This window comes from Lonchura striata, chromosome 4 (genome assembly GCF_050655825.1).
Source record: "Lonchura striata isolate lonStrDom1 chromosome 4, ASM5065582v1, whole genome shotgun sequence".
NCBI classification, from domain to species: Eukaryota; Metazoa; Chordata; class Aves; order Passeriformes; family Estrildidae; genus Lonchura; species Lonchura striata.
This window is the reverse complement of record NC_140706.1, coordinates 23,245,704-23,384,126: the sequence shown is the minus strand read 5'-3', so window position 1 is coordinate 23,384,126 and position 138,423 is coordinate 23,245,704. Positions and strand designations below refer to the sequence as shown.

Genomic DNA, 138,423 nt, shown 5'->3' with positions numbered 1-138,423 from the left:
TGCAACTCCAGTGCAACAGAAATTTTGAATGGGACCTACTTTTAATTTCACCTCTTCTTTCTTCATAGGTATGCTTAGGTACTCATTCCCACAACCATACAGTCCCACCAGTTGTGCCTGCAAACCTGAAATTTTCCATGAGGGCTGGAAATGAGAACCAAAAATTTTAAAAAGTGGGATAAAATGCTTATATTTGCAATGCTACTGAAAAAAAAGACCTGTGGAACCACAGGTGTACAATGGTACCTGAGCAGCTGTGAGACCCTGGTGTGTTTTTTATTGCAAACTTCTTGCTCTGTGGAAGGTGGACAGATGGTGAGAGTTTATCTCTTAAAAGGAGAACATTTGACTACCTCTTGTCTAGGAGTTTTTGACTGTATCATCTCAGGAACACAAATACGGAAACTTGAAACCAAAACAAGTCTTTCGCACAACACCCAGAAATTACTCAACACCCAGAAATTGCTCAATTAGTTGGTACTTTACAGATCATTGAAATCTGGCCAATTCTTGAAAATAATTAAGCCAATCTAAGTGAAAATTCATATATATTCAGTTAGATTTACAGTATGACAAAATTTCACCAGACTGGATCACACATCAGCCCTGTAATCAAGGAAAGGCTGTTATGCTGCTATTTAATGTAATACTAGATGTGAAACCAGAAGTGCTTCCACACATCACTCATTTAGCAAAGCTCCCACTAACTGCTTGTGACCAGGAGAGATATCTTGAGGCAAGGAAGGATTCTCATGTTGTTATGTACACTCGATTCTCATCTCGCTATGTGCATTTGGTTTGTCTTCTATAAGTTCTCTTTTCTAAAATGGCCTCACCTTTATGTGGCCAGCTCATGTGGCTTAGCAGAAGATTCCATGCAGCCTTCGTGATGGGCTGTATTATACAATGCTGAAGTTCTGGGTTGTTCTGGAGGTTCCTCCTGAACAGCTTCATTTATCTTCCAGATGGTGTCCCCTTCTCTGCCAAGACATCTCCCCTGGTTGGCAGCAGTGGCTGAACTGACAAAGATGAATGACAGCTGCTACCTAAACTAGAATCAAACCAACAACTTGCAGGAAAAGTATCCTGTTCTGAGCAATCAGATTCCAAATTTCAGGAAGAATTATCTGTGACACCTTCACACTAAGGTATATGCCAATTTTTGGGTAATGAACATGGTTTTCTGCCATTCAAGACTTCCAAAGACTTCCATTTTATGGATAACCTAATTTGCTACATATAGGGAGGGAAGGCACAGAATTTCTGAACCTGTGTTTCCTGACAAGTGGTAGACTTGACATGTTCTTTTTCCATTAAATGATATTGTTAGCTTTATTTATCTTCTCAACTGTTGTAGAGGATGTTGCAGGATTTGTTAAAAGGCCTTTGCTACTTGGTTGTATGTGTGAATCCATACTACAGCTGACTTTGAATAGATTGCTTTTCTGCATTCACATTCTATCTTTCAACAAGCAGCACAAAAGAAAAAAATCCAAGTAACACTGATGGTTAGAAGTTTCCCCTGTTGTTCATCAAAAATAAGCACATTAAATCCAGCTGCAAGCTTTGGGGAGAGTGCCGAGAGGCTGCAAAACCCTGGTTACAAATAAAGAAGTTTTTAAAAAGGTTAAAAAAAGTGTAAATATAGTTTTTATAGATGTCAGAAGGAATTTAAGAAAGGTGCACTAGATCTTGCATACCTTGTGTATTTCTTTCACTGAAGTTTCCCCACATACTTTACAAATGCTTGCTTTAGCTGATGAATTTAAGACTATTATTCAGTACAATGTGTTTGCAAACACTGGAAGGGAATGTTTTTCTCCAATGAAAAGATTCTTTCACAGAGCTGCGTTTCCATTCTTTGATGTGGGTGAGGTAATCTGTAGCTAGTTAGCGCTTTGGAGTATTTAAAAAGTGTTTAAAAAAAAAAAAGGAAAATCTGTTATATTTTCTATATATTAGATCCCTTTTATCCCCTTGCAAGATGCCAAGAACCTAAACAAAAGCCTGACTATGAAGAGAGCCATCAGGCCAAAGAGGGTCTCACTGAGCTTTTGTTCACCTGTTTGGTTTGTCTAAAGCCTTTCATGCGAGTCACATTTCTGAATGCTGTTGTTCATGTTTTATGGGAATGGCTAGCTGGTTATACTGGGTTTGCGAAATGCCTGCAGATAAAAAAACAGGTGATCATTTTAAAGGCTTTTTGTAAAGGAGCTACCTTGAGATCTAGTCCAAGTTGACCACAATCCTTTGCATTTGGGGCTTGAGGCTCAGCATGTCCTGTGCTGTTCCTGTGGTGTTTGGGAAGGCACAAAGGCTGGAGATCCCTCTGTTCCACCCTTGCTCCAGGTATTAGCACTTAGCAGCAGTAACTAACTGCAGAGGTCTTGAGAGGAGCTAAACCCTATAAGCACAATTTGCATTTACATCACAACCCCAGTTATGGCAAAAGAGCTTAGCCCTCTTGGTTTCAAATGAGTTATGTCACCATTATATGATATAACTCATTATGAGGAAGATAAAGTTATTCCCCTGTAATCTGAAGTCTGTGAGTTATATTGTTTCTGCGCAGCACTATTAAGTCCAGCTTGATAGACTTGCCTTAAATAGCCATGCAGATAGGGATTTGGAACATTTTTCTGTTGAATAGAAAGGATTTAAATTTGAAGGGTGTTTTTGGGCCTCAGCAATGCATTGTCAGAATTCACATTCCTCTAAGGAGCTCATATTCAAAGGCAGCTGGTGCTTCTGAGCAGCTCTGCATTGCCATCGAGGTAATACACCAGTGCTAATACCCACTCTCAAGACCAGATAGGGTCATGGACAGGAAAAGAGAGCTTTTAGCTCTACATCTACCTCTTCCAGTTCTTCCCAGACAGCTTTGTTCAGCTCAGAGCAGGAAAAAGGGAGGTCTGTCCTATCATTTCATGCAGTCACATGATGGACTTCATGGGATGACACCAAGGGGACTCACCTGGAATAACCCTGGGGCTAAAATGCTGCTGTGCGGCTTGCCAGAGGGTTTGAAGGGATATTTATGTCCTTAATAAAAAAAGACCCTCATTGTCCTGGTGTAAAGGGACAGAGGAAGACAGCGTTATTGTCTCAGGAGCTCCTCATCAGCCTCCTCCTGGTCAGACTGATCTCACATACCAGCAGGACAAGAAAGCTGTGTAGGCACCTTGGTGGCCTGTGTCCACACCTAGTCCTCTTGAGTCCCTGTGCAGAGCAAGCTGGTGGTGTCCTGTCTGGACAGCCTCAGTGAATGGTGGGTGCTCTTGAGGATGCTCTGCTTGCTGTCTCCCTCCAGTCCTCTACAGACCAATTATTGACTTTGTAACCTTTACACCCTTTCCCTTTTTTCCCCATTTGTTGTCTCCTGGAAACAGTTTTGGTTGGGGGTTTTGTGGGTTTGGTTTTTTGTTTGGGATTTTTTGTATTGTTCTGAGGGGTTTTTTTTAAGGCCTTTCCCTTTTGGGAAGGGCTTGAAGATTTGGTTAGAGCCAGGAGCAGATGAAATGATATACTGTCCTGGGTGCAGCCAATGGTTACTTAGAGAACCTGGGAGCTTGGCTGTGACCCAAAAGGTCTAACCTGCCTGGAGATAAAGTGCTGGGCTCCTGGGGCTGGCAAGAGAACAGAGCATGGTAAAAGCTGAATTGCCCAATCAGGCTGAAGGGGTAGGAGCTCTGCTTGCTCTGGTAGAGATGGGAGGAACTGTATTGCTCTTTTGGAACTCACTAGTTCTGTCAGAAATTTTACATCCCAAAAGAAGTGTGATTTGTGTTTCCTAATAATTGTTTGGTGAGCAGTGTGGGAAAGAACATAGGAATTTTCACACAGTAGCTGTTTTATGGATTTTCTTGAGGTTAGTAATGGCTGGAATTTGGCCCATGGTTTTGAAACCCCAGGCCAGGACACAGAAAAGAAAATCTTAGCAGAAGTTTTTATCCAGAATTACTTTTTCTTTAGTTAACACTAGTGAGGTCAGCTCCCAAACATGTGATTTCCATAAGCAGAAGATAACCAACCCAGCTGAGAAGTTTGCACTGGAGATGTCAAGTTCAGCTGGAAGGAGTTTATATCTGGACTTTTTCAGTCTGCTCAAACTCAGGAAGACAATTTCTCATGCAAAGCATTTGAGACTCTTAGCCTCAGACTGGATCTTGATGTATTCTGGGACATTTGAAACTACTTGGAGTTGGAAAATATACCTGCAAATTGTAGGCAGTCATGTCTGACTGTGTTGGAATTTCAGTTCTTGTAACAGCTACATGCACAAGAGGAGTATAGCTTGTACCACTGCTGCCTGCTGGAGCTCAACTGGTGTATGTTTTCTGCCAGGCCCCATAGCTAAATGTATGCCTAAATATTTAAAACACTGTGACAGTGTTTTTAAATATAGGGTGGCATTACAACAACTTTACTCAGCAGTTTTCTGCAAATAATAGCTGCTTTATTAAAAAAATTCCAGATCAGCTTACAGCTTAACCCCAGTCATTGACAACCATTTATAATAACTACTTTTCAGGGAATGGGACTCATGCAAATTATTGAAAGATCAAACTTGTGGCTGACAGACTTTTTAAAGATCTTTAAATTTAGATACCTCAGATATCTTTGCAGAGTGAATTCAATTACACAAGATCTTTTAATCCTTCTGCAGGGGCTGCATTGACAGCATGACTGAGTCTTGGCCAGGCTTGGGAGACTTGTGTTCCCTCTATGTTTCTGAGCCCAGGGTGACTGCCCCTGTGCAGAGGGGTACAAAGAAAAAGTCCCACCTGGTGCAGGTGTTCATCTGCCTCTCAGCCACAATGATAGATGAAGAAAAGCCTGAAGATTGCTCTTCCTCTACCTCCCAAAGTAATTTTGTTCCAGGTCTGGTTATTTCATCCAGACATTAAATAGCTTTGTTTTATCTTCTTGCCATCACTGCCAAAAGCTCTGAATACTCTTGTGTGTCAAAAACCAGTTTTCCTTTAGACATCAGATAATTAAAATAAAATATAAATAATTAAAAATAATTTTTTTAAGCTTAAAACCTGTGAGCTGAAAAAAGCTGGATATTTATTCATTTTTAAGAAATGGCTTCTCGTTGACAGGAGTTTGAAAATCTTCTTCAGGTACCTATAATCTGTCCATCTCTGAATTTCTTAACCAAGAATTGATGTTAATAAATGGAGAAGACATTCATTTCTTTACACACAAAGACTCATGTTGCCACATGGTTGCAACATCAACAGGGGCAAATTTTTCTGGTTTCACAATACAAAGACATCCATCCACATTAGCTTAGCAACCTGGCTGCACTTAATGGTCTTTCTTTTTTCCAACAAAGGCTCATTCCTGAAAACATCCTGTTCTTTGAATAATGGCCATTTTTGGATGTTATTCTTTGATGGTCTTAGGCTTAGCAGGTTGCTAGTGCTACTGTGTACCAGGCCTTCCCCTGAGGGACTTTGCAGTGGGTGCATTGCTGGTACCTGCAGCAGTTTGAGTCCATCATTTTCCTCTGAAATTTTCAGAAGCAAAATGTATTGCTCTTGCCACAGTTTTTTCTATTGAAATCTATGGAAAATTAAAAGTAAATTCACAAATGTAGCTCTTCCACTGTAGACAACAAAAACCCCTTTTGAGGAGAACTTTAAACCACATTGATATTGCTGTATTTAATCCCTCAAATCACTTCCGTTAACTAATAAATAATTTAAAGAAAGTTTACATCAAAACTCAGGTACTAGGGTATTACTGTGCCTGCATATACTTTTCATCATACTCTCTAGCAAGTGTATCAAGCTGGTCATGTAGCGTTAGGTCTCATGTAATCTAAATCTCCTAAACCTTATGGACATAATCTTCCATTTTGTTTATAAATCAATAATAATGGCGCATTTGACTTTTAATTCTCTGTGTTCTTCTGTTTCAGAACTAGGACAGCAGATAAATGTATAAGTGCCTAAAGAAATCCCATTTTCATCTCCAACTGTCTCTTCATAAAAGATTGCATATGCTGACAAAATATGTGACCTTCCTTCTGCATTTCTTATTTATAAGGTTTCTGGAGATGCACTACCAAGATACATTTCTTATTTAGAAAGAACAATTTTATTGAAAGAGCAAATAATGACTCTGAACATTTGCTTATTCCAAAAAGGTGCTTTTTCACATGGGGTCACAGGACCAGTCTGCTCCTCTATAGCAGGAGCAAAGAAATCTTTCTTGCTGTTAGATTATTGCATCTTCTCTCTGCAAAGTTTGCCATCACAGAACTGCACAGGGAGTGATGGGACAGTGACAAAGATGGGGTATACCACAGTTAAAACACACTTCTTCCCATGTGAAAAATGCAAAGCAATACCCAGGAGTAATTCTGGTAGTCGGGGACTTCATGGTCCCCTCCACTCCCAGTGCACCCTCTAGATCCTGGCTCTCCAACTCATGCCCAGCAGTGGCTGCCCCTCTGGCCTGGGCAGCATGGTCTGACAGGAATTTCTAAGGAATCCTAAAGGATAAGGAATTAAGGCAGCTAAAACAGAAATAGCACAGTGGAATAATTCACTGATTCACCACTTCACTACATCATCAACTATCCCAAGTGATGCCCAAGATATCTCCTACATTTAATATGGAATTCTGTGCATTTTCTCCCCCTCCAAATAGAGGTTTAAAAAACGGCCAGTACAAGACAATGTAAATTATCTCTCTAATTACTTCCAGAAAGCCAAACTCCTCCTCTGACACTTTAAAGCTTTATGTCCAGCTGTGTCTTGGTGTACCTCCTCTGGCCTGGTTTACCTACGTCCTCCTTGGGTATATTCTCACCATTAACTAAAGATTGTCCCCCAAAACATGCTAGTGCAGCATCCCTGCAGCTCAAGAGCCTCCTGTCTCCCCTTCATTTGCCCTTCTGGTCTCTGCCAGGTTTCCTCCAGTTCTCCTTATTCTGGGGATTCAACACTGTCTGCCATCAAGTAGCTATGAGTTCCCCAAGACTACTCCCAACTGTGGGAATTGTCCCAAAACATCTCTGCTGTTGCGACTGCCTTAGCCAGTATCTCTTTAAAATGCAGGCTCCAGGTGATTGACTTCCAAGTAAGAGGAGCTGAATGGGTTTAGACAGATTAACATTCTAGCAGTAAGTGGCAGTCATTCCAAGGAGCTAAATCAAATTCTCAAGTGCTCATTAGCAACAGGGGAGAAAGAAAAAAGAAAAAGAAAAAAAAAAAAAGAAAAGAAAAAGTAAGGGGGAAACTAGTTTGAGAACATAAAAAGAATGAGCACATAATGAAGAGACTTGGTGGAAGCTTTTTTTGCATTAGACTTTTTCGCTGATGGCCATCTCCCCAAAACACCAGGTCATGGGGTGCTGCATGGCATTTCCCTGTAACACAAAGTACGAAGGTGCGGTTGACCCGGGGTCGCTCCAAGTTCACAATCAGCCCGGTCAGTTTGGCTGGCAGGATGTGTGTTAGCCATGCCGCGCTTCGGTGGCACGGGGGGAACTGCGCAGCTGCCATTTGCTGTCCAGCCTTGGAAGGACTGCTCTGCACCCTGAAAAACAAAATACAAGTCTGATGTGATGAGGTCACTCGGGTCATCCAGGGCACTTCGTGTGTTCGTAATAATTTGTCTGTTTGTAGTGTCCTACTAGGACAGAATTGCAGCAATCGTTGTGAGGGGGAGGTAAGAGGACGCTCACCACTTAGCAATCCGGGCAAGAAATGCGGCTCTGTCTCGGGGCTTCACCGCAGGTTCCGAAAGGTGCACTGACACTTTGTGGTTTGCCATCACCAAACCACACACTGGGGAGGAGGCACAAGCGGCCCTGCGGCAGCCGTCCCCGGCACGGCCATCCTGCGCTCCCCTCCCGTGGCAGCAGGGCTCCCACCCGGGCACCCAGCGCTCCTGCCCCTCCTGGTGCTGTCCTTAGGAGCAGGGTGAATCGTGGGTCCGAGTCCTACTGCTGAGTGGAGTAGTTTACATTTATACAAAATATTTACAGTTTTTTCTCAAGCTTGTTTTCCTAGAGTCCTGCAAATAATGCAAACAGATTTTTGCAGTTCAGGCAGTTGCACTGCTGAGCTTCACCTGTTCTCACTAAAAGCATATGAAAAAGATGTAAATAAGAAAGCTTTGGAATTATTAACAACTCGTCCCATAAAAGTAAAATCAGCTCTACCTGAGTGCAGAGGGAAGTTCCCATTTACCTTTTACATTTCAGAAAAAGCAGCGGCAAATCGTGCCTCAGGTTCCTTTTGCCGCTTGATTTACCCACAGAAATATTTTCGCTGCTGTTCCACACAGCACTAATGAGTTTAAAACTCAGTGGGTTCACAGCAGCTGAACAGCGATGAGAGCACAACCCTGAACTGTACCCAGCTACAGACTTGCCTGTAGGAAAGGAGGAAAACCCAAAAGCACTCTACAGGCTTGAATGCTTGAAAAGTTGTCTAAGGGTTTGGTGTAAATCAGTCACCCACACCTGGCTTCCTGATGTTCCTGATGCCAGCCCTCCCAGGTTCTGCTTGGCTACTGGCTCATGCTGCTTCATTCCCTACACTCTCCACCTGCTCTGCACAGTGTGCTTTGCCTAAGTGAAGCTCACCCTTGGCACAGGAGCATGATGGAAAGTGCCTGGGTGTTCTAGAAACAGAGTCAGCATTAAGCCTGGAGACAGTTGAATGCATTCCTTTGACGGGCACCCACATTTTTCAGTGCCTTTTAGAAAGCGGCTTTCCCTGAAAAAAGAAACAGCAGCAAAGAGATCAAGATGTCAGGAAATGCTTTTGCTGACTTGGTGTGAAGAAAATATTTTTCTTATCCGAAGCAGCAGAAGAAGCTGAATAAGTCACTTGACCTTCCTTCCTTTCCTCTCCTTACCCTCTAGGCCTTCTGCCTCTGCAAAGGACATTTCTTCAGCCATTTGCCATCCTGTCTAGCACATTTCTTCATTATTTTTTCCCTTACATAGTCAGCTCCTTGGACTATTCAAAACACCTCTTGATTTGCTCCAACCTTGCATTGATGGGCATGGCAAAGTCTTCTGCTTGGATCCATTGCACACACAGTGGTTATAGAAATTTGCTTAAACAGTAGTTGAAACTGTAGCAAGTGAGTTTTCTTTCTGGTATTCTCAACCTCTCTGCTATACCCTCAATAGTTTACAAGCTGCAAATTTGTGGATCTAAGCCCATTGTGCTTGAAAGCACTGCATACTGCAAAAATTCGTGCAGGAATTTGAGTCATTTTGCTAGGAAGTGTCATGCATAGCTCTCATGATCACTATTACAAAGTATGATCCTAATTAAAAGAAACCCAAACCACAAAAAGCACCTTTGTGTTCAGAATCCTGATCGTTTGCTAGTGTAAGTTATTGTTTTGTTCCCTTCTCCTCTGTATTTCTTTGATCCTCTAAGCCAGCACAGGTAAGGAGCAGAAAGCTGGATTTTTTTTTTAACTATATCATGCATCTTCACTGCAAGTACAGTCCTCACTGCAAGCACTGTGGGCACAACATAGTCTCCAGGCTCATAATTAACAGTGATGATTAATGTCAAAGTATGTCAGAAATTGTGGGAATAACTGTTCATCCCTTAAGGAAGGGGGATGCATAGGATGACCTCTCAAAGTCTCTTCCAGCACCGTGACTCTGTGACAACACAAAGCCAAAAGTCCCCCAGCTTGTTTTTCTAGTAGTCAGCTCTTTGCAGGGCTGCAGCTAACAGCTAGGGAAAAAACGTCCCTCCATCTGCAAACAGAGCTCATTGACAGGTATGCAAAACTCTCCTGCCTTGTAAAGTTTTTGTAAATATTTGTTTATTTTCTTCCAATTATTATCAAAAGTGTACTATGGTCCTAGCTGCTAATGGCAGGCTCTATGTTCAAAATTATGCTTTTTGTGACATCTGTAAGGTATGGACCTAGAAATGGAGCCCTGATTGTAGTAGATGTCTGGTGTCTTTAGGGACTTCAACCTAATGAACTTTTTTAGAATTCAGTCCAATGATATATAGTAAAATTACTATTTTCTTACCTGTTTCAATGGAAACAGGCTTATATTAGAGAAGAATGGAGAAACCATATCTCAGAGATTCAGATTTTTGTAAAGCTATTTCCATCATTGCTCTTCTACCTTCAACAAGAAAACTAGGAAAAACAGCATACAAGTCAATGAAAATTTCAATTTTTAGTATAAAGATCCTCCCCTTGAAAGGGGAAGATTACTTCACTAGGTGAAACTTTCATGATGCTGATGTAAATGGAAGTGTGATGGCATGAAACTGGTGCCACTGCAGTAGCTTGTGGGCATGAATAGGTTTGTTCCCAGGTGGCGACCACTCCTTGGTAACTGGGCATTTATTTCCTCCCCTGCTGCCATCAGTAGCACCTCCCTGATGGCTTAGGGGCTATTTATGCTGAGTAAGATGGCTCTGACCAGAACTACATTTTGGGAGTGCATACATGATTTCTGTGTCAGCTCAGTTTCAGCTTGTATTAACAAAGTGGTAGCAGATGGGAGAGAATAGGGTCAGAGCACTCTAGGGTTTTGCGTGGTTTCTGTCTGAAATGTTTCTCAGATGCTCAAAGCCTGCGTATAGATTTCTCCACTTGCTCCTGCACACTGAGTAGAATATTTTTTTTTTTTTTCTACCCGTAGTTTAAGGGATGGAGGGAGGGAGGGAGGGATGGATGGGTGGAGGGAGGGAGGAGGGAAGGAAGGGAAGGAAGGGAAGGGAGGCAGGAAGGAAGGGAGGCAGGAAGGAAGGAAGGAAGGAAGGAAGGAAGGAAGGAAGGAAGGAAGGAAGGAAGGAAGGCAGGCAGGAAGGAAGGCAGGAAGGCAGGAAGGAAGGCAGGAAGGAAGGCAGGAAGGAAGGAAGGAAGGCAGGAAGGAAGGCAGGAAGGCAGGAAGGCAGGAAAGAAGGCAGGAAGGCAGGAAGGAAGGCAGGAAGGCAGGAAGGAAGGCAGGAAGGAAGGAAGGAAGGCAGGAAGGAAGGCAGGAAGGAAGGCAGGAAGGAAGGAAGGAAGGCAGGAAGGAAGGCAGGAAGGCAGGAAGGCAGGAAAGAAGGCAGGAAGGCAGGAAGGAAGGCAGGAAGGCAGGAAGGAAGGCAGGAAGGAAGGAAGGAAGGCAGGAAGGAAGGAAGGCAGGAAAGAAGGAAGGCAGGAAGGAAGGCCGGAAGGAAGGCAGGAAGGAAGACAGGAAGGAAGGCAGGAAGGCAGGAAGGCAGGAAGGCAGGAAGGAAGGAAGGAAGGAAGGAAGGAAGGAAGGAAGGAAGGAAGGAAGGAAGGAAGGAAGGAAGGAGAAAAACATATGCCCATCTGTGCCTTGGCTATTGTAGTATAAAGTGCTGCTAAAAACCCAGTCGTATCAGCATTGGCTTGAGAGAAGTTGCTCTTGACTCTGCACCCCATTCTTTTCCATCACTCCTGCTTAAAACAATACCAGTAGATATTTTGGCTATGTCAAGGTTATTATTAACAAACCACTAATTACTAAGCTAATAGAATTAGAAGAAACACCCCACAATTAAGGCCTATAAAATTTATATAATCCCTTTACTTTTGTAGGAGCAGTCTGACAGGCATGGCAGAGCCCCATTACATGGCACAGAGGGTGGCTGGCTTCCAGCTCATCAGTGTAAGTCATCAGGTCTGTGGCAACTTCTACTTCTTACTGCTGTTAAGAGACTATTTTAAGGCACACAGATTTATATGACCTTCACTTACTAAGACCAGACTAAGCCATCCATTTTTCTTCTGGTGAATCCCATTAATTTACCTGCCAAATATTTCATCAGTATTCCTAATGGGAAAACCTACAGAAGAGCTAATGTTTATTATGGTCTCTAATGTAGTTTATCTTACTGTAGATCTGGAGGGACTTGGTCATGGATCAGGATCCTGTTATGCTAATTGCTGCCAAATGTGGACCACATCTCATGTTTTTCTCCACAGAACTTATCCTCCGAATAGACTTTGTCAACAGATCTTCCTTAGGGTAAAGTACACCTGAACTGGAAAGATGAAACAGCATGGATGGCCGTTTTTGTTTTGAGTTAAACAATATAAATATAATTTTAAAATATTCATACTTATTTAAAAGTCATACCAACTGTATCTGTGCCCCTCTTTGTGACTGTGTTCCAAATTCTTCCACTTGCATGTTATGTATAATCAGAACTCATCGTTTTATTTTGATCTTGTTCTTATTCATGCCTTGATTACTCATGGGTGTGTAGACTGGAGACAACTGAGGGCTCAGAACCTCCAAGCCAATGCACAGAAAAGAGAAGAAGAACAACAGGTTATAGCAGTGCAGGTGAACAGTCCTACTGAAAGCCTGCGGAGGAGCCTTCTGATTTAGCATCATCTGTTGCTGGAAGAAACTGTTTCATGATTATCTGATTTCTCCTGCATCCAGAAAATTCCTGGTTTTGTTGCAAATTGCTAATTAAAAAAAAAATAATTTTACCTGGATGTTTAATTCAAAAAGAAAATCAGTGTTTATTAACATAAGGCTTGTATGGTACAAGAGATCTTGTATATCTGGGTGACCTTCCTGTCTGATGGCTTCCTTTTCTGCACTATAGTCCCACAGCCTGTGTCTCTTGTCCTGCTGGAGTATTTCTGAGCATTGGAGCATGGAAGAGGTTCAGTTCTCACCATTATTTTCAAGTCCCTGAGTCATCTGGGTCCTTTTTTTCTGGTAACCACCCATGACTATTACTGGATGTGCATGAACACCCCCTCCCTCCCACAGTCACAAACCTTCCTGGTTGTTCCTCTGACCTCTACTAAGCTCACACCCAGCCGAGCACATAAATGTCTACATACACCACAGTGATATCTGATGGTGTCTTGGTGGCCTCTCAGACCTCGCTGCTTATGTGTGCTGAGAGACAGAAGTGAATTTAGGCCATGTCTTTCCTCTCCTCCCCCTTTTTACAAGGATTAATGAATAGCTGAATTCTACTTGGCTTGACTTTTGTTCTGTTCTTAGGTCTTGCTTCAGTACATAACGATAATTTCCTGCTGAACTGCTTCTGCTGCACTTTGCCTGTTTCACTTCCCTTCCAAAATAAGTGGCTCAGAGTAAATACAGGACCAGAACAGTGTGACTCCCAGCCAGGGTTAAATCTGACCACAGAGCCTTGTGATTTTACCCAGCTTCTGATTTCACCAGCAATGGCTTCCAGTTTTGAGCTAAACTATGTTTGCTATGAGGAGAGCGCCCAAGTTTTCAGCTGTGAATTCTCACCAATATGCAAAGAAGAATATAACCTGTGCAAGCTGTCTATTCTTCTGAGCTGCAGTACTGTGAGAGAAGGGTAATACTACATTCAGAGTGGTTTGCCCTTGCTTTTTCAAGTCTTCATTTTATTACGAGGTCTGGAAAACCACTTTGTATGTGTGAGAGAGCTCAGCACAATAACAATGGAAATGACATGACTATTATTATTTCTGTGCTGGAGGTGGTGCTGCCTGTGGCTCTGTGAAAGCATGGAACTCTCTTCCCTCCAAAGTTTTAATAAAATGAAGAGGGAAGAAGAGCAACAGCTTGTTGCGTGAGTTGTGGGTTTAGTTGGAGGGTTATGTAAGGGCATGTTTGCATACAGCCAAGATGCATCATGCAGACACCCCTGAATTAAAACACCCCAATATATGCCTCTGGCCAGAAACCCCCAAAGACTATTTGCTAGCAAACACAGCAGGAGCACATGGCATATATACCAACATGCCAGCTGCCCTGAGTGAAGGGCATCAAAGAGACACAGCTGTAGCTGTGACACCCCCAGCCCAGGCTGAGGGGCACAGAGCCCCTGGCAGCTCGCAGGCCCTGCGCCAAGGGGAGCAGCCGTGGAGCCACTGTGGCTGCACCTCTGCTGCTGGGGGCTCCTGCACACAGCAGATGCAGACCCACTGCTTTGTACCCAGCTCCCACAGGTGCACAGAGACCTGGAGCTGGGGCCTGGAGGTGGAGGAGAGTTATTGCAGTGAGATGAAGGGCAAAGAGAAGACAGCAGCTTCAGCACAGCCAGGCAGGCAACAGAGTTTCTGCCAGGGCCAGGTGAGGGCACACCTTCAGGCTTGTCATCTACATCTGAAAACACAACACTGGGAATCTCACTGCTGTCACAACAGATAGCCTTTAGGAGGGACTCAAGGAAAAGACACGAGTGGCTTTAGCTCATTCTTTTTTTGGGAGATTGTATTTAGTGCGAGGACAGCATGGAAGAACACATGACGTTACTTGCAGAAAAGCAAATATTACCATGACTGGGCTGGTTCCTGGAGCTATGGAAAGACAGAGGCAAAGTGCTGAGATGGAGACATGAATAAGAAGGGCTGAGAAATGAAGAGTTTAAATGAAAGCCTGAATATGAAATGTATGTAGAGGAAGCAGCTTTTGAGAGGGGTAGGATGGTCAAACCACCAAGTAGGAAAGCAAGAGGTACAGACTGGGAGGAGATGATGGGGGGGCCACAGTGACAGAGGCTGCAAACAGACTTCAAGGAAGTATCACAAAGAAAACAAGATCTTTCTGAAGAAGAAGGTGCTGCGTTACAGACTAAGCATGTTGAGATCTTTTACATAGGAAGGGACATGTTTTCACAGACCACTATCAGAAATGTTCACTCTCCAAACTTCAACTGGGAAAAAATCAAATGCTGTATGATTACAGACTTATTTATAAACTCTTTGTTTACTGAACTATATTCAAATGTTTAACCTGTAGTAGGAAACATTCTGTGTTAGAAAACTTAAACAAAATTTAGAGTTGAAGTAGAGGCTTTTCAATTTTTGACAAAAGTAGCGAGTGTTCTACTTCTCCAGTTACTTTTCTGATAATTAGAAATTCATTCTTAAGTAACATACTCTCACTTTTTCATAGTTTCCCAATTAGAGAGAGAGGGGAAAAAAAGTTTTGCCATAGTCTCCTCAATTAAATGCATTCACCAAATTTTCAACATGCAGTTTTCTTGCTGCAGTGAAGTCAGCCATTGGGCAGGAGTGACAAAGTCTACAATAGGTATTTCACATAACTGATAATACAGTAAGCCATATTCAGAAGGAAAAATTACAGTTCAGGGGACAAAGCCCTCCAAAAAACACCCCAAACAACCTGACATTTTTTATTGCAATTTTAAGATCAGTTTTGGAGGACATCTTTCTTCATCAAATACTATTGCCTTTAAAGATTAGTGCTCACAGCCTAATCATGCTGCACTTAGCTTAATTTGCTTTGCTATGGTCTCATTAAATTCTTTCCTTTGGTCAGAAACCCTGCCATGGCTTGGCAGAAAAACAGGAAATTTCTTCTCCATGTTGGAGGGTTGTGACTGCTCTTTCATTTTAACACACAGACTGGAGGGTGCTGCAGCAAATTACATGTGGGTCACTCATTCCTTCCTATGTAAGGAGCTCACAACCCCTTAAAACACTTTGTCAGCTGGACAACTGGGACAAGAGGGAGAAAAATAATCCTTGTGTCAAAAATGTCTCAGACTGCCTTTCTATCAGTTAGATCTAATGTTTAATTTTAGGTTACCTGAAACCTCAGTGGCAATAATTCCTACAACTGATTTTTGTGACTGCTTTTATCCCATCTCAGCTTGTGATAGATTCAGCATTTGGTGGTCAAGAAGAGACTTTTCTGAACTGCTACTCTCCTTTGTGCTGAGAAAGTGCACATAAGGGACAACCTGACAACATTACCTGTTATTTGATCTGGAATCTGTGAATCAGAGTAAAGCACAAGCAATAAGCAGTAGAGGTTTTGCACTATTGTTTTGCTGGCAGATGAGAAATGTAAAAATTGCTTTCCTCAGCAAAGTTTGGAAGTCCATTAAAAAGTTGCGAGCATATGTGTCATGATCATCCCTATGCCTGCAGGAGTATGCAGACAGATGTGGTACCTTACAGTCTCACCTGGGTCCATGAAACGTGTCTCCTCACACAGATGGTGAGCAATAATGAGTATTTTAATTGCTGTATGAGCTATTGTCAGGGATTAGATCTAACTAGACATCTCTAGTGCTGTCACGCACTTCCACCTGCAGGTGAACTGATCTAAGAAGAAAATCAAACTCTCTCATATCTTTGATATCTTCCAAGGAAATCTATTTGCATCCTGCACAAGAAAGGCATGAACTGGCTTTCAGAGGTAAGACCCACAAGCACATGTGCAAGGTCAGTAGAACAGGCAGAGCTACACTTTTAGCAGCATACCTTAAGATAGTTGACTTTATCACATTGGTGCAACCATAGCTTTTGGTAGTATACCTGTGTTCTGGACATGCAGGACAATGCACTCACATGTCTTTTCATTTTCTGTACTAGTCATTGTATTACAGAGACGCTCATTTAGAAGTAATTTGTACAAGGAAATACTTCTGCCAGTAAAGCCCATTGGCTCCTCTAAATGGAGCAAATGGAGCATAGGTTCTCTCTGCTTGAGATGGATTGCCTGAGAACTTTGTTGGCAAACTTACCAGATAAGGATTCTATGGGAAAACCTACCATTATTTTAAAGAAGAGTACTAAAGAATCCTTAAGAGGTTTTTGTATCAATAAACTGCTCATTATTTACTATTCTGGACTATTTTTTCTTGAAGAATTTAACTGCATATTTGCTGCTAAGGCTGAACTCCCAATTTAATTCAAGTATTTTATGAAAATTTTCCCCATGATTATTTGTTCATTAATGCAGGTAAGTTCTGAAAGATTTTCTTTTTTGTTCTTGATGCATTGCTAAAACTGGAATCACATACTTTTATCAACTTTTGAATTGCAACTGTTTAGAGAGAACACTGTTAACTTGAACTTCACAACATTTCACTGTGAGCTTTACATATTATACCAATAATGGTTTGATTCATTGGTTTCTGCCTGCAGCAAAGCTCTCTTAGAGAGTGAATGCGGATTTGCTTAGGTAAAACCTGTGAGTTTTTTCTACACTTGAAAAAGAATACAATTAGAAAGATTATTGTTTAGAAGGACAAACCTCTTTCAAAAAGCATAGGTAATATCACAGAAAAAAAAGACAGCATGGTGGGTACCCAGCTCTGAATAAAGCTTTTAAAATTTAGAAGGATAAAGAAGAATTCTTAATTATGAATTGCTAAGAATTAATTAAGAATAAAAATAATTAATTTTTATATTAGGAGGAATTAGGAAAATCAATTTCTTTCACTATCTTTGAGCTCCAATATTATTTATTCTTTAAAGATTTAGCTTTCAGGACTTCTATTCTGCTGTTGGGGACTTGAACTGTTCAGTTAGCCTAGATGAAGATACTCTGTCTACTCATCAGTTACAGATGTTAATTGGGGTGAGGGTCATGATACTAATCAGTTGCACGAATGACCTACATGGAGAAACAAATAGATGAATAATATCTCCAGGTCACCACTAGTGGTAAATATTGCTCTGTTAAATATTTGCATGTACATGATGGAATATTACTTGTTTGTTTTGGGATTTTGGTTGGTTGGTTGGGTTTTTGCTCTCCAGAAAAAAAAAAAATCAACAAAATGAAACAAACAAACAAACAAAACCCAACACCAAAAACTCCTGCATTTGAACAAAAATGATTGAAGAGAGAAGCAAAACTTTTTTTTTTTTTTCTGTTTCATGACAATGCTAGCAGGAATTACTACTTAAAAAAAAAAAAATCTGCTGGTGTGTGCTTCCTGTTCCAGTTTGTTTAGTCACAAGTCTGAATTAGATCTCTCTGTTGGTTGGTTTCATTTACTATAAACAGGTCTTGTGCTTTGTTTCAATACATCAAAGCCCATAGCCAGGCACAGACAGGTAACGTAAAAGGGGGGTAAGAAAGTTTAGTGTCTCGCTTCATTTTTCTTTAAGCATTCCAGACAACGGTCAGAGGGATCACACGGAGTTTGAAAGAAGGCTTGTTGGTTTTTTGTCTCTATAAACTGGGTTCTCTTTTGTTCCTTTTCTAGAAACCACATGTAACTTTAGGTCAGAAAAGTGTAAAATGTGGCACTTCTTAAACCAGCGTTACCGCTGCCTTGGGGTAACTCGATCAGGCAAAGGTGAAGGCGCCTCTCCCTGCTGTGCTGATGCCTGCTGCTGTCCTTCAGGTGAGTACCAGAGGTTTATTTTCTTTGCAAATATCCATCCACCTGAAGGAGGCAGATGGCTGAGAAGGGTATTTTCATTTTCTCATGATTGACACTGCCAAAAAACAAAAACAAATACAAAAACAAAAACAAAAACAAAAACAAAAAAACCCCACTGTTTTAGCCCTTTAGAGATAAATGTGAATCACTCCCTCCCACAGTATTTTTAGTAAAGCTGCTCTAAAAGTTTGCTTCCTTCCAGCCCTTGCATCTCTCCAGGTTTTCTTATCTTTTTTTTTTTTTTTTTAGGTTTGGGTTTTTGGGGTTTTTTTGTATGGTTGGTTTTCTGTTTGTTATTGTTGTTGTTTTGGTTTGGTTTGGTTTCTGGATTTGTTTTTGGAGTTTGGGTTAGGTTTTTTGTTTGTTTGTTGGAGGGGGTTGCTGTTGGTGTTTTTTGGGGTTTTTGTTTGTTTGGTTTGTTTTTTTTTTTAATCTGCCCGCTTAAAACAACAGGAATGCTGGCTGGCCCTCAGCCAGCCAGAACTCGGCAAGCAGGGTAAAATTTCAGTTCTGATTTACGGGAAGGTGTTGGGAGTAAAAATCTGGTTTGGTGAGTTTAAGGCAGGGAGTAGTCCGGAGACAACCTTGCTACTGTGAGTGTGGAGAGAAAGAAAGGAGGGGGGGGGAGGAGGATAATAAAAACCACCCAGGCTGGAGATTAGAGACCAATTTTTCCCCTGTCCGAGTTTCAGTGCGTGTTGCTGGGCTCCTGCAGCCTTATCGAGTTTGCAGGCAGAAAGCCGGGTCTGGGGGTGCAAGAGCGGCGCGGTGCCGGCAAAGAGCTCAGCGCCCTGCTCAGCGCCCTGGAATGTGCGGCTTAGGGCAGGGGCGAGAAGGGGCTTTGGCTTAGCTGGTACTAATTGCAAGTTTTAGCGCTCAAAAACTCTGAAAAAAAAAAAACAAAAACCGAGCAAAGAAGCGAAGAGCCAAGAGAGGGGGTTAAGATTGGGAGAGCTGTTGCTCCAAGCAGCAGTGCAAGGAGTTGCTCAACTCTCACTTAGCAGCGCGGTAGGAAGGACAATGCATTAAGGTCGCTACCCCAAAACGTTGCCGTTGCTGCGAATGGTGCTGGGCGCTGAGGTGGGCTCCAGGTAGGTACCTTCGCTTTTCGGTTTGCTCTGCACTTCCTCCATCCTTAGCTGTGGATTGGGTTGTACTTACTCTTCCGTGATTGGGTTGACAATGTAAGCGACCAGAAGTTCACTCAGAAAATACATTTTAAAGTATTTTTACCGGGGAAAAGCAAATTGAGAGAACTGCAAAAGGTTTTCGGTGGAGTTTTGGTGTCTCTTTCCAACTGACAGATTTCTGGTGATTCTGAAGAAAGATGAGGCAGAGGCAGGTACTAAAAAAGGACAGATTGAGAAGTGATTTGCAGATCTGAGAGTTTTAATTTAAAATATGCGTTTCTCCACGTCAAAGAAAAAGCACAGCGTAACTTGGCTAATGTCTTTGGAGTCAATTTCGGAAGTAGTATTTCATTTCATGGCTGTTTTTTCTTTTTGAACACTTAAAATGCTGTAGTTTGTACAGATCACAGAGCCGTGGCACAAGTGAAAGGGAAGTGACAAGGGGCTCTGAGTCTGCTGTCTGCCAACCTGTTATAAACATTAGCATAAGAATGGAATCTTATCCGTGAAGTTTCTGAAGACCATTTAGAATACATGTATCCATCGGGAGGTCAGGCATCATCTTCACGCTGAGATATGCGTGATTAGATGAGAAATACTAGGGTTCATGTTAAAAGAAGCAGCAGGTTTTAAAAAAAAAAATTAGAGGTAAGACTACACAGCTCATTTCTTCTCAGGAATTTAAAATAAAACTTTGAGTTAAAGCCAATCTATTATAATGGTTAAAGATGGGCTCGAACCTTACAGGTCGCAAAATGCCTACTAAATTTTATCGGCTCAACTGGGCTGACCTGGCAGAAGGCAGGAGCATCAGACGGGGCTGAAATGAACCGCCTGAGGCTAACGCAAGCTGAGTATCGGTGCCCCGATGTGTCTCTCAGACGGTGCAAATGATAATCTGGACAAGCCTGCAATTATTCTCCAGGAGTCCGGCCGAGCTCACGATGCGAGCGGGGAGCCGCGCGTTTCGCAAGGCGGCGGCCGGCCCAGGCGCGCTGCCAGCGCACGGGCGCGGGGAGCGCTGCGCGCCCGCGGCCGCCAGGCCCCGGGCCAGAGGTCGCCCGCCGTGCTAAGCGGAGCCTGGTATACCGCTGGAAAGCTGGAAGGCAGCGTGCACTCTCAGAGAGGAGCTGGAGATAACGCCAGGAACGGGCCGCTGCTCGGTGTCCGGCAGGCTCGAAGCTAAAGCTAACAGAGTGCTGTCTGTGAGATAAACCAAGAGACAAACACTCCTTTTGCACATTCGTTCTCTCTCCCGACACTCCCCTGCATATTCCCGTCCTGTGAGGGAGGTTGTTCCCCTGGCTTGTTTCAAATGCTGTGCATCCTGCCGAGAGCTGAGGGCAGCTGTTCCCACCTCACCTCGCAGTCCGGGGAGAGCCCAGCACCCTCTTCTGCTTTTGGCCCCCTCTGAGACACACACTCCGGGCCCTAAGTGTTGTTAGGGAAATATTTGGAGGTTTTGGTCTGGCATGTAAATAGGGTTGCTAATAATTTCCGAGTGTCCCTGCTGCAGCTGAGGATGCAAAATCTTTGAAGTTTTAGAAAATAAAATAATGTGCTGCTTTCAATGCAACAGATTTTTTAAAAGTTGACAATATTGTAATAAAAATATTTAATATAGGCAGTGGAGATGGCAAAGCCTTCAGGGAATACTGTTTCTGTGTCAGTTTGGTCTGAACCCTTGATCATGTGTGGCCCTCACCTGGTTGGCTTCAGCAAAGCTATTCCTGGCACTGGGGTCTGCTTTTGCAGCTTTCCACATTTTGGAGTCTTAGCCTCCTCCCCATGGCAGAGCCCCCTCACTTTGCTGCCACTCTGTGAGATGCTACACCCTCTTCTGTGAAAGCTGCGAGGGCATCTGAGCGCTAGAGAAGACCAGAGTTACCCTGCAATGGTGTGAGAGCACCTGTTGGGTTACCATAGGAGCTCACAGCACTGCTAGGGTGACAAACTTCAGCAGAGGTGACACCACATTTATGGGTGAAACAGAAAGGTAATCTTCGCTTTTTCATTCCTGAACCAATATTGCTGTGATTTACTAAGAAATTTAGTAGGGGCAAGTATGTGCTCTTTCTGAAGAAACATGGCCAGATCTTGTTCCTGTTAAAAAAAAATAAATCAATGATGAACATAAAGGTGAACATAAAGATCAGGTTTGTTTTGTAAAAAGGAACTAGATCTAACAGACTAAGAGACCACCTCCATGCCTGTATATGGCTGTATGTAGTTGCCTCTTTTGTCATGAAGCTGAAATCTCCAAATTACTGATGACTTAAACCAACAAATCCTTCCTTATATTGTAGTCATTTTAAAATTTGTTTCATAAGGGGATTTTTAGGTGCAATTTTCAAGTTTGTAAAAGGGATCCCATGAACAGGATATTTCTGTCTGCTCCCTTAGCAGAGGGAAGGACTCTGACCTTTATCTTTCCAGTATGAGGTCTAAAATAATATTTCTTTCTCCTCTAGTAATTTTTTTTTTTCAATAAAATGCTTCTGGGTACACCTAGCTTTTGCCAAGATCAGGAACATCTCAGTAGCCTTGCTGAGACAATACAAGCTTTGTATAGCTATGGCTGGTAGGGCTTTGGTGACACAGTAAACTCAACAGAGAAAAGCAACTTTTTAGTAACTGCAGAGCTGACTACCTGATACTTGAGGGCATTTTTGTCCTTTCCAGGCTTTCATTTGCCCTGATCCCAAATAAGATTTTACTTGAATAGAAGAAAGAGGTTTCTGATATTTTTAAATTGTGTTCTACTAAATATGCTTAGAGTCTGGATTTTATCTTTTGCTTAGGAAGGTCATAAAGCTGAGACTGAGTCAGCACAGATGGGCTTATATGCCATGAGATGGAAAGAAGCTACAAAGGCATGAGGATCCTCAACCAATAATAATGCAACAACAGTAACTTTCATGTATTTCCAAAGGGGGAACAGCTTAACCAGTCACTAACAACTGAGAGGCTTTCTATATGAGGATGAATATGTGAGAACCATTGGAAGGTTTACTCTGGAAAAGCAACACCCCAGGTGATGTAGCTCAGAGTTTGCATTCATGTTTTGGACTTTTGAGTACCCAATGGGTGGGCTGGAGCTGTGCCTTAGAAATAAACTGAGATACTGCTTCTGCCTTTTTGTCTTTTACCAGAGAAACTTAGCACCACCAGAAGTCAGGGTGTAGGCTGAGTTTCAGCAAGTTGAGTTCCCAGTAAGATTCAAGATGTCATTTATGATTGCTGTGTCACAGACCTGGGATTCCTGACCTGGGTGTTTCTGCTGTGTGGATCTGCTCATACAGGTGGAGCAGAAGGGCTGTCACTGCCATGTGGGGTTTAAGCATGAAATAGCTGGTGAGAGGCAAGAGATGGGATGGATGCAGGTAGAGCACAAGGAAATGCTGAGGGGTCAGCTGGCTACAAAGTGAGAATAGCATGCCAGCAGGCTGGCTGCTCTTGGACTATCTCAGCAGCAAGGGAGAGATTTTAGAAGGAACTTAGGAGAGGTGAGCAAAGTTCCTCTGCAACTGTGACCAGGGAGGCGGTCCCAGTGAGGAATTATGAAGCAAAACAGAAGGGCATCTGATGAGAAGCATAAAGTTAGTGTTCATAAGCTGCAAAAGACACCTGGTTGTGCTATTCAGCTCTGCCTGCCTAGGCAAGTATTGTGTGTAAGGATAACTTTTATTTTATTTGTTAGAAGATGGAAAGAGGATCAACAGGAGCACAGAAAATGAGTGGCACATTCAAAGTTATGAAAATGACTCTCAAAGTAATATTTGGAAGATAAAACAGTGGATCAAGATTGTAGATCAACCATGGATCAAATTATGAAAGAGCAAAAAGGAATGTTGCCATTAATGAGCTAATGTGAGGGTGAGACTCCAGGGAAGTATTTAAGTTTTGAGGGCAGATAGAATAGCCAATGTCTTTGACATGCATACAGAAAGCATCAACAGGTCTTAGCTGTACCTTGAAAGAAAGGCTGCCCAAATAAAAATTGTGCCCTGCCTGCAAACAGGGCAATAACGGTCACTGTGGAAAGGAGAGAAAAGAGACTTTGGGTATTGCTTGAGAGGCGGTGATATTAGAGGCTCTGCTTTATCCACATACAGCTGGAAGTGATGGCTGGGCTTTCGGAAGACAGTCTTTCAACCTTTCTAAAAGAAGAGAAAAATCTGAGGGCTGTTGGTTGGGCTAGATATTATGGGGAAGAAAATAAAAGAAAATTTAAATATAAGGAGAATTTTGCAATTTAACTTGGTATAGAGGTAAGGGCTAAAAGTAAAAGAGAAGTCACAAGGGTTGATGGAACAGAAATTGCAAAAAGGCTGAATGATGGACATAATGGACGAAGCTAATGGATGGTGTTGAATGGGATTACTTGTAGCTTAGTGCAGGAAAAACTCAGCAATAGATAGCCTCTGGATAGTGCATGATAAACAGTCTGTTTTAATGAGGAAAAGAAAAGGATTGGGCAGAAGAGGAACAGAATTGGTTAAATGGACATAGCATGCCAAAGAGAGTGATATGGGTGATCAGCATAAATCAACAACAATAAGACAGGAAAAATGGAGAATCAAAACCCAAGGAGGAAGGTGATGGACCTGGGTGAAGGGGAGGCATTTACATGACTGGGAAGAGAAGGGAAGGGAGAAAATGAGAAATGAGCAATCCTTGAAAAATGGAGGAGGAGTGGGAGGAGCAGGAAGGAGACAGGGGAGGAAAAGGTCAGCTCACTGAGTCTGATTCCTAATTGGGATCAGAAAAACTGAGGCAGAGGTGCTTCATTCGGGTTTGAAAGCTGTGCTCAAGATTTCAGGACCTGTAAGGGTGATTTTATGAAGAGACTGTGGCTAACAGGTCTTTAAAGCTGGAAGTTGTGCTGGGGGAACAAACAGAGGATATGAGTTGTGAGCAGCATGCAGGGTGCAAATGTGGGATCTTTTATGGCTGAGAAGGGAGGAAGAGCCAGAGCAGGGAAAAAAGCATGACAGGCAAGGAGGGAAGATAGAGTCAAACACGATCATGCACGCAGGGACATGTCCTCTAGATGTTTTTGCAACAAAAGAGCACGTTCAACTCACCTCAATTAAATATTAACATTATTACCATGACTTAAGGCCATGTTTCTGGTAGTAAAATTTCTGTTGACTGTATGCTGAAATTTCACCAGGGTTCATACACTACTATCCACATCCTAATGTGAATGTTAGTCCTCAAAGGAAGCATTTTGCTGTCATTAGCATTTTCATTAAAGGTAGCACTAATATGGTGGTACCTGAAGCTGATAGGAACATAGTCACAGGTAAGGCATACAAGCAGACCTAGACTTAGTTGGTGAGTGTATTCAAACTTTTGGGACTGCATTATAGTCTGGCTCTTGAAGATGGATTCTGCCTTTGGCTTCTTGGCCTCATGAAGGTGGCAAGAAAAGACACAACTTATCTGAATTACTGAGTAAACTTTCTATGAACGTGAAGGTGCCTCTGGCTGGGTCAAGGAGGTCTGAATGTGCTTGCTGTTGCTGCCATTTGTGGTGTCTTAGTCAGTGTTTACAAAGTAAATGGGATGAGTAGATGCTACTGACAAAGTTGTCTGCTCACCCTGAGCACCAGGCCAAGGGTGGCTGCAGATGTACCCAGAGGTGTTGCACAACTCCAGGGCTCAGAAGCAAGCTTCAATCTGGGCAGGGCTCAAACGGGCCACAGTTGTCCTGCACAGAAGGAAAAAAGTTATTTTCATAGAGGATAATTGTATTGAGCAACAATAAACCAAAAGGCTTTTACGTGCTTCTTCCACACACTGAAGTCCCAAGTCTCAGCTTACCAATATGAGTCACAGGTCAGACTGTATGTGTGCAGAATAAATCTTCCTAAGCACCAGAGGGGTGGCAAGAGGTATCTGGGATGTCAGCACAGTGCCCTGCCTCCCGTGGTGTGTTATCAGTGGGAACAGGGTCTGAGACAGGCAACAACTCCTGAACAGCTTTGTCTGTTCTCTGACCTGGTGTGCTTCACCACAGGTGTTTGTAGGTCCTTGCTGGAGCTGGTGAGAAGATGTCTTCCCATGGTCACTCTTTATTTCTCTTGGAAAGCTCGGGCTGTCTGCAAGCTTACAATTTTGGTAAGCAGCAAGACAGACTGGCAAACAATTTTAGTTTTTGTTGTTTGCTAACCTTATGAGTCTATGTAAGAAAATTCCTGTGCAAATTCCTGCACAAATTCCTGGCCATTCCCATGGCCACCTGCCTCAGGGAAAGTTTATCAGGTACACTGTCTGGTTGATATACAGGGCACTGTATAAAACCTACAGCTCTGAGGAATGTGGAATGAACTGCCAGAAGCCCTGAGTAAATACAGCAAGTATTGCTAAACCAAAGGCACTGGTGGTCTTGTCTGCTGGCTTTTCCATCAGAATGAGAAAAGCCCAGGGCGAGCATTTTGCTTACAGAAGAGTTTCAGGGCTTTCCCTCCCTCCTCTATCTGGAACATTATCTGGAGTTTCAACAGTGGCTTTTTGGTTCCTGTCATTTCCCAAATGAGATGTGGTGGTTTGCCATTGGGTAGAGAGGCACCTTTAAAAAACATCAGGGATTTGAGAGGTGTTACCAGTGAATCCTGCTGCTCCCTGGGCTGTGGGGTTGCTGACAGCAGGTTGTGGTGTCCATTCCATTGGCCTTTACCAAGAAGACTGAATCCTAGTCAAATCCTAGCATTTCCATCTGTAGATCACTGAGCTTTTGGGTTGTTGTTTGTTTGTTTTAAAGGAAAATATATTATTTGTATTTGTACATATGTATAAACAGCATGTGCACAAATCAGTCTCAGTGCTGGATTTTCAATTCTTAAAGCACTGTCAGTTACCATCTTTATCTCTGTTTCAGGGAGATGATCTTATGGGATCATTTTGCCCACTGTGTCATTTTTTTCCTCCTCCTGTATGCCAGAAATACCCTTGAGGAATGCCACAAAAGATGAGCTGTTAAAGAATATGCTACATATATAAAAAAGTTGAAGCATGAAGCATCTCTGCCTCTGTATTTTCCAACAGATACAGCAGAGTTTTGTTTGTTGTTTGGGGTTTTTTTTCCTAAATAAATAAGTTGTATAAAAAATGCAGGCTATCAAAAGAAAATTTAAGCAAAATAATGAGGTCTATTTACCCATGGGCAGCATAAGAAACTTAATTTTATGGAAAATGCCATGTATCTATAAGTCTAGAAGTTTAAGTTCTCAATAGCTATGTACTGGTAATAGTGAAAATCAGTTAAAGACCTCAATTTTCAGTATATGCTGCCAGTACACAAGACATGGACTGAACATGGGGTTTGTAAGCTGGGGTGTAAATTTATAGTATCTTTGGATACACCTTCATGTTTTTAATACATAGACAACTGTAAGATCCCTTTTTTGTTGTACTCCAAAGCAATAAAGGATCCTGCTGCAGTTTGGGAGCCATAACTGTGTTACCACAGGGTGGATACAAGGTTATCTGTACCCTAGGAATACCCACAAATGTGTTGAACACTTTGCAGAGATGAGGCTGGTGCAAAGAGGATTAGATAAGGTTGCTAGTTGTTGTTGCTACACAAGTTTCTTTTGGAGCTCTGTGTTTAAAACTGGCTCACTGCTTCCCCATCTTCAGAGGTTCACCTTTGCCTTCTGGCACTGGCGCCAGTTTCTGGGTCTCCATGCTCTCTGCATGCTCTGTCTGTGTCAGTCAGTGAGTCTGGCACTGTGGCCAGGGATCCTGGCACAGGATGTGTGCTCTGAACTGGTTCATGTGTGCCCTGGTGCTCCACAGACCACTGCTCTGCATCCTTGCAAACACCAGACAGCTGGATGAAGAGATGATGGAACCATGGAGAAGCAAAAGGGATGAACCCCCTTCTGGCCAACATCAGGAGCTTTGAATGACAGGCAAGGTGGATGAACCAGACTTTCATTTTCACTGCTTTTCTACATTGTTTGAATGTGGGTTTCAGACACAATACCAAGACACAGAAAGGGCTTAGCTTCTGCCTGAGTTCTGATGAGGGGACACTGCTTTTGTGTTTTCTAAATCAAGCACTGTAACATGAACAGTGTGAGATGAACATAATTTTGTTCATCCTTCTGTAGATTCAAACCACTTATATCACATTTCCTCTTCATCTAATCTTATCTGTTTTGTGTTGCAATCCTTGCTGTGCTTCCCTATTTCCAAACCAAAGCACAATCTTTCTGAAAAAAACTAAAAGCTGCTGCCATTTTGAAACGTGGCCTTTTTCAAACAAAGAACATCAGGTGGTAGTTGACACATTGGTTTGTTAATCCTTATCTGGAAAGTAACCGATGCCAAAATCATTGCATTCTTAAAGCTCCTGCAAATGTCAATCACTATTAAATAAATGTTTCTTTTGAGTTCACACGTACTATTGTATGCATATGTGCAATAGGGTGTAGAATAAGCTAGGCAAGAAGCAAAAAGTATACAAATGACTGGTTTTGCAGGAAAAGCACCAGTATAAAACTTAGGACAGTTAATGTCCCTGCCTTGCCATAGAAAATAACACACGAGTTAACAATGGTACAGTCCAGTGGTTTTTGTGGTTACTGGTCTCTTCTGGTATAGCTGAACATCCTATTGGGTGGTGAAGTCTGCAATGGCCAGTCTGTGGGGAACTTCAGCAAATCTCAGGAATTTTTCTGTGTTTGGTTTATGCCTCCATTTTGATAGGGTTGGGTTGTTGTGCTGTGCAAGTCCTGGGGAAGGATGAGGGAAGGTGCCAGTCACAGCTAGGCACCTAATCTGAACCTCTGGCATCCCCTGGGCTCCTTGCCTCAGCCCCTCTTCCTTCTGTCCCACAGCCCTGGGGTGAAGGGGACTCCATGAAGCACTGCAGTGGCACAGCCTGTCAAGGGATGGGAAGGGGACACCGCCAGCATTTCATGATCCAGCTGTGTCCCCATGAAGTGAAAGTAAGGTCTTGCTGACAGCAGTGAGCAGCACCTGCTGTGAAACTCTAGGGACAGGGGAGAGCTGGGAGTCCCCAGGATGCTGGTGGAACAAGTCCCAGGCTTCTGCTTCAGATCCCTGTTTTTAGAAAAGCTGTTTGGAATGGACTGATAAAGTGCCTGTAGCTTTAGTGTTGATAAATAGATATAACTGTTGTAGCCTACTCCAGAAAAAAGTGTCCACACAATATAACCTACAGAGACCTGGGACTTTAACTGCTCCAAGTACATGACATTTAGCATCCAAAAGTTTCCATTGTACAAGCAGATGTAAAAGAAAGAAACACAGCAACTCTGGTTAATAAGGATGTCCTGAATTTTCTATTGGGAGACCATTTTTGTTTACTCATAATTTTGCAAAGCTTTGCATTGCATGGCAAGATGCCTGAGGCCTGTGAGTTGTTCTGCATTTACCTGTATAGAGGCCCAAGAGTCACTTAGCCTAAAAGTATCTGGCAATTTCTGAAAATCAAAGCTAGAAAATTTGCTTTTTTTTTCAAACTTTTGCAACCTCTTCCTAAGGTTTCCTAAGTACTTGACCTCAAGCAGGGAAGTGATTCTTGTGGAGGGGTCAAAGTAGGATATGAACCCTTGAAAACTGAGTTTTCATGTGTTTTTCCATGGAAAATTCAACTTCTAATTTCCAAGTCCTCAAACCCACTGTTGACACTGCCTATGCTCTGAGAAAACTTGAGTCAAAGTTCTAGCATGAGCCTGCTGGGCTCTCTGCCCTGTGTTCAAGAGCAGTCTGTAGGGCATCTAAAGATAAAGAAAGCAAAGAAACAGGTACTGGGCCATGGGGCTCCTGAAGAACAGGTTGAACCTAGTGGGAAGGGAAGACAGAGAAGAAAGACAGGGAGGCAGGAGAGAGAAGATCAATGTCTGCCTTGAAATGCTGATGCAGAGTTAGAAGGCTGATGGAAAAGGGAATTTGATAACTCAGAAATGACTGAGACGAGGTAGCTGGGCAGGGAGACAGCACATTTAGGAACAAGGTCTGACATGGGGGGCTGCACTCAGAGCCAGCCAGGCAGGGGTTCTCAGGGCTAGAGACAATGACAGAAGGAAGGAAATGTGGGAGTTTGAGGCACTGCTATTGGACAAGGGCAGGAGCAGAAGAAACGGCAAGTCATCCAAGGAGACTGGATGCAGCCCAAGCCAGAACACTTTGGGATGTGAATTCTAGGGCATTCACCACTCCAACTTTCCCTCAAGGAGCAGTAAGGAGTCCCCCACTCATTCCTCTTCCCTCTTTCTCTGCTGCTGCCCTGCCTTTGTCACTTACTGTTCCTTTGTGAAACAGAAGTCCAAGCAGTAAATATCATGTGCTACCCCTCTGGTGACACACACATCAGTAGGATGCCTCATGATGGAATTTGGGGCTGGGTTTCAGTTTGCATTAAAAAAAATACAGGGAAGCTTAGAAAACCATGCACAGATATATCCTACTCTTAAAAATATGAAGTGCCAGATTTATAGTCTGAACAATCCTAGTTTGCCTTCTGTTATATATATTATTATAGTATGATTGTGGCTTTTTGACACGTTCACTGGTGATGAGGTTTTTTTGAAGGAGCCTTGCCATATGCCATGCATAGAAATAAGGGTGGACAATGAACTTTAAATATTTAATTTTTTTTTCTCCTGCCATTCAGGATGGTTCATGCTCTTGAATTCCTGTGCTCTGAAGAGAGATTTATTACTCTTTGGCTTTTTAGTAGTGTTCATTACTATAATATTTAAATACTTACAAACAGTAATGAGATAATCCACATAACAACTGTTTGATATTTATTTACTAAAAATAGGGACACAGGATATAAATGAAGAAGTTTGCCATAGTTTTGATTAAACAGTTTAGGATGCCAGGGCCAGGTACAGGTGAACTTGCTTAGATAAAGGTAATCTTCACTGAACAGTGTACTTAAGGGTAAACAAGCTTAGCTATAGGCTGCTATAGGCTTATGTCAAGCTAAGAGGTTGTTTTGGGTGATCACAAATACACGTGCAAATAAGTTGATATGTTATTTCCATGTTTTCAAAATTGTGCAATCGCTTTTTTTTTTTTTTTTTTACTTAGAGTGGAATTTCATTTAGAAACTATCACCAAATTTAACAATAGAAATGGGGTAAAGAATTCAAAAATTCAATGTTCACCTCGAGGCAAAAGAAATTGTCCTCTTTTCTAGTTTTAATTGCACCTTAGCTACTAGTATAAGTCAGTCACACTGCTCGCCTCACGACTCTACTTTCCAGAAAACTTAGTTTTTGCTTAAGATTCACATTTTCAAGATGCATTTCCCAAACAGTTCCCTTGCAGCTCTAAGTGCTCATTGCTCCAGCAAGCAAATTGCAAATTTCCCATCTAGAAACAAGGAACATGCCACTGGTCACCATCTGTACAAAGCTTGGTTTAAATTACTTGGCCATTATACACAAGATCCATGTGCAGACCAAGGGCAGAAAGCTGTAATCAAGAGTCTCTTTATTTGCCTTAGCTGTGGGGTCCCCTTTCCTGCAGTGCATCAGGTGCTGTCACCTCCGTTGTCTCTGGCAGAACGGTGGGGACAGCAGCCACTGTTGGTGTCTGAGCTCCTCTGCAGGAGCAAGGCCACCCTCCCTGCTGTGTGTCCTGCAAAGGAGGCACTGTCTGCCATGAGGGTCTGGAGCAGTGTGAGATCAAATTTGCAGCACCCACGTTCCAAATATGAGGTGCTCCAGGGGAGAAGCTCATTGCATCACTCACCCCCCATGCACACATCTGCAAGATCCACCCAGACCCAGGCTGGCCCCTTCACTTGGTGAAAAATGGGAGTGAGGGCAGTGGTACCTGGCACTTGTCAGGTTGGAGGGTACCCAAAGAAAGCTCTGCAATGCTTTTGTCCCTTCTGGGCTGTAGAGCTGTTTGGGGTACACCAGAAATAAGTGGCTGGCTGGGGTGGGGAGATGCCAGCCCCCTGCCACTGTATAGTCAGGGGTCTGTGGGGCCAGGAGGACTCACAAGCAGAGGCATCCCCATCACCAGTGGTCGATTAGGTATTGGGCTGGGAAGAGATCCTGAGTTGTCATTTCTGTGCCATGGCCCCTTTCTGTGCTTTATCCCCACCCTTGCACGTTCATGGGCTAAGAGAGGGAGGAGCAAACCCTGGCTTCTCATGGGTGGGAGTCACTCACAGTCTGAATTGTGCTGACTTAGGAGATGGTTTGAGGATGCAGTGGTCCCACATGCATCCCTACTGGTCAGCTGGAAATCTGATAAGCCTGGCCAAGCAGCACAGGTGACCAAAACCTTGCAGGGCAAGCCTCTTTCACTGACAGCATTACAACTTAAAAAACAGATGAAAACATAAATGAGCCTAGTGTCCTCTGCATGGTAAGAAAAGACAGGGGGGTAAAAGAAGGAAGACATATAGTGAGGATTGTGACTAGGAGATTACCTATGCTAAGTGTACTAGGGTTAGACATTTCCTTGCTTAGGGAATATGTTTAGCATGGCTCTGGCCACCACAGTGCACCTCTTCTAGAGATCTGTTTATTAAAGTGGCCTGTAAAGTGGCAGAAGTCAAATGTAGCAATTCACCCTGTGCTGTTGAGGTGTTTCACTCTCCTTTTCCTGGTGGATGACAGTTACAAGTGATAGCTGCCCAAAGTTGAACTGTTTTGGGGTGAGGAACAGGAGATTGGTCAGAGACTGAGATGATGGGACTGTGGACTCAGGGTTGCCCACCACACAAGGCTGTGTTTCTCCTTTGCACTTGGCCTTCAGGCAGCCTAGGGCTGAGGCACAGCTGTACAATGGGGCTGCTTTCCCTCCTGTCCCAAAAACAACTCTGATTCAAGAAAGGTGCAGGATCAAAGCCTGAATGCATTGCCTACTGGCAAAGATTTAGTTCTTTTTAAAGCAGAAATGGACAACTGAGAAACACTTGCACTGGACGCCACAGATAGCAGAGGGAAGGCATCCCCTGGTCAACCAGCTTGGAATCCAGGGTCAGAAAGGAAGCACACCGAGCAATCTCCTTCATTCATAGCAAATGGCTGAAGATAAGGATGAAAACTTCTGTCCTGGGTGGGCTGATTATACTACAGCCTTCATTGAGCAAACCTGAGGTGGAAACTAATGGGTGAATGATTGACCAAGAGAGAAAAGGGCCTCCCAAAAAAATAGAAGAGTATGCACCTCAAATAGGGGACAAAGCAATTATAGTCTTCTCTTAATCCCTGGTGGTAGCAGTACTTTCCCTTTCATGCTCCTGTGCTCATGCTCATCTGCACTTTCTCTGTTCTTCTGCAAAGCCACAGGCTCTGAGAAGGACCTGCAATACCTGATGGTTGCTTTATAACACAATAGTAACGTTTGAAAAGATGCAGGACTGACATTATCATTTAATGTCTGTCTACTCCTCTGTTCATTTAATAGAGCAATCATAGAGAATGCAAACCACCCTCTTTTCATCTTCAAAGCTTTTTTACCAGGTCTGTAGGCTGGCCCAGCTGTGTTGACCAGATCATATTTAGTTCCTTCTTCTCTGTGTGCTTCACCTCTGCTTTCTCACACTGGCAATACTAGGGGCTGTACCTGACCACCATACTAGGAAACATTCTTCATCTACTGTCCAGATTTCACCTGTTTAGGCAGCATGTGAAGTGTGATGATACAACAAACAGGGAAAACACAGTCTGAGTTTTGTGTGAGCCAAGGCAGCTTGTGATAGTGACCATCAAACAGGTCACAGCCACCTGGGCAGTCTAAGGCCAGTAAGGAGAGCCTGTATCTGCACAGGTTATGCCCACTTACTTGAAACTGGTGAAAAACAGCATGTGGCTTTCTGGCTTTAAAAGCTGAATTGATGTCAAACCCCCTGGAGATAACATGCATTATTACTGTAGTACTTGAGTGAGGCGAGTTTTTTTTTTTTTTTCCTTTATATTCCCTCTCTATTCAGACTTTGATTTAATATTCCTTCTCTCCCTCTGTTTTGGTTACTTTGTGTCTTAGAGCTTAGAGATTTCCTGCACATATATTGAAAGTTTTTAATGAAGAATTTCAGCAACACTCAGTGTTACCAGTAAAAGCCCTCTGCAGATTTTGACAGAAGGAGTTATATGAAATTACTTCTAATCTCTTTATCCTTGTCACACCACTCTGCTATGCAGTAATACACCAAAGAATTTCCAGAAAGCAAGGGTTGGCAACTTACAATACCTACTCACTTGGTTGAAAAAATAATTAATAAAGGAATTGGGATGTGAATTCAATCTGCTACTTTGTGAGCTGAAGGACAAAGGAGGGGAAAACTGGGGAAAGAAGACTGGAAAAAAGTAAATGTTTTCCCAGTTTAATTTTTAAATTTTTTTCTAGTAAAAACTTGAGGCCAAGCAAGCCACTTCCCTCAAAAGTTTAGATCATGTTGTGAAAGTTTAAGAAATGAAGTGTTTTGGTTGACTTTATCATGGTAGCTATCACTGGCACGTGGTTAATCCCTGTGGCAAAGCAGAGTGTAGAGTGGCAAAGCTGCAAAACAAGTAACAGTATGTCCTTGAGTGCACCAGTTCTGTGCCTGACAGGTTTTCATTTTTCACCCCGTTGCATAACACTGGCACGCACATCCGACACGCAGCGTATGAAACTGTCTGAGTAGGGCTTGGTCCTGCTTCCATTCAAGTCAAGGCCAGTACTCTTCCAGTTCCCAACACAGGCAAGGTCATGGCATGTGCTGGAACTGACAGTGGCCCATGGGGAAGCCAGGCAGCAATATTTGGGAATAAATCAGCTTTCTCCTACTCTAGTCCAATCTTACCTACACTTGTGTAAGGACTCAGCATTTGAAATCCCATGACAACTAATGACTTCCATCACTTGTTTTCTCAGATTAATCTCCTTGAAAATAAAAACAAGGAAAAGGGGGGAAAAACTCCCAGATATTATTTCCTCCTGAAATACACACGTACAGAAAACAACATATTGATTTTCTTGTAGTCTGTGTTTGTCAATCTTAGCCAAGCATTGTGTATAGGTGTAATGTGATTTAAAAAATAAGATGAAATGTGGGTGGGACTGAAAATGCAGTTGCTATTATTCATCTGTTTATGCCGTCATACACGTGTGATCAAGCTGTGATCTTCTGCAGCAGCCTAGGAACCTATGAACTGCTTGAATCCACTTCTGTAAAAGAGCCAGGAAATTTGTTATTTAGTACTTCAACTAGATCAGCAAGATCTGTATATACTACATTTGTACTTCATAGCTACAGCCAGCCTCAGCCCACACATGTGATGAAACATCAGCATAGAAATCCATACCCATACTTTTTCCTCTTACAATATGCAAGCTCATCAGAATTCCAGCTAGGACAAAAATATGTGTAAACAGCTTACATACTTACCAAAAGTGAAGATTTTTGTAAAAATAAAACTATTTGTAAGTTTGAGTCAAGTTTGCAAAACAGACTGATCTGTATAAGAATTAAAATTCCAAGGAAAATATTTCCAATTTTCAATTGTGAGCACTTTATGTGGAAATTGAAGGAACCTCTAAAGTGCTGGGGGAAAATATTAAACTGGAATTGATTTTTTATTTGGTTGAGAAAAGCAAGTAAAAATAATTTTTCTTATTGCTGTTTCTGGGGTCAACTTATGATATTAAAAAAAAAAAAGGTTGTTTCTACACCTTTGGTTTTGCTACACCTACTCAGAAGCTTGCCAAGTCATCCTCAGCTGGGTAGAGCTGGGAGATTTTCTGTGGGAGTCCAGTCCTGAGTGCTCCTTCAACTCTGTGGAAACTTACCTGTGACGTATGCAGACCATCCAAAACTCCTGGGTACAGATCCCTTATCACGTTTTTGCAGGCTCGACCACATTCCTGCTTACACAGAGAGCAGTTCTTCTAGCTGCAGGCAGTACAAACTTGCAGTGCTAATTATTTGATCATCTGCCTCAGTATTTCCAGATGTAAAAGATTTCATTATTTTACTTGTTAAATAAGGAGCTTGGTTTTCTATCTCTGTTCCCCATTAGCTACATCTCTGCTAGTAAATCAAAGGCACCCAGAACTGCTGTCTGGCACAGGGGCTGGCTGCCTCCAGAGGAGGATGCTGTGTCACCTGCCAAAACCAAATGACTGCACCCACGGTGTGTGTAAGATACGACCCAGAGCTCACCCTAGCCCTTGGTCTGTGCCTGTGAGAGTGATGATCTGCCCTCTGGTTTGGTATTTAAATGATATGGGTCCAAAGTGTGTCAGCTGTTCTGGAAGTTAAAAGGTGCAATTGGTTTCCATTCCAGCACCTAGTAATGCTCACTGACGTAGTTTGACTTTGCTTACTTCTGTAGAGGTAGTTCTTACATCTCTCCCTTCCTCATTGGCACTGATCAGCTCAACAGCCTTCTTCCAGAGGCTCCAAAATCAGATGTATACTTATTATGTCCCCAAGCAAAGTATTTGCATTCAAATAAAAGTATAATTAGTGCTAGCAGCTTTAGCAGGTGTTCTAGAATGAGGCTGGTAGGGGAGAATGAAGCCATCAAGATAAAAACCTGAGATCCATGGGATGTCTGCCCAGGAAGGAGTGAAACAAGGCAAAATGACAGGTAGCAGCAGATGCTGATGAAGAGGGCTGCTGGCTGCTGGCTGCTGCTGAACTGAACAGTTTCACTGGGAATAAAGTCAAGAATTTCTAAGCAAGCATAAGACATGAGTCTGTTTGCAGAGGGCGAGAAGGAGGAATCTAGAGGCTCTAATGGTCTGGGTTTTTTTTTTTTTTTTTTTTTTTTTGTAGGGAGGAAACATTTGTTCAGCACAAATATGCTGTGGATCCAAGTTCAATTTTCCCTAGCCTATTCTTACTGGGGATGCAATTGCTTGCAGTTCCCTACTGGAAAAAGAAAGGAGTTGACTTCTGATTCCTACATGAAAATGTAAAAGAAGCTGATTCTTTTTAACTGAGACCCCTCCTGGAAGAACAGGGTAGAAAGCCTTTGAGAGGCACTGACTTCCCAGCTGGACAGTACAACAGTGAGACCCATCCAGTTTCTCAGTGTAGTAGAAGAGAAGACAGTCTTTCTGATCAAAGTGTGGAGTTGTGTTGTGCTTAGTCAGCTTCTGAGGCTATTTGTATATGCCTGCTTAGTCTATGAGCTATAGTAGTAAACCTATAGAATAATAGAAAATACCTACATGTCCTTTGCAAGAAGTATACAGGAGATCAAGACCAATTTTTACTAAAGCTGGTTTTGCCATCTGTATGTAGAATAAATATATTCCCCTGTTACATCGCAATACTAAATTCAAGGAAGCACTTTTTCTGATGGGGTATACCTGTCATCTGAGACTTTTGTTTCACCTGTTAATTTTGTTATCCACTCTTTCACCCACACACAGTGGGGTAGCATTTTTAAGAATTAACAGCAGCAACTTTGTTTTCTCAGTTGTGTCTAGTTTAACTGACATATAATCTTCTTAACTCTTATACCCTCACAAAAAGGGGTTTGTTTGGCTAAAAACTTTTAATTAGCCAAATCACATGGAGCAGGTATTTAACAACCCGAAGGCAAACTAATTTCAGACATCAGAAGTGTCTCACCACCAGATTGGGAGAGCTAATTCTAGGAGCCTTTTGCTGCAGGCTGCAGAACTTGAATAACAGGGTTGGTGAGTGGCTGGCACCCAGTTTTTCTACATAAGTGGGCAGCATTCTTCAATTTGCTGGCTCCAAACAGCATTTCATGATCCTTCACTAACCCCTTGTCTCTGCTTTCCCTCCAAAGCAGCCCCTCAGTTTGTGCTTGCACAAGTCAAGCCAGCTCTGAAGAAAGGCAAGGATCTTCTCATGGGATCATTAAGACCTGTGAAGACCTGGCAGGTTACTGGAACAAATAAACAATTAAACAGACTGACTGAGCATAGAACCTGCTGAACTTTTGATCTTAGTAATTTGAATCCAGGAGAAACATGGCTTGAGCAGTGTACGGGTCCTAACCCAGGAAGCACAGGGTCACTGCTGCGGGGCAGTCAAGGCTGGCGGAATAATGCTGATGCCAATGGGACCTGTGCTCCTGTGGCGTGTGAAATCAGGGAGAAAAGTGGCTATCACAAAGCAGAAGAATTGATATTTGTGAAAAAGCAAGAATAAATGCTTGCATAATATGCTAAACATGCAATTACTAACTTGAGACTAGCTCTGCCACAGAACCAGGGCCCTGGCTTTGCAAAGCCACCCATGAGGTCATCCATAAGTGATTCTCGGGTCCAAGCTGTTTCTCCAGCAGTCTCTCTCAGAGGGATCCTGGGGGGGTAATGTGAGGTATTTAAGAGTGCTCCTCCAACAGCTGCCTGGGGAAAGAAGAGCAATATTGTGAACAGTTGAGAATGGAGGGAAAAACCATGAGTGGTGACTCACAGAGGTATCACTGCATTGCACTTTTACAGCAGTATTATCTTCCTCTGCTGTGTCTGCTGCCACTGTGGTGTTTTGGAAACACCTGTGTCAGTAGAAGTGATGCTGATCAAGTCACCCCCATTTAGTGTGCTGCCATGGAGTTATTTCTGGTTTATACTATCATCTTAAATTTGCTTTGGAAAATCACAAATCATAGTAAACATAAGTAAGTAAGTGAGAAAAAATATCAGCATCTTCTATTTAAAGTTGTAGAGCTATAAGCCTTCTATATCTACCACTTTCAGCCCTGTGTTTGCAATATCATGAGAGCTTTTCTAGGCATTAACTTTAATTGATTGTCAATTAACCTGAGGTATTTGATACATTTGTCCCATCATTCTGCACATATTCATTCCTGGCTCCAGCTGCTCTTCTTCAGGATGCCATTACTTACTCTCAGGGCTGGGTGGCCCTGCCTCAGCAGGGGAGAAGGTGCTTGGAAGGTCTGCATAGTGAGCAGGGCAGGTATGCTTTTGGGATGCTTCACAGACCTGTGAGGAATATGACTGGCCAAACTGATTTTTACAGATGTGGTTATGATGAGCTGCCCCTGCTGTAAATAATTAAAAATGCCCTCCTGCCCCAGTATGGGAGGTAAAACAGGGAGCCAACTGGTGCACATGTAAACACCAGGTACTCAGTTTAAACATATTTGGTTGTGTTTTAAATTTTAAAAGCAAATTATTCTGATGAATGGATGTAAAATCAATTGAAGGTATGTCGTCTGAACAAGATCTGCTTGATCATGCAGGATTTCTATTCCAGCCCACTTACTGAGAGAACTTAAAATAGAAAAAACATGGAGTATTAGAAATCGTTCCTTAGGAAGCCAGCTTTTAAAAAAGTCTGCTGACTGAGCTCATACTGAACTTTTTGCTTTCAGAGGGCAACTGAAAAACTTACTCAGTAGCATCACATGCAGGTATTTGCAGGAAGCAATAAATATGAGTGCTTGCAGTGCTGATGACCATTAAAAGTTCTGTTTTCTGGCTTACTTACAACTAACTGAAAGCAAGCAATAAGGAAAACTGAAATGTGGCAGGATGATGTGATGGAAGGGAAACATGATGTCAGGTAATACAATGAAAAGCTACTGAGTGCACTGAAGTAATGAGGGGATCTACCCTATAATATCCAAAACTTAATACACCAGGTAAAGCAAAATCTTTGTTATTTTGCAAAGTACCATGAAGAGAGTAATTCAGCACTCACACTCTGGCAATTAAATATTTGAGACCAGTGGCCCACACCAAGCTTTGCGTGGCTGCTGTGCTCAATGTCCAGCTAGTGGATGAGGGCTGAAGTTTTGCCACAAGGATGTGCTGAGGCCCTGGGCAACAAGATAATTTTAGTAAATTCCCTAATCTCTTGGAAAAAAAGCAGCCAAAACACATGTGATAGTCAGCCTCAGGCTGAGCAGGCTCAGGCTCAGGCAGAGACCACCACAGGGGTTTCTTTGATTCAGGTCTATAAACACCAAGGGTGGTGTGAAGTGGGTGGTTTGGGGTGAGCTGTTTGCAGTCTTTCCTAATGCAAGAGGTAGTGGCTGTTAGACAAAGATTTAGGAGCCATTTTCAGAATAAAAGGAGATATTTCTTCATGCAGCAAATACTGGATTTGTGAAACTCTTTACTGAAGGGTATGACAGTTGCAGCAATTTTTTTCAGACACTCAAGGGAAGACTGGGCAAGTACTTGGAAGAGAGGTCCACCACTGGGCAATCTAGATCAGTCTGGAGGAGACCCCTGATCTGAAAATGGTTGGAGGCTGGGAGATGACTTGCAGAAAAGATCAATTATGTTCATCTTATTGTTGCTATTTTTCAGGGGTCAGTTTTTCATCACTGCTGCAAACAGGTTACTGGGCTACAGGAGCCCCAAAAAATCTGAAATAATAACGCTGTTCTTATATTTTTATTTGAATTGTGAGCCAATTGTATATCAGTTTTTTGATGTGTAGATGAATTTAAGGTGCTCTGACTTCCCATCTATGCCTGAGCTGGAGGGGAGAGCACTGCAGGGAGCAGTGATGCCACAGTACCTCTGGGAAGCAGGTCATTCTGTCAGCTACACCATGGCTATAGGTACCAGATGCATGGGGAGGCATAGCGGTAGGGCTCAGTGGCAAGGGCAGCATTGCATGATAGTGTATTTTGTCTGGGATACAGTAAATTGCAGGCTATGCTTTGTGAAGCCACATGCTATAGTGCTCCCATTTATTTACACTAGGATGGTTTTTTAACCCTGTTAAACTAGCCTGACAAGACTGCCCTAGCCAAGGGGACCTTCTCTGTCTCTTCTGTCCCACATTTTACCTCTTTTTGTGCTTAGATCAGTACTTTCTTTTATGAAACTAAAATATTTTTTGAAAAGTTTGTGGATTAACAAATGACCCCAAGTTCTTCCTTTGTCCTCCAAATAAGTAAAACACATATCACAGCAATACAGGAAAACTTGGATTGCCCTTGTGCTTGAGAACATATAGCAAGAAACATTATACTTGGTAGTTTAAATTAACTTGCTTATCTTCAGACTTCCAGGAAAAAAGTATTATTTATCCCCCTCTCTTATAGTCTAGCAAAGATAAGCAATTTGTTAAAAACATCAGTGCAATTCCATTGCATTAAAATCTGAAGCTGTGAGGAGAAGCTCTGACAAGCTATTTCTGGCTCACTGTGTTTTGTGGGTTTATCATCTGAATGACAATGTGGCAAAGTACATGCAATATGTCTTTATGAAGAAAAAGTCCACTCTGATACTCCTATGGCTTAGTAATTGTAAAAATTATTTAAATAAACAGTCTAAATTTTTAAAAAAATATAATAATTTTTTTTTTACCTATAAATACTTTTTAAAAAGTGATACTACAGGTTTGGTGTACACATATATGCACAAAATAATGAGAATTGTGTCAAATGTGTGCAGAGATGCATGTAATAAGATGTGAGCTCTTCTGTGGCTGCAGGGAGCTAAGGTGTGTTTTCACATGGGCTTTTTGTTTTTGAGATATGTACATATCTGTACTGCCTGGAATACAGGCTTTAATAAAAGTTTTATAAATAGTATACACATTATTTAAGGTTTTATATAGGCATTAATTGCTATAGCACTTCTAGGTTCTGTTTCAAAGGGGACAAAGCAACTTACTCCTGATATTAGTCACAGTGCTTGAAGGTCTCCTGTGAAGCCCTCTGAAACAGTACCTCTGCCTTGACTCTAGTGGAACCAATTTGTTTTAATGAAGAATGCAGACTTGATAAGTTAAAAGAAGTTGTGTCAACCCATGGTCTGATATCCCAGGGATGTCAGTGAATTCTGACCAACACATGAATTTTCATGACTGAGCATGGTATTTTTCTTTAGGTTAGAAATGTAGATATTTATCATGGATATTCCTTCAGCATCTTATTCACAAGGCACAAAGGATCTTGGAGACACAGATTTCTGGAAGAATGTCATCAAAATATGATAGGGTTGAAACCTCTTTTTGAGTGACTGCCGTAGTCCCATCTATTCCATCTTCACTCAACCTGAATGAAATCAATAGAAAATTTGTTTTCTAGAAATTGGTTTCCCAGGAATGTATTTTTAGTGAGGCCATGAGAATTCCTTTCACCTTCTCTGGAACATAATTTATCTTCTTTCCTTCCTTGCATATACTACTTCACATAGGTGTACAGGTGGCAAGGGAGAAATTTTAGCCGAGCTAAGATAATACAACCCCTTGCCTCCATTTCCAATTATCATATAGAAGGAACAGGGATGGATAAAACTTTGTTTTATTGGTAGAAATTCCTTGGTACAACTCTGGGTTTATAAATCCATCTCTCCTTTGCTTCTCCTCTCAGAGATACAGCATCACAGGTGAGAGATCTGCACACCAAAGGAGCTACACATTACCATTTTATTTACTGTTCCTTAACAAATAAAGCAATCAGCAAGATGCTAACACCCAAAACATTGACTAACACACTGATGAGAATGAAGTTTCAACAAGGCTTATGCCATTTTTGTACAAAGGATCACTAAAAGCTCTGCCACACAGACTGATTCACAGTCTGGAATTTCAAGCTCATACACAGTGTGATCCCACAAGCTTATATTCATTGATGCTCTGCCTTGATCATGTTTTTAGTGGGTTTAGCACTGTAAAAAATAAAGAATTTCACTGATGATTTACTTAACCACAAGCAAATCAATCAAACCTATCAATAAGGTGACATCAGTGAAGAACAAGAAATGAGGTCAGCAACTTGGATTCAATCAATAACTGAACCATGGCATCCATTGTAATAACGTCTAAGTGTCAAATGTACACATGAAGAATAGCAGCAAATGCAAAAGGTGCATTTTTTCTTCCCTCTGTTATTCTATTTGTTTATTTAGATTGGCTGAGTTGGCCTCACTTGTTTGTGTCAAGGAGTGACAGTGTTCCAACATGCAGTTGCCTTCATTCCTGAGAGTGGCCTCTGGTGAAGAAACACCTTACCTTTCCCCTGGATGTGCTGGGGTTACAGCTCAGCTCAGGCGGGGTGGCAGGCTCTGGCAGCTCTCCCAGCATCCTTGTGTCCTTGCTGGGATGGAGGACATCTGCCTGGTGGCAGGCTCTCAGATCCAGCTCTTGAACCAGTGCCCCAGCCTGGAAGTGAGCTTGCAGAGAGGAGTGAGGCTGGCCAGAGCTGGTGCCAGCTGGGAGGGCAGGCTCACACCAGCTACGTGCTGTATCTCTGCAAAAGATGCTGCAATGGCAATTCTCACCTTGGCTCAAAGAGACCCAGTGTCTAGCAGGAGATAATCTATCTCTTCTAATGAAGCAATCATAAGTGGCAAATAGGAAATTTTTAGCAGCCTTGGCTGGCACCAGACAAAACACAGCAGAGCCATTGTTCCTTATTGTGTTGGACCTATTTTTGTTCTCTGCAGTTCTTTGCTTTTGAGCAGTCTGGTGTCCCCATTGCCAGCCCAAGCAATGGGTGAAGGTATGGAAACACTTTCCGTGACCTGGAGCCACTTTCAATTTTAATAATTGGCAATTTTAATATATGGCAGCATTCTGACTTTTCCTATGATGAATGGTGCTTGCTGCTGGTACATTTTGTCTAGAGATAGTATTGTCCTTTAGTAAGAAGAAAAATCTTTAGAAGTGGCCAAGACACTCAGTTTCCCATCACTACATTTTTAACCAGTATCTGACTAATGTGTTAGATTAGATAAATGGCTATTTTATCAGTCAAAATGGTCACAGTAAGCGTAGTGAAACCAAGTATTATTTTTTAATTTCTGACATTAATCATTCCAGTGTCCTCCTTCAGAGCTGACTGTATGCCAAAGGAGGCAAAAGCACCATGTGAAAAACAAGTGAGCTGGGACTCCTTCAAGGGAGAAGCTAAAGAAATGTACACCATTAAGAGGATTTGAAAACCCAAAAGTATGTAGCTGTAACATGAAATACCAACTATCACTGCAGAATACTAGAATACTTCAGGATTATTCCAAACTACCAATCAAGTTTCAATCTAGATTCAGGTGATAGATTGCAAAAAAAAAAAAAAAAAAAAAAAAAAAAAAAAAGAGAAAAAAAAAAGGAAAGTATGATCAATCATGAAAAAACCCTGCTAACAGGTTTGTAGCACTGTTCTCACACTCGGGGACAGGACACCAACAGTTTGGGGTCTGAATTTGATATTTTGATGGTGATAAATTGAGTGACTAAGACTCTGACAAACAATCTTTACTAAGGCCTCTTCTAAGACCTTTCTCATAATCTGGTGATGCTTGGAGTCTTGATAATCATTAAAATATGATTCATCATCTCCCTTCACAGTGGTCTGTGACATTCATTTGTATGGATGTCTCTTTGTATGTTATTTCTGAATGGCTGTTTTCATACATCTACTCTGTTGTTTAAAAAACAGGGAAAAAGTGTAACTTTCCATGACTGATGTGCAGTACCATAAAAATGACCCAGTTAGGAGTCCACAACACAGGCAAAATGTCAGTGTTCTTCAATATTCTCATCCTGGGGACCGAGAAGTGGGTCCATAGGAACCTCATGAGGCACAAGACTAAGTGCAAGTGCTGCACCTGGGTAAGGGAATCCCCTGGTATCAAGATGGGCTGGGGGATGAAGGAATTGAGAATGGCTCTCTGGAGAAGGACTTGGGTTTGCAGGTGGGTGAGAGACTGGACATGAGCTGGCAATGTCCTCTCAAAAACCAGAAAGCCACCCACAGGCTGGGCTGCATCAAGAGAAATGTGGCCAACAGGCCAAGGGAGGTGATTCTCCCTCTCCACTCCTCTGAAACCACACCTGGAGTGCTGCATTCACCTCTGGAGGTCTCAGCACAGGAAGGACATGGACCTGTTGGAGCAAGTCCAAGGGAAAGCCATGAAGATGATCAGAGGGTTGGATCACCTCTCCTATGAGGAAAATCTGAGAGTTCAAGTTGTTCAGACAGGAGAAGAAAAGGCTCTGGGGAGGTCTTATAGCATCTTCCAGTAGCTAAAGGGAGAAAGATGAGGACAGATTTTTAGCAGGACCTGTTGCAATAGGATATGGGTAATGGTTTTAAAGTAAAAGAGGGAAAATAGATGTATCTGTATCTATATAGCTATATATCTATATCTAATATATCTATTAATTTATCTATAGATATATCTATATCTATATCTATAGATAAAATATGCAGACTAGATATAAGGAAAATTTTTTTGTGATGATGGTGGTAAAATGCTGGAACATGTCACCCAGAGAGATGTTAGATGCTTCATCCCTGCAAGTGTTCAAGTTCAGGTTGGACAGGGATCTCATTAACCTGATCAAGTTGATATATCTATTTTATGAGGGGACTGGACTAGGTGTCCTTTAAAGGTCCCTTCCAACCCAAATTATTCTGTAATTCTATAATTCTAGTATTATAAACTCTTACTCCAGTTCAGATGAAACTAAACTCAAGTGCAAACTTTTCTTCTCTGAAAAGGTTTGTTCTAAGCAGAAGACTTGCAAGAACAAGTTGGTCCTGAGAGTCCTTCCATCTTGTGCAAAGATTAATGACAGCACAACATGTAACTACAGTTCTAACATAAATTAAATCCAAGCCTCAATTCTGGATTGTAGTCTGCAGCTAAACCAGACTGAGACCCAGCCAAACACAAATATCTGTGACTGTGCTTATAAGTAGATAGCACTTTTTTTTTTTTTTTTTCACTGAAATACATGTATAGAATAGCTTCTGCCTTCACAGTAGTAAGTAGAGCAGGGTTCTGTATATCAGCTCTCAAAATATGTTGTCTGCCTAAGATGAAATATTATAAAGTGAATTCTGCATAATCTGGTTTTTAAATTCTAAAGTCTTAAGCAGGAACAAGATGAATTTTGTAGCTTGGGAGTTTGAATCATGATTTTCTCACTAGCCATGCTGTTTGCCTCAGAACAGCCAGACTGATGATCAGTTTGCCACTGAGCTCAGAAAATGCATCAATGTGCTTGCCAGAGTAGGCATTAGAGATTTGATCTTAGATAATTTTTTTTGCATGGAAAAATAAATCTACTTTCACTGTTACTAGAAGGTTTAAGAAATAGAAGTACCATAAAATTACTCTGGGGAACTTATAGAATGGCTAAATGCTGCTGTTTTCTGGTACAGAACATTGTGTTACTCAGCTCTCCAGTTTTCATACAATAGATGGGAACTCTACAAGCAGAAACTATTACTGGTTGTATGTGCATATGAGTAAATGATATCTGGTTTTAGTCCTTACATAGAAAAAAACCAAGTTTAACAACATATTTTGTCTGCACATGTGATGTAGCTATTGTAGAGAGGGTATCACTGGTTCTCCTAGGAGCCTTTTATACAAACATTTGTAATCAGTATGAAAATCTGCTTGAGGGTATATTTTATCATAAATAGGAAAACTGTTCATTTTAGATTTTTCTTTCTCAACTGTTACCCCTGCAGTTCTCACTGTCCTTTCACCCTGGCAGCAGCCAGACCTGCCCTCCCCATCCCACCCTGCCGCCTTGGCAGGGGCCCATGCCCAGCCACTGCTGCAGCCATGGTGCCCACCCGTTTCTGATACTGCACCCCTGATTGTCAGTAAGGGTTAACAAGCTCAAGCTCATGCAGATTGCACCCAGCACTGCCTCTCTTCCCTGCCCCTGCTCAACCAACCACCTGCTGACACACTGCTCCCCATTGTTTTCCTCAAAAAATTTTGCACCTCAGGGCTCTCCTGCTGCCCTGAAGAGCTCTCATTTCTCAGCACAGTGACTGTCATTCAATGTCCCATGTCCCTGTTAGCTTTCTACCTTCTCAGCCTTACAGCTTTGCTTGACTTCTTGAAAGTGAAACAAGACTTCACCCTGGTAACAAAAATGCTCCCTAACCGATCAGATCCCCATAGGCAGTTTATTTTCTGATCTTTAAACCTCTGAGCTCTCATCACTTTGGTTTTCCCACCAGTCCCTCTTGAATAGATTGCATCCTTCCAGCTTCACCACACAACAAATTTTGTCCCTGTTTTAATGTGGTCAGGTTCCGTTGCACTGTCCTCTCCGACCCTTTTCCATTTCTTTCTCTAGATGGACTCCATTTCTTCAACTTTTGAGCAGTGTGGCTCCAGCACCCAGTGCAATGGTGCCAGATGCATGGCTTGGAAACATACTACACACCAATTCTTCCTTCACCCAGGGACTAGATGTCCTTTTGGTTATGTACTTCCAGTATGCTATTATTTTACCTGACTCACACGCACTCCTTCAGAGCCATCATCTGCACATCCTGTATTTGCTACTTCCTCTTTCCAATTTAACCCTCATTTTCTCCCTTCTCACAAGCATTGCTATGTCTTGTCAGCTGTCCCTCCAAAACAACTTGCTTCACTCCAGCAGCCCCATCCTATTTTTTTCCATTCAGAAACTGGATTTCCTCTTATCTCTACTACCCACTAAATAGAGCTATCTAGCTCTATCCCAGCTTCCTCTGCATCTATCACTCAACCTGTAAGCAGCTCCCAATATCCTGTTCCTCCTGAACCATATCTGTTAATCTCCATTATTTTCTCTTAACTTCCTTTCAGACAATTATCAAGTCACTCACTCTATCCTTGGCATTCTCAACTAACTCGTGTTTTTGTGGTAGCCCATCTACCTGCAGCTGTGTCTTAGCCATTCTGCTATTTCTAGGCAGGAACTCCTCATTGGGTTCCACCAAAAGAGAGGAGTGAGAGGCAGCCAGACACCTCTTACCAGCAGATGATAGGAAAGCCACAAAGCAAGAGGTCCACTGTGTGCGTCCAACCTTCAGATCTTCATCCCATTCCTCTACAAATGTTTTTTCTTGTGACTTGAATTTGGTGATGAGGTGGATGTGCTGTAAAAGGCATCTGTGCACCGAAGCTTTGGGATGTTTTGGTCTGCATGGAGATAATTAAGTAAATAATAGCTTCCAAATACCTGAGTTCAGCCCTCAGGAACTGGCCTCACAGAGATCTGTATCAATATCTCCTCTGAGATTTTGAGTAAAGCAAATAAGAATAAAAATATTTCATTCATCATCTTGGCAGTATGTTCTGGAAAGGCTGATTCAGATCCAGTCTTTTCCATTCAGCTATAAAATCTCTGTATGTACTATCTTCTTAAGTGTTATTTTAAATTAGAAACATTATTTGTCTCCTGGGATTCATTCAAAGCAACTAGCTGCACTTGTAGAGTCTAATGACAGTTCTTTATGTCATCAAATGTTAGGAACTGAATTTGAGAGCAAATATTTGCCCAAATTTAACAAGGTGCTAAGGACAGTGTAAGAACAATGCTCAATGCTAAAATGGCTATAAGCTAGTTTCAGTTCCAATGTTAATGGCCAAGAAAGTAGAATTATTGTTAACAACACATGTATTCTCTTTTATTAGAAAGTCTAATGTTTTAGAGTTCCACATGTCCAGTCAGCTCTTGTAAAGCATTTTAAAATCTAATTTATCTTGACATAAGGATGGATAATGGATAATAGATAATAAATAAATTAATATCATGGTCCCTACACACCAATGCCCATAGACACTGCTACCTCCAGCCAGTGCCATCCCAACAGCTGCCAGGGCGGGCGTGCCTGCCAGGCAGTTGTGGTGCCACGACTGAAGGCATCCTCCCAGACCAGTCCATTTGCCCCTCTCCACCTGGGCTCTACAACTGGATACAAGGGTCCAGGGATAAGAGGAAGACATTGTTAAAGCATTCAGACCACAAATACCCATCCCAGCTGTCCAGTGAGGATCCTGACTAAATCAGCACCACCAAAGCCTGAGCTTCCCCCTGTTTACATAAAATTGCCCCATCAGTGAATCCCAGAAGCAGCATAGCTAACTTTTAAATTAAAATCAAATCCATGGGGTATGTACGTCCCCGATTTTAAAACATCGAGTTTCCCAGGTCCTTTCCTAAGAGTGACTGTGGGTGGCATCACAAAATGCAGCAATACATGTAAAAGGGGTTTAACAGCTGTGTGTTCAGAAGAAGTGACTGTTTTGAAATACTTGTCCACAGTGCGAAGTTGCCAAATCACTAGTGTAGTGTGGTCTTACAAAACAAGATAGAGTAAAAATAGGCAATACTCCCTGAAAGCTTTGGATGATAATGTTTCATCATACTATGTTTGAAAAAAAAAAGCTACAAATAAGGGAGTGAACCAGAAAGGTGGGATATGTTGGTTTGTTTTTTGAAAAAAGACTTCTTTTTGTAGCCTGATATATGATTTTATATCAGTGTTGCCTATTCTTTGTTAGCAGCTCTACAGAAACTGCTTGCAAATGTTCTTTCCCATCAATATTTGGTTTCTCTGTGAATCATGAGCAACTTTTCTTACGTATCTTGTGTATTTTGCAAGGTCTGCTCCCTCTAAGGGAATAGTGATGACTGAAACTCCTATCCAGTGAAACCACAAGCCAAACAGCTCTGGGATCAGCTAGCAGCAATGTTTCAGTTCCCTTACCGTTTCTTTTATCATCCAGAGAAGTATTTTGTCAAGTGATGAGGACTCATTCTCTGATAGATTAATATCTACAGGGCATTTTGGTCTGAAAGCTCAGCACAAGGTACTAAATTATGGACCAAAAGGATGAGTAGATATGGCAGAGCAGTAGATCTTGCACTGCTGGCATGTCTAGGTAGGATTTTCAAGAGCCCAGACACACAATCAAATCCACAACTGGAGAGGTGTACCCACGTGTGCAGCATTCAGGCTGCTGTTGAAATAGCACTCTCAATTCATACTTCAGGTCTCTGCTGTTTTACTGTGATAAAGATCTTCCACAGCTCACAGCAATTATTTTCTCCCTCCCACCTTCTTTTTAGCAGCAGGTAGTTGCTAGTCCTTCTGCTCCAGAAAAGGGGATGTAGCTCCTGTCAGAGATCAGTGCTGTGACTATTTCCTGGGGAGGTAATTTCGACACGTTGCTTAGGGACGGGTCTAAACATATTCCTAATAGCCCCATGTGCTCAGATGCAGGTTCTTTACTGGGAATGGAAAATTTTCAAAGCCTCCACAGTAGCCCCTCTGGATCTGCCTGTACTCTTTTCCAAAGCAAGTGTGGCCCTGCAGGATGAAATACAAATGCATCTGTTGAAAGAGAACTGGAACAAAACTAAGCCCTATTTAAGGTTCACAAAATTTCCCCTCTGTTATCTGATCCCCATGTTTTAGTTTTGTTGTTTGGTCTCCGTGTTTTTAAGGTCCTTAACAATTTGTAAGTAAATTGGTGTTTCATTGAAAGAAGACCTTTATGTATTTTAGGTGCTTTCTCACTTTTAATATCCCTATGCATTACTTGCTCCCAAACCAGTATGAAGTTATATGATGTCTACATTAAATTAATGTTTGACTTTACAGTCTGTATGCTGTCCAACACGGCACCCCCTCCATTCCAGTAAGTAAATATGCAAGTGTTACATTGCCCTTGAAACCTGTGCTCTGTGACAAAGGTTGCACGCTGAAAAGAGACTGAAATGCCAAGTTTCCATGGGCCCCAGTCCCTTCTGTGAGCCGTGTGTTAATCAGAAGCCCACTCCCAGAGACCTGCAAAAGTCTGGTGCGGTGCACTTGGGACCAGGTGACACCAGGGCAGACTTGGCCTCCTCAGAAGCATCCACCTCTCTCTGAGCCCTGTGGAAAACTTATCTCTGAGAGGGGAAAATGTGTGAATAACACACTGAGTTTTCTCAAGGTGATGCCTATACAGAAAAGGCTTTTATTCTTATTTCTTGTGCAACAATGAAAAAAAGGTTTGGTTTCTGTTGCTTTATATCAGCCAATCTACAAGGGCAGATTCAGAGGGAGGACCATCAAATTTTCCACTGCTCTATTTGCCATGGGGGACATGTACAGAAAGTTAGGTGTGCTGTCATAGAGCCATCATTTTTCTGTGGTAGCTATATCTGGCAGCTACAACTGATAACTGAGTTTCTTCAAAGTCCTTAGGCTTGTACCAGGCTAACATGATTTTTAAAAATGTTGGAACTGTGGAAAATTGAGTATTTGTACAACCTTCCCATGACAGGCAGTAACCTTGTCTATGCTGCCAGGTAAACTAAATTTGAGCTGGTTCCATAACCCAAGTACCAATGTGTTGCTACTCTAGTTCCAAATCTCACCATTGCAACCTCAGTTTCCAACTTGCCAAAGACCAGACAATGACATGGAATACAGCAGTGACAAAAACTATATCTGATGAAGATGTGTAGCCAGGTCTCTCCAGAGTCTTCTGTGAAATGCTACTGCAACCAGGAAATGTTAAACTGGCAAAAGTAAATATTTTCACAGAAACATGGCCTTTTCCAACTAGGCTTTGTTGGGAAAATCTGAGAGATCTTGAATGGGCTCCTTATCCAAACTGAAGAGAGAAACAGCTTGGCTGGATCTTCTCCCTTGCCTATCTAGTGCACCTCTCTGAGAGCAGCATTCATTACCAGGTGGAGCAAGACTGCCATGAGATGTTCCTGCTCCCTAAATCTGGTTAGGCAGGGTCTTAAGCCTAAATAAGCTCTAAGATAAATCCCCTCCTTGATAGCCACAGCTGAGACTCCAAGGAGCTCTGTGAAATAGCAGGGTCTTCTTACATCTACTGTAGTATCAGCAAGGCACAAAGAGGCTATCATGATGTGGCTTACAAACCTGAGAAGCTGGCAGAAGAAGATGGGTCTCTCCCTCCCCTGCACACTTATTGCACTTTTCCTCACATTTTGGGAGCAGAAGCTGTAAAGCAGCTGTGAGGGATTTTCATCCAGAGGATTTTCATCCCAACAAATTGATGTTGGGAATTCATGAGGTTCATGCAGAAGATATTTGATAAGTCTTGAGGGTTGTCCTACAGCAGCAGGATTGTGTCTAACAGCTGTAGGGAAGTCCACATGGCTTTTCTAATCATGCCAGCATCCTGCCCATTCCCAGTAAAGACCCATCCTAGCAGGCAGCCACAGGCTGCTGCCATGCTGGCATAGTACAACATGAATGAGACATTTCCCTTCTGCCTCTCCTTTTCCAGGCAAAAGGGGAGGGGAGGCAAATGCAGATTGGCAGGAGGGAGAAACACACCTGAAAACACACAGAGCAAATGGACCTTGGAGAGCTGAGCAGGCTTTTATGTGCTGGGCACACTGGACATCTCGTATAGGCTGTAGCCACAGGGCTTTTGTTGCTGCAGCAAGTGGCCATGCAGCAGCCCCTGCAGGTTTGCCCTGGGCTCTGGGCAGCCCTGGTTCAGGGAAGGCACTCCTGATTCCAATGATACATCTGCTCGAGTTAAGCCACAACCCATTGCTGAAGCAACGGTGTCACATGTGTGTGCAAGCTGTTGAGCTGGATGGAGCTGTGCTGCTGACTACCTGTGAATACACACAAAGCAGTGTACCAGAAGGCAGAGAGTGCCTCTCCAACCTGACTGGACTCAGCTGGTGCCCCTCAGCCCAGCATCACTGGGCATGGACATCCCCAGCCCTTTGCAAGGTTGCACAAGACCCAGATCAAGAGCAACCCCATCATACGGACCCCATTACAGTGATCATAATTGCACCATGTGGCACATTTTAGCAGCTAATCTGACTAGCTGGAGCAGTTGTGGTGTAGCTTTTTTCCTTAAACATGTACATTAAAATACATACTGTTTAGGTTGGGGATCCAAATTAATTGCTCTTCCCCAAACCAGGATTGAAGACAAGGCAATATCACAAAATCAGAACACACCACATAGCCTAGATTTTCCCATTGTTCTTCCATGGGCAAACATCTGTGTGCCAGGTCCAGAAGATGTCTCCCATGTTGGGAGCAGCCGCTCCATGTTGAGTCAGCCTCTGGGTGCTTCCCAAGTTCAGCAGCTGCCCTTTTCTCCTCAGGGAGCAGCAGTGTGCTCAGTTGCTCACCTTATCAGCACTGTGCTCAGTTGCCAGCCCATTCCATCTGCCCTCTGCTTGTAATTGTTAACTTCCTGAGAACAGGAAACCTCTGTTTAGCACAGGTAGAGCTTTAACTCTGAGGCACTCCTGAAAAGGCGAGACACAGGAGTAGAGTGAGGCGTCGCAGATTGCTTTGGCCATTTCATTCCCCTGTCTTTGTGTTTAGGCTCCCTTTGCATTACTTCATCATGCAGTTCAGGTCTTTTTGTTATCATTTTGTAGTTTTGGCTCTCATTTGTCTGAGTGCTCTCTTATGCAAAAGATTTACTTGGAAATTTATGTACTCCCACAAATTAAGCATTCACTCAGCCCTCAGCAAGGCACGCCTAGGCTTGCCTGCAACCTTAGAACAATACAGGGAAAGGTTATCATGACTTACCTGCCACAAATTATCTATTAATAGCACCACTTATGTGCCTTTTTTTTTTTACCCTTCATGACATGCTTTCCCTAGATCTCCCTCTTAGCAAGTTTTCATTTTCTTGAGTGCCTTGTTTTCCCTGCGGAGAGCAGGGCAGGTAAAAGAGCACTGGCTCTGCCCCCGTGGCCCCGGCAGCGCCTTCGCCCACAGGTGTTTGCCAGGAGGGTGGGACAGGGGCTGTTCGCAGCCTGGTAAAACATTGACCAGCGCTGGAGGCACAGGGCTGCCAGGCAGGCAGCAGCAGAGCCCAGCCACAGCCAGTGCCCACGGGAGCTCGCCAGCTTCTCCCCAGGTACCGTTCTCCACTTTCATTTTCCCGGCCTTGAAAGGCAGAAGGGCAATGGTGCTGGGTTATGGGGTTTGCCAAAGCTTGTCTCCCTAGAAGTGGTAAGAGGAGTTCGTCTTGTTATTTTGCAGTTTGCTTTTATCAACTTTAGTTGGCTGAGCGATGTCATCTAGAGTATGGGTTGATTAACTCACGATTGATTAGCTAGTTGTTTGGATTTTGTTTTACCTTCACATAAACAAAATTAGTGCATAATTGCATTTGAAAATGTCATTGTCTTCTAATAAAACTCAAACCTGACTTCTGCTCATCTTCCAACTGAAGAGTAGGCATAATCGTCAGAGATTTTAATGAAAATGTGTAATCCAACAGGGATGTGGGTAGTGACTCATGATGAAAAATACTTGCTGATTTTTGACCGAGCTTTGCAAAAATAGGCAAAGTGACTAATTTTTTTCAAGATTATTTCCATGTTCCTTGGAACATGGAACATGGGCACTAGACACAGAAAAAATGCCAGGATTTAAGTTCCTAGTATGCACATGCCACTCAGAGGGGTTTAGATGAATAGTTTCAAATAATTGTTTAAAATTTGTTCAGTGACTGAAAGTTTCTGCCAGCCAACAGAAACTGACTCATTCATGCAGGAGCTATCCTTCATGTGTGCTTTGCTGATCTGCATGTGTCTTTATAAAAGTACGTATCGTGACTCCTCAGAAATTACTTTTTACACCCCAGGCAACTGTTGAATAATCCTGAAGAAGGCTCAGTGTGAAGTAAATGACATGTCTGTATTCATGATTTATCATCAGTATGTTTTGTGTGCTAAACAAAATGCAAGAGATTTTTAAAAAAAAATAACTTGCTGCTTCCAGTTAATCAGTGTCTTGCCCTAGCTGTGCTTGCTTCATGTTTAAATCCTTCCTGATGTGACAGAGATTTTCTTGATGTGTTTGCTAACTGTGCTTGCACATGACATGATATTTATGCTCAGTACATGCTCTGTGGTGTAAAGTTGTACTGGAGTGTGGTAACACATTTTCTTTATTAAAAGTAGTCTAAGTGTGGCTCCAACTCTTAGCAGTACTAAAACTTCTAGAGTAAAGTACAAGGAAAGATTGGTGGAGAGCAAAGCAACTGGATTCCCACAAAAGGCTGCTTTAAAGGATTGAAATATGATTCAATAAAAATTTTGGTAAAGGCTGCATCACAGTTTCAGTCTGTTGGTGAGTTTGTAGACATAAAACATGACTATGATTAAAACCTGTGATTTTCATCTGTGTCACCGTGTTGTGGAATTCTTGCCCTGTCCTCCCAGGAACAGTATTTGACAGTAAATCAGACTGATGTAAAAGTTTCTATTGCGGTAAAAAAAAAAGTGGCAAAATCTTATCTGACAGTCCCCAGACAATATCTGTTCAGTCTTTAAGTCCTGTTTGAGACAGCTTTCAGGATAAGGGAGCCATAACAATCTGTAAATTATGAACAATTTAAATTGTTTCAGTAAATAGTAACATATCATTGCATGCTAAAATGAAGCAAACTGGTTTCATCCCCCATGCTTGGTTTTCAGCACAGCTGTTTACCAAGTTTCAGTTGGTTAAACCTGTGTACATAGACTGAAAGGAGCAGGGCTGCACAGGGATCATGAGGATAATCTGGTCTGCAAAACCTTTTTCTGGATATAGAAGGCAAAAAAAACCTGAGACTATTGTTTAGACTGGACTAGTTATAGAGTTGCTAGTTAAAAACAAGTCTCTCTTCACCCTTGAAGGCAGTTCCTGTGACACAGGCTTTAATGCTAGACCTATATGAAATAAAATGTCCTGGATCCCACAAAGTTCACATGATGATGCTATTTTAAATTTCTAATTTATATTTGAACCAGAAATTACCATAATAAGGGAGTATATTAAGTGTGCATTATCTCTTCAGATACTTTGGGAGTGATGCTCCCAATATAAGGGCCAGATATTCGAATGGCAAAAAAAGAAGCCCTGCTTAACAAAAACCCTCATGCAACCAGGATTGCAGAATGGGCATTGCAAAACTCTGTTGTCTCCTCCCTGGAAGGTGTCAGGATTTCCCAGCTTGCCCATGCTTGCCAGGGCTCACAAGGCAAGCAGTGCCCCTTTGGATGCTGGAATAACCTCAGTCCCTGCTCCCTGTGGGTGAGTGACTGGGCTGCCATTGGGAGGGTGCCCAGAGGAGCATCCAGGCCCTGTTTTCAGTGACCTCCTGCACTTGAGCGCTCGTTCCGGTGGCTTACATTTGCTTACTGTTCTTGTTTGTGTAGCAGCTATGACACCACTACTGAGATTCCCCATTACAAAAATGTTGACAACAAATCACCTGGATGAGAAGGGTAATTTGTGTCTTGCTGTGCTGGACCTCTTCATTTAAGAGCCTACCCCAAATTAGAACTTTGTAGTTACTTTTTTCCCCCTGACAGCCACATGGCAGCTGATTATGGCTATTGCAGATGCTTTAGGCTTAAGGCAGAAGAGCAAGAGCTCTGCAGTCTCTGGCAGAAGATTTATTCCTTCTATGAAGAAAAGCTACTGGCTTTTCTTTCTAAATATTGGACTATCTTTTCTATAGATGTTTACTTGTATATGACCCACATGACCAGAAAAACCTCTTTGTGTCACTTTGGGAGTAATTTAAAACACTAGCATTTCAGTAGTTTTTTTTTTTTTTTCCTTAAGGCAGAAGTGTAAATCTTACTGGGGGACACTTTCTTTTATTAGAGTTTTCTGAGGGAAGTTATTTATATCTTCAGAGCCAATTGAAGAAGCATATTTTGAGACAATAAGATGACTTTCCTCTTTCTGTTGCAGTGAATGAAATTATCAGGTAAAATGCAAACATTAAAATACAGTGATTAGAGACAGGCAAACTTACCTTTGCACACTTCTAGCTGAGCAGAAGTACTAGTGATGAATTAAAACCCCAGCTTTTCAATTTCGCTAAAATACACAAAGTTAACCTATTAATTGCAGCTGAATATGAAATAAAATTTCCCTAAAATTAAGTAACTTAAATTATTTTAATTACAAAAATTATTTTGTGCTGCATGTGTGTATATGTGGTTCTCAATGGTGCCAAAGAGAAATGAGTGCTTAGATCCTGATTTAGTTTTTCCTTCTTTGCAATGAGTGCTTTCAGTGATATTTCTTTATGCAATTTTTGCTTCCTGTAATAACTTTGAGAACTTTTACTTCCTCAGAAGTCAGATGCTGCACAGATCAGAGTGCAGTATATAGTAGATGATTAAGCATATCTATCCAGATAAATGGCAGTTCTGCCTTCCCCTCCCTAGTGCTGGGCCACAATGCTTCCCTTTAATTCCAGCATTAAACAATTGTCAATATCAAACACCATTTGCTTGCACATTAGAAGGCAGAAGTAGAAGTAACAACAAATAATTGTGCATAGATGTTTTTAGTGGCTGAACTAAACAAAGGCTTTCGTCTCATACCGCAGTATTCCGATTCAGAGATTTACCACTCTTCTTCCCTGCAACTCCCAGGCTGTAAGGGTGAAAAGCAAAAAGACACTAAGCAAAAGTGCCATAGTGACATTGAACCTTTGTATTTTGAAAGAAACTACTTTGAGAGGTCATCAGATTGTATCTCTTGCATCTAATGAATATTTGGATTACAACTGAAAATGCATTGTTCAAACTAAATTTTTTGGTTTTTGAGTGAAGAGTCAGCCACTACCAGCTTCTCATCCCTTCTGAAGAACTGCAGAAAACAGTCATTATTCCAGTCTTTCCTACCTCCTGTGAAGATATTATCAGACAAAATGGTGTGGTACTATAGCAGCAATGTAGTTTTTAATGGTCTCCAGAAAAATTGCGCATCTTGCTCTTATCTTCTTTTCTCTGGGAAATCTATGTTACTGCAACTGGAAGCAGCCCCCACAGCAGCCCTTAAACAAACTGTTAGCTGGGATCATGCTAGGCTTTACTGAACAGAATACTTTCACCTGAGAAATTTGGGATGCTTTAAAAGGAGCATTGCTATGTAAACATTTTGTAATGCACGGAAACAGCTTTTGCCACCCTTGTTTATGGCACTTTTGTTAATGCTTCTCCAAGTCACAGCCACTCTGTCATGAAGCTCTTCCTTGAATGGTTCCCAGAAACTATCAAACCACACCTGTAGTTAGCTCTGTATGGGCAGACAACTTTATAAATCTGAAACTAAGGACCTGACAATAGACAATCTGTGGATAAGCATCTTCAGGATTAATTTAGCAGGATTACTTGGTCCATTATTGTTAATGGGAATAATTGATAAAATCTTGATTCTGCAACCCCCCCTCTATCTGGTAGCAGGTTTGTACCTGTTAACTTTATCCTGGGGACCTGCATTGCAATTACATCCTACATACTGAAAGGACTGTGCTCATGAGAAAATATGAAAAGGCAATGCATGTCTGGGTCACTGTATGGATGTAACATCAAGGGTAGTTCTGAATGGATTGCCAGGGGAAAACAGGCTGTAGTGCCAAAAAATTAGTAGGGTGTGCCTATGGACCCCATTCTCTATATTGCTATATTTTCATCTGCACAGCATTTTTATTACAACTTCTTGTCAATCAGTATAGAAGCACAAAGCTTAGCTCTGCATCAGCACTTAGGTGGGAATCTCTCAGCAGAGGGGACACTGTCTGAAATTGAGTAAAGCCATTATTACCATACCACAGTGCCTGCAAAACCAATATCATAGGGGAGAGTGGGAGATGATCAAATACATCTATCCAAATGGGCACCACTGATCTGGAGATCTCTGTGGAGAGAACTTGATATGGTGGTGGGCATGGGGGAACCCTGCTGCCCGTGGTTGAGAGAAGGCTGAAAGGCAGGAAGAGGCTCTGACACCTGGACAACATTGAGAAAAATTCCATGGAAGAGAGCAATGTCACAGAAACAAGCAGGGAGAATGGTGGGAGAAGGGAGTGGGGGAGCAGTAAAATGGGCTGATGAGCAGCTGCCTAGACATCAGAAGAGCTGCCTGTTTCAGGGGTGCATCACATTCTGTAGCGAAAGAGTGTCATTTGGCTGGAAATGCAGGAGTAGAGTGCTGAGGAGCAATATAAAGGGCCTAAAAAAGCCTCTCTTCTTGACAACAGGCAACAGGCTCTTCCTTTTCACAATCCAGACATAAGGAGAATGGACAGTACATCCAGTGGAAATCTATTTTGACAGGCTCAACAGGTTACAGTCCTCTTCCTCAAAGCCCTGATGGGGTATCATCCTGAACAAAAGTCAGCAAAGACCTCCTGATCCATTTTGTGTTGTGCAGTTGCTCCAATGAGGCTGAAGAAAATTTCTTTCTGATCAGCCAGAGTGAAAACCACCACTGTGATTCTGTACTACCACCCTTAGGACAGATAGCCCACATTAAAGCTAGAGTCATGCACAGCTGTTGAATATGGTACTGTTCTAGATGCCATTTTTCACTCTAGGAGTACTGCATTTTGTGGTGCAGAATATTTTGATGTAAATGGGAAGTTAGTGTTGATGTTGGATACAAATGCTGTGACTTTCACTAATTGGAATAATGTACATATCTGCAAGTGAGCATTTTTCAAAGTGACTGCTTTCTGCACAGGTGTAAAAGATATGTTTCAGTGAAAAATGTGTTTCTTTTTAGTTTGTCTTAAAAATGGTAAATGGAAAGGTGAGCAGCCCTCTGTAAATAGAAAAGGATACATACAGAGATTTCTTTTAAACTCCGTGATGACATATCTTCTCAACACAAGAAAATAGGGAAGGCATGGAAATTAAATCCAGTTAAGGCATTTCAGTTTATGTTCATTCAACAACATAGCCTCAGCTCAGGTCTTCATTTGCATTTCAACGAGGAAGTTTCAATAAAGGAATTGTTGAATTACTTGGGAGTGTCTTTAGGGCAGTGTGAAAAGACAGTGAAAACTCTTCTGTTCATTAACCACAGTGGCAGGAAGTTTACTGAGACTTCTGGGTACATTTTGGGGGATGCAGGGAGGATCCACCCCCAACAGCACATGTGTAGTTTTAGACACAGTGTCATTTTGTTAATGTGATGAAATTTAAACTGTTTTCACTTGCTTACATATTTTGCTTCATCAGGAGCCTAATTAAAGCTTTGTTTTGTGGAAAACTGAAGAAGTAGGTTAAAAACAGGTCAAGAGGAATAATTTCAAAAACATAGACAATAATCATTCTTAGTCAAATTTTAGAATTTCTGATGGACAATAGCAAAACTTGTATACTTGTGCTTTCATGAATTCTTCCCTTTCTTTCCTTATGGTGATGAGCAGCCTTCTTAAACTCCTACCTGATGAAGTGAAGGGACTCTGTGCTAGCACCACATAGCAGAACTTCATGGTGCAGATCTCCATTAGCCCTGGGTATGTAGGACACTGTTGTGACCTCACTGGACTTTGTGTCCAGAGTCCATGATTGCTGTCCTTGGCAAGTTATTAACTGGCACTTAATTTTATAATGGTGCTGCACTTTGGGGCCTGATTGCTTTGCTCTTGAATATGCCATAAAGGTACATTAAACAAAAAAGGAGGGGTAGGGGGGAAGGGGCCAGGAAGATTACTTTCAAGAGGTCAGATTTTTGCAGGTTTTTTAGGAAGTAAATTTTTTGGAATAGAGTTGTGTTAACATGCCAGGCTATGGGAGATAGGATCTGTGTTTTGGTGGTTTTTTTTTTTTGTTTGGTTGGGTTTTTTTCCTCATGCTTGTCCAATCCAGTTCCAAGGATTTTGCTGTTTTGTTTAAGCTCAGGTTTTCCAGAGTTGAAATTATGTAAATTATTTAATGTTATGTTTCTGTGAGTGAACTGCAAGCAATTAAAAAAAAAGTTATTCTGTCTTGTAGACAAGCAGGCACTGAAAACATCTCTGGTTTGTGTCCTTCAGGCTGTTAGCAAGTAAGATCTGCGAGTTTGTGTGAGGGGGGTGTACACAAGGACCTGACAAATAGATGTGAAAACAAGTCCCTCTGCTCCTCTTCTTTAATCCCTCTGATCACCTTAACTCTGGAAGGCAGTTAATATTCAATATTCCTATATCTGCAGGTGAAGTTTTGATATTAGAGATTATGGCAATTCTTGACAGAAAGGCGATTGCACATAGCTCAGCAAGTGGCATATGACCATTCCAGATCTGACTTTCACCTGATCAAAAAAGCAAAAAAACCTCTAATTTTTTTAAGTAAGCAACTTTACAGATGTTAAACATTTTTACCTGTGGAGGCAGCTTTTTGAGGCCTCAGATTAACACATTATATTAGTGGTTTTCTTACATGCAGTAGTCCTGTTTGCTTATAAAAATATCTGGGACTGGCAGTTTTTAGTCATATAGTTAATTTATAGTGTCTATAAGTCTCCTGTCAGGTCTATCAGTAACAGATCAAAAGGGTCAAATATTTGGGTTTTGCTGGGGTTTTTTGGAAAATAAATATGGGACTGACTAAAGAGGGTGGGAGGTTGGTTTTTATAAAAACCATCACCAGAACAAATGTACCCATCTGAATAATCTCTTCCGCTTTCAAATAGGATTTATTTCTGATTCTTAACACACTCTATTTCTCATTTATTCTTCTGACCGCTCATGTGAAAAAGAACAGACACAAATACCAGGAAGATGGGACCCCTTCCCCAGCCATAGAAGCAAGGGAAGTTCACAGGGAAGGACAGGAGAGTGGCAGCCCAGGCCACAGTCCCAGCTGTCCGGAGGGCCTGTGCATGGTGACTGCACACCCTGGCCCATAAGCAGACAGGTCCAGTGGAGAGAGAGCAGTGTGGCCTTGCTGAGGAGGACACAATGCACAGGCATGATGGACATTGACTGGGCAGCTACTGAAAGGGGAAGTGTTCAACCCTTTGCAGCTTCTCAGATTATTATACGGCAATTAAAATAGCCCCCCTCCATGTAAAAGCATGCCATCAGATAACAGGACACTCTGACTCATTAAATGGATCCTTGCCAAAATTGTTTCTGGAGTGTTCCAGTTTCTTGCTTGGGTCACGATGTTAAATCATTGCTTGTACTCAAGTTCTATGGGCCAACTCAATGGTTGAATAGACCTATAAACACAGCTGTGCTGGCAGCTACCTTTTAAAAGGTTTTATCCAAGCATTGGACTTAACTTTTAAAAATAGCCTGTTTCTTCTGCACAGCCTCTCATCTTCAAAGCATGACCTCCTTGCTGAAATCTGGGTGTGAAATATGACTTTCCTATTCACTTGCTAGCAGTTGGGATGCTTTCTGTGCAAGTTGGGTGTAATGGCACAGTATTTCATTCCTGTTTGGTGATCTAAGGCTCTCAGCAGCAGGCTGTGCCATGACGTGACTCTCTGTCCTCTGCTTGCCTGTCTCTTCCCAGGGGAAGATGCCATTTCCATTTGTGGGTTTTTTTTAACCACTTGCACTGCAAATGACTACAAGAGGGGAGCAGACATAGGGACGTTTGCAGCATCCTCTAATTGGTCCAATGCTAGATGTACATTTTTAATGAAATAACCTTTTAGTTTCTGCACATTTGTAAATGAAATAACCTTTTAGTTACAGGCCACATTTCATACAACTACTCCACTTCTGAGAAACCAGAAGGAAAATTAATTTTGCCTCACCTGACTCCAGGGTAGGTTTTTCCTGGCAGGTTTCAGTAGAATCACAGGAAGTCATTTGGAGGTATGCACCAAACATGTACAGCTTGCACTTCAGACTTCCAAATTTATTTTGCCTGCTAGATATTGGTTTTTGTAACCAGCAGTTTTCACATATATTTACTAAGTATGCTGTGTTGCTTAAGAAAAATAAAAGTAGGTAGCAGACAGTTTATTAATCTAAATTAATATCAATGTATTATTTGTGTCAGAAGCTGGAGGAGAGCTGCTAACCTCTCTGGAGCAGGCTGGCTCATTTCATATAACAGGTATCCCATGTCTTCTCTAGTACATGTGATGACCCCCCTAGTTCTAAGGCATAATTATAATTTCTAATATGCTTTGTGTTTGCTGTCAGCTCCTGAAGTATAGCAGAGGGGTGTCATGAAACTGTGCAGTTAACCAGAGCATAGGGCCACACAGGGTCACCTGGGAGTGCAAAAATCCTCTTAGAAGATTCTGCTACATCAGCCCAGGCAGCCAATCCTGGCACTAGCTGATCCATTTTGTCTGTCCCTGGACCCACATTTTGACTTTGGTCAGGAAGAATTGGCTGATTCTCTTTCTCAAAAAAAAAAAAAAAAAAAAAAAAAAAAAAAAAAAAAAAAAAAGACCCAAAATAGAGCAGAGGGGTTCATTGGCTGGGAATGGACAGGACACATGTACCATCCCCTGCTGTCTCACAGGTCCAATGGAATTGCAGCACAGGCAGTAGACAAGTCCTTCCTTCACCAGGAATCTCCTCCTAGGAGTAAAAGTGATCCTTGTTCAGAAGGTTTCTGCAGCTCCTCCTCAAGATATGAGAGCTAAAGTCCAGGCAATGTGCTTATATTATGGCCTGTTGAGAATTTTTTAAAGCAAAACAGTTTTGGTGCAGAGCATACATGATTAGAAAAAAAAATGTTATTTTAAAAACTCTGTTTTGATTGAAGTTTCATGTCCAGAATGCAATTTATGGCCAAACCAAGAGACAGAACTGCTGCAGAGCAGGGCAGAGAATCTGAGTTGTGAGACACCAGCAGTAACCTTTATCCCAGCTACAAAAGTTGGGGTTCTTGTGTGCCACTCTGCACAGAAATGCAACATATTCCTTTTCCCATGCCACATCTCCAGCTGTTGGCTCGTTTTTCTGAGCTAAGAACTGACACTGAGTTTTATAATACATTGTGCTTGTAGCTTAACAGGCACTTGAAGAAACCCCTAACAGGTTTTGCAGCTATTATAAATCTGCTCTGCTTTCACACTGTTCCTTATTTTCTTTTATAATCCCAGTCTAAACATATAATTATATTCATTCTGGCTGTGCAGCTGAGGAAGCAATGACTTCCCTGTTCTGATGAGAAACAAGAGTAGTGTTTGATATTAAACAGTATGTTGTTTTGGTGCTTTTGCCACTTTTGAGTGTAAGGACATCAGAAACAAAGCCCTATAATAGTATAATAAATAAACTGTGCTTTCCCTTTGCTGAAATAAAGGCACAGTAGCATGCAGTACATTAGCTGTTAGAGATTTCCAAACCAACAGGCAGACAAGCAATGGGATTGTTCCCTTTTACATCCTTATCAGAAGATATCCTCTACTCTTCAGATTTCTACCTGTCCTCAGTGTTTCTTCCTTGTTTCATTATAAGATCAGCTCTTCCAGAATATGTTTCTTTAAGTTTAGGTTAATTTAAAAATGATGCCTAATGAAATAAAGTACAGTATAGTCTCAGAAAATTGATTTTTACACAGGGTCAGAATGTACTGTGTACTTTTTTTGATAAAGCTTCTGTGACCTGGGCAATATGTGAGTGATTAAAGTTTGTGTTTAAAAGATAGAACTGGTATTTTATATGTTGCTGTTTTAAGACATGAGTAATTAAATCAGACCTCCCAAGTCCAGTATCTAGGCACCCATACAGTCTTCAAAGGCTCTTGAGCATGCTTAGTTCCTACTTATCTCAGTGTGTATTTGACAGACAAAGACTGGAGGATTTAAAATCATTATGGCAAGCTGCTCTATGACTAACACAACTTATTAAGTCTGCTTTTCTACAATACCACTGTAGGATAACAGAGCAATTCCAGCTTTAGTCCAGGTACCCAGCAATTCCCATCCTCCCAACCTCTCCCTTTTGCCCCTCTCTGCGCCCTGTCCTGCAGGCTGAGTGGCTGCTGAGGGCCATGGGTGCCATCACCTGCATGTTGTACAGCCCTGCTGGCCACTGCTTCCCCAAAGAGCATTGTGAAGAAGCTCAGCTCTGACTGCTTCTTCCTCAGTTTCATATAGATGTAATCTCAGAGTTAGTCCTGTCTTTCCCAAGGCTGCATGAACTCTGAGACCTCTCTCCACCCATGAGTGGCTTGACTGCACCTGGTGCAGAGATCCACAAGTGGGAATGTGGAGATGAAAGACTGGCAGACATGTCACTAGTTTGTAGGCCCTGCAGGGGCAGGGTGTGGGACCATTTTTAGGAAACCAGGATGCGAACATCACACATTCAGCAAAACCAGGAAGAGCATGCAAGTGTTAGGATGTGCAAACAGGGAAATTAACTCAGGCAAAGACAATGAGTCTATTATTGCCTGTTTGCACAGTTACAGCAGCAAATGTTGTTTGTCTTCTGTGCCGAAATGCACTCTCTCCTCTTCCAAATTTTACAGTAGTTTCTATATGTGTATGTTTTCAGTGTTGCAGCAGCTTTACTCCAAGAGCACCTGCCATAAGCCAGAGTGGCTTTAGCCTTTTAACCATGAACTACTGCTGGACTTTGTTCGCTCTGACGTGCTAACCTTTGGCCAACTGAAGTAGGAGAGAAGCTGGCTGCTCTTGGCAAAACACGATCACAGTGTACCCAGGGAGGAGCCTTTTGTAAAATGCCCTTTAATCAGTTCCAATCATTGTTAAGGGTTGTAATGATTTAGGTTTCGTTGATAGTTTCAGTAAAAGAGCATCTGAAAGCACAAGGTCTGTCCTGCTGCTCCTCTGTGACCTCCGAAGTCCCTGGCTGAGGTTTTGAAGCAGTGGATGGTCAGGTGCTGGGGACACCACATTGATGGAGGCACCAGACATGTGACAGCTTAGCAGGGCACAAACCTCCTTGTGGCAGCCAGCTGAGGAACAACCTGTAGGTTAGTCACCATAAACCATGGCAGTATTGTGGTTGCAGTTATATTTCCTATGGTATTTAGAAGGTGTTCAGGCTGTGTCAAAGGGAGCCTGGACAGTGAGACGCCTGTTTCAGTCTCTCAGGAAGCAGTAGATGCCCTAAAACACAATGTTCATTGAGGAGCTGGTTATGGAAAATCTTGTTTCAGAAATCTGTCTTCTTAGCTACTAAATACAAGAGACTGTCTTATGCTTTAGATAGGAAAGTTGATCCTTCTGTGAAGCTGACTATGCTCTGAGCATGACTGAGAATCCCTGTTAGAAACAGGCAGTCATTGTGGAGGCTTCTGTTCTCCAGGCCACCAGTGTCCTGTGCCACAGCATGTACAGCAACCCCCATGCTGTGCTCCCCAAGTGCTCTTTTAATGTTATGTTTCATCTTCTAAGGTGATGAATAACAATTTTTTTATACACTTTTCAAATGTATAAAATAGTATTTTCTGGAGTAAATACACAAAGACAAAATATTACATTTTTTTCCTCTCTGAAATGATAAAGCTCAGTAACTATATAAATAAATTACTTTTCTTACATCTTCAGAAAATAATTTTGCTTCACTTTTAAAGGCCAGGAATGAGAACAAGGCAAACCTCACAACCTGATCACTTTATTTGCTTTTTCTGGAATGTGCTCTCTTTTGCATACCACCAGTTTCATACCATGAAACATACGAAAAGTCAAATTCGTATGTCATGATATGACAGTTCATGTCAAGCGTGATGATGTGGCATCAAGAATGTATTGGTTTCCTTCAAATAAACTTAATACACCAACAAAATTTCAACCACTTCCTCATATACACTGCTAAATAAAAAACAGAACAAATACTTTTCCCTACAGATAGAAAATTCAGACCTCAGAGGTGATGTGCAAATCTAAGCATTTGGACAGATGACAACCTGGTGGTTGCCACATTAATCTATGCACTAGATAGCAATATATTACATATTGATATTCAGATATTCTGTGCTAATCTTACAGCATACCAACGAGGCAGCAGGAAGGACAATGTCCTCATGCATGAGTCTCTGCCTACCCCCTTTGGTTCTCTGAAGACAGCACAGAGTCCTACAAAGGTCACATTGGAACCATTTTAGCTTGCATAGAGACTGTTGCAGCTCTTTCTCTGGGTATTTGGTAAAACACTTACTTTGAAGATGTAACCTATACATACTCCCACCAATTAAATGTACTTCTTTTATGAATGAATTTACCTTGCTTATTTTTAGGAAGGGCAAAGTCACTGACCTTTTAAAGTTCCTGAGGAGATTTAATTTTTTTTCCAAAGAAAGTGAGTATCTCTGGATACTGACTGCCATTTGTCACTCATGCAATTTCCTGCTTAATTGCTGATTCATCTTGCAAACAGCTCATATCTCAGGTGCATGATGAGCATTATGTCTGCCCCACAGCAGAACAGTTGATCACATGGGTTATATCTCTGCTAACAAGTAAAACATGCTGGGGTGTCTTCACTGGACCCAAAGACAGCACAGCAGACAATCTTTTAGATGAAGCCTTCTCCTTCCCCTCCCAAAATAAGGTGGCCTCAACACATGGCCTAGCTTGGGTAGTCCAAGTGTCAGCATCCACCCTGCAGAAGAGAAGAAATCTGAGAGAGAAACACAGCAGAGCTGAGAGTGCAGATACTGCTCAGAACATCTCATTTTGTGGCTCCAGCCCCTCCTTTAACCAAAGTAAAAGTATCTCCCTGTTTCAGGACCATTTCATGTAGCTTCCAAGTCTGAACTTAAGGATTTCATTACTGCCAGTTTAGAAATGTCCTCTTGAAAATACAAACCTTCTCTTAGAGATAGGAACTGTGGGACTTATGCTCTTCCTGAATGAGATATATCTCCTGCTTAGGTGTTGTCAATGGCTCAAGAGTGGCAGTTCCTGGGTCATTGTAGAGATATTTTCTTTACCAAGAAAGGGAAAGAGCAAATTGGCTAGTGGATTTAATACTTACTGTTATTCAGAGCATTCTTTTCATTCCTAGATATTTCAGCTATTACGGTTCTTGAAATCACAGACACTTTGCCTGGTTTATCTTGTCAAATATCTGTTGAGATATGTCACCAGCACTCTGAGATTTTTTTTTTTTTTTTTTTTTTTGAGAAAGAAGCATTTTATAGCAGAAGTATAGCTCTGTAAAAAGAATCACCTCACTTTGGTTATTGAGAGCTACCCATTAACACAGCCTTTGAGCACTTTCAAGTTTAATTAGACTGGCTCTACCCCACAGGGTGACCTGAGCAGCTCTGGCAGTCAGGGGGATGATGCCTGAGAGTCCCACACCAGCAGTGGGCCCTGGCCCAAGTGCAGCTGCAGAGGTTAAAGTACCTTTTTACTATTTAAGCATGTTTCATTAAGGTGAGCATTTTTACTGCAAGGTTGCAAAGTTTCTATCAAGAGTCACTTAGGTTACACTTCTGTTTGTGTGCCATGCATGTGGCTGGGTATAGATGTAGCTCTAGGACTTGCCTGTGCTGTAGATAACGTTTGGTGCAATAACAGATAAATCCATCCTGTTTCCTACACTGCAGAAGCACACCTTAGACTGGCAACATAGCTCAAGTCGCCCCAAAAGAGCAGCTCAGGAACAGCTTGTTTCTGGTACAATGCTGGCTGCTGAGAAGAAAGTTCAGCTGGAAGCAAGTTTGCAGCCCCATTCCTGCCTGCCCATAGGGAAAGTCAGCAGTGGAGAGGAGCAGACAGGATACAGAGGCTGGCAGGGGAGCCAGAGTGCTGAGCTGAGGTTAGGTAAGGCAAGGGCACATGACAGCATGGGTAAATCTGTGCTGGACCACATGGACAAAATCTGCTGTGCTGTGGGCACAGAGATGTGACCCCACTCCTGCAGCACCCACCACTGATGGGAGACTGAGTCACAGCAAATTCCCTCCTTGTGAAGTCCCGTTACAGTCTGATTAACACAGACTTCTGTGGTAATGCTGCCTTTGCCGTGCATGCCAGTTCAGACTCTGCCGACATCATCAAAAGCTGCTTTTTCTAATCCTGAGAGTAAATCTGTTCTTTGAGAAATGGAAGCTGTGGAGATGTAGTAAAATATAATACAAGAGATGCTGGAATTAATGGATATTGTAAATTCCCCAGCAGATCATTCAGTCTCCTGTAGTGTAAAATTTTCCTTCATGTTACTGGGAGGCAGAAAAATAAATTTGCCTTCCTAAAGGAAACTCTGTCAGTTTCCTTATTGGATTACCTCTTTTTACACACAATTTCCATGTGATGCTTATTGTTTCATTTTCAATAAGACATTAAGAATGAAAATAGAAAAGCTTATGCCCTGACCAAAGATGATATCTGTTGGCTGGAGGAAGAGTTTTTCCCTTAATATACTTATACTCCACTGTGAGCTGTAAAAAAGCAGAGCAATTACTGGAAGAGACTGTGTGTGCTAACCACACTCATTTTCATACCCTGATTCTGAAAGCTCCTGTAAACAGACATTATTACATAATGTAAATATACATTACATCTTTACTCTCCTTCTTGTGAGCATGTATCACATAACCCTGTGCTTTTCTTTGCAAAAAGGCCCTGCAAGGAACCAGCAACCAATTTTGATTATTTGCCAGTAACCTTTTAATAATCAAAATTGGTTGGTACATGTTTGGCTTGTACTGGTTGCATATCCCTGCTAGCCACAGGAGGTGGCCACTGGATACCTTTTGGTGACCTATTGAGCTCACACTGCTGTGCTGCCCCTCCTTCCTTGATTCCTCCAGGACCTTCAGCCCCTCAATAGCAACAGTGCTAAAATTCACCAGCTGCATACAGACTTATGAAGAGTTGCAATTTGCTGTTCTACCCTCTGGTCTCCCTGGATGATTCAGTGAGCTCCGTGGTGTTACAGAAAGGCTGTCGTTTATCCCATTGTGGAGTCTCATTGGCCTCTGCAGAGGAGGAGCTGTGCTGTGAAACTTGATTCAGCAGGTTTTAAAAGAAACCCTTCCCCTGTTTTCCCATGAATTTGCTTAATGCTGGTGACTTGATAAATGCTTTAAGCCAGCAATGCTGGCAGAGGCACAGGTCCCACCCTCTTTTACCCCTCTGCCAGCACAGGTGCTCAGGTGGTGTGGGTGGGTGCATGGTGCAGCTGCACAAACGCTTGTGGCAGCAATGCAGAGGCTGCAGTAAGGATGGAGTGGGACCCTCTGTAGGGTGTAAACACCAGTTTACTGTGTTGGTGAAGCTGTGGTGTGAAAGAGTGGTCTGGAGCAGCCACATCAGGCTAGCAAGGGCAAAACCTTTTTCCTATGGAGTGTTTTGTTTACCCTAGGACTGAAAGGCAATTATTATATTAACCTCCCTTGTAGATATGTCTATCCAGAACCCACCCTGTATTTATTTTAATGGAAAGCAAACATGCCACAGAAATGTAATGGCTATGGCTATATAAAAACAAAAAAATCTACTTTGTGTTTTGCTGGTTTCTTTCTGTTTTGTGTGCTAATTAAAAAACTATTATACTCCATGGGTTTATTTAGTATCTATCTTCTTACATTTTGGAACCCAAAGCCTGCTTTCAAGTTAAATGGAAGCACAAAATTCTACATGGGGAAACTGAGCCTGACTGTTACAGTGATTCTCTGTGCTGATTTCCGTTGCAGAATGACAATAAAATTGATTTTTGCCAAGAATATAACAAAACCTTTTCCTTGTGACTGTAAAAGCTATCAGAGCAAATCCCACTGCCCATGAACTAGACAAGCCTAAGACTAAAAAAAAAATGGGAAAGCCCAAAGTGTGCTTGGCCAAATTTCTCCCTGTTGTTACTCCACCTTCAGGTCTGTGACTTTGTCATCTCCATGGTGGAATAAGGCATGTGGCTGGCGGCAGAGCAGATGGGGAGTCTATCTTTAAAAGAGCAATTCTCTGTGATGTAGCAAGGTAAAAACCTTGACATAGGTTATGTGTAGAAGAAGCTTGGACGTGGGAGAACTTGGAAAGCTTTACCTGTTACAGACTTTATGTTCTCTGAAGGATCTTCCCAGGTTTTGGCCTGCAATATCTTAGGGAAGTCAAGAAATGACAAAATCTGATGTATTAACTCACATTGTATATGAACATGTGTAAAATAACATGTTATTAATTTAAATAAAGTGGTGTTGTCCCTTTAAACATTCAAATAGGCAATAAAATTGTTCTGTAAACATGTGGGAACCTGTTCCACCAAATACAGAGTGCCTTTGTTAAATAGAGAAGGAAATTATAGAAAAGGGGAAAAAATGCTGTTTGTTACATTATGAGATCCCAGTTTTTGTGGCTGTATTGTGACCGATACTGGGTTTATGCGTGAATAGACTGATCAAGACTTTCTGAGATTGAGATTAAAGACCTTTCTAGTCACTCTTAGATTCATGTGTCCTTTCAGTGAAATATTTTACTTGGTACATTCCCTTCTCTTTTGACTGCAGTCTCTCAGTAGTTTTTGAAGACCAAATAAAACCATAAAGGCCAACCCATTTCTCACTTCTTACTCTCCCTTCTCATTTCACTTGCTCACATGTCTGCACTGTCACATAATACTAAGTTTCCATCATGTAATATCTCCTGAAAATCTATTTACTACCATAATCATCAAAAATACTCACTCTTATCTGGGCAATGACATCCTGCCAATAAAATGATGAGCCTGTGGTCAGCCTCTGGATCTCCCAAAGCATTTGGGTTTGATCTTTCTAAAAATCTCAGAAGCAGATCCAGTGCTTCATTAGAGCTTGTCATCACACTGAGGAGCCTGGTGCACTCCATCTGTAAAGGCCAGTTGATGTGTCTATTTGTAGAAGAGAGACAGCTGAGGGGAAACACACCAACCCGTTGGAAGTCTTTTCTACATCAGGGAGAAGGTCCCATTCCCCCCCCATTCCCCATATTCCAATGAATATCACTTTTTTCTTTACATTTCCAGCCTTTTCTATCACTGTGTTGAGGAGAATAATTATTTAGGAAAAATCTTTCGCCTGCAGTCCCACTACATTAAAAAATAAAAGGCAATGGAAGGTTTGTACTGATCTGGACTATTTCCTTTCACATCTCTTAGGATTTATTCCCTGCTTCACTGTCAATAATTAAAATGACAAACGACTATATAGATATAATATTATTGTAACAGTGGGTGGGTTTTATTCATTGTAGTCAGCTGTACATTAGGAAAGAAGTGCTTATATTTTTACCCCCGAGCAATGGATGCTGTATGGAGAGAGGAACATGTGGGGCATATACAATCCATTCTCCCTGCTGCTTGTATGGCTCTGCCCTTAACACTTTTCCACTCTTCCTTACATGCCATCATAAAAAGGTATATAAAGAGTCATGCAATCATTATGAACACAGTGGGTTTGAAGTCAAAGGAAACCAGGTGTCTAATGTCAGGGAAAGCTGGGACACACTGCAGAACTCTGCCCTTACTTCTGAAGTTTCTTATAAAAGCACAGCCTGTGAGAAAAACTAATATATTTTTAAATTCTGCCACTGGGAATGGTAACACCTGCACCAGATGATCTGTTGATGATCCTTGCTTTAAATAATAATGGGAAAATAACTTGGAAACTAACAACATGATGCAGCTAAAAGTGAACATATGAAATGAAAGCCATGGGCTCAGGAAGCCTTTCTACATGACCCTAATTGACACAACATTTGAACAGCCTTCTGAAAATGAGTCCATCAGCTCATTAGCATCAGTGCTTTCTCACTTACACCAGAGCAGTCTTCTCTGGGCATTCAAGTACACACAGTTGTAGCTGATAGGATTCACTTTACAATATTTTTAGCTATAATTTTTTGGTTTGTTTTCCAACAGAAAAATATGAAGTAAGAGAAAGATACTTAATTTTAAAAAATCAATTAATTTGATGGAGTTTTGCAAATTCATAACTGCCTATTTTTTATATTCACTTTCTTATAGAGATCAGTGGGATTGAGGCATGGATCTTATTTTGACAGAATATCTTTTTCCCAGTTTTGATATTGATTTTTTCCATAGTCTTGGGAAACCATTTACATTTCCATGCTGCAGCTTCCCTGCCTGCAGGGCAGTACCTGCTTCTCTGCAGCTCTTATAGTTTAACATTTGCAGGGATGAACTCTGAAGATGAAACACTTGCACAGTAGACTTGGGCTGCCAGCACTCTGGGACCAGGATCCAGGCTCCAGGTGTGTTTGTACAGTGCCTAACACACCACAGCCCAGTACAGTGAATAAACAAGAATAAAAATCCAGAACAGAGTGATTGTAATCACCCATTGGTTTGCAGTGTAAGTAGAACAGGTCTCCTTCCTGTTTGCTTTCAGAAACCACCACAAAGATGCTTCTTTTGCTGTCTTTGCCATCCTCCACATTTTTCTCTCTAACTTGTAGGCTTCTAATTTAGAGTGCTTACCTCTACACCCACTGACGCCCCCCACCCCTCTTCTCTATTGACCAACCTCTGATTTGGCAATATAAGGTTTCTTCTTAAGTTTTACATGCCCAGACTAAAGGACTCAGAAGACAAGAATAAATTATTATGTAGGACATCTCAAACAAACTGGTAATGCATCCTCTGCAGAATATACTTGTATTTATGGTTTGTCACTGAGAGCTTAAGACACTTTTCGTTGCACATGTGGATGCCCTGAGGTTGTTGCTTTTGTGCTTTGGATGGAGGTTTGGATCAAGCTTTCTTTTTGGGGTGGGAAGAACAGTAAAAAAGGAGAGAGAGAAGAAAGGAATGGTTATGCCTGTAAAAAACACCTGGGAAAGGACTGAAAACTGTAGTTGTTTGATACCACAATATGTTGTTTGCTTTTCACCTTCTTCAGGCTGTCTCCTTTCCCAGAAATTAGCAATCTCCCAAGGTATGCCCTTGCTCCCTTTTCTCCTGCTGGCTGGTTGTGCACACTGCTTGCCAAGTGGGCAAATCTATCATCCAAAGAGTGTTTCAGAGCAGTTCCTCCTCTTGGCTGCTTGAGAAGGTGTGTTGTTTGCTTTGCCTAAGTGCTCCCAGGGCCTAATGCTCCGTTGTTATGTACAGACCATTTCTACTGTCATGAATCATGTTTTACCACCCCTGTGCTTTTACTTCTGCACCAGGTGCTTTTTTTCCTTTTGAGCAAACACATTGGAGTTTCCGTGTTTACTGCTGACACAGTGCATGTCGGGTACACGGCATAGGCTGAGTTATTCCTACCGTCCCACCGCCAACATGATCACTAAATCTGCTTCTCACTCCAGGAGCTGCAGACCCTTTGTTTTTCCTACAACCAAAGGTAAATTGATTCAGTGCAGCCTGAAATAATTTTGCCAAACACACATAAAGAAAAAAAATATTTCACTGAAAAAGCCTCATGCTGTCAAGCAAAATATGCCCTTTTCTTATCTTATCTGTCGTGAGTAACCCAAGCTATTTGCACAACGCCTTGTGCTAGGAAGGAGTTGTTTGTACATGTTTCACTCCTTTTTTCCCAAGTTTTGAATTTTGAATGAAATCTTTCTCTTCAAGTTCTTTTTACCTGTGAAAATGCTACAGTTTCTCTTTTCTATGCTTCTGTGAAGGCTGGACCCAGCCCTCCCTCCAAAGATCCCTTCATTGCAGATAGTTTTCTATTAATCTTCAAACCACTTTGGAGAGCTCGCTGCGTCTGGCAGCACTAACATCCCCTCTCCCTCCCGTCCCACCCACTTAGCCTCAGCCTAAGAGCCCTTAACAAATGACTCCCAAGGAATTTAAATGGCTAACGCTCGCTGGCCAATAAAGAGATGCATAAACTCTATAACCAGGTTGCACAGCCCTTGCCATTAGGAAGAAAGGTTGCTCGGGCAAAGGCGTGAGTCCCCTTAACCTGTTGCACTTCGATCGCAGGAGCAGAGAGGTAAGGGAAATCTTGTTTGCTCTCTAGGGCTTTTTATCTGCTTTTCATTTATCAGGGTGTTGAGACCAAAAGTATGTCATCATCAAGGTATGGGTTCAGGGGTTTGCCTTCCTTTGGAGGGTCCTAAGGGGTTGTTTGAGAATTAAACAACTGCTTGTAAGATTGAGTTGTGAGATCAACATGTACCAAAAAGAATTTGCATAGCAAATACCAAAACAAATGTCAGAACAATGAACAATAAACCACTGATATTTTAGACAGAAGAAAACAAAATCATGTTTCCAATATATCTTTTCTGCTATCTTAAATTAACGAAGCAAAAGGTAGCCAATTGCAACTGCTTGACATTGTGTTTTCAATCAGTCTGTCTCTGCCACTGTCTGTGCCGCCTGGTATTTTGTTCTACTTTTTCAAGAGATTGACATAAAAAATCAAACTTTAAAAGTGGATTATCAGTTTTTGGTGCAGAATTTGGGATTTGTAGATTGAAGGTCGCTAGGAAGGTTTAAGTAAACAGGGTATATATGCAAGTATTATTAACACAAATGAATCTATACAGCTCAATTTGCATACTGAAATCTTGAAAGCATTAAAGAAAGTCTTCTTTGATATTCATATTCTACTTAAGCAGCATGTGAAATATCTAAGACTTGTATGTGACTTTGGACACATGACAATAATCTGTTCACCCTTATTTATTTAATTATTAATTTATTGTTTTACTGGGATCAACACTGATAACAATAGTGAAGTTTGAACTTAAACCAGGAAAAAAAGAAATGTAGTTGTTGAAAGTAAGGTTCAATTAAAACCAATGACTAAAATGTCAGTTTACATGTGGACCAGATGCAGCAGCTGTATGTAATGTTGTCCTGTCCTGAGCTAGGTGGGATTGAAACCATGATTCAAAATGTATCTGTAAAGCACCTCCTCTCCCTCTGCACATCCAAAAGCTTGCCATGGATGACAAGCCTGTGCTCAGAATATTTGAGGGATGTCATGGCAAATGTTACTGCTGTCCCCTGCAGTGCTCCATGGCCTGGCAGGCTGGGTTGCAGAAAGGACATCTTTTTCAGTCATATTATCACAACTGATCTATTAAAGCCTTCACACCCAATGCAGTCTGCAGTTGGTATTAGCTGATGGTGTTGCACCAAAGACCTTGCCAGTATGTGTAAGAGTTGAGAGAGGTTTCTAATTAAATTGACATGGTTAATCCAACAGAACATCAAAACATGTCCTTTATGTTTGTCAAGACAAGGCCACATGACTGTCTGTCAAGAATTTGTTGTAATGTTGTTGGTTTGATTATTTTTCCATGGTTTTCTCATATAGCTTTGTACTGTATAATCAAGATTAGGTAATATGTTGCATAAAAATAAAGTTAACAAAGGAGCCACCATTTTGCTACTCTTTTTAATGATTTCCATTCAATTCTGCGTTTCACCTCCAGTCTTTGCTGAAAAAATTATGTTGAATCAAATGATCCTTATCTTCTTTCTTCAGCTTCTAATTAAAAGAGAAATAATCTCACTTAAGGTCAACAAAAGGTGAATTTCAACTTATATGTGTCTCAAACCCCACTCCTTTTCGAGGGTGAACAGAAATTTCATTTTCAAAACCATAGATATTTCCAAGTGGGCTGTAATTTCAGTAGATTTACATTGTCTTGAATTAACCCAGCACAGGAAAGTTGCCCTCTGAGAGATTTCCTGCCTTGGTTAAACATTTTTTTTAATTTATAATATTAACACTGGGCACAGGTGAAGAGTGCTGAAAATCTCTTCCTTGTACTTGTAAACCTTGTTTCTCAATTCTCCAACCCAACTGTTCAAAGGTCTGTACAAACTTCTTAGATCAGAGGTCAGGTACAAATTGCTGCACTTTGCAGCTCCTTTCTGCCGATATGACAGAATTTCACAGGGGAGAGATTGACTTCCAGCCCCCACTCCTCCGCGCACGGGCAGCGCCAGGCAGTTAAAATGGTGATATGTACAAGTCAGCCATTGGTACCTGGGTTTAATTAATAACTAACTGGGTTTCAGTGGTGCAAGGTGCATATTATAAAAAGGGTCAAATGTCAGTGCACAAAGGAAAAAAAAAAAAAGGACAAAACCCCAGCTACAGACTAAGCCAAATGCTTTGAGTTTAATGTACTTTCAGCAACAAACATTCACATCCCAACTGTGGTTTGCTTTATGTTGATTTTTATTTCGGTGACCTGAGGGGGAGGGAACATGTTGAGCCACTTTCAGCTTTTCCTGGAATCTCTGCCTCCTGCTGAAAGCAGGGTTGCAGGTTGGGCCCCCTGTTGTTGCAGTGTTCACGTGGTATACACAAAGCTTAGAATGCTGCAATAAAAGTAGTGCATGAGATTAGGGTAAACTGAAAATTCTGAAGCTATTTTTATTGTAATAAATTTGACTAACCGAGTAGACTTTATATGAACAGGCAGGATGTGTTATGCTTATACTCTGGAATCTCCAGGAGAGTTAGAAGAAAAAGTTTGATCAGAAAAGTTGAAAAGAAAACTGTAGGTTATGAACTTTTTGAGATACTACTGGTAGCACTGCAGAGTGGAACGTATTACTGTAATATTTGTGTAGACAGACAGATAGATACTGTGTTTTAAATTCCTGCACCAGAGTCCAGCAAAGCCTTTGACAGACATTTTAAATTATTGAATTAAATCACTGTGTTCATATATAAGATTTTTCTTCAGAAGGACAAGAAGTGAAATATCGTTATCTTTCCCATGTAATGATTAACAGATGAGTCTAGTTGTGGTTTTGTTTTTCAGTTGCAGAATATTGCTTCTCCTGTCCTTCTTATGGCAAAAGCTTGTGAGCTTCTAGTCTATCCTGAATGAAGCTCTTTCCAAGCAGAATGCTTTCTAAAGTAGGCAGTTAATGGGGAGGACACACTTACCTATATCAGCACTTCTGCAGAGAACAGTGTTTAAATTCATTTTTGGTTTCCCATCAAGTACAGGTCATCCAGAATAGGAAAGACTACACTGAAATTTATATATCATGCATTTTCCCATCTGATCATGGTAATGATAGACCTTATTGACTAGATAATCTCACTAGACTATCTTACTAGACTAGGTAATTTCCTAAATAGAAATATGGGAATTTGGGGAGAAGGGGATGGTTGTGCTCTTTCCTGATTTAGACAGCTGATAATAGTAATTACACAAATCATGTCTCACCTTCTCGGTCTTCCTCAACGTGTGGCTTCAATATAATGCAGGGTAATCACTTCATCCTCAGCCAGTAACAAGTCCTATCAAAATAGGTGAGCATTATGAATTAGTATCAACTGGAGTGGGTAAAAGATGGAGCTGGAGCAAACAGGATAACACAAGTGTTACACAACTTGTTGTACAAAGTTCTGAATGACTTGCAGACACGTGCATTATAAAATAAGGGGGGAGACTAGGTTTTGCTTACCCAAACTTCCTTCAGAAGTGGCTTAAGTTGAGGTGGCTGGCTTGGCACTGCAGTAGTATAAAAACACTTAAGAAACACACTCTGCATTAACAGAATCCACATTGCAGTAGCAGGGTTATGTTAGTAGCATGCTCTAGGTGTTGATGGTGCTATGATACATCAATAACATTTTCATCAGCATGGGTTCATTCTTGGCATGGTAAAACCATATATTCATGAACATGTTTTGACTTGTGATCATCAAAAAGCCATTTCAGGAAACAAAGCTACGCTCAGGAAAGTTTTCTGCCTTTATTATTTGAAATACCATTACTCACATCTCATTGAATATCATTTTTGCAGTTTTTAAGCAGGAGGTCAGGCCATTGAGGGACCTTCCTCCTGGGATTGTTCACTGCTAGGCATGGATAGTGCTTACATATGATGCAAGTGGAACACACGCAAGATTAAATACACAGTAGAAAGATGCCAAGAGGGTTGATAACAGAATAGGCAGGACATTTACACAACACAAGGTGACTTTATTTTGTATGGGAATCATCATTTTAGCTCCATTTTTAAAATTGTACATAAAATTGTTTTGAGATAAGATAAATAGGCCAAGGGAACTGGTATAATATGGCTAAGGGAATTAGATCTGTGATTGTTATTTTTCTAATGATAATGGTGAAAATAAGAAGTTTAACCTTCAAATCCTAGTTTGAAGCTGTAGCCAATAGTTGACTTTACAAATTCCTTTTTGGATTATCTGATTAGCATTCAAGTTTTAACCTGGGAAATTCCAGGATGCTAATTTACAGAAAAATTTCAGGTGTTTTCCTCCTAAAAAGGAGCAAGAAGCAAAAGAACAGATTTCTAGTAATTTTGTTACAAATTTTTAAGCCAAATACATTGCTTTTGATTGGTGCCTGGAGAACGTAACCTGTCCCTGCAAGACCTTTAAAGCTGGATTTTCTGTAGTACTCATCCCTTTCTTAAATATATCCATCTTGCAGCCATTAGAGTCTCGTAACTGATGTCAGGGGAGTCAAGCAAGATGTGAGTACTGTTAGAAATATCACATGTTATTTTCTGTTTCTCTCTTTGAACCTAATACAATCAAAAGTTAAAGTCAACAGATTTTGGCGAGTTTTAAATGGAACCAACCATTTTTAACGTTTAGCTGCTTAGGACAAATTTAATCAATTGGAAACCATGCACAGACCCTCCCTGCAGTAAATCCACTCTGAAAACTGCTTTTCAGGCCCTGAACATTAACTTGCCCCATACAAAGTGAACATAATTAACTGACCAGAATAAAATTGAAGTTTAAGCATGAAATATGAACTCTTGCAATGAAATCAATGCTCAGAACTCTGATGATAGGCTCTAGATTAGAATGGTAATTGTCATTATAGCAGAAGTGGGAATTTCATAAAATCATAGAACCTTTAGGGTTAGAAAAGACCTCAAAGATCATTGAGTCCAACCATTAGCTGAACAGTGCCAAGTTCACCACTAAACCAACATGCCTAAGTGCCACATCTACATCTCTTTTAAATACCTCTGGAGTTGGTGACTCAACCACATCCCTGAGCAGCCTGCTCCAATGCTTGACAGCCCTTTTGATGAAGAAATCTTACCTTCCCTGGTGCAACTTGAGGCTGTTTCCTTTTGTCCTAATTTCAGCAGCTAGCCTCAGGATTTAGTAGGCTGGTTTTATCGCACCTCAGGCACTGTTGCTCTCTGTATTTAAGTATAGTACTTATAGTGGGCAGAGAGCCTCGACTTGTGCATGTCCTTGTCTGAACATATGTGGGAAATATGTGGTGCATCAAACACTGCTCCATGCACATCTCACTGTGTTTTGTGCAGCACCTGAGCCAAAACACTCCTGACCCTGGCTGGAGAGGGACAAGTTCAATGACCCAATTAAGGCATGCAGATGATGATGATAATAAGCAGTCCTTTAGCAGTGCTGACAGGAGGATAAATTGCACAGCAGACAGACATGTCATTGTCAATGATCTCTGAGGTTACTTTCTTCCGAGCTATTCATCAGAAGCTACTCATCAAGTCTCTCCCCAGCTGTTGTTCCTGCCCCTTCAGGTCTGCTGATGCAGTTCACCACTTTTACCACTGAGTTTTGCCAAAATGGTTCAGATTATGAAATTTCACGTAGCCTGGGGCGACTTCTTCACTCAGTTCAACTGCAGGTAAAGATATGTGTCTGATACCCTGCAGACATTGTCTTGGCCTGTTGGCCTCAAGTATGGTTTTTTTGTAAAAGGGTGAAGGCATCATTCATCCCATGTAACCTTCACTTTCCTGCCTAAAAGACCTTCAGAAAAAGGCCTTGGCCAAAAAGCTGTCCTGAAATGCTACACTCTCTTGCACTGACCCACCACAAATTTCAGCTTTGGACACCTGCATTTCACTAATGGCAGAATATATGAAACCAGGTGTGATCCATTTCCTGCTGATCCCCACAGTGGCCCCAGATCCTGCAATTGAGCATGCCATGGCTCAGTTTTGGCAACAGTCTCAAAAACACCTGCTTTGTTCAGCTCATTGATGAAATTAATGAGGAAGAAAAGAATGACACTCTTGTCAAGAAAGAGCGAAGTGATGTATAATGATACTGTGATCATCTTTAAGCAGGGAGGTAACTTGCACATGACACTTAAGGCAATGCACAAGTCACTACCTTATTTAGAATTGATGAGGCCATTGAATTTTTCTGTTCAGCCAATAGATCTCGAAACAGGCAAACTGGGTTTTCAGCAGGAGCATTTCTGGGGTGTCTTATGTTTGTGATAAAATTACACAGTTGTTCTTAGTAAGCTGTTGTTTTTGTATGCATTGTATAAGTGCAAAGTTGTCATGAGAATAGAGTCAGGATTTGAAAATTAAGAACTTTAATAACAGCCATGCTTTTAGAGCTGCTGCCTATCATCATCATCAGGATAAACATTTTCCCTTATTATTTCAAGTAAAATACTGGGAAGGTCACATTTAAAGCAGTAGCTGTTACTTTCCTCTGCCAGCCTCTGGGTGTGTTTAAAATTTCAGCAACTGTCTTTCCATCTGTGGTTTAAAATGCAAAACTGTGGCAGTTTCTAGAAGGAAGCAGTAGCTGTGCAGAGTCCATGAGGACACGCCCTGTCAGTTCAGTGGGTGTTTGTACAGTCTGCAGGGTCTGCAGGTGGGGCACAGGTGTCCCCATCCCTCCCCTGTACAGTTTTCAGAGACAGCACATGTCCCTGGTCTCTCCTGTTGCCTGTGGTGGTGTTGGCACCCGTTCCCAGGCTTTGTGACTGCCGGCAGTTGTGTCTCCCACAGATGATGCCACTAAATCCATGTAACACAAAACTGGAGGGATTGATTAAGTCCAGACATAAACAACCTCATTTTATAAGAGCACATGAGTGAAGGGGACACACAGTTACTGCCACAAGGACACTGGCTGTGTCCCTGTGTTTGTAAAAGCCTGTTTGACCATACTAGGATCAACAGAGGAGAACGTGTCAGCCTAACTTCACAGGGCACTGCCCAGTGCTGGACTAACCCAGGGATAAATTCATATGTGGACTTTGGGCATTACTGTCTTGATGGGGCCCCAAGCTGCCTTTGCCCTGGGGAAAAAAGTACCTTTAAAAAGAAGGTAATTCATGTTTAAGGCAACAACTATTTACACCCTTTCCTATTGGCAGCAGAGGAGTTTCATAAGCAAGGTAAAGTGAAATTTGAATAGTTTCAGTAAAACATGTATGTCTGGGTTCACCTGTGCAAGGAAGAATCCTTGGAACAGAGATGCTGAACTGAGGGGCTTGTGAGCCTCGCTCCTGGGTAGGCATGTTTTGGATGTTAGCATCCATCTAACATGGTGTGAACAATCAAGCAGGATTTATTTTTTTCTAGAAAGAAGCCAAGGACTTGTTTCAGTCCTGATAATGAGTCATTTAAAACTTAGCTATCTCCAAAACACAACCTTTCTTGTTAAAAATATTTTGTGTGTAACGAGACACTTCATTTTAATGGAGATTATATTTTTGACTTTTCTAACATTAATCTCATGTATTGGATGCTGGAAATCAGTTTGGCTTTATTAAGGCCACTAGACCCATATTACCAGCCCTTGCCTTGTGTAGGCCTGCAACACAGGGTAGCAGGTTTGTATGACAAGTTTACTGTTGACTTAAAAATTGCACAAGCAGGTTTGAACACTTCGGAAACTGGCATTTTCAAAAATTGTTTTCTTGAGAGGGATTGCATTTAAGTCTGAAAAGGGTTAAATTGTGCTGGTAGCCCATTTGAAAGGCAGTAACAGCAGGGAGAAGAGCTCTCAGACCTGACAGCCTGTGCATTTTCTCATCAAGCTACTAATGACCACTGATGATATATGTTCTGGTAACATTCATCAAGGTGTTGATTGTATGAACTTAGTCAGGGTATTGATTGTATAACATGGCAATGAACAAGTTGTTAAGTGTGTATTTAGTTGCAAAAATTAGGGCTATATGGGCTCTATATCTTTCTTAGTACTTACTTATGAAACCCAGTTCTATGTAGGTGTGCAGGGAAAAAAAACCCAAACCACATTTGATCATGAATCTTGATTCAAAATAAATTACAAAAGTATAAATGCTTCTCAGGTTCACATGGAATTTTTACTTATGCACTATCACTAATGGTGTGTGGCAGTGTCTGCAGCAAAGATGGCCAGCAGCACTTAGAAGCAGCTTCATGTACAACTTGCAATATGAGAAATAATCTTGCTGGTCCAACACAAAGTGCTGGAGAACATGCAAAAACTCCTGCATGGCCATTGAATTACCAACTGGCTTCTGGGGGTCAGGGGAGATTCTGTTTCATCTCCCCTCACTCCACAAACCCAGTGACCATCTGTAGCTTTCCAGACTAAAGCCCCAGACACAGAGCCCTGCAGGTAACAGGGATATAGAGAGTTATTTTGTAAGTTGACCTAAAACAGGTGGTTTGAATGGAATTGGTAATTTTTAAACTTAGCCAAACTTGGGGTGATAAGTCCTTGACTTGCCAACAGTGGCCCATGTAAAGGTAATGATTATTTCCCACCAAAGTGTTTGTATAGCTACCTTTGCTTTTATTCCAAGAAAGGTGAAGTTACACTTCTAGGAGCAAATTGTCAAGTGAAAAATGAAGCTGTTTTACTCTGCCTTAACTTTATAAATTATTTCAAATAATTTCCAGGAATAAGATTAAAATCTAACTGTTAAAGGATAATATTAGAATCTGAGGGAAATGTGTATCAACAGAATTTCAACAAGCTATCCATGACGGACCTGGTTTCAAAGGAATTCTGTTTACTAAAGTATTGCTTGAGCATCAGCATCACTGTTGCTGCCCTCCACTTTCCTTATCTTCTCCTCTGCTCTCTATATTTTTAAATTAAAATGGTTCAGAAGCATCATCATACAACACTCATGGCCCAAAAACACATGCAGAATCAGGTCCTACCACAGACCAAAGCTCAGAGGTCTGGTTTCCCAATCCCAAAATGCAAAAAATGCATTTAAGAGATGAACCAGGCTCAACAGTGTTTGCCCTGGCTCACACAGAAACATTTCTCTGTATAGAGCAGCACAAATCTGAGGTGCTGAGGTTATTAAGATTTAATAGATTTTGTGAACCATACAAATCAGACTTTGGTGCCTAAAATTTGTGCCAATATTTTTGTGGACTTGGGCTTGTTGCACTAATGAAAGATGTTCCTTGGTGGTCACCAATGCAATTATGGGACACAGGGAAACCTGTGTCTCACTGAATAAGAAAACTGTATAGAATAAATAAATGTCACTGAAGCTTCATCCTTTTTTATTAAGAAAAAACAAACAACTTGAATATCACTACAAAGCATAAGCAGAGGTCTTGAAAGACTCTCTAGTCTATCTAATACTATCTGGAAGCAAAAGCCAGACAAATTCTCATGAGAAATGCTGCACGCTTGCTTGTATGATGGAGTGGTTAGCAAACAAGTCATACAGGCATGTGGCAGGGTTCATAGCTCTCTGGTTCCTTAAAGCCAAGGTCCTTGTGGAAGATACAATTTACTCTCATAAATGATATAGCACCTAATGTGTAAATAACACTAAAATGTAATGGTCCATGTCATATACAATCACTTGTATTAAATTGTCTGAGGGACCATTGCAGCTTTAAAAGTCAATGAACTAACTACTCTCAGAGTCCAAGGCATCTTATTTAATTGTGCTCAGAAAGAAAGCCCACTGTCTTGCAGTTTTGGTTATTAGCATGGTCATTTCCTGCTCTCTGCCTGTGTTCAAATGAAGAATAAGGTTTCTGAGATTTGCCTTCCTCTTGCTAGCTTGCAGTACTGTGCTTGGTTTAAAGCACAGCCTCTCATAAAGGAGATATTCTCTTCAGCTTCTGTCAAGTCCTGCTGTAATAATGGAAGAGACAAACACATCAGGCATTGTAACACAAGTAGTAGGCAACCCAGAAGCTTGTCAGATCACTCTTTGCACAAAAGAACAAGAATAGTCCCCCACCCCCGCTGCTAAAGTGTATGTATTATTTCTTATTTGATGGTTACTGCAGAGGTCTAGGGGAGCAAGGAGTTGTTGTCAAATGGAAACTGTCTGGTGCTTCTCATGCATTTGCCACCTTTCACCGTAGAATATGGCACCTGGTGCTTTGGCCATTCAGGAGTAAATGGATTAATTGATGTGTGACTGAGAGGGAGGAGAAGGCTCTGTAGGTGGGTACCTCTGGCTTCCTGTCAATATCTTCTCTCTCCCAATTCTGTGTCATTTCCTTCCTACCATTTCAAAGAGAAGACAAGGGTCTCAAAGGTTTTAGGATTTTGAGGTACTTGGTGGCATTATTCATGTGCCTTTGGTGTCCTGTGACAGCAGCTCTTGATGCCTGGGATGTGTGGGCAAGTGAGGAACTTTCAAAGTGAGGAGCATTCAAAGAGGAGCTTTGCCTAAGTCCAGGATGCGCTGTCCCTGCAGTATCACTCTTCAGGCTGATGTGACTTGTTCCTCTGTTTTTCTGCAGCCTTAGTCCCAGTTTGTAAAACAAACTTGCAGAACAGCTACAGGAAAATGAAAGAGTGAGGTGGAATTCTCATGGTAGCTAATAGCTTTTAACGAGTGTCCTCCTTCTTCGTTTGCCCAGGTTTTATCACGCTGTGAATGAGTTTGACACCATGACCGCTGAGGATTCCACTGCAAGGATGAGCAATGATTCCACTAATGTGGCCACCACAAAAGTCCCTGAAGGTGTTGCTGGGGCGCCCAACGAGGCAGCTCTGCTGGCCCTCATGGCCCGCACTGGATACAGTATGATCCAAGAGAACGGGCAACGCAAGTATGGAGGCCCTCCTCCCGGCTGGGAGGGCCTGCACCCTCCTCGTGGCTGTGAAGTCTTTGTGGGCAAAATCCCCCGCGATGTCTACGAAGACGAGCTCGTCCCTGTCTTCGAGTCTGTCGGCCGCATCTACGAGATGCGCTTGATGATGGACTTCGATGGGAAGAACCGTGGATACGCCTTCGTGATGTACACACAGAAGCACGAGGCAAAGCGTGCTGTCAGGGAGCTGAACAACTATGAAATCCGCCCTGGCAGGCTGCTGGGTGTGTGCTGCAGTGTGGACAACTGCCGGCTCTTCATCGGGGGCATTCCAAAGATGAAGAAGAGAGAGGAGATCCTGGAAGAGATTGCCAAGGTGACAGAAGGCGTGCTGGATGTCATCGTGTATGCCAGTGCTGCAGACAAGATGAAGAATAGAGGCTTTGCCTTTGTGGAGTATGAGAGCCATCGAGCAGCAGCCATGGCCAGGAGAAAACTCATGCCTGGAAGGATCCAACTGTGGGGACATCAAATTGCTGTTGACTGGGCAGAACCAGAGATAGATGTGGATGAAGATGTCATGGAGACTGTTAAAATCTTATATGTGAGGAATTTAATGATTGAGACCACAGAGGACACCATTAAAAAGGTGTTTGGTCAGTTTAACCCTGGCTGTGTAGAGCGAGTGAAAAAAATACGTGATTACGCCTTTGTGCACTTTACAACCAGGGAAGATGCCATTCATGCCATGAACAACCTTAATGGTGTTGAACTAGAGGGCTCGTGCCTGGAGGTTACTTTGGCCAAGCCAGTAGACAAGGAGCAATACACTCGCTACCAGAAAGCAGCAAAAGGAGGGGCTGCAGCAACCTCCGAAGTAACTCAGCAACCTAACTATGTTTACTCTTGTGATCCATACACACTAGCATACTATGGATATCCATACAATGCCTTGATCGGTCCCAACAGAGATTACTTTGTGAAAGGTTAGTAAACACAATTAGGGGATGTGGTGGGCAGGCTTGATCTTAGGCTGATGCCAGAGGTCTGCCTCAGCCAAAGGTCAGCAAGTACCATGCAATTTTTTCTTAATACTCTTGTATAGGCCTTTTTGTCATATTTCTGTTGTGTCTTACTTTAGTTTATGACTACACAAACTGTATTTATCTATAAATAATTGCAAATGTACAAGATAGTATGAGAAAGGTATCAAATATATGGTTAAGAATAGGTAAAGACCAAGCATGGGATGGGGAACAGAGGCATCTGGGTTTTGTGAGTGATGTACTAAGTCTGAGCAAGTTTAAGGATTACATCTTCTGATGTCTCCTTTCAAAGATCTGGATCCTATGACAGAGTGCTCTGGAGGCATGGGTATGGTGAGCTATCCACAGGGAAGGAGGTTAGGGAAAGCCTTAGTTAGGAGCTCTCTAGGTGTCATTTACCTTCCACATTAAAATGACAGCAATGCTGTCCTTCAAAAAGTCATTTGAGAACTACAAGCAGAAGGAATCATGTGAGTGAAAAATTAGTTATAAGCTACAGTCATTAAAAATTAACCAAAAATCACTTATTCCTAAAAAAAACCTAACAGCTATAACTGGTATTATAATTACAATTATCCTGTACTTGCAGGAATTAGAGTTTCCTGACATTTGATGTGTATATCCATAAAAGAGGCAATTTAGCATAAATATATTCTTAAAACACCCACACAAACCAAGAAGTATTTTTAACCCTAGTCATTCAAGTATTTCAGCTTCTTCTCAATTTCCAGATTTGCACTTGCAATGAACTATGACAGAGTTGAGTAACAGTCTAAATATTCATTTAGGCCATCATAAAGTACATCAATACTGCAGTGTTCAAAGTACTGTCATAACACAATCATTAAGATGAACAAAGGCAATATTTTTGGAAATTGGTTATATGCCCCTAATAAAATAGCAGAGAAAACCATTAAACAACATAAGCAAAAATATAAGGTTGTGGGACAAAGTTGTTTAAAGGACAGATGTGATCTTGTGCCATTTCAGCAGTGTCCCATTGCAGCCAGTTGACAAGCTGGATCTCCTCTGGAGGACAGCTGAAAGCAGAAGCTGTTCCTAATGCACAGAAATCAGCCAGAGGATCCCCTCACTCTCTGCTGACTGCATTGAACCTGTAACACTTGCCACAGTTGTTGCACCAATATAAATGAGCAGTTAATATATACTCACAAACATCAAAAGCTAAACAAGCATAGAATTTCTGGATGCTTCTTAGGCACTTCTTGTTTTCCTAAGCAGGGTCGCTAAGACTCAATCATGCTGACTTAAGCAGCCACATTTCTAAGTGCAAGCCTCCAGATTTCAGTCTGGGGTCACTCATGCTCCCCACAGGACTGTCACTCTCCATTATTCACCATCTTCTGTGTTGTTATCATAAGCAGGCAGCATACGAGGCAGAGGGCGAGGTGCAGCTGGCAACAGAGCTCCGGGTCCCAGGGGCTCCTACCTGGGGGGATACTCCGCCGGCCGTGGAATCTACAGCAGGTACCATGAAGGCAAAGGAAAACAGCAAGAGAAAGGATTTGAACTGGTTCCCAACTTGGAGTTACCTGCAGTCAACCCAGTGGCCATTAAGCCTGGTGCAGGTTAGTATGTGTAAGGAGGGGAGGAAAGCAGGGGTGGTGGGCAGGCCCCCACTCCAAGCCCTGTCTAAAGCATGGGAAGACCCTTCCAGGGCAGTCCATGACTGCAACCACAGCAATGGGGATGGATGGCTCCCTTGTGCTGAGTGCCTCCTGGGCTTGGCCAGATATTCTTCACACAAGAGGTACACAGCAGGATAGTTATTCTGGGAGAAGAGTTCTGGGAATTCTTCAGGCCAAAGTTAAAAGGACTAAAGCAACTCCCTCTCCTCCTCTCCCCGTTTGCATTTGTTTAGGAGGAAGCAGACTTTCCTCTCCTTCTAGTAGTGTAAACCAGAACATGGTGACTAAGGGCAATCTTCCTCTCTTTTAATGTCTTCAATGCTAATTTCACCTGGGAGATTCCTATCCTCGATTTCCAGCCAGGCTGGAGCCCTCCCCTGTTTAGTCTGTCTTGCTCCAGTGGTACAAGGCTGAGAAAGGGATCTGGGGCTTTCCCATTGCAGGAAAGTCCCTGGCTGAGGCAAGCTCCTCCATCTCCATCAGTGGTGCGGGGAAGGAGCAAGACAGGGATCCCTCAGGATCCATCATTGCAGCTGTGCAGTGCCTACAGGAGTGCTCTCATCTCTGCTGGGCTCTGATGTGCCAGTCCAAGGGCTGGAGCAGGGTTGCCCCCTTCTGCTGCTTTGTCAGCTGAGTACCCAGCCCTTGCCATTCCCAAGTGAGGAAGAGGAAAGCTGAAGTTCTGCAATGCTTCAAGATCCTGTTTGGAAAGATTTTTATTTGAAAAAATAGCCTGAGGAAGAAGGTCCTTGAAGGGGATGGGGACCAGCTCTCTTGCAGAAGTCCTGATGTCTTCTCTCCATTTCTCTTTCCAAGTAAACTGTAATGGCAGGATGTAAGCATTGCTTGATAATAGCACTTCTATGGTTTCCCAAAACATGTTTCATTTATGTCAGTGAAAATTACAGCTTGCATCTAATGAAGTCTGTGAAGAGTTCTTCATAACAGCTGGATGAGACAATGTCAGAAGTCTAGACACAAAGGAAGGCTGTTAAGATTAAAGTTGAAGAAAGATCAGACTTCCTGAGAAAACTACCCACTCGCCACCAGAAAATATTACTGCTATGTATGTTTGCAAAGATACTTTAGGAATTCCAGGTATTACTAAAGGATGCTTGAAAAGTGAGCTTGGAAATGAATGCTTATTAGTAGTGTCTATATTTCATTTGACTGAAAAACAAAAGCTTGAAGCTCAAGTCAAAATATTTCTACATTTGAAGCATGTTGAGATTCATGTTTTTTTATCAGACTTTCACCTATCATATGGTTCCAGCACAGCCTCTGAGCACAGAAGCACCTGGTCTGTTTTCCCCAGTCAGATCAGCTGATCTAATAAGAGGTACCACACACAAGAGTTACCTCTGTTATTTAAGAGGGTATGACTTTGGAAGCATGTTACCAGAACAGAGGAATAGAAATGCACTGACTGCAAAGTTTCCTGCCTATTGTTTAGACCAACCTTAAAGCTCATTTCTTTGCAAATAGTTGGAATAGTCCTGGGAGGTCACCCCCATTGCCCAGATGCCTGCTACTGTTTTTCTGCCAGAAGTTATTGCAGAATAGAGCATGTGAGCTCTTTGCCTTGGTGAGAAATTCTCCAGGATAATTTAAACCAGAGATAAAACTGGTTTGACTTGACCAGGTGGACTTGGTGTAAAAAGAGAACTGGAAAACCTCAGGAGTTGGGGGGTCTCTGCTTGAGGAAACAGTGGTAGTCCACTGGTGAAGGACACATCTCTGCCTGAAAGATATCTGATCAGCTCCCTTGTTGAAGTCTCCAGGATCAGAGCAAGAGTACTGCTTTCTGTCACCTCCTACCACCAGAATAACTGTGCACTTTAACACTGCAAAGTTTCATTGCACAGAAATAAACCTGTGTACATATTAGACTTCATTCCTGGCTTAGTGGCTGCACCTCCCATAAGTGTCAACATCACCTCTTAGTCCATCATCCATTATTTGTTGATTATCTTGTTTTCCTTTTGAATAACCTTACTGCTAAAAATCTTGCAAGCTGAATGTTGAGGTGTGCAATATGAGGCAATGATGGAAATCATAGCATCATAGAATGGTTTCTGTTGTAAGGGACCTTAAAGATCCCTTCTAATCCAATGCCCCTGACATAGGCAGAGATGTCCTAAACTAAATGAGATTTCTCTAAGGCCCATCCAACCTGAACTTCCAATAATGAGGCACACAAAACTTTTCTGGACAACCATTACAGTGTCTTATCACCTTCATTACAGAGTATTCCTTTCTTATGCCCAGCCCTTTTTCAGTTTGAAACTGCTACCCCTTGTCCTATCACTACAGGTCTTACCATAAAGTCTTTCTTATAGGCTCCCTTTAAGTGCTGAAAAGCTCCAGTGGAGGTCTTTATCCCTGAGGCATCTTTTCTCCAGGCTGAACCCAAAATCTCTCAGTCTGACCTAACAGACTTGTTTAACATCTTGTTTAACATCCTCTGAACCTGCTCCAACAGGTTCACTTCCTTCTTGTATTGGGGCCCCAGAACTGGCCACAGCACTCCAGGTGGAGTCTCACCTGAGCAGAATAGAAGGGGCAGAATCACCTCCCTCAGCCTGCTGGCCACACTGCTTTTTATACAGCTGCTTTTTCTGAGGTACAAGTGCACCTTGTCAGGCCACATGCAAGTATTGTGATTACTGGGAATGTTCAGCAAAGAATGTTTCTTCCCTAAGCAAGCCTTGAAGCTCCATTTTGACCATGTACAAACTCACCATCCTGAACACCATTATTCTGAACAGACTGTTCTCCCTTTGTCTGAGAGACCATGGCTCTATTTATATCATATTGTCTAATTATATCATCTTAGCATGAGGGAGAATTCCCTAAAAAGAATTTGGTGGTTTTTTTAATGGCATTATGTAGATTGATCCTGTAGCAGACAGATGGGATAAAACATATTTAGGCAAGCTAGTCCTGAGAAATGCTGGTAAAAGAACTGATATTTCACAGGATTGGCCAATGGATGGCATGTAAAGCAGACCCGTTGCTGCCTGTAACTTCTGCAGTACAAACCACAACTTTCTGTTCTGGAGCAGCTCTTCCTATGGCAACTACATATCCCTTGGTGTCAACAGCTACAGCAGGGATATTACACACTCTTACCACTTGTGTTCAGGCCACACTCCAGGCCAGAGGGAAGGACAGCAGTTTTCAGAAGGAGTTGTGTAAATCTGGGTCACAGCTCCCAGTCCTCAGGAGAACTCTGGCCCTAGGATACTCATGGCAGGAGCATGGGGGAAAATGCTGGACCAAACAGCACTGAGCCTGTCACTGTGCATCAGCTATGGTGCTTCCATGCATGGAGAGGGAAGAGGTGCCCCAGGTCCCCTGTCTGCACAAAAGGCTACCTCCCCTGTTAAGAGCATCACAGGATCTCTGCTGGAGAGTTGGCGCAGCTGGGAGGGAGAGCTCTTTGACAAGAGGTCCTGGAAACTCTCTCCCGACGTATCTGATATGTCTGGTCTCTCCTAGTGGCCATCCCTGCCATTGGTGCCCAGTACTCCATGTTTCAGGCCGCACCGCCAGCCAAGATGATGGAAGATGGCAAAATCCACACTGTTGAGCACATCATCAACCCTATAGCTGTCCAGCAGGACCCAGCCAGTGCAGCAGCTGCCGCAGCAGCCGCAGCTGCAGCTGTAATACCAGCTGTCTCAACACCTCCTCCCTTCCAGGTGAGCTCAGCACAGAAATCCTGCTTCCCATAAATCCTGCTATGCATGCCCAGTGTGGGGGGAAAGCCTAGTCTCTTGTCCTGCTTCCATTCAGGACATGCTCTTGATGATGTCACAGTGCCCAAGAGCCCTGAAGTTCATCTGACCTGACATAGACATCTGCACATTGGGCCATTGCTTTCCCCACTGTGGGAGACCCACATTGTGAGGGGGAACAGCCTCCCATGATAACATAACTCTCAGCCAACAGGGTATTGCCTACCCACTCCATTACCTCCTTCCCTTCTAGGGGATTTCCCATTCGGGGCATGGAAGTGGGATGTCACAACAAAGTACTTTTTTTGAGGTCTGACCCTTTCCTTCCAGGGTCGCCCCATCACACCGGTGTACACCATGACTCCCAACATGCAGCGGATCCCTGCCGCCGGGATTTACGGGACAAGTTATGTGCCATTTGCGGCGCCTGCTGCGGCCACAGCAACAATAGCCACGCTACAGAAGAACGCCGCCGCTGCCGCCGCTGCCTACGGAGGATACGCTGGCTACATCCCCCCGGCATTCCCAGCCGCCACCATCCAGGTGCCCATCCACGACGTCTACCAGACGTACTGAAACTGTCGGCAGAGGAGGGTGGTGGAGAAACACCCACTGAAGGAACACTTTACTATTTATGAAGAAAGAACTGTCTGCGAAAGAGTAAACATTTGGGCTCGGTAAAACAATGCAGAAAGTGAAGAATGTCATAGAAAAACATGTTTGAAATATTTTCTATGCTTGAAGTTTTCACTAACGTTTTTAGGCTATTTTTAAAAACTTAACACGCCTGTATTCATACATTTCCAAAGGACCTCGGTGCATCCAGCCCACCACTGACATGCATTTATATGCACTGCAGTAGGGTTGCATAGGGTCTTTTTTTTTTTAGCAGTTATATTTTCAATATATTTGTGGTATGAAGGTTATTTTTTAGTAATTTCTGCACTCCAGAGATGTCTATTTTGTAGTGCCTTTAATAATATATCAGCTATATATTAAAAAGCACACCTGAGCAGCTAGGGAAAGTTTTAACAATATATTTTGAAGAGTATATTCAATATTTAAAGAATACATACCTTAGTGTTTTGTTTTGTTTTGTTTTTTAAGAAGAAAACAACAAATACCTTATTTAAAAATTATACTGGAAAGTGCAATTTGAAAAATGTGCAAGACCTCTGCATTTTTTGCTGGCATTAATACAATCCGCTCATTCTCATTTGAAATCACAAGTAACTAATATTGCCTGTTTGAAAGAAAGAGAAAAGAAAAAAAGCCTCCTCACACATACCTCTTCACAGTGTGATTTGCAGGCTTGTTTTTAGCGAAAGAAAGGGTCCAAGTTTTCCTTAGCAACTGGATTTTCTATTTATTGAAGTTACTTGTAGTTGCAGCATGTACAGAAACGAGTAGGTGATGTTTCACGTGAGGTGTCTTGACTTAGATCTTCATCCAGTATAAAGCCAAGGCTTTTTCTCAATGCTCTTCATTTTATTCTTTGAAGTATATATAGTGACTGAGAACATATGTTGCTGTTAGCAAGAGTAGCCACGCTCTCACCAAGAGGATGTGCAGCCTTATTTTCTCATTGTTCCATCATGTTCCATGTGAAATTTCAAAGGTACTAGGGGTGGTAGTGATACTGGAATTAGTAAAACAGGGCTAGCCTCCCTCCCAGCTTCCCTTCCACTCTTAATTCCCCTTCTCCACAGCTGGAGTTATACATGCACATCAAGGGTGGGAGTGATTAGACCCAATGATTTTAAGACATAGAGCTTGTAAATATCTTTTAATATACATTTTAAAAGTCATTTTATGTTGCAAATATACACAGTATGTGGTTTGCCACAAAACAAAAACCTTTTATTTCAATGTTATAAAAAAGTTTGTTTTATTAAGAAGTAATTATATTCTTGAAGTGTTTTGTGGCCTGTTTAAAGGCTTTTATATAGTAGTGCAGTGAATGTAAAATAGAGTAAAATGGTAAAAAATATCTTGCCCTTTGTATGAAGTGCATCAGCTCTACAAACACGTCTGGTGACAAAAGGTGAGAAGCAGAGAGTCAGTAAATAATGTTGCTTTACTTTTTGAGGTATAAGTACATACCAAAGGGGTTTCACATTGGCCATATTTTGACTACTGAACCACTTCCAGACTGCATCAAACTCAGTTCAGTGACCTTCTTAATACTCTGCTTTTGCTTGCCTCAAAATTGAGCTGTTGTATTTTAGGTGCTCTTGCTCAGACAAGCTGAGCTCCTCTTGACCGTGTCAACCATTAGCAAAAGCACTGTGAGGTTACCCATTAGGTTGGACTCTGCACCTCCACGCCCCTTTCCAGGAAACTTTTATTGTCTGTACCTGCACATCTGAAAGCACACCCAGACCTCAGCCCCAAGGTCCTGCCCTTGTGTAGGGCGAGAGAGGAGGAGATCTGGGCAAAGCCTGAGGGGCAAGAGCTCAGCCAGAGTCCAGCACTGCCTCCTCCAGTCCTCCAGTCTAAGGTCTTACATGGCTCAACACTAAACACCAGCGTGGGTCCTTGGGCCGTGCACTGACACCCCTGGGGCCAGGAAAAGGCAGTCCAGTGGTCTGGGCCTCTTGCTGGCCCACTTCCAGCCCAACACCATGGCTGACCCCCAGAGAAAAGAGGAAAGGTGATGACTCCCTTCCCACTTATCCTCTCCCTGTCAACAGGACAAGGAACTGTCACTCACAGAGATGGCAGGAAGAGAAAGGAGCCAGTGAGGGAAAACCATGAGGTGTCCCCAGCCAGCAGTGGGTGCTGCCTGTGCCAGGGTGGTAGCAGCCAGTACCCAGAGATGGAGGCAGGACCCAGGCATGCAGGCAACCAGGTCATGCTGAGCCTCCTGCCCATGCCTGTCTTGACATTTACTTCTAAACTATTTCATGTACACTACTACTGAGGTAAGTCTAATAACTTGAAATGTGAACATCTTTAGGTTAAGAACAAACTATTCTAAGAAAAAAAGTATATATAGAAAAAAAAAACAAAGCTAGTGTGCCTTATTCTCAAAAGAGCTGATATTTTAGATATTTTATTGTATCTCTCTTCTCTGTATTGTCAGAAGTCTCCGAGTTTATTTAGTTCTTGCTCCACTTATGGTATATTTCTAGGATATAGTGAATAAAGCATTCTTTAAAAACAGAGACTGTTACTTCATTACAACATCCCACTCTGCCAAGGCTGTGCTCCCCTCCAAGCTGGGAAAAGGGTGTTCAGGGCGGGAGGGGAGCAGAGCACTGCAGCCAGTATCTCTACAGGCTCCTGCAGGGAGGGTAGATGAACTGTCCCACTGACTCCTCTGTCCCATCACCTGCAGAGGACAGTGACCTTCCCAGCATGCATACTGGGCATCTCTCCATTCTTCCAGCATCCTCTGTACAACCTAAATCTCCCCTTGCACGCAGTTTAGAGTCAGTGCCTAGATGTGGATGGAGCTGGAGCTAACATCTCTCTGTGCTTTCCATCTACCCAGTGGCCCAGTGCACAAATTCCTGTATCTCTCTTGTATGTCCTCACTGCCAGGCAGGAGCACTGGGAACTGGTTAATCTTTTTCATTTCAGCATGTTCCATGCTTCAAACACACAGAAAGATAAGCTGCACCTCATTTGCAGTGCTCCAGACTTTCTGGCTATTTCCTTGGTGTAAATACAGCTGGAGAAAATTTGCTGCTAATATCAAGTCTGTAGAGAAGGCACTGTCTGAGGCACTAGTCCTGGCTAACCAGAGAGGTCTCAGTTGCTGGAAGATATCAAATCTGACAAATATCTACAAGAAGAAGTGAAGGAGAAACCAGGGAATTATCAGGAGTGACCCACTTAGTTGGTGAGGCAAAGGCTGTGGAAGTTCTCTAACTTTATTTTAGTAAAGCCTTTGACACTGCCTGGAGAAATAATTCTCCTGGAGATATTTGGCTTCCCATGGCATGAAGGAGCTTACCATTCACTAGGTAAAAAACTGTCTGAATGGCCAAGCCCAGAGTTACATCCATGGATGGATTTACATCCAGCTGACTGCCAGTCAAGAGCAGCGCTCTCCAGGGCTCAGCACCAGGGCCAATCCTGTTAAATGTTTTTGTTTATGACCTTTGTTGATGCTGAACAAGGGGATTGAGTGCAGATCAGTCAGTTCACAGATGACACCACACTGGGTGGGAGTGTTAATCTGCTGGTGGGAAGGAAGATGCTGCAGGAGAATCTGGACAGGCAGGATCAATGGGCCAAGGCCAGTGCTGTGGGGTTCAACATGCCAAGTGCCAGGTCCTGCACTTGGGTTACAACAACCCCAGGCAGTGCTAGAGGCTGGGGTGGCATAGCTGAAATGTGGCCCAGTGGAAAAGGTGGCCAAGAAGGCCAATGGCATCCTGACCCACATCAGAAACAGTGTGGCCAGCAGGACCTGGGCAATGATTGTTCCCCCAGTACCCAATGCTGACACATCTCAAATCCTGTGTCCAGTTCTGGACCCCTCACACAGGAAGGACACTGAGGGGCTGGAGCGTGTCCAGAGAAGGGCAATGGAGCAGGGGAAGGGTGTGGAGCACAAGGCTTGTGGGGAGCAGCTGAGGGAGCTGGGGGCTTCAGCCCGGAGAAAGGGAGGCTCACAGGAGACCTGATCACTCTCTACAGCTGCCTGAAAGGAGATTGTAACCAGGTGGGGGTTGTTCTTTTCTCCCACGTAACAAGTGAGAGGACAAAGGGAATGGTTTGAAGATGTGCCAATTGAGATTTAGATTGGATATTAGGAAAAATGTCTTCACTGAAAGGGTGGTCAAGCATTGGAAAGGCTGACCTAGCACCATTCCCTGGTAGTGTTAACAAAGTATATGGGTGTGGCACCTGGGGACATGGTTTACTAGTGAACATGGCGGTGCTAGGTTAGGAGGATTCAATTATTTCAAAGGTATTTTCCAACCTTAATGATTCAATAATTCACTTGGATGAGAAAGAAACTACCAGCAAATAACAGGCCTTTATAGAAGTTTAAACATGAGGCATGACCTTCACAAAAAGCAATGTTTTCCAAATGAGATTACCTGTGCCACGTTGAAATGTTTCTGCTCTTTCTTTTTTCCCTTTACCCAAGCTACCCAAGATTAAAATTAATCTACACAACTTCTTCTAAACATATACTTTACAAGATTATTTCTTTATTTTTCTAGACTGCTGGTTTCTGTCTTCAGTTTTGTAAGATCTTAATTAATTATTAACTCATCATAAGGTTGAAATATGCAAGTCATTCTCAGGATATTAACATAAACAATGCCAGAGAAATGCAATTGTGCTTTCAAGATGACCTTGCTGCCTTGGGAATGTCAGGAGCTCTGCTGAGGCCTTGGGCACTGTGACAACTCAAAATGCTGGGATCAAGGCTATACCATTCCCTTTTTTTAATGTCTTTCTTCATGGTCTTGAAGAACAGATGTGCTCTTCCTTGGCTGGTATCATCCTAAAAACCATGCTAAAAACCAGCTTTAGCTTTCTTCTGGAAACACCATTCAGTAGCACAACTGTGATACAACTATTAAATGAACAGATTTAGAAGAAATTCAAGTGCACCACTCTAATATGGCAACATTCATCTATAAAACACTCAGAGTATATGTAAAATGCATTTTTCATACATACAAAAAAATAGATGCAGTATTTCACCTCCTTCTCTGTAGCTGGTGTTACACTCCTAACATTTCTGGTCAGAATGAGTCCTTAGCACTTACAGGACTCTCTGCTCCCTGGATGCCAATCAGCTGCAAAACTGGCCCATCATGCTGACCTGTAAAATAAATAAACCCAAGACCTACACTGTAACAAGAGAAACTACCTCTGCTGTGCACCTAAAAGCCAGCAATATTCAGGTTTTATGCTCCAGTGTGCCAATTAAATGCTGAATCACACTTGACTGAGTTTTAGAGCCAAGTCCTGCCTGGCAGCAAAATGGTCGGGATGGTGTTGCAGGGAAAAGCTGCAAGCTAGGGAATTAAAAAAAAAGTAGTTTTGTGGCACCAAGTCCCTCCCTTTTGGCAGAAAGACAGGCTGTGCCATGCCATTATGATTGTTCAAGCCACCAAAGAGGAAAGAGACAACAGATAGTTTTAGAAATTTGGAACTGTACAAGTACTTCCACATGAAATATTTTCTGTCAAGCTGATGAATTAGATCAGATTTTTTATCTCCAGACAGAAGACAAGAACTGGAGTTCGCTTGGTTCCTAATCAAAGAAGACAGAAGTTCTGTCTCACAGGCCTCACTCAGGCAAAACTGTAAATCCTGCATGTGGGAGGTGACCAATTAAGGACTGCCTGCATCAGAAAACTTTACAGGGAAAAATGATCAAGTGTGCTCAGCTTTGTCCCACATGTACCAAATGCCTGTGTCTTCCCAATATAGTGTCAGGTGTCTTTGTCTCTTTGTCTAAACAGGCTGTGTCAGTCAGACATCTCCATCTAACAGACTGTGAAAGTTGAAAAAACCTTTGTCGCGCAGTGGCAAAGTTAAAAAACTATGCCCCACGGTGGGTCCTGGGGCTCCACCTCCTCTGACCAGGGCTCCTCACAGCCACCCTTCCCCAGGGCATTTGGAGACACGCCATCACAAACCTGGTGCCCACCCTGACTTCTGTGGGTCAGGGTTCCTGTGCTTCTGCATGCAGCTGGCTTGCAGGGTGGTGGCTGCCCTGAAGGAAGCTGGGTGACTTTTCATGTTTTGGCTGACACCATCATACTTTTACTGTGAAGAAAAACATGCTTTTGTTCTTTTTTTTTTTTTTTTCACCCCTTTCCAAACATATACGCATTATTTTTACCAGCCAGGTTGCACTTTGAGCCCATCCTTGCATGTTTTTGCAATGTCACAGAAGCTCATCGTTACCTCAACCACTGCCTGCAATCTGTGCACTGGTGGGAAGTAGGAAGCCACAGGTAAGCCAAAAGATCTTCATGAAGCATGAAATAAACCCTGTAAACAGCCTACACAACCCACAGAAGTGACCTCAAGCTAACCAGCAGAAAGAAAAATGCACTTAAATCAGTCAGAGGCAAAACAGCCTACCCTTAATCAGGTCCTTTGTTCCAAATCTTTGAAGCAATAACTACAATAAGCAGTTCTTACTCCTGTAACAAATCCATAGGTTATGGACCAACATGTTTTACTCCAAAGGGCATGTAATGACAAGGGATTACTTACTAAAGTTGTAATGCATGCAGTGGCCATGCACAGGGCATCCTTAGTTTCTCAAGTCTTTGACTTTTCAGATGCTATCCCTTGCAGAAGGCTTTCTGGCCACATGGATAAGCTAAGTATTTCCTTAAAGCTTGGTTTCACTCCAGTAGATGGATCCCTTGGCTTACCAGCCTTTGTGCAGGACACAGAGAGACACAATCCTAGTCAACAGCTGCAATGCTGACATCCAAGCAGCAGTGGGGCAGCTAAAGAGAGATTGGCAGAGCACTGAAGTGCTGAAGCTGCTTCCACCATAGTGAACATTAGCTGCTGCTTATGGAAAAAGAAGTCAGGAAGTCTGCTGTAATTTGTAGCTGAGAAGAAAAATCAAGTCTTATATGGCACTGTACTGTCTCTGTGTTACAAACTCCTTTACACCCATGACCCTTAGGAACCAAATTCCCAAATGCTGATTCAAACCCCCAGTCTCCTCAGCGTCCAGTCAGGCAGATGCTCTCCAGGTTCAGCCTGAGCCCCCTGCCTGGGTCTGTAGACACCCCAAAAACACAGGGACCTGCGCTGCTCTTTCCACAAAAGGCTACATGGTGCACAAGGGTCTCACCTCACTTTTCTGGGCCTCCTACTTGCAGCTCATGTGAGGTTTTGAGACACACTCAGATGAAGTGACTTCGTTATACACTTTGGCTTTTGTACAAGTTTTTTCAGGCTGTTCCTTTTGGATTTGAGACTAGGACAGCAGCAAGGCCTAAAAGGATTACATTTATACATAATAACTGGTACTTCAAATTTACACCAAAAAAAAAATCTGCCTCCTGAGAAAATGAACTTCCTTGTCTTTCTGTGACATCTTTGTGAGCAATAGGAGGGGAGGGAGAACACGGAAATGTACAACACTTGGCACGGCTACACCTCAAACTAGTATTTCAACATTTTACAATCAACTTTGGCCATGTGACCTATGCGGAAAGATAAACTGAGATATTTAATCCTATTTTTCTTGTCTTTTTTTTTCAATATAAGGAAGTGAATTTCATGTGGTTGTTGTTAAATTACAGTAAAATATTTGCCCATAAGAGAGAAAAAAAAACATTACAGAGTTTTTTAACGTAAGTAAGTCTGGGACTATGCATCTGTTTGTGACCAAATACTCTTTCCTACCTTTAAACATCTTAGTGAGCTTCACTATTTCTCCTGACTGTGGTATTTAGGGACATGTCAGCTCATTGCAGGTAAGGATTGACCACCATTTGCTTTTGCAACCAGAGTATGAATAACAACTTCCCAAAAGCAAATCACATTTTGAGATAAAGCAGCAGCAATTACTATGATTTCTGCTTCATCTCCAGAATATCATAAACTGTTAAAATGACAACTGGGTGTTTGGTGAGCTGCACACTCTGTTATACTGTGGTAGGGAAAGATAGTTCAGACCAACCAAAGGCACAGGTCTGCCACCACCCTGGATGAGGAGCGTGCTCCAAGAATGTGTGGAGATGCCAGGGTACAATCAGTAACTCCCTCCTAATGGAGCATCCCCAGGGACCAGCATGCAGCCCTGAAGTGGCAAGGGCAGTCTTGGCCCCTGAGACACAGTGGGTGAGGTTATGAGTCCTTGGCAAGGCAATCTTTAGTCAGCATTGTCAGCAGAGATGAGGACACAGGCTGGGAAAACCTTCATGGGGACAGATGTTCAAGAAACTCTACAGACTGTGCCCATGACTTGCTGCAGAGCAGTCTGGAGGGTACGCTCTGATTTTCCTGTTAGCACAAGGAACAGACCTCAAATGACTGAGGGGTGCAGTAGCAGTTGTCAGAGTGCCAGGCACTGGAGATTGGCTTCTTCAGCACCAAGGGTGGTAATTTCTGAGAACTGTGGCTTTTTGCTTTTGGTGTTTTTTGTTTGGCTTCACCCCCACATGTTAACACATGCCAATGTCTTCTTTAGGGCAACATTAGTCTCTTCATATTATTTAAGCAGTGTTTTGTTGCAGTCCACTCAATCCATGGACACATTGGCCTAAGTGTGGTAACAGCTAAAGATGAAATGTACCTTTGTAAAGGCACTGCTGCAATCTCCTGGAACCTGCCAGCTGGACATCTATACAGGCTAAGCAGGGCTTTTCATCTCAGGTGTTATGAGAGAATGACATCCAGGTTTCCAGACTGGAGGTGGCTCAGCTTTGTCCAGCCCAGAGCAGTGGCAGGTGAGCCACACACCCCTGTACTTGTAACCATCCCCGGCTGCTGCCAGCCCCAGCCTGGCTCCACCAGCTCCCACCGGCCAGGACGGATCGAAGGGGAGGAGCGAGGGCTTGTGTTTAACCAGGCTCAGCTCCCTGGGTGCTCTGCCACGTCCCCACAGGAACCATTGCACTGGCACAGGCAGGAGGCACAGGGATGAGCTGCGCAGCCCAAGGCACTTCTGCAGGATCAGCCCAGCATCTGCTCCCGTCTCAGCCTGCCTGCATCCACAGGGCGATGCTGCGGGCTCAGCAGCAGCAGCACACCTAGCAATGCCCTGGCAGGCAAGCACAGCACGGCAGAGCAATATGAAAGCCCCACCTTTGGCACAGAAATCATCTTGTACATAAAATTGGGCAACGCCACAATGCACTGTGACTCTGCCTGTCAGGCTTCTGATGCTCAGCCCCAATATTTTCTGCTATGAGTCTTTTTTATTAACTGGCAGCTCTCCTGCTCCCATTTCTTCTTGTGAGCAGGTTTATTACTAAGATAATTCTTGGGCCCAACACAGCCCCCGTTCCCCGGCAACTTACTCCACCAGGCTCCTCTCATCTCTTCTGCCGGCTCGCCCGCTGCTTGCACAATGGCATTACGCATCTCCCCAGGGCTTAGGAGGGGCCAGCAGCGAGATGCACCAGCGAGAGAAGGATCGAGCAACAGCAGCTTCTTCACACGTGGGTGCTGCCCCGGCGGCTGCTGCCCCCAGCTCGCTCCTGCCATGGTCTCAGCATCCTAACGATGGCAGTGCCCCCACACACACCGCCGCCACCGCTCACCTTAAGAGGTCCACCTCCAGCTCACTTGAGAAATGGATTTTCATGTCTGCAAACAGGGAAAGCTGCGGGGAGACCTGACCCTGGCTGCTGTGATCCACAGAGGCTACATTGCCTATCAAAGGGAGCAGACAAAAATATTAATGAAAAAAAAGGATGAACAGGCTTCTTGTGGCATCACTCCTCTGTGGGTCTGAGTTGGCTGGTATATCAGGCTGCACCTGCGCAGAGGTACATTCTTCTCATCTTACCACAACCGTGGAAAATTCCTACCAAGAAGCATTTCAGGATTTGACTTTGGCAGAACTTTGGAACACCCTGGAACAGATTGTATAAGATAAGGGATCACATGTAATAGTCTTATATACACATAATTCAATTACTTTGTGTATTTCATGACAAGTCTTTAAGAAAAGATTACTAACACATCCTAGCACCACATGTTATGCTGGAGAATAAATAAAACATGCCTGCCAAAAAGATGTTTCAGAACAGCTTTCTGATACTTCAGTTATAAATTAAAAATCGTTATTATAAATTAATCTTTACAGGCTATCTTAGTCTTTCCTGTTTTCCCATTGTCAATTCCAGTCTTACCATTAGACTATTTTTTATTTTTCTTAAATTAGTTGTTACCTGGCTATTTCTTATTGGCCAATTGATAAGCTCCAAAATGAGTAGAGGGGGTGGAAGCATAGTCGTAATATGACAAAATTCTATCTGTATGCTCTTCCAGAATGCTTTTCCTTGCAGTCTGACATTACACTCAGTGTAATGAGCAGGACAATGTCACAGGGTTGGACAGGACTTAGAGGTCTCAGGTCTTGTTCCCTGTAAGTTTTCTGCTTTTATTGAGTATGATGTGAAAGCAGCACAAAAGGGCCAGCACATGAGTGCACATGGAAACACACCTCCCAAAACAAAAATGAAAGCTACTCTTTTAATGAAATCAGAAGGGGGAAGGAAAAAAGTGAAGGCAGAGTGGAAAAATCTGCAAGAGGTCAACAAGGAAAACAAAGGGCAGCTTTATGCGAGCAGCTATTTCACTCCAGAAATGGCAGGGCAGACTAAGGACCTGCTACCCAGTGTTTTTAATATAGCAATTCAATGTAATTAGAGCTTTGCTTGTTCCAAGAAGATAATGGCAACCCAAAAGATAAGATGTAATAGTGATGAAGCCTAAGAGGGCGGAGAAGAGGGAAAATAGACAACGAATAAGGCTCTTCTCAAAAAGCAGAGGAATGCTAAGGAAAATGGAGATGACTCTCTACATTTTACTTTTCCACTTTGATCAGAAGGAACAAAAGCTTTTGATGACTGTTATAGGATCTGTTGATCAAAGATAAAAGCCAGGTCCAAATGAGCTAATATCTGACTGAAGGGTAAATATAGCAGATCACAATTTTCTAGTAAGAAAGCAACTTTTGGACATCTAGCAGATGGCATAAGAGGCTCAAACTGATGAAAGCTAGAAATAGATACATTTAAATTGACATAAAAGGCTCAATAACAAGGATAAGCTGATACAGGAACTATGATACAGATGATAAAGCTGGGCAAATCATTGTAAAATTTCTGCCAAAAAACTGTTCAGAGGCATCCACTTGAGCTGCATCCCAAACAGGACAGACACGTTGTGTGAGCAGTGCTGCATTGGGCAGCCATAGCGTCAGTCCCCGTACTGCAGCCCTGACCTATCGCTTCTGCTCCCATGGGTTTATGCTGCCAACACCTCCCCGCTTGGTAAAGAGTTACCCTGGCAGCTTGCTAGATGACAGCTTGCTAGCAGGCTGTTGCCAAAGCAACTGCTTGTGTGAAATTTTGATTTTTAGTTGGACATTCCCATTATAAGGAGCCTCATGCAATGGCTGTTCTGGTCCAGCGTACTGTGGGGCTCTCTGTCAGAACAGAGACAACTGTTACTACTTTGAACTCTTATTTCTACATTTGCTCAGCCCAAACTGCAAAGCAGTTTGCATTTACTCAACTTGTTTGCTACTAAAAGGAATGCTAAGAGAAAAGATGGTATTTCAGAGTAGCCCAAGATGAATAGTGGAGAAGAAGCAAAGTGATGGGTTTGCTTCCACACCATTTACAATCTAGGAGGAAATATATTAGCTCCCCAGGAAGATCTTTCCATCTCTTTAGCAGCTGCACAGTAAGAATTTATGGCTATCTGTGCTGAGTCTGATGCAGGATCCATTTAGCCCAAGATTTAGTATCCACCACTGTCAGAAGTCAATAACCAGAGAAGAGAAAGAACAGGACAAGTTTATCTACTGTTCCCCAGCATCCCTTCAACCTCCAGGCAGCTCCAGCTTGGGGGATTTCTGCAGATGAACATGTTTTATGTTTATTTAGTAACTGTCAACACACAAGTACTCTCCCTCTCAAATAAAACAGATGGAAGCTCAGACATTGTTGCTTTTTATTTTGCATAGGTGCTTTGTACACTCCCTTTACCTTCCTGTCATTGCTTCCATTTAAACTATACATGACTTTCCTGGGGCTGAAATATAGAAGGAGAATAATGTCTCATTTTGGGGAAGGTGGGAAGGAACATTCACCTTTGGAGACTGTGGTAGTTACACTGACATGCTTACCCATCTAGCAGAATTTCCTCTGCAGTTCTGAAGATTTAGCCCTCATTCTGTCTTGACTTTTGAGGCACTAAATTCAATTTAGAGCGATGTGCCCTTGAAAATCTCATTTTGAGCATTTCTGAAAATGTTGCTGTTTGCTACCATTGATTTTAAGGAAGGAGTTATGGATGAGAGAGCTACTTTCCACAAGGCAATTCAAGATAAGCAATTGAGAAATAGCAGACACACTCTGTCTGCAGGAACAAATAAAGTTTACAACAGCCCCAGTATTGCAGACAGCAATTTGTGTTGGCAGATAGGTGGCAACTTCAGTGCCAGGGGCTGCCATAGGTGCTCAGGCTGTTCGGATCATGCCCAAACACTGTACTGGTCTGGAAGATAGCCTGACACCTGGCAGAAATGCAGCAGATGTAATGGACATACTGGGCATAGTACTGCTAATGGATCAAGTATGTCCTGTGTGCAAGGGGCAACAAAGTCTGGCTCCAGCTGGGAATCTCCTGTATCCAAGATCAAGGACATGCTGCAAATGATTTCCAAGCTGAGAAGTGATAGAGCAGAGGAGCTGTAAAATTGGGCTTTGGAAAAATGAAGTGCAGCGACTAAGTAGAAAAGGAGGAGACATGAGGACTGGATGTTCTGGAAAGAGAAGGCAACTGCATCTTAAGAATAATTTTGAATGTTGCCTTTAGATCTCGCTTGGAAGGCCTTTTTTCTAAAGTTGCCCTTACTTTCACTACAGCAAAGTGCCAGAAAAGCTGCTTCAATAGTACATTTAATTATTGTATCCATAAATTCTGTCCTAAACATAATCCAGCAAAGGTACTGGAAACAGCTGAAATCAGCTTTTCCCCAATACAAGAGGACACAGATGTTAAAGGGTACATTTCTTCTTCAAATGCTCTGCAAAACCCCCAAAGGCTTGGACTTGCATGGAGAAGAGCAGCCAGGGGTGGTCAGGCAGCTGCAGCACTCTGGCCCCAACCCCTCTGCCTGAGCTGGGGTGCAGCACTGGGAATTGGATGAGCAAGAGAGCTGGAGAGGGACTTTTCACAGGGGCATGTAGTGACAGGAAAAGGGGAAATGGCTTTGAACTGAGAGAAGGTTAATTTAAATTAGGTATTAGGAAGACATTCTTCACTATGAGGGTGGTGAGGCACTGAAACATGTTGTCCAGAGAAATTGTGAATGACCCATCCCTAGAAATGTTCAAGGCTAGGCTGGACAGGGACTTGAGCAACTTGGTCTAGAGGAAGGTCCCTCTACTTGTGGCAGGGGCCTGGAAGTAGATGATCTTTTATGTCTTTTCCAACCCAAACCATTCTGTAATTCTATAAGTCAAATTATTATATCTTGTCTTGTGATTTATATAGCCATATGTATACTTTATTGCCTATTTTTAAAATTATAATCTAAATTTTAGAGGTACCACAGTGGCTTTTCTGCAACTGCCTTCAAGATGATTTTAGTAGGAAAGGCAAGACTGCAATGCTAGTCCATAGGGACCCCAAACCACAACAAGGAGATATTTGAGATATCCCTGGGTTGATTACCTCTGCAGATAGTGGCCTTCTCTGCTGCAGTAGCTCTGGGGAGCTTTCTAAGCTTCAGTGAGTGTCAGCACATGACAATCAGCTGTACTCCAACAACTCCAGAAGAGCTGCAATGCCAGATTTGCAATGCTGCACCCAGTGCTAAAGCATGGTAAGGACCACCTCAGCAACGAAAAGCAGGAGGGGACAGCCTGCAGAAGGGACACGGGCATTTGCTTTTACACTTCCTCCCCAACAGCTCACCTCAAGGGCTATTCTGCATGATCTGGTATTAACTCAGCTGTCCCCACCCTGCTGGACTCTGGCAGTGTGACTGTCAGGAGCAGCAGCGATGGCATTTCTGTGCAAGGGAGCAAAGGCTAACCAGGAGTGCTGGATGTAATGAACAGCAAGAGACCAGCTTTCCATGACAACATCCTGGTCCTAGCTTGCTCCTGGTTCTCTCAAATAGGAATAGGTTCATTTAGGGCACCAGGTCCCTGTTGGCACTCAGGCATAACTTTGGAAAGTGTATCTTATATTCAGAAGCGCACATTTTCATGAATGAGTTTTCTGCAGGGGCTAGAGTGAACGCTGAGTCCTGGTTTGTGTGGCTTTAGACACCAAAACACTGTTGTTTTATTCTCAGGCTTTTTCCCAGTTTTATTCTCAGTCTTTTTTCCAGCTCAGAGATGTTCCTAGCAAAGGCAGAAAGTTTAGAGGGAAAGCAAGAGCAGCAATATGCCTTCCAGTCTTATGAAGCAGAGGAAGGCATCTATGCAACACACAGTTCAGGATCAGGTTTATGTTTGACAAACATAAACTCTTTCTACCATCTGATTGTGCTCTAGTACAATTAGAGGTTCCTAACCCAGCTCTGAGATATGATGCAAAAATTTGATGTAAGTGAACTACAAAGTCAAAAGAGCTTTTCTTTATGATGAAACCTCAGAAGAGTAATTAATTTATCAGCAGACTTCAACACCGCCTTTCATAACCTGAAATGTGCCAAGAGGTTAGGCTATGGGGGCCAATCTTTATCATTGTGACCTTTACCACCAGGAAAATTTACAAATGGCAATTAGTAGATTCAGAGGCCAAAAAAAATTAACTCAGACAGAGAGCATGTAATAAACCTCCGGCATTTAAGCCAGCAAGGTTGAAAGCAAAAAAACCAAGACAGAAGTTTGGCTGTGCAATATCCACCAACAGCAGCAAAAGGAATTAGCATTGATCTCAGAAGAGGTATGCAAAACATCAGTTGTTGTATACTGAGGTCATAAAAACAAACACATTTATTTCACATGGGATCCAGAGTTACTGGACAGTATTTAAGAGAACAAAAGCAAACTACCAGTGATTGTATAGATCCTTGATAAGTTACTTTTTCTCTTAGTTTTGCCATGAACCTTGGAACTTCTAGCTCCCTACCAGAATAAACCCCTTTTCTTTCAATAGCATGCAATTAGGTGAATTACCTGGTATAGATAAAGCTGCTCTTTGGAGAGATCTTACTTACAGTGAGACACCATGATCCATAGGAGCAATAAAAAGAGGGGAGGCTCACATACCAGGTAAAAAGTCAGAAAATTCTTACAAAGCTCTGTTTTGTTCACCATACGCTCCCCACCACAGCTCTTCCTGGACAAAATGAAGTCTCTATTCCCTTTCCCTACAGATTTAATCCCTTTTAAGAGAAATCTTTATCTCTGCAATAGAAATTGCCTGTGTTTGTTTATTCAGCAGTAATGCCTGGGTGCACCTGAAGGGTCGACACTGAGAACTGCAGAGCTGTAGGAAATCCTGCCACACTTGTGGTAAAATTCCAAAGTGGTGGTCCTGCTACCAGGGCATGAAGCACCTCAGCAGGACCCAGAACTTAACCAAAGCAGCTATTCTAGATCAATGCTCTACTTCTACAAATGCCATCTTTAAACTTGTTGATATGCTTAATTTTGAAAGAAAAAACAGCTACAGTCGTTATGCAAAAGGAATTGGGAAATCACTACCAAAACACAGTGTCCTAGCTAAGCACCCCCACTAAACACAGTGAAGCAGGCAATTAAAAAAACCCCGTATCATTCTGTTCTTGTATTCACCCCATCTAGAGCAATTTATTCATATATTCTGCTAAAGAAAAAAATATATGTTGCTTGCTGATATACAAGCCACAAGAGCAGGCCTCAATCACAGCAAGACAAGCAGCAGCAGGACCATGGCCCAGAGCTATAATAATACTTTGCTGCCTCATCTTTAAACAAGCATCTCATTAAAATTAGATATCACACCACTGCAGATCTGCCCATTGGTTCTCTCCAGTCTGTATAAAGCCCCATTACCTATGTGTAAAACCTGCACTTTTAGGTCCCACTGCATCTCCACAAAGTTTCTTTTTTTTGAGTTAATGGCTTGTAACTTTTCTGATGTCTGGTACAGACAGAAATTTCTGAAATCAGTGATTGTGCCATGTTCCTTCTCAATAGGCAGGTCTTTGTGTATTTAATGGATTTAAGACAATATTGATACAGGTCTGATTAACGTTTACCTTCTTTTCCCAGCTAGTTTTTAAAGAAAATACAAGTTTACAGAAGAGCAATGTAACAGTCACAGCAGCAGCACAGTGAACAGTGACTGATGTTTTGCTGCTGCACAAGATGAAGTCCTTCCCCCAAGCAGGTCATATCACCATTCCAGCAAATACAGCTGCACTGATGACAGGGTCTGGTGCTGTCTGCAGCCATTCTGCCTGCTCAGTGTGTAGTGGCTCTGGCAGCACTGCCTCCTCCCCTCTGCCATGTCAGGGAGAGCTTCGGGCATGAGTCCCTCTGGGATGAAGAGGGAAGGGGGAGCAGTGACCTGCCTGGCTGGGCTCAAGAGGGCCACCTACAAAGCTCATAAGCAGGTACAATGGAAACAATGTCAGGGGGGAAGGGTAGAGTATTAACCAGGCCCAGGCAGCAGTTTAAATGTTCTGGGTCTCTTGAACTGGACCAAATTACCTTCAAGACAGTCTTATTACATCTATTACCTCACAGGAGCAGTTGCACTTCAGGAATTCTCCAGAGGATGACAACCTGATGCACCAGTGAAAGTTTAAGTTGGTATGGTGGGTTGACCCTCACTGGACACCAAGTGCCCACTAAGTCACTCTTACCATTCCCTTCCTCAGCAGAACAGGGAGGGAGAAAATAAAGTGGGAAAAAACCCTCATTAATCAGGACAAAGGCAGATTAATAAAGCAAAAGCAAAGGCTGTGCATGGAAGCAAAGGGAACAAAAAGATTTATTCTCTACTTCCCATCAGGAGATGGTGTCCAGCTTCTTCCTGGGGAATAGGGCTTCAGTACACATAGCAGTTGCTATGGAAGAAAAATTCCCCACTCCCTCCCTACCACCACCCTCCCTTCCTCCTTTCTCATAGCTTTTATAGATAAGCAGATGTCTTACATTATGGAATACCCTTTGATCAGTAGGTCAGCTGTCCTGGCTGTGTCCTTTCCCAAAATCATGCCCTGCTCCAGCTTCCTCGGCAAGGGCAATGTTGGAGAGAGGGACTTCATGCAGTGAATCACTGTTCAGCAGCAGCCAAAGCTCTGGGGTGTCAGCCACACTTTTCTAGATACCATCTTTCTGAGAGCTCTTGTGGCGAAAATTACCTCCACAACCTGGTCAAGGGCTCAGGTTCCTCCTGTCATAGCTCCAAATGCCTCCAGCAGGCATTTTCTCTTGGTCCCAGCAATATTCTAGACTATTCTGACCAAGTGTAGGGACCAACCCCCACTGCTCATGAAAGCTTCAGCCTGCAGTACTTCAAGGACTAACAGCCCACCTGAAACCAGATCTCTTCCTAAGATTGTTCATCCCTGAATCACAGTATAAATTAAAGCACACTTTCTGAGGAAGTAGTGAAGCAACTTTTAAGAATAGCAATCTTTGTGCGTACCCATAGGATAGAATTCTTCATTTACTTAGTCCTTAATAAACAGGAGTGGCTGTACTAACAAGGCTGCATCACTTGTTGCACCTTGGAGAAAACAGCAGATTTAGGGTTAAGAGTGGCTTTTTTTGGTTGTGTTTTTTTTTTTTTTTTTAATTGCCTACAAGCACGGCCTTGAAGCACCCCAGCAACTAGAACAGTACTTGTATGACCCCTAGAGGTCTCAGGATTTAGATGAGGAACTAGCTCCTCGGAATTTTTGCAAGATGCTTTCACAGCAGAGACCCTTGGGCCCTGGACTTATTCCTTCAAACACCCTTCAACTCTCTACCATTCCCCTAAGGGCAGGACCCCCAGACTGGTTTGCTGCTGTTGCCTTAGGAATCTAGGGTCCCAAAACTTGCTGTCACAAGGAATCTAGAAGACCCAAAACTTGCTGGCTTGAAGCACTGCTGAGAATTCATGCAGCTCAAGGGTGCTATCCCAAATAACACACTTATCAAGCCCAGTCCACTTTGAACCAAGGTGTTGAGAATGCTCTTTGTTGCAGATCAACCAACCTCTGCAGGGTGGTGGACATGGCATTCCAAAGCAGAAGGGAGACACTATACCTGAAGGTGACTATGTTTTGCCCATACCTGAGCAGCAAACCCCTGAGGTCCTTTGCACTCCACTACTGTTTCAGACTGAGGGAGTAAGAAGACAGTTCACCCTTGGGTTTGAAATGTTAGTGTTAAGCCTTTTTCATAAAGTTTTTCATAAACTCTCATCCTTTAACTATGAGGAAAGTTATTATCTTGTGACCACCATTCAGTTTTCAGCGATGTTAAAATCAGAAGATAAAAGCAACAGAAGTTCAATTCACCACAGATATGTTGCTGGCATTGATCTAGAATATTAAGTTGCTAATCAAAGGTAGGCATAACCTGCAGGACAGGAAAATACACCTATAACAGCTGTGAACCATGTTAAGCCTCCTGTGGAGGAAGCTACCAGCTTTCTGTGAGAAAGTGGGTGAGCTGGACAGAAAATTATTTGAATAATCATGGTGCCAGAACGAACTTAGTGTTATGGAGCAGCCCAGAGAAAGCCAACCTTCCAGACTGTAGAAGTGACCATTTTCATACTGAAGGCCACCAGACACTTACTTTTAGGAACTGAGCAGAGAGATGAAGTACATCTGCTTTACCAGCATGGGATGACTGTGGGTCCTCAGAGTCCCACCAATCCATCAAGCCAGTGAAGGCTTGTTCACCTCATCGTGATTCGGGGTAAGTTGGCACCCTTGTCCTTGAGTGAGACAGTCACCCCTCACCCCACAACAGACCCACTGCTGTGATGCAGCCCCACCATTGCTAACAGTCCACCCCTGGACACAGGCTGGCCAGTGAATGAGACAGGTAAAGTTAAAGTAGCTATCCCACAGCTTGAACATGCTCTAGTGAACTCACAGGTGCTGAACAACAGTCTCAGTAATTTTATATTTTTCTCTCTATGTTTAGTTAACTTTTCCCATCTCTTTCCTCTTCTTCATTTTGCTAACATTATGTAGCATTATTTTGCAACACAGCTGTGTCTGCTACCATCCTCTAACCAATTGTGGCCCTATGGAAGTCAAACCAAAACTTTCATCCCCATTGAACACAGACTCCACATTCTAGCCAAATGATTTCTCTGTAAAGGTCTTTTCTAACTGCTGGAGATTACTCCAGATGACTTTACCATCTATTTGATTTTATTGTTAGGGTATGCTTTTGCTGCAGTGTAGCATTAACAAAAGGCACTCTTGTCACTGAAGTGTCATAAGAGCTTGGTAGTCTCAGCTAGAACTGAAAATACAGAATTATTAAAAGAGCCAGATCTATTACTTATCTATGGCATACTAACAACAGAAGCACGCAGATGTGTGCATTAATGACACTATCATTCTTTATTTTTTCATATTATATTTTCTCAAAAAACTTCCTGCTAACTTGTTGTTAAGCATGCTAATGGAGAATTCAAAAGCAAGCAAAACCAGAATATGATGTGATTGTACATTATTTCAGACCACTATTAATCAAGTTGTCTGTTAGCGGGGACAGACGCATAAGCAAATACCCAGAGAATCCAGTTTAATAATTCTGTTCAGTGAAATGCTCTGCCTACAATAATCTGGGTTAAGTTTAAGTAATTTCTTTAAAGCATGTGATTTTGTGCTCCACTGTTCTTTTGACATCTCTGGAATTGCATTTAAATTAATCAAAACAGTGCATTATTCAAACGGAAGTGAAATGTAGGAAAGACTGTGGTGTGCAGTCTCTCCAGCACTCCCAACACCATAGATAAAGTCTTGTTCAGTGAAGAGTGATATGAGTAAAAAGAATGACTACGAAAATCTGTTTCAAGTTCTTTTAAAATAAAGATTTGTTGTGAGTATCTGTGTGAATGTCAAGACACAGAACATGGTAGTGGTAGATGAAAAAAATAACGATATCTGCTCCCCAGAAAAATCCATAGTCCTAGATGGGTAACTTAAAAGTTAGTACTAGATCACCTTTTAAATAAATGTCTTCAGAAAGCAGAATAAAAAACCTACTTGAAATTGCAGATGCCCTTTTTTAATCTCAATTTGCATTTTCTGGATGTTCAGTAGATGGACTTCTACTCTGAAGCAGGAATACCCAAGAAGAGACCACGGCAGTTCCAGATGCCAGCTTTTTCACAGACCCTATTTTCCAGCCTGCTATGCTCCCCATAAGCTTACATCCCACCCTCTAGAACTACACCTGACAGAACACACAGGACTGTCATGGCCAGGCAAAGCAACTCATGTGACTTAGGCATGACTTAGTTCACTACCAACAGCCATCCCTGCACCCAACGTAACCAGAAGGCACCACCTGAGACGCTCACCTTTGTAGTGCAGTGTATTTCTGGTGGCTTTGCAGATCTTCAGTGGTCTGTGGCCTGCAGACTAGGAATCAAATTTACAAAAGCGTTTAGAAAGACAGACATAAGAACAAAAGTGAGCTAGGTACTTGCTATCTCTGTTATTCCTTACTGCAAAGGTAAAATGGTAAAATGGAGTTCTTAAAAAGTGTCTGGAGACAACAAGCCCTAATTTGCACAGTTACAAACACCTTCACTACCTTCTGTGTCCCTTCCACAGGGTTGGACTTGTGTCTAACAAAGAAGAAAAATTTCTCCTTTTTAGTAGACTTCAAAGAAAAGTGAGAAAATAGATGCTCAGCTTGCTCCCCTCCTTTAATTGAGCTCTAAGTCACTCACTCTGCCTGCAAGTACAAAGGAGGTGGCTGCACACAAACTACAGAGGTCACTTTTGGTCCTATATATTGTCACTGATGAAAACATGCTAAGAAAGAAAACAAGAATCAATATATTCTTTTATTCCATGAATAACAGAAGTTTGTAAGAAAAGATGGATTCTTCAGAGTTTTGTAAACAGAATGAGAGGAGTTGCCTTTCACCCCATAGTCTCATTTTCCTGTCTCAGGTCTTCAGCTTCTCAAATTGGACTGGTGCACAATCAGGAATTCTTGCCACACTCCTGCATTTCTTGAGAAATGACTCTGGGACATGTATCATAATCCTGGCACTGTCATAGAACCAAGCTTTGCTAACCAGTGGACAAAAGATGTAGATGTTTAGAATGTGACATCTGAATTCCTGAAGCAAGGGAAAAACCTCTTCTCTCTCAGAATGTCATTTATTGTTCAGAATGATCCTTTTTTTGTTTAGTTTGAGCCTTTTTGGTTCAATTTCCATGAACACAAATAGATTTCCTAGGTTAGGAAAGACCATCTTTTACCTTTCTGCACCATTGAAAATTCAACACCCCAACATCCCATTACACTTCAGCTCTGTAATTCTTCTTGTGAAAAGAGCAGTGAAGGCATCACAAGACACAGTTTCTATTTTTCCTCATTTCAACTCAGTACAAGAAAGGAGAGGTGATCTCTCTGCCAAGAGATGGTACAACAAAAGAATCTGTCAGCTCATCCCTCGAAGGCCTCTGCAGCACAGATCTAAAACACTATTTTTACAGCATCATTGTCTTCCTCAGTAAATAGAAAGCCACCCTGCTGCCTTCATGGTAAACAGAGTTACTCAGTGCATAAATAGCTAATTTTCCATTACTAGAATTATAGTTATTAATAATTTCTGGATTTCATCTTCCTCAAAGATTACTGGATCTAAGCACGAAGCACACAAAGGCAAGAGGAAGAGACCAAGGCAGACAGAATTAGATTAAACAGTCCAGTCTCACTCAGCTCTATAGCTGTCATGCACAGTTCTGCCTAGTCACACACAAGACTGATTTAAAACAAATTTCTTCTTGATGAAATTTCTTCATGGAAAGGGTTGGCATGAACTGCCCAGGGAAGTGGTGCAGTCACAATCTCTGGAGGTGTTCAAGAAACAACTGGACATTACATGATGATCTCAGAGGTCTTTTCCAACCTAAATGATTTTGTGATTCTGCAAACATTAAGACCTAAGCCATCGTCCCTATAGTTTAGTCAGAAACTCCTGAGCTGGCTTTAAACCAGGTAGCCCTTGCATGGCAGTAGCATGGGCCTTGGGTCAGCCCTGTCACCAGAATCACGGCATGCAGTGCCACATCATGTTTTTTACCCTGGACGATGATCAAGTCCAGAGACATGACTCAAGGGTCCTACCATCACAAAAATTCAGGAACCAGCTTCTACTGGTGTTCATCATCTGCTACTCACAATCTTTATCAAATCCAGGGCTCTTATGAACTAAAAATTGAGAAGTCTTTCTTACAAGATCAAGAAAAATCACCAAATGTAAATAAAGGGTGAAAAAAACACTTGAGAATGTCTGGTGATCCAAAGAAAAGGATAAACATTTAAAAACAAATTTAATATTTAATAAGTTTGAATCACGATAACTATTTTTCAAATCATATTCTTGCAAGGACGGTATTTCTTATACCATCACATCTTCACATAAAAATTATTAGGGAATCAAAAAGCATGATTTCGGCATCATCATCCAAGCATGAAGAGTACTGAAAGGCACCAGCATGACAGAGGCCCACAGTTCACCTATGACTGCAAACTTTCCCTTACACATGGAAAGCCCACAACTGCAGCAGTTTGTTTTGAACAGAGTGACATGGACAGAATCTGAGTTTCTAAGTAAGATATTCTGAATCAGACTAAAGGGCTGTCTAAATCTTGAAGCTACCTCCAGTGGGTGCCACCAGTGGGATGAAGAGCACTGAAGAACACATAGTCACGAATTATCATGAATCCCTACAATAGTGCTCATCCTTTAAATACTTGGTGACTGTATTTAGAAGTATGCCAATAGAATTTTTTTTTATTTTCCCCTTAAGTCTTGAAATCCATATAATCTTTTGTCATTCACCAATCCTGTTGCAAAGAGCTCTTCAGCCTTATCACATGCTGTGCAGACTCTGCCACACACTGTGTACATTTCATGTACCCTGTTCCTATATTGTAAGGGATATGCCACCCATAAGCCTTAAATAAACCCTTGGTCATCAGTTTTTCATGCTGAAAACTCACATTCTGATTATTTTACCCCATGTTTAAATACCTTACTCCCTCAGCTTTACAGACAATAATTTTTTTCACAACAAAGAGCAAACCAGTTTCCTCAAGCAGGCAGTGTAAGTGCCAAACCCTGAACTATGTGGCAAATGGATGCATCGTTTTTTTTTGCACAGTGAATGAAAATGAACAGCTTGTCTTCTAAAGGAGCTACTCAAATTTACCCTGGTTGAGTGGGAACTGATAATATACAGGGAACACACTTGAGACTTTTTCCACGTACTGAGTTTATTCTTGGCTAGACACCCAGTTTAGCTTTACATTAAACCCTGGACTTAAGGCTTGCATTATGTATGAGAATCCAGATAAGTTTACAGTGTTAATTATTTCACACAAAAGAAAACCTGCCATGCATCATTTACATCATCAAAATAAAAAGAACAATTCTCTTTCTTCTAATAAATTTGGGCATAACAACTGCATCAATTTACCAGTTTAGCTCCTTGCTTTTAAGTTACTGATTCACAGGTATGCTCCTATTGACTGCAACAATTATGAAAATTAGCTTTATCACATGAACTTTTCACTGGGATCCATTACAATGCCATTCTGCCTCTCCCACTGCATCTAGAATATCATGGTTTCAAAGTTCAGGGTGCCTTGCAAAAGCAATTTATTTGCCATGGGCATGCCTGAGGTACTGGTTTCTTACATCCTCCAGAGCTCTCTCAGTCTGAGAGGGTTAAGAGAAATTAACAGAGAGAAGCAGGGGTTTTGGTTTGGAAAACAAACATTTTCCCATATATGTAAGAACTAAGGTGTTGAGCAAGGAGTGTTGATTTATGGCACCACTTTAAAAAGTCTGTAAATTATGGTTTTATGCTAAGTAATGCACAGAGCAACCTTGGCATTCCTGTAAACTGTTAAAATGTAAGTATTAAAGAGCTTGTAAGAGTGAGCAAGGGACACAAAGGGTGAGCACTGGCAGGTAAATACGGTGAGAGAAGACAGAAGTCACAGACTCCTATTTTAGCAGTCTCAAGTAGCAATTGAAGGCACATCTTGAACAAACGCCCAGGGCAATGAGACATGTAGGAAGGACAAGAGAAGTTCTTCCTATTATTAGGCTCAAGAGAAAGAATTTAAAAGAGACCCTCTGACTCAGTGGGGAAGAAACCCTGGGAATCTGGCTGACTTGAGCCATGGTGACAATACAGTAACAGTCTGCAGCAGAAAATTACAAAGAGGAAGATCATATTCAGTAAGCTCAACCATATTAGAAGCTAAAGGCACAGCATGTAGAGCCTATGAAATGAGCAGTGATCAGTGAGCTGGAAAAAAAACCATAAGTTATCAAGTCAAACTAAAACAAAAGAGAAAAATCCAATGCCATGAAGAGATGGCTTCCAGAAAGTATCACCATTTCACAAATATATATATATATATATATATATATATATATATATATATATATATATATATATATATATATATATATATATATATATATTTTTTTTTTTTTTTTTTTTTTTTTTTTTTTTGCCTGGAAGAGAGAAAGGGCTGATCAAATTGCAAGGTGCAGAGATGCAGCCCTGTGAATACACAACTCCCTGCTAGGCTGTCTGCTCCACTGCTGCAATACTCTGGCCCAGACAGCCTGAAGTCATGGCCACCACCCACCAAGGTGGAACACTGACTGCTTATCCTAAAGCTAAATGGCAAGGACAGTTTCCAGCAAAGTCCTCAGTTTTCCAATATCTCAACTCGCTGTCACAGCTTACAGAATCAATTTGTTTATTGTTATAGAATGCAAGACAAAGATCTCAAAAGCACCCCTATCACAGAACTCTTCCTAAACAAACTAACATAGAATATTTAGATTTACAAAAGGAACATATTCATTTTCAGTTAAGCAGCTTTCCCAATGATCAACACACTCATAAAAAACACCATGATAAAGAAAATCCACATGAAAAACCTGTCCATCACTTTTGCAACTTTTTTCCACTCAATTCCTTTGGCCCGGTTAGCTTTATGGTCTCTAACACAATTAGCAATATACTCAATATTTTTAATTAGCATTTTGTAACAAGAACAGCAATTAACATTATCACCATGAACTCCATAGCTTTTATTCCAATTTCCATTGAGCTTCTCCTTGAGATTGCAGTCATCACTCCTAGTGGAAAGAGGACTCCTTACCTCTTTGTGCTTCCCCTGACACCCATCATCCCCCTCTAACCTACATTCTTCTTCCTTCTCTCTTTTAGGACTTGTGCAATTTTCACCCACATCATAAACAAAAAAGATTTTTGACATATAGTCCAAAATAACCACCTTGGCCCACTGTGGAACAGGCTTTGCTTCTGAGCCACAGTGATGGAGATTCATTATAATGATTGTCAATGCAGTGGAAGCTGTGATCATGGTCATAGTTGCTATGTAGTACTTCCCTAGAACAAAAAATAAAATTCTATTAAAGATGTTACTCTAATAAAAAAAAAAAAGAGAAGTAACAGTGTGACAACATAGTGTTAAGCATAGATGCAAGTGAAATAAAACTTTAATCACCTTAGTTCTCTTAGATCAGGATTCACTATTTAAAAAAAAATATAAAAGCCATCAAAATAAAATCTCATACTCATTACTGGCATGTCATTATCAGATGAGCACATGACTACTGTATTAACATGGTCAATATTTGCAGGCTAAAACCTTTGATTATTTGAAACACATCCATTCCAAAAATGTTTCTCAAGAGTCTTGCTCTTTTCATAGTATCTGCAAAATCCCCATGCCAATGGCTTCACATGGCACCTTGGAAATCCCATTTCCTCGGGTATTATGTGTGATGATCAGACTTTGTTTGAGCTATTGATGCACCCACACCAGCAACACAGCTGAGCATCCAACCAACTTATACAGAGAGGCAGCTCCCAGCCCTGCTCTGCAGCCTCTGCAGGAGAACAACGACACAGGCAGGACATGCCACACACAAGTGTGACTTGAGCTCAGTTTCAAAGGGAATGGATGGCAAGGGAGAGCGTGGGAATAAAGAAAACAGACTGAGCTAGGATCCTTTCATTGCACATGAGCTTTCCTGAACTCCCAGACATAAATTAAATTTCAGCATAATGAATTCCCAACGACTATAACCCAATGCAGCAATTGTCAGATACTAAGTCAACTCTGAGTATGCCAGCCAGGCCATCCAACTGTCTGGATCTGACAGAAACATATCTTAAAACAGTCTGACCTTCTGCTTATAGCTTTTGATTGTACTTCATGTGTTAGTTCTAAAATTGTTTTCCATTACTAGCTTTATTTCAAGATGTGATAGCATAATTCAAAATATCTAACTATATTTAATAAATATAAAACAGCTAGTTAATGTATAATTTAAAATAAACACAAAATAACTTCTAAAAACTGCAGCATACCTATACAGATTCCACACATATTTTAAGTACTATGTTTCAAAAATGTAGCAAATTTATCTTCCCAGAAATCACAAATTACATGAAGAGTCCCTGACATACAGCCCTGCTATTAATGAGTCATGCTTAAAGACAAAATGTGTAAAGCTCACCTATCAAAGGTACATTTTCAGATGGGGGCATGATCTCTGCAACCATCAGCTGGAACACAGTCAGAGCAAGAAGAACTGTAACACCCAGAGACACTTTCTCACCAGAGTCTGCAGGGAGATAGAATCCCAGTGGGGCCAGGAAAGAGATCAAAATGCAGGGAAGCAACAGATTAAATATGTAGAAAGAGGACTTCCTTTTCAAAATCAGCGTGAAGGTCACATCTGGATAAGGCTCAGAGCAGCAGCCATAAGTGATAACATTCTTAACTGCTGGCATACCATGAATCTCCCATTCCACATCTTCTATGAAGTCAGAGAGGTCACCACTATCAAGAGAATTGATGAGGTCTACCTGGTTACCATTATAGGTCCAGGACCCAAAGGTAAGGTTGCACTGCTGGCTGTCAAAAGGAAAATAAGACACATCCACTACACAAGAGCTCTTTGTGATAGCAGGTGCATCCCAAGTGATTTTTCCATCATATCTCAGCACGACATTAGTATTTACTGGTTCTGAAAAGTCATCATCAGCCCTAAAAGACAGAAAAATGGCAATCAGGATTGACAGACACAAACTTAAGGATGAGGGCCAGAGAAGGTGGGCAATGGGGAAGACCCTCCTTTCACACCATTAAAAGCATGCTTCTGAAATCATATTTACACTGAATTTTAGTAGGAACTTACTATTAACCATTATTTATAGGTATGAATGCCCATGAATGCCAAACAACAGTGCTGCTAAATTATGTTGTGCTTATTGGCCATAGTTCCTTTAAAATTGCCTTCAAACAGAACACAGTAGGGTAAGAGTCCATTAAAAGCTGAAAACAGTCTGCAGGTCATTATTGGCCTGGCAGAGCAGACAAGGAGTGCAGCCTTTATGTATCATCTTTTTGTGGACAATCTTCCAGAGTTCTCTAGGAGCCTCAGCAGAAAGCATCTCAGACAGACAGGGTATTCAATTTCCAGTGCAGAGAAATTCAGAAAATCTTTGTTGTGTAGCATAATTTTCAGATCTTGTCTATTGCAAAATTTGCTTTTTTGCAAAATATTTAGATTATCAACAACAAATGTTAAGACAACAAACATACCCCTTGCTAAGGTAAGGTAGAGATGAAAGTTCAGACTCTGTAGACCAGTTACTCCTTTAACCCCATCCCTCCCTCAAATATGCAAGCTGATTTTCTCCAGCCACACTCACTTGTTATATAGGACAATATCTGGTCTCCAAACCAAATTGCTTGGAATCCTGATAGAATCCAACCCATCATATTTATCTTTGTCCCATCTGAGGTATGCATCATACCAGCTTTGTCGAATCCATAAGTAAGCTGACAAAATTTGGTTCCTCTCATCCTGCATAAAAATGTAGAAATATTTCTAGCTGAAGGTGACAAAATCACATCTTAGACACAGACAGCATTTGTGATATGTCTTTGATGCAGTGCTCAAAACAGGCCAGAATACAAACAGGCCACAAAATAATTCTCAGTCATCTAGGCCCACACACTGTACACTGGTTTGGACTTACACTTATGCAAATCACCATCTCTCATCACCTTCCCTAGTTTTAACCTCAGTATCTAATGCTCCCAGCTTTTCCTAATTTCCTTTTGCAAGCTTCAGAATAGCAAATAGCTAACAGATCCAGGCTAAGAAATTCTTTGAGAGCTTGGTGAGCCCTTGAAATTATAATTCAGAAGTTACAAAAATTATATTTCCTTCTCCTTCCAGACACATTTTCTTTTGCCTTAAAAGTGTATCTAAAAAACCATGTTTATAAAAATTACTGGAGGCTAATTTTAGGGATTTTATGTAGAAATTAATTGTGGCTTAGAAAAAGCATTTGCTGTATTTAAAACTCAACAAAAGTTGTCTAGAGGGTGTGATACCAACACCTAACTTCATAAGAAGTCTTAAAAATTCAGCAGCTCTAAGTTTCTACACTTAAAATGAAAGCCTTAAATGATGCAACCAGAGAAGAATGTACAAAAACTAGAGAACAGGACTCATCCCCAATCCCTCTGGCCACCCCCTCTCCCTTGCCTGTGAGGAAACGTTTCTGAAGTCATCACCACAAAATGAAGGCTGCTTTTCCTACTCCTAACAAAAGGCTTACATCCGAACAAAAGGCTTACATCTAGTATATCCCTGTACATTTTTAGAAAAACAGAACTCTACTTTTACTCACCATGTCTTTAATTTGGGACAATGTGATCTGAAGGGTGACATTCAGTACTTTATCTGTGTCTTCCACTGGTCTCAGAGCACTGGAGTAGTCTTCAAACAGTTCGTTAAACAGCATGTGAGCATATTTTCCTTTGGCTGATTCTACAGCTAGAAAACATGGATTTGTTCAGTACATTAGATTAAGCACTGAGCAGCATCAGAAAACACCTTCTTTCTACTGCTTCAAGCAGTATTTGCTATAACCATATTTATCATTCATATATGGTAGAATATCATTAGTTCAGATACAGAAGACTGCCTGATGAAGTTATTCAAATAAAGACAGCATTCACCTGGAGCAAGTGAAGAGCTAACTTAAGCTTTTCACACCCACTGAAAATTACTCTGTATATAGCGATTCCTACATTTTTTGAAAGTAAATATAATTACTTTTATTTTGCCAATGACTTTCCAATGACTTCCAATCAGCAAGGTCTGAAATTACACTTACAGGGTAATGGCTTTTGGTATGTCCCCAAAAGCAGCACTGGGAAGATTCTTGCTACTTCCAGAATTTATTCTTTTTCTTTTTAAAATGCCACCTGTAAAATATCTGAGCTGCTTTTCTTCACAAGCTGGCAATTGCTTAATATGTGAATACATCTGTACACCAACATCTTTTCCAAACCATGTATTTGGTGATGCTTCTTGCTATCCAAACTTAAAAACTAAAGATAATTTTACTGAAACTTGAGGTTTTAAATTACACTTTTGCTGTTTCATAGTGTTTTGTACATCACAGTTTCTCCAGGCAGCCTCTTTACATAGATACGCAAATTTCTGCAAGCAAAAGGCAAGGACAGCAGGACCACTCTGTTACAACCCACCCCTGAAGTTGGAGTAATGGATGTTCTTCTTAAATGATACCTTGGGATGGATAAGAGTTAAACAACACCGAATTAGGAGTTATGCATAAATACACATATTTATGAATGGCAGGTTTATTGTAGAACTATTTGATGCAATGGTGTCACTGAAACCACAGGGAAAACAGAAACTCTCCATAAACGTCTTTTCCATGTTAGAGAATTAGGCATTACTTTATTCTGAGCAGGATGTTATTCTGAGCAGGATATGCAATAGCAATTATTTCATCCACACATGCCCGGGTTGTGCAGTGGAAATCATTCCATCCTACATGGTTCCTTACCAGACTTTTCACTTATTTATACATAAAAACCCCAAAGAAATTCACGTTCACTCTTTTTAAATTACACAATTCTTAATGTTCAATCTTCTATTGGTAATGGATCGAGTCTGGACTTCATTCATTGGATCTCTTATCAACCTTTTCCCAGACCAAGCGTCTCCGGAGGAGTAATGACCGTAAATGTTCCTTTCCTGTATCCCTTCTGGCTACTCCCCGTCTGTAGATGTTAAACTCATCAGACCTCTCTCGGTGAACATTCTTGTGAAGACAAACTTCAATTCCCCTATCCCCGGTCAAAGGCGAGCAAACCCCTGAATAAAGTTACAAAAAAAATTCTAAAGTTGCATCAATTCCAGCAATGGGAAAGAGGTACGTAGTCGTATCGGTTGTTATCTAGAGAAATGAAATTATATAAAAGTGTAAAGATTACACTTAAGAAAATACAGAAGAAGGAAAAAGAAATAAAGGATAAGAGTAGATAATGGAGAGGACCGATATCACTATACACGATAAAAAGTATTATCTGGTCTCGTAGGATCGGCTTTTTATCGGTCTTCTCCCTTATCTGGTTCGAAACCCAGCTTGCTGCTAAACAAAGGTTAATTTGTCCTGGTGATCTCTGGTGATGGGCTTAGCCTTCCTCCCCTTGGGCTGTGGGGTGACATCGGCCTCATCAGAGCACCCGCTGCTTTTGCAAATGGCCAATTGCTCGAGTCATTATCGCTTCAGCGCTCCAGCCTCTCACACACCGGCAAGACTCTTGCAAGTGCCAGGTGGCAATTTGTAGGGAACAAGTGCTTTGGACTGCATCTCTGGTGATTCACACCGACTTTCTGGACTAATTAAGAGTTCAAAGCAAACCTTCCCGACTAAAAAATATCCCATCAAATCCAATCTTTCCTAAGAGCGCTGCAATTCTGGTCGTGCATGATAATTTTGTCTATGCATCAGTGAGACAAAGTTAAACTAATCAGATTAAACAGCTGGGGTACCTCAGCTCACAAGATCCTATCAGAATAAAATCAATTTCAGTGCAACATTTAACTAGCAAGCAGTATTCTCACCTTTGAGTATCACTCCTGTGAACAGCAACCACAGAGAGAGGTAAAAGGAGGAGAGGCTCCTCATCTTCATTTATGGACCTTAAATAAAACTGGTTACCCAAGGGCACAGAAGTGTTTACCACCATCCAAAACTATCCAAAAAAAGTAAATCAAGTTGTACAGCAGCGTGAAGGTGCAGTTCTAGAAGCAGCTCTCTCGTCCCTCAGCAGCTGCCAGAGCTCTGCAGCGATCCTGGGCTCTGTCCCTGCCGCCGCCTGGGGCTCTGCTCAACCTTCCCTCGCAGTAACCTGAGCGCTGCCTGCTCTCAAGCTAACCAACAGATTGGGTATCAGTGCAAAAATAGTATTCCATTGCATTTTTACTAGAAATGCAAGATTTCGTCCAATCTGTGGCAAATTCTTTTACTGTTCTCTGGAGGGCTTTGTTTTACTGCACTTATATTCTGCAATAGCCCGCTCAGTTCTGTGGAATATGTGGACCTTCACAAAAAAAGTGATCTGACTCAGTATTTTAATAGGAATAGTAACACTGTACATCACACATCCAATAACACACAGAAAAAAAAACCCAATACCCATGGCCACTTCCATGCTGATAAACCAGGTTTTCATTATCAATGTGTTGCCGCATGGAAAAGTTGCACCAAAGTCAGAAAACACATTTAATATTTGCAGTAGCCCAATATCACTGTGAAAAAAAGAACTTCAGCAGGTCTAGGCAACTTGAAGACCAGTACTCAATGCCGTAAATCAAGAGCAAAACTGGACTTTGCAGGTAAAATGCCATTTCCCTTATACAGTACAATTTTTCACAGGCAAACTTGTTAAAAAATTACAGTTACTGAACCACATTTACATTTAGCCAAAAGAGTTTCAGGAGAAAAATATTAATATGAAACAATACCTCACCTGGCTTTTCATCTCACCCCGATGGTCAGAACTTCAATACCTCTGTCTATATTACTCGTGTTGTCAAGTTAGCTTCCAAGTACCACAGACATTTTCTTTCAATTTTCTCAGACAAGAGATTACTTCTTCCTCCCCTCAGTCCAATCCGTCCTTCCTGATACACTGCAGTCCATTCTGCTATCCTTTTAGAACAGATAACAGAAAACAGTCACTAAAACAGAAAGTGAAAATATAGAATGAGCTACCAGAAAAAAAAAATGGTCCAGAATAGTCCTGATCCACAGAGGACATGAGATATTGTTGCTTTACTCCTGCACAGCCTTTTGGCTAGAAGAAAAGTTATCCCTCCATACACATAATTTCTGCACAGCATCACTACAAGCAGTCACTGGCTACTGTTTGGCATTTGTGGGATTTATAAATCAATTACATTTATGGCCAGGTTTACTAGGTAGGCAATAAATAATTTTGGTCAAAGCTCCTGGAATAAAATCCATCTTTGTCATTTCACTTGCTGAATTGTCAAAGGAGTAAAAAAAGTAGAAAACTGTTTAGAAGTCAAAGAGGTCAGAACAGCCCTTAGGCAGTATGTAATAACTTGGATTCTCTGTGGGATGAAGGTATATGATGCTAGAGACATCAAATGTTGTGGACAGAAGGTGAAAGATTTTTTGATACAGTCAGATAAGTTCATTCTCAGGGGATAAGTTTAGTCTACAATAAATTGCCGTTCTGTCAGCAAGGAGCTACTGCATAACATCTCTTGTTCAAATCACAAGAGTGATGAGGGGTACTGCTTTAAGAGAGTTGCTATAAACACTACTGGAACCAGGACTAGCCTTGCTCTGCCACAGGTTTGAGACAACCTGTGACCAGTTACATCAGCAGTACATACACGTCAAGCAGTGTGGAGTGATTTCTTAAATTAAACATACAGACAGGTAAGCATGAGCACACATATATATTAGATGTGTTTGTTACATTGGAGATACTGCATTGATTGCACAGTGCTTGCAAAAGTAAACTAAATATCTCCAAAAGCCTTTTTAAATATTGAAGACACAAGGAATTTAACTACGTTATTATGACAGACCATTTGGCTTCTTTGTGTTTGTTCACAAGATATCTGTGTGGAAAATGCCAATCACCTGGTTTTTAAAATTTGTAAAAGTTTAATAATAATAAAATTATTATTAAAATAGTAATACAATTAGAGTAATAAAATTTAGAGTTAGGACAATTACAAGATAATAAAAACCAAAGAATTACGGACTTCCGGGTCCTCTCAGACACTAAGTCACGAAAAGCATCCCTTGTGAACAAAGGAATAATCTTAAAAGCAATAGCCTGTTGCATATTTATATGTCCTTCATGGTTATGCATGCATTCTATTTAAAACAAGAAACGCTGTCTGTTGCATGTCAACTGTTTCCTTTAACCCCCACTTGTCTTCGAGTCTGAGCAAGGCCTGAAGAAATTCGCTTCTTCTGATAAGAAAACCGTAAATTCCTCTTCTAATCTGGAAGATTTAGGTATTCCTTGAAGCAAGTACCTCATTCCTTAAAAAAAAACCCTTCACAGAGCAGAGTTTCTATTTTAACATCATGTTGGAACTTAAAACTATATTTAACACACTACTTAAGAGAATTAATACAGCATAACTTTCTAACATTACACATATAATATTAATTGTAACATTTGAGAAAAGCCAATCATAAAATATGCATTTTACACATCTGATTTATATTTTTAACCAAAATATTCCCTAATGTATATATTTTGTACAAATGCCGAGCATTAACATTAATTTATCATTGATCCGAGAGATTCTTCTACAAACCCACACTTCCTCAGAACATAGTTTTTACGTTTTGGCATGATCTAAGGCAATATCAGCCCCAGATCAAACATCCCATTTAACTTTTGAATGAAGCTTAAAATTTACAGTTAAAGAGTTGTCTTTCTTTATAGTAAAAAGTTCTGCTACCCAATCAGAAATCAATCCAAGATACCAAGCCGCTTACAAAGATAATTTAAGGAGAGTCGCGGGTGTTTGGAAGTTGGCATGAAGGCATTAAGCACTCCCAGAAGGAGAGTCCTTCCCAGCGGGATTCCCAGGGATGCTCTCGGAGTCCCCCTGCCAGCAGGTGTCCCTGTCACCCAGCCTACTGATCCCGCCGGAAGGACGAGCGGCTGATCACGCAAAAATCACATCGCGCTACAGCCTGCTTCCATCCCTTCGCAGACACTTTGCCTTACGTTTGATGCAAGTCACAGGGAGGCAAGATGTTCTTTTAAAGACAAAGAGAAGCAGCAGGAGCAAACCCGTTGGAACCCGGGGCCTTTCCCGACTGCTGGCAGCCCCGGGAGGTTCCGAGCAGGCGGTTCCAGCGCGGCTCATCAGCCGGGAGCCGCTGCAAAACCTCGGCTGGAGCACAGGCTGCTTCTGCTGATGTGGAGAGCGATTGAGGCCCGTGGCACAACAGCCAACCCTGCTCCCACGTATTTTGTTCAAACATTTGACTTCGTGGGAACGAGTCTGGGCTATTAATAGAGCTTTTAGCACTCAGTGGAACGAGAGTGGACCATTCATTGGTGCTCTGAGCTTGTACACCACTCCCATAACACATGTAACTTTTTATCCTTCTACACACACATATACTGTTATGTAGACATCATAAAAATCATAAATAGGACAGAGAGATGATATAGATCTCTTTCATATTAAAACTTACAAAGACAGATATTTCTCTTAGCCAAACTATAAGCAATGTAGGTAAGTATAAAAACATATTTAATACTTGGTTCTTTCAATCCTTTTTCTCCTGCATAAAAAAATAACTTGCTCTTGAGCCTAAGGTTTTTACATTTTCATAATTTTAAAATTAATTCTTACCCTTTTTTGCATAAAAACCATTAAAAGTTTTCAAGCCTCAACTGGAAAAGAGTCTTCTGCCTTCAACTGCAGATACTGTACTATCACAGGCCTCAAGGCCGTCTGTACCATTTATAATCCATCCCTTCATCAAAGAACAATAAAGAAGAACAGATTGGTTTCTAAGCACAGTTTGTAAGAAATGTCTCACAGTCTGCTTCTACTTGCCTTCCTGCCAATTTTTTCCTACAGAAGCTGTTGCATTCACTTCCTTCACAGCATTTGCTGCAGAATATTTTCTTGTGATAGGGTCACACAGCACACTAACTGTTCAGAGTCAGACTTCTTAGACTAACTGGTCTTAACAGCACGGGTAACAGCAGCTCTGGAGAACTCAGCACTTCATTTAGATGCTACATGTTTCTCTCCACCTCATGTTTTCTCACCCACCTACTGCCTCCTTCTTCCTTCTCTCTAAAAATCCCCTACCACTTGAAACCAACATACTCATTCATATTTTCTTCCACCCTGCTGTACACACAGAAGATAGGAAATACATTAGGAGAGTTCACAATTGTAGTTCATGAGATAATGTAGAATATTAGCCACATTTTCCAGAGGTGGGAAATCCTCATTTGAATGTTACAGTTCTGGGGTATTCTGAATGTCAATTTTTTTGTGTGCACTTACACAGGTATCTCTACCAACCACCTTCTGAACTTAGAAGTCTGGTATTACTTGATATGATCTAATATGGAGCAAGTTACCCCTTTTCCACAATGCTTACAAGCTCATTAGTATTTTGTCCATCAGTATCTGGCAGGGTTAAGGACAAAGCTAGTTTATAATCTTAGGTATCAGAAAGCTATTTTATACACAGCTCTTTGTCATTGGGATAATTTCCAGCTTTGTAGTATGCCTTTGAATGACCAATTGCAGAATCTGTGCTCTGCACAAAGGCAACCTCTGGGCCTAGACACAAATCACAAGTTTGCTCTGATAGGCAGCCTGATACTCCAAACCAAGCTGAATTAGAGAAACATTTCTATGGTGTTCTACAAGATAGAAAATGTCTACAATTGTCCTGACAGACTTGAACATCTTCCTCCTGATGATCACTCTTGAGCCACAGAAGGCAGCACACTACCTCAGCTTTTGGAGTAGAGGGAAGTCTCCCAGCTCCCACTGCAGGTTGAAGAGAGCTCTAGGTGCCCCAGCTTGTATGCATATTTCAAAAAAAAAGAGACATTAAACCGATGTCTGAAGAGGTGAGTCTGAAAGGCAGCAGTTTAGACACTAACTCAAAACTAAAGTTTCACCCTCTCCAAAATTGAGAGATTGATAGGAACACCCTAAACACAGACCAAAACTCATAATAACCACAGGAGTACCCGTATGTATAGAGGGTTTAGCATTTCCTGAAAACATATGCTTTCCTGGTAAATTCACATCCGCCTTGCGATACAAAATATGGCACAACTACATGGGGGAGTACACAACTCTAAATTGCCACAATGCATTTAGGCCTAACAAACCTCCCTGTGGGATAAAGAAAGCAGCAACTACTAATCTCTGAGGGAAGAGAACTTTTGATAAATCATGGGTTTAGCTACTGGAACATCTTGTGGTACTCGGGCACTGACATTCTTTAAAATGTCCTAGCATGAACACACCTACATTATGCTATGGTTTAAGCAAAAATACTTCATCTTGAACAAAACATTGTAGTAAATCTGGTGATTTATTCAAACTCTGCAGCTACACCTCATTCTGGCACAAGAAAGTCATTTATATCTTGGGAACAAAGCGCCACCACTTCAGCTGACGACAGCATCCATTTTCTGAAGTATCTGTGAGCACAGTGGCTAGTTAGGAAAGACTGTATTCATACTGTCAATTTTCCTCTGCAAAATTCCAAGCAATTGTCAAAAAAACATTATATTGTTTTATTCTTTTCAACCCATAACAAATGTATTGAAATTAAGTACTTCAAGGGGAAAAGTAAGTTGAAGTGTTAATACAGGGACATCTTTTCTTTGGCTGAGTGAGCTGAAAAACCTTATTTTGCCAATAAAGACATAGGATTCACCGTCTAAAAATGTTGGCCTGCAACACTGACCTGAATCTTACAGGCTTAAGTAGCTGCTATTTTTCAAGTACTGTGGAAGGTACACAGAATATTCTTAGCTGGAGGGAACCCACAAGGTGATATGAGGTATAAAAGCTGTTAAGGCAAAAAAAAAAAAGTGTTTTGACATTAAATAACTACTATAACCACATGTCATTTCTGATTGGTTTGTGTGCTTTGGAAAACATTTGCTCCTTGCTTGCCAACAATTGGCAGGGGGCTATGAAGTATCTTTGCCAATTGCTCAGCTGCCTTATCTTAAGGAAGTGCATTTTATTCTGAAAGGGAACCAAAATGATTGACAAAATGCAAGAGGGACTAGTGCAGTTTATAGCTAACAGAGCTATAAGAAGCCAGACTATCCTACAATCATCCTGCAGTTATTGCAGCTTTTGGCAAATGTGTATAAAACTACAAGAACCAGTTCCTTAAACTAGTAGCAAAGAGTTAGTATGAGAGCATTCCTAGAACACAGAATAATTTTAACAAATTCCATACTGGCTCTATTCCTGGCCTCTAACAAAAGGAGCATATTACAATGCCATATGAGACAGCTGTTTCTTATCCAGTGCCTGAGGTAAGGTCTACACTGGAGTCTGATGCATAATTGATTTGTTCTTGGTGGGAAGCTATACATAAAGAAAAAAGCCTGAGACTTACAGTACACATTATTCTGTAATTCTTTCTATTCTGCCAGTATTTCAAGGCAATACAGGTAGCTGGTATGGCTAAGCAGCACATTGCAGTGAATACACAGGCAACCTCAGAGAGCAAGACAGCAACACATTATGACATCTCACTGGAAGAGATGGTTCAGTGAGCAATTGGTGCATTTGGTACTATGCTAATGCTTCTAGCCAAGCTTGCATTGCAACCTGTCAACATTCACCGATCTTGACTGAAAAACATCGCTTTTCCTTTAGATATCTTAAAATACTTGTAGTTTCAAATTCTATACAGTTTCAAAGTCTGCAACGTTAGAAATTACAAACCTCCTGAGGAAGAATAACTTAAGGATATGAAAGGAAACACCTTCAACAGAAAGCACGAGCAGGGGAATCAGAGCACTGGTATGCTGTGCCCAGCATGCTGCTACTACAGCTGCTGAATGTCAGTGTCCTCCTTGCTACGGGGAGGAATGATCAAGTGTCTTCAATGTACAGGTAACATCACAACTGATGGATACACATATCTGACAGCAAGTAGAAGGAAGAAGTCAAGGTGATAAAGATGTCTGAGTAGATACCTGAAAGGCACTTTGAGGATATTTCAAGTAGCAAATCAATGGAACCCCTTAGTTTACAAGGGTTCTCTTTTCCTAGCTACATTTCATCCAGGTACTGGTTACAGACAAGAAACAAATATGGGAGACAAAATTGCTTGCCTTAGTAGTCTCAAAAATTCTTCTCAGCACTTTTTATAGCACAAATAATTTTCCATATAACCACTGTAAAGAAAATTTGACTATTTATTCTCCATATATAAAAACATATATGCATATATGTACATATATGTGTGTGTGTGTATATGTGTGTATATATATATGCTAGGGAACCAATGAATCAAGAGCAGCCCTGTACAAAATCCATTTGGTGGTGCTGTGGGTGAGAGGCTGGACATGACCCAGCCATGGCACTCACAGCCCAGAGAGCCAAACGTGTCCTGGGCTGCACCCAGAGCCCCGTGGGCAGCAGGGGAGGGAGGGGATTCTGTCCCTCTGCTCTGCTCTGCTGAGAGCCCACCTGAGGTGCTGCAGCCAGCTCTGGGCCCCAGCACAGGAAGGACACAGACCTGTTGGAGGAGGGCCACCAAGTTGATTAGAGGGATGGAGCACCTCTGCTATGAGGAAAGGCTAAAGATTTGGGTTGTTCAGCCTGGAAAAGAGAAGGCTTAGCAGTGACCAAATTGTGTCCTTCCAGTACCTGGATGGAGCCTAAAAGAAAGATTGAGAGACATTTTTTACAGGAGCATGTAGTGGCAGGAAAATGTGAAATGGATCCAACTAAAAGACAGCAGGTTTAGATTAGATATTAGGATTTTTTTTTTTTTTTTAGACAGTCATAAGGTACTCCCAGATTTTTCCCAGAAAAGTTGTGGATGCCCCATTCCTGGAGGTATTCAAGGCCAGGTTGGATGGAGCTCTGAGTAACTTTGTCAAGTTAATAAAGGTAACTTGGTCAAATTAATAAAGGGAGGCTGGAACTGGATGGTCCTTAAGATATCAACACAAAAAAGTTCTGTAATTCTATTACTTCCCCTTCTTTATTCTTGAAGAGTCTAACTACTTAAATTAATAATTATAAATTCTAGATATTTTAAGAGTTTGAGTTTCCACATGAATGACTCACCAGTATCTGCACATAATACAGTGAAATCCCACAGCAGAGAGTCATCAGTAATACATGACTGTCTTGGTCTGAAAAGACAGGTATCTGTTAAGGAAGGCAGGAGCTTCTCTTGAAATGGAAAATGTAAACCCTCTCTTTCTGAATTATTATAATTTTGAAACTAAGGGGCTCTCAGACAAAGATATGGGAATAGGAATAACAGGTTTTTATTAGGAAAATTAAAATAAAAATGCAGTAATAAAATACAACTTTGACAGAGTCAGAATACAACCTGACACCCTGTTGGTAGCAGTCTGATTAAATGGTGGCTGCAGTCTTTTTGGAGTGGCAGATGTAGTTTTGTTGAAAAAGCGATATTGTAGTTTTCTTCTGAAGTTCTAGTGGTGGTGTAGATGGACCTGGTCTTCTTCTGGGAATTAATTGGAAATTCTAAATTTTAGACTTTTATCAAGGTAGGAATGCTTGACTCTTCTTCTTGAGTGGAGCATCTTGCAATCTGATGGTGTAATTTTATTAGTTATGTAGTGAGACTTAATGGCCTATTAACAGAAGATATTCCCTTGGACAAAGGATGGGCGTAGAAGAGATAAAGAAAACTGACCCAACTGGTTTTAATAGCTGGCCTATTCACAGAGGATATCCCCTTAGAATTATGAGGGATGGGTCATGGAAGGGATAAAGAACACTATTCTACCTGGTTGTAGCAAATGGTGATAGAATACATACTTTTGGTTACATCTTGCATTGCAACCTATGGCAAAGATTTTTTCAGCTTTTTCTAGAGTCATTTAGCCTTTCCCCCTTAACATGATAAAAATGCATGAAAGCATTAATTGACATGGTAGGGAAAAATGTGAGTTGAAATAGTTTCCTATTTACACCTTGAAGTAAATACCCTTCTTATTATCTATTCTTTTTCTGTGCTTTAGAACAGCTAAATGAAAATAACTAGTGTGTTGGGTTTGCATGGCCAGGTTTTGTTAGCAGGGGGCTAAAGCTGTGGCTTCTGTGAGAAGCTGCCAGAAACTTCCCTATGTCCAGCAGAGCCAATGCCAAAAGGCTCCAGGACAAGCTTGCTGCTGGCCAAGCTTGGGCCAATTGAAAATGTGGTAATGACTCTGTGATAGCATATCTAAGAAGGAAGAAAGTTATTGTGCAGATGTAACTGTGGCCAGAGAAGAGAAGGGTGAGAAGATGTGAAAGGAATAACTCTGCAGACACCCAGGTCAGTGGAGAAGGAGGGGCAGGAGGTGTTACTTCTGAGGTTTAATGCCACTTAGGAGTGGCACAAAATCGAAACTTTGGCTATAGCTATACAACATAGGCAGAAATAAAAACAAAGATAATCCTCCTTTGTGGTTCATGTATCAGAGACATAGAAATTACAGAAAAGACAGGCATCCATTTTCCCAGTATTCCCAAACAATCATCATTACATTTGTTCGCCAAATACCAGGTTCCCCAGACTTACCTATAAGCTTTCAAAACAGCAGGTATACTAAAGGTGCAAGCATTAATCCATTCCTGTCTGCTAGGACTATTCACACCCCTAAAATACTTGCCAAAAACTTTCCTGTATCCCCATTTGGGAAGCAAAATTTATTCCTGAAATCAATTAAATGGAAGAGTCCTAGCAGATAGTTAAATAGTCAGGCTGTTAAAATATTTAGGTACTGGGAAACAAAAATATGAATGGGGCAGTCCCTTTTACTTCTTTCTACAGAGCCCATTCTCGCAGTTCCCCCTCCCACCACTAAAGCCCTGCAACATAAGGCCGATATACAGACCTTTCACTGCAAGGCAACAGACAGTACTAGAAACTGCCTGCCTAGATAGAGCACAAGCCAGTGAGCAGATGCTTCACATACACAGGGGACAGCAAAAACCCAAGGCTTCCACCGAGCAAAAAGCAGTTCCCTATGCAGGTATGTTCTCAGTATCTGCTCAGACTAAAAAGCTGGAGCAGCAGGTGGGCACCTCAGAATAATTCCTAGGGGAGATGCTACATTTGCTTAGCTCTATTTACACTTAAAATTTCATGCACAGAAATAGAAATTACTGTGCAAACAAGCAATTCAAGTGAACAAAGGAAAGAAATGAAAAAGACATTCTAGCTGATATCTCTGATACAGGCATAACCACAGAAGTGTTGCTGCTCTGTAGTTAACTCCCACAGTGAGCCCGGCACCATGCACAGTAGAGATGGAGGGGCTGCCCTACATGGACAGGGTGTATTTCAACTAAAAACAAAAAATCTGAGAATTCATGGCTGATCATCCACATAGACATCAAGCCAGCATTCAATATCACTAGCTACCATCTTTCTGTTCTCCATAATTTTGTTAGAGAAGGGTATAGTTCAGAGCAAGATACAAAATCACCCTGTTGAGCTATAATCATAGTACAGGATTGAAGCAGTGATAGCAATAAGAGTGATCTAAAAGGCTTGCTCACCACAGTTCTCAGACAGAGAATTGTCTGACTCACCAACTCCTGTCCCCATCCAACCATATGATGAAAAATATTTTCCACCAGAGGCTATCAAAGTGCTACAAATGCTATTAACACCAAAATTAGAAACATTCAAGGCATTGTACTTTATGGTTATGGTTGAAATCTCAATTTTAAAAAGTAACTTAAAATTCAGGAAAAAAGCAGGTCAAATTAAGGCCAGGAAGTATCACATCCTAAGGAAATCATTAACTGTTAGGTGAACCATGTGCTATTTTTGTTATTTAAAATACTGATTAAACTAATTATGCTCACAGGGAATTGAATCTAGAAGACTAAATTAAATCTTTTCAGAGTTTGATGAAAAGTTATTATCATCTATTTAAATAGAAAAAGGTATCATTTTGAACACTTTATGTTGATCAACATTTTAATAAGATCATCCTTTGGTGTCTGTTATTTGTCTAATAATATAGTCTATACTTTCCTTTTCACCTTAGTGAAATGTTAGCGTTAAAACATTTAGACCTGTGCCAAAATATAATCCATTTAACTACTTCCTCTTTAGAACTAGTTCCTTAAAAGGTTAGTTTTTCTTTGAGAGCAAAGAATGACAAACGGGCTTTTCTCAGCTTGTCATTCTTTGCTCTCCAAGCCAAGATTATGATTTCTGAGTAAAGAGCAGCAATAGTACTAGTAGGCAGACTCTGTTTTTTTTTTTTTTAAAGGTAATATTTATTATATCAAGAGAATAAAGATAATATACAGGATAAAAATGAAGTCTATGTACAAAGGTTTGACATTCCCCCTACCTTCAAATACAGACAGAACAAACAAGTTCTGAGTGAATAGGATCACCCCACTGTGAGGTAGAAAATTAATTTCAGGTGTTAATAATAAATTCCTGTCAAAGGCTAGAAACTATACAGCTAAATTTGACTCTACATAAAGAAGATGATTCTTTAGCTTCTATTCTCCTGTTTGTTTCTTTGGTAATAATCTTCCTGGGATCATACAGGGCCATCTTGCCAGGCGAGTGACATCTTCCCCAGCATACCCGCAGCGCACAGCGGTGACAGCAGTCCCCAGCCAGAAGGAATGCACACCGTACTGCTCCGGAGACAGCCCCAGCAGGCACAGGGCACGTCTGAGAACCGCCAGGAACTCCCTCTTCGTTACAGCCCTGAAGTCCGAATGCACAAAGAGTGGCCCTTCCTGCCGTGGACGAACTGTCAAATAGCTCCGGAGGGCCAGAACAGGGCACACCCATGGCTCTCCAGACAGCGCCAGGCTGATGACATGTCTCTCCTGATCCACAGGAGAATAAGGTAGAAAAAGCAGCACTTTCCTCTCCATCAGCTGGAGATCACCCAGGTACAGCAGCTCAGGCTGCAGTACATTACGGTGCTTTGCCACCATCTCTCCTATTCTAAGTGCCCCAAAAAAAGCTACAGTAAATAAGGCACGAAACAGTAAGCATTCATAGCGAGTTATGCATGCAGACTCCAGAACTCCTAAGAGAGATCGCAACATTTCAATTGTTACAGGCAAATATTTATCCCTCAGGATACCCGCTCGACGTTTCAACCCCATCACCATGAAACAGGTTATAGGATCTTCCAGAGGATCAGGGTTACCAGTCAATTTTGATAAATAAGAAAGTGCTGCCACGTATGTGAGTGTCTTCGAGGAGGAATAATCAGATTCCACAGCCAAAAACCCTCTAATTTGCTCCACTGGAATTGGCCAGGTTGCAGGCATTCCCATGCTTTTCCTGAAGACAACGAATTTCTCCAGTCCTTCAAGATAGGCTTGCCAAAGCCTACTATCCCCTGAGTGCTCCAGCAACGACAAAGTCTTCAGAGGCCAAGGTCCCAAGGAATGCTTTTGATGATAACTGATGTCGCTTCCTGCAAGAAAAGACCCACATTAGTAGTACATGGTGACAACAGGCATAAGCATATTGCTTAAACGGCAATAAAGACTCCTGTACTCCTGGAGGAGCCTCCAGATAACGCTGTGAGTTTATCTGATAGACAGCTCACACACAGGTGCACCAGAGATATTTTTCAAATTAGAAACAAGCAGCATATCAGGCCCGTTTCAGGCACTGGATGTGGTAACACACCGTGAATTTACAGGGTTGTGGAGCAGTAATGGAGAAGACAAATATAAAGCAATTTTTAAACCAAGGGACGTCTTGCAGAAGTAACAACAACAAAGGTCAGACAGCACACTCCCTCCAGTAGGTAAAATAATTTCCCAGCCCAGGAAGGAGAGCTCTGTCGACTCATCCCTCCAAACCCTCCAAGAACCCGAACAAAACCAAGGAGCTGGCCGGTAGGAGGCACGGCCGCCAGCGATGCGGTGACCCCCGGCCCCGGCCCCGGCCCCGGCCCCGGCCCCGGCCCCGGCCCCCGGCCCCGGCCCCGGCCCGGCCCCGGCCCCGGCCCCGGCCCCGGCCCCGGCCCCGGCCCCGGCCCGCACTGACCGCTCCGCGGTGCTTCTGTGCTGCAGGGCGGGGAGGTGACTCTCTGCCCAGCCAGGCTCGGCTCCAGCCACTCCATGCCCGGCTCCCGGGCCAGCAGCGCCAGCATGTCCCAGAAGAGCGTGGCGGCGGGCGCGGCCGGGGCGCGGGCAGCGCGGGCCATGGCCGGAGCTCCTGCACCGCTGCGCTGCCGCAGCCGAGCCCTGGGGGCCCTTTTATCGAGCGCCCTGCTCGGAACAGCCCCGGGGCTCCGAGCGCTGCCCTGGGCCATTGGGTGGAGGATGGGAAGCCGGGCGCCGCCTGAGAACTGAAAGGTGTGGAACGGCCCGGCCTTTAATTACGTCTTCTGACAGAGTCTGAAATATGACCGTATTTAGAGATAAGGTTAAAAAGGAGACAAATGTACTTGTGTTACCACCCAGTTATTCTCCTGGGCTCTGCAAGATGAGGTTTCCAGGTTTGGTAGAGAATAGCTCAGGGCAGCTGGCTCTGCTCTGAATTACTCAACAGCCTTCCTTCGCTGTTCAGTACAGGCTACGCACTGAGATGCTTTTGCACAGTTCAACAAGACAGCTGCCTTTCCACAGTAGCTAACCCAGAAAAATCCTAAGAAAAAAAGAAAGCTACCAGGCTGCTCAGCCGACAACTTGAGCTTTTGGTCTCCCTTGAAAGAAAGCTGTACAGGGATCACGGCGGCCGCCTTCCCTAGGAGCTTCTACCCCCTCAAAGATTTGAGTATTACTCCTGGCAGTTCTAGGGACCTGTACTGTGTTTGTAACTCCCCCTGCGGCCGGCTCTTTCCTTTTAGTAACAAAATGGTGCAGGTTTGTGGCAGAGGCAAACATATTAAGCCACCCTCGGACCCATTCTCTGCTCCTCCCTTAGCCCTCATCTGCAGCACAATGGAGGCGATAATGGGCCGCTTAAGCAGGTCCCAGGTCCTGGAAGTCTCGCCTTCCAGGTAACTCCCCCGCAGACCCGTGGGCAGAGGGCGGAGGAGGAAGGATGGGGGGACACCACATGGACCCTCAGGCACAGGCTCGGATTGAGCCACAGAAGGACACGTAAAGGGGGCGTTCCAATTTGGATAGGAGGGCCAAGGTATAAAAGGGCAGCACGGTAGCAGCGTCGAGGTATTGCTGTTTCGTGCCTCTCACTGTGTGGCTGCAGTTTTGTTGGTGATGCAGAGAACTGCTGAGCTGCCTGCTGCCCCTTCACCCTTCTGGTCATTGCTGGCGCTGCTGCGGCAGGAGCCCGGCATGGGGTGGCTGCCGTGTGGGCAGGATGGCTGCACCAGATCGTGTGGTACCAGTGGATCGGAGGCTGGCAGCGGGAAAGGAGCTGGTAACTGTGCCCTTGGTGGGGCAGGGAGGGGCAGTGGGCAGCTGAGTGGTGGGGGAGGTGGGTAGAGTCCTGCTGGGTTCTTCCATGGGGTCTGACCACACGGTTGGAAAGCTTCTGAGATCTCTGTGCACTCCTGACTATATTGTTACTTTGTGGTGCCTTTGTCACTCCCGGCCACTCGTGCCCACTGATGGAGGTCTGAGGTCACAGAAACCTTGCCATAGGGTGTCAGATCTGTCTCTAGGCTTGAGATGTTACTTTAAAGAGACAAATAGGTGGGGGGTTATGGGTATTGAGAATGTAATTCTCCTCCTGTGTTCTGGCTGTTGGAAACTCTGCAGATGAGAGTCATAAGAATGCATGGGACAGGGCTTTTTTCAGAAAAGTTCAAGTAAAGGCTGAAGCATGTTGAAAGGGAGGGAAATTCTATCTGCTTTTGCTTGCCATTACTAACATGGTTTTCTTTCAGCAGATAATCTCAGCCAGGTTCCTGAGAAGCATTCCTTGGGCCCTTGGCCCCTGAAGGCTCTGCTGTTACTGGAGGACTCAAGAGAGAGACACTTATGGCAAGCCTACCATGAAGGACTGAAAAACTTTCTTTCCTTTAGAGAAGGCATGGCTCTATCTGCCATCTGGCCCATTCCAGTTGAACAAATTAGAGAGTTTCTGGTCGCCATGGAGTCCCAAGACCTGCCTCCCATGAAAATAATAATGTATATGGAAGGACTGTCCTTCATCTCCAGAATGGTAGATCATCCTGATCCCCTTCCAGATCCTCTTGTCTGTCACATAATGTCAAGGCTGAAAAAGAGGACTAGCTGTTCAAATGATGGATACTCTCCTGTAACAATTGAAGTGTTAAGATCTCTCCTGGGAACTCTGGAGTCTGTGTGTAGCTCTCCTTATGAGTGTATGTTGTTCCGTGCCATTTTTACTGTAGCTTTTTTTGGTGTACTGCATATAGAAGAGATGGTGGCAAATCACCAAAATATAGCACAGCCAGATCTCCTGTACTTGAGTGACCTCCAGCTGACAGAAGGATGTGCAACCCTTTTTCTGCATCCATCTCAAGTGGGCCAACAGAGGTGTTTGATCCAGCTGAGACTACGGAAAGAGATGTGGGTATGTCCTGTTAAAGCTCTCCATAGCTACGTGGCAGCACGGCCACAAGGAGAGGGCCCTCTCTTTGTGCACTCAAATAGTGTGGCTGTGACAAAGAGGG

At 42.1% G+C, this 138,423-nt stretch overlaps 4 protein-coding genes across 11 annotated transcripts in view; 2 read left to right on the top strand and 2 right to left on the bottom strand.

Moving 5' to 3' along the window:
• Positions 1 to 17,667: 17,667 nt before the first annotated feature.
• Positions 17,668 to 93,960, top strand: RBM47 (RNA binding motif protein 47). 8 transcript variants are annotated; one of them, XM_085577809.1, is made up of 6 exons: positions 17,668 to 17,814; positions 17,967 to 18,107; positions 84,185 to 85,344; positions 86,787 to 86,993; positions 90,555 to 90,757; positions 91,124 to 93,960. In XM_085577809.1, the coding sequence occupies exons 3-6, from the start codon at positions 84,216 to 84,218 to the stop codon at positions 91,367 to 91,369; spliced, it is 1,785 nt and encodes a 594-aa protein (XP_085433935.1). In that variant the 5' UTR covers positions 17,668 to 17,814; positions 17,967 to 18,107; positions 84,185 to 84,215; the 3' UTR covers positions 91,370 to 93,960. The 8 variants fall into 8 exon arrangements, with proteins under 8 accessions (XP_085433935.1, XP_085433936.1, XP_085433930.1 ...); XM_085577810.1 differs by lacking the exons at positions 17,668 to 17,814; positions 17,967 to 18,107 and adding an exon at positions 18,720 to 18,739; XM_085577804.1 differs by lacking the exons at positions 17,668 to 17,814; positions 17,967 to 18,107 and adding an exon at positions 18,759 to 19,237.
• A 22,449-nt stretch (positions 93,961 to 116,409) lies between these two features.
• CHRNA9 (cholinergic receptor nicotinic alpha 9 subunit) lies at positions 116,410 to 122,867 on the bottom strand. The gene is made up of 5 exons (XM_021555967.4): positions 122,660 to 122,867; positions 120,408 to 120,553; positions 119,418 to 119,572; positions 118,217 to 118,749; positions 116,410 to 117,080 (listed from the first exon to the last, which is right to left on the bottom strand). Exons 1-5 carry the CDS (start codon positions 122,727 to 122,729, stop codon positions 116,536 to 116,538), a joined length of 1,449 nt encoding a protein of 482 aa, XP_021411642.3. The 5' UTR covers positions 122,730 to 122,867; the 3' UTR covers positions 116,410 to 116,535.
• An 11,226-nt stretch (positions 122,868 to 134,093) lies between these two features.
• On the bottom strand, positions 134,094 to 136,244 carry LOC146767562 (uncharacterized). Its single transcript, XM_085577801.1, has 2 exons — positions 135,861 to 136,244; positions 134,094 to 135,279 (listed from the first exon to the last, which is right to left on the bottom strand). The coding sequence occupies exons 1-2, from the start codon at positions 136,126 to 136,128 to the stop codon at positions 134,339 to 134,341; spliced, it is 1,209 nt and encodes a 402-aa protein (XP_085433927.1). The 5' UTR covers positions 136,129 to 136,244; the 3' UTR covers positions 134,094 to 134,338.
• A 666-nt stretch (positions 136,245 to 136,910) lies between these two features.
• The window catches only part of LOC146767561 (uncharacterized), a 1,946-nt gene continuing 433 nt past the window's right edge, over positions 136,911 to 138,423 (top strand). Inside the window, exons 1-2 of the mRNA XM_085577802.1 lie at positions 136,911 to 137,201; positions 137,671 to 138,423. The exon at positions 137,671 to 138,423 is cut by the window's right edge and continues 433 nt beyond it. Coding sequence (XP_085433928.1) covers positions 137,039 to 137,201; positions 137,671 to 138,423 — 916 coding nt within the window. The 5' untranslated portion in view covers positions 136,911 to 137,038. The remainder of the gene's footprint in view (positions 137,202 to 137,670) is intronic.

Coding starts and splice junctions, on each gene's coding strand:
- RBM47 (XM_085577804.1), top strand. CDS start 19,209: ATGGTGCTGGGCGCTGAGGTGGGCTCCAG. Junction 19,238..84,184: donor GGCGCTGAGGTGGGCTCCAG/GTAGGTACCTTC, acceptor TCGTTTGCCCAG/GTTTTATCACGCTGTGAATG. Junction 90,758..91,123: donor CAACACCTCCTCCCTTCCAG/GTGAGCTCAGCA, acceptor CTTTCCTTCCAG/GGTCGCCCCATCACACCGGT.
- CHRNA9 (XM_021555967.4), bottom strand. CDS start 122,729: ATGAAGATGAGGAGCCTCTCCTCCTTTTACCTCTCTCTGTGGTTGCTG. Junction 119,573..120,407: donor TGTCCCAAATTAAAGACATG/GTGAGTAAAAGT, acceptor ATTTTTATGCAG/GATGAGAGGAACCAAATTTT. Junction 118,750..119,417: donor GATATTGTCCTATATAACAA/GTGAGTGTGGCT, acceptor TCTGTCTTTTAG/GGCTGATGATGACTTTTCAG.
- LOC146767562 (XM_085577801.1), bottom strand. CDS start 136,128: ATGGCCCAGGGCAGCGCTCGGAGCCCCGGGGCTGTTCCGAGCAGGGCG. Junction 135,280..135,860: donor CACAGAAGCACCGCGGAGCG/GTCAGTGCGGGC, acceptor CTTTTCTTGCAG/GAAGCGACATCAGTTATCAT.